Below are 111,506 nucleotides of genomic sequence, written 5' to 3' on the forward strand. Positions count from 1 at the left end.
TTATTGTTGTTGTTTTCATTGAGTTGTGTAATGTGTTGTTCACCGAACCACGTTCATGTGGTCCAAAAAATAAGAAAAACATCCCAAGAGGAAGAATGTATATACTATTCTTGATCCATCAAGATGCGCAGTGTTTTTGTGGTGTTTATGTCTCTGTGTATTGCTGATTGCCGTGCTGAGATTGTGATACCCAATGTAAATTTGACATTGATTTCTGACCTACTGTGCCTAACCTCTTAATAAAAATATAAAAAAAAAAAAAAAAAAAAAATGGAGTCTCGTCTGCTTGGAAGTCGTACGCTTGTTGTATTATGTCTTTTTTAAAATATATATACAAACCCTGAGATTAGAAAAGAGCACATCCTCCTGTAAAACTACTTCAGTTTATTTGTATGAATGAACTTCAGTCAGTATGAATTCAATGTGGCCTACTCACCCTGTTGCCTTTGTGTTGTATTGTGAAGACATGGTTATGTCTGTATGATCCAAGTTGTTTTTTTGTTTTTTTTTAATTTCAAGTAAAGTTTGTCTGAAAAATCACATTCGGTGCGTTTGTGTTTTTGATTTGGAGGCATTGACTGACAGACGATTTTCTTCAAAGTCCAACAAGGATTCAAGGATTCAAAGGCAGAAATATCAAGTTATCAATGCAATGAAATTCTTTTTTCCACATGTCTCTACCTGATGTTGTCGATACATGTCTAAATACAACAATATAAAAACAGAATAAAATAAATCAAAGATGAAAAATCGAAGTTAAGAAAAATCCTAATTCATATTCACTCATCACACCCATCAATAAAGACTGAGGTAGACAATTTTAACAATGTTCAAAGGGAATGTGCATATAGTCAAATGTGCAAAGAGACGCAAATTGTCTTTTCAATTCTCATATTTAACTTTTCTTGTTTACTCATAAATGTTACATCACAGTGTGAACTGTTGTTGATGAATCTTACACAAGTAAAAGTACAAAAGTATGAAATTTCACTGTACTTTTCTTTAACTGCGTATATACACACACACAACCCTGCAATATTAATCTGTCCGGACCGAGGGTGTCCCCCACCTCTCAACCAGTGTCAGCTAAGATCTGCAACCCTTAACCCTGGGATAAAAAAGATTCTCTGGCCAAACCCTAACCCAAGGGTAAAAATGTAATAATACAAAACTGACAAAGACATGGGCCGTGGAAGTAAATAGATCCCTATGTGCCAATAGCACACATTATGAACACGTGTACAACCCCTGAAGATATCATAACACGTTTATAACAGGAATATCTCAAACAAGATTGAGACCTGGATAAAAGTAGAAGTGTTTTGTCAGTGTGCATCTGTCCTTGGTCGGCATCTGCCTTATGTTTAAAGGGCAGAACTCTTCAAAGCGTTGCATGACCTGTGGAAACAGACAGGGTATAAGATTTTATAAAAACAAGACCATCCTTACTGCTTTATTACTGATGTTATTTTCCCTTTAAACACATTATACAAGAATATTTTGCACTCAGAATGGATTAAGAAAATTCTACACTTACTATTCTGAAAAGTTCCTCGATGTCATCCTCATATGCGGCGGTGTTGAATACGTCGACAATAAACCGGATTAAAAAGGACCCGAGATTTCGATCTCTATATGCCTTGGTGCCTGCAACGCAAAACACAAAAAAACAACATACATTTATCATCTTTCATCTTCACTCTGACGTGAGATTTAGAATGAGATTATTTTAGATTTAAACGGACCAGACGTGCAGGAGAGAAATGAGATGAAGTCTTTTTCTCTGTGTTCGATTCTTTGCCAACTATCAGGAGAACCCCCTTGGTTTCTGATTTCATTAGGCACAGCCGCAGAGTCGCTCACCAGCACAGCGCCTTCCTCCTCTGAAACATGTGGCCCACTTTTAATACAGATTGATACAGAAACAAGACCTTCATGAATTCGTATTAAATTAAGTTTAGTTACTTTCATCACCTCATCCCTTCACGCATCACTTCATCCCTCATCCTTACCTCCTCCCTTCATCCCTTCCCTCAGTACTTCATGCTCCTTTCCTCATCCCTACATGCATCCCATAAATCCCTTCATCCTTACCTCCTCCCTTCATCCCTACCCTCAGTACTTCATGCTCCTTTCCTCATCCCTACATTCAACTGTTCTGGTTGAGAATGGCTGGCTGGCTGGGTGTCCTGTAATAAGCACTGGTGGAATGATGCCTGAGAACAAGAGTCTCGCTCCTCTCAGACAAGCCTATGAGACACAGCTTCACCTCAACCCCTTTACTCAATGTGCATTCATTTCTCCTCAACTTCCAACTTATCAAATTTCATTCAAACCTTTAAGTCACTAATGGTTGGGGCGTATCCCTTACTAGAGAAACATTGGTGTATCTGTAAAAACTGGATGAGAATTACCTCCTCTGCAGGCCTGGATGATGAGGATTTTAGTTTTGTTCAGCAGAGCCGGACATTTCTCTGGACCCAATTGTTTATAAATGTTTTCAATTGGGAACTCATCCGGTTCCTGGTCATCAGATTTAGAGGTTTGCAGTGGTGTAGCTTTCGGTTTCCAGTCGACACCTAGGATATTTCCCAGTTTCCCGTGAGACATGATAACCACCATCACGCTGTCTGTCTCTTGGAGTTTTGGATGTTTAGAGAACCTGATTAAAGCATCATCGATGGCCTGTGAGAAGAAATTAGAAAGAGCTAGGTTTCATTTACTCATCGTCAACCAGGGAAAAGATATGTATTCCCCTTTTCACCGTGACGCACCTTTGCAGTGAGGTTTCTGTATTTCACCACCTCGTATCCCAGATCGGTGAGAAGTTTCTCTGCGTTCTCCTCGTCTTTCTCAGCTCCACGTCTGTCTAATTTCTTAAGCGTGAACTTTATATTGGTGATAAGCAGCGCCACACGATTCCTATAGTTATCTTTGGTCACAGGGTAAATCTGAAAAGAAGAGTTTAAAGGATATTGTCGTCTTATATGTCAATTTAACAAAAATGTACCATTTCTACAGTGAAAAATTTCACAAGATACATTTTAGAAAACAATTTTGAGGTAAACTGAGATGCAAACTAACACAATAAAATGAATTGTTTCGACTAGATAATAAAATAGCAACAGGGTAATTCTATCAATTAAGCCACATTTATATGACTTTAATGAGAGACTGACAGCTGTCTTGTTCTGTTTATTCCTCCAGAAATCATCAGTAGTGGGGATGAGTGTGGTCGACCAGCCCCCCTCCTTAATGCTCCGAGGCTCTGCCGTTGCAAACCACAGAAATACAAGATTACGCAATAAAATTATTTGAGTCTGAAAATATGATATTAGTTTGGAAAAATAGAATTTTCTCACCAGGTGGAGCAGGCGGTAGCGGGCCGAGGCCCAGCTCAGTGTAAAGAAAGCGATCACAGTTTTGAAGGTGATCAATCATCATCATGCTGGCTTTATCGCCTTTTCTCCTCACCGTGTCGATGAGGCAGCGCGCCTTGTTCTCTCTGGTGCTGTTCCCCTCTAGTATGGCGTCTTTTTGCCAGTCGTTCACAATGCGATCCTCCAAAATGTTGTCTAGGAGCCGATCAAGAGTTGGTATGGACACCTGTTCCACGAACTTTGTTCTCACCTTGGCGAGCTTGTCTAGAGAACGGAATATAAATCATGGTAAAAGTAGAGTAAATTGCAAAACTTATACATATGGATCGTGACCAACTCACAGGGCAAAGACAAGCAACCTGTGGGCAATTTAAGTGTTTGGGCTTCTTTGGACTCTCTACTTGGAATTTAGATGTCATTAGAATATGAGAGGAAGTGAGAGAACCAGCAGAAAACACACTAACATGCAGGGAGAACATTGAATAGAAGAATTACAGAATTATTTTCAAAACATTATATCTTTTCCAACCCTTAGAAAGGACAACAGTTGAGTTTTAAGACATTACATATCATGACATCTAACAGCTCTTTAACACTTCATCCTGGACACTTAAGTGTTTAATTCCTAATCCTACAGTGACGAAAGGAGGCTCAAATGCTCATAAATTCAATCAGAAAATGATGTAGAATCAATCTGTGTATTTAGTGATGCTTTGTACTCAATGTATTAAGGACAACAAGCTCAAACAAAAGCAGTCTAATATAACAGTCCTGCTATGAATCCTACAGTCATGAAGTTGGTTTAAAAGAGGGTTGATTCAACTGTACAGTTATTTCAGAGGATGTGTTTTGTGCTGCAGTTGAACTCAGCTTGTGATCATTTTAATAGATTGGGGACAACAACAGGAACCCCAGTAAAACAAATTTGATATTTTTTAAATACTTATTTAACGTTACTAAAACTGGCTGAAACGTCGTGATTGACAGCAGAGACTGACACCACACTACAGTGCACAGATGTGTTGTTCCATCTTTATATACAGTCTACTTTTTAAATTGTCTTGAATGATAATAGCTTAGCATTTTTACAAGCATTAGCCAACACAACAGAAAGCTGTTGTTTCAGTCCAACGTCACCTGATCCTTCAGCTGAGATCAACTTTATGAGATGACTTAAGTACTTTGACCTTCCTTTATGGTTTAAATCCAAACCCGAACAAACACTTCACCAGCTTTGAATATAATGTAGACAAACACATATATTATAGTCGAGTTTAATCGCATTGAAGAGGCTTGTCGACATTTACATAATAGAGCTTGCATGCTTTCACTTTCTCTTTTAACTGGAACATAGACGAACATAGACACGTTGGTCCTATAGGAAACTGTAGGGAAGCCTGATCGAAACTTTTAGGACACATTCAAGCTGTGAAAGATGAAGTCATGTTTCTGAAACTCATCCTCCTCTTCGCCCTGATAACAAACACCGATCAACCATCTCTGCGTTTCCTGGCTGATCGCCTCCATATTGTACATACAGTAGATTTTGCGATGTGCCCCGTTGGCGCGTAAAGTTGCATTCAGATGATAAACTCTTACCGGCCATTGTACAGATGTTGTGTCACAAAGTTCTTGCTGCTGTCTGCAAACCAGACCAGATAGAGTCTCCTGTCAATTCACCACAAGTTGCGTGTCTCCGGTTTAGGGGGTGGGTGGAGGGGGAGGGGGGGGAGGGGGTGGGGGGGTGGGGGGGGAGGAAACACCTGGAAACATCAGCTCCTTCGAAGAACCTTAAAGGGATAGTTCGACCAAACTGTTCACCAAGATGCCGATGGAGGGGGGGGGGGGGGGGGGTTGAAGTATATATATATAATATATTTGTGAAACTTTGATTTATTTGTGAACTTTCTTTTAAACATGTATATACATTGATGTGTGTGTGTGTGTGTGTGTGTGTGTGTGTGTGTGTGTGTGTGTGTGTGTGTGTGTGTGTGCGCATTGGAATGCATGTGTGCATTTTTGAATATTGAGACTGATCGGACTCTTCCTTCCTCACTGCGCCAACATGAGACACTACCCAGGAGGCGACACTAGGTGGCGCCAAACCACTCAACACTCATTTCTGACACACACACACACACACACACACACATACAACCACAGAAAAATAAACTGTGACAAAATGGCTGGAGGACGAAGCTAGCTGCTGGGCTGATATAAACATCCACCGACAGGAGCCAGGAGCCGGAGCGACGACAGCGCTGCTCGTTACCGCTGCGGATGTAGAAGTGTAAGTCGACACTAAATCCTCGTTCCACAGCACCTCCATTAAACCGGAGTGAATCCAGTTTAATGGAGAAGCTAGCTTAGCGCTGTCATTCTCTGAGGTAAACAGAGTCAGCTAGCTGAAGAGGAGCTTGTTTACTTTGCGTCTAGAGTCGCAGCCACAACAATTCAAATGTTTATTTATCCATAACTGACAAAGGGGCCGTGCTACCGAAGAGATGAAGCTGTTTTTAATGTATGTTCGTTCTCAAAAATGAGTTAGCACTCTGTGTCAGTGGAGAACTTCAGAGGTAGCTACTTGCTAGCAGCTAGCCAATGCTAACCCGCATACTGAGGTAAGGAGACATTCCTGTAGCTGTGACTGGATTTAATGCTTTATCCCCGGGAATGAGCTCCAGCCAGAGCCGCTGCTGGGCTGTAGTTTCCGGGTCAGATGTGTTTACTGTTGGATATGTGCTTGTCTTGTTCTGCACATATGAAGGTGACAGGTCCTGACTCTGCGTTGCTGTTTGTACTCACTGCTGTGGTTTGTGGTGTGGATACAAACACTGCAGCAACTCGATAGTCTTCTGTTCTATAATAATAACATCATCATAGTATGTAATGTTAACACCCCTGCCCAAAAAAACTACTGGAAGGATACAACTAAACTTGGAAAGATGTGATGCAGGTCAAAGAAGAAACCATTACATTTTGGTGCAGGGCTGGATCCAGATGTTTTGATGTCTTTAACAATTTGCATTGAGGCATCTAACAAGCAGTGGCGGAGCTGGGGGGTGGCCAGGGGGGGCCCACGCGGAACATTCCTGCACTGGACGAGAGGAGAGAACCTCCCTCTCAGTCGGTTCAGTTCTCTGTCCTGTCCGGTTGCTACAATGGACCCCAGTGTGCTTTCCTTTGGGGGCATAGCAGTTTCCTCTTCGTGGTGAAAACTATATGTTGGTGCTTGGTGCGTTGCCACAGACAACTCGACAACAGATGATGTTGTCAAAAGATGTTTTTTATTAACGAAAAACGTAATATAATGGATTACAGGCGCTTTCCTATACTATGCTTTTTGGTAGGCAGCAGCCCCCACAAGAACACACTGCAATGGTCGCACCACATGATATTTTCTGTCAAGATCTAGAGGCACAGAATTGGCCACCTAAAGAAAACAAGCTGTCAGCACAAAAGGTCACGAATGACATTTATAATCAAAATATATATTTTTTGAAATAACTTAAGATTATTATTTTTTTAGGTCACACCACATGATATCCAAATGTGGCAACTACATACCAGCTGTGAAAAAGGTTATTTTTTTCCAAATTTGAGAGAGAGTGCTTCCATGTGTCCTTGGCAAAATGGTTTATGATGCGTCTTTAAGGATTTTAACATCAAAGTCCCAAATTGGTCCTTTCTTGATGGTCGCATCACATGATATTTCATAAAATGGACGTCATTGGACAAAGTTGGTTTGTCTTCTATGATGGAAATATAAATGCAAATGCTTTGCAATTATGTACAGGACTACAAAAGACTTTGGAAATCATGCCAAATATGGCAGAAAATAAATTTGAATAGATTGTGAGTAATTTCAAAGAAGTTTTTACAACAGCAGTCATGGCTGGACGGTCGCACAACATGATATTTTGACACTTTAAAAAACAGAAACATTGAAATAACTAAGGATTTTTTGGAAATTTAAAGTGTTTACATTAAAAATGATTGAATTATCGATTATTAAATGAGCTCTACTTCATCTAGATAAGCAATAAACATATCCTTCTCCTTTGACATTCTTTCTCAGTCATCATAACACGTACTTGTAATGAAAATAGTTGCATATCCTATTCTATTGCAACTAGTGACATTCTTTTTGTCAAAATGAATACAATTGCATTATCCTCAACACATTATAGTTCTTAAAAGTGAAGTACTAGTACCTTATTACAGGACTAACTCACTGCTTTGGTTTTGATAGCTATCTTGTCTCCTGACCCTTCCAGCCATCCTCCGATTTACTGCAAAGATGACGAGCCAGCGGCGCAGGATCCACCTGGACCAATCAGACCTGCTTTGCAAGAATGGATGTGGTTTTTACGGCAACAACGCTTGGCAGGGCCTGTGCTCAACGTGCTGGCGAGAGGAAAACCAGCAAGAAAAGCAAAAGCAGATTAAAGAGGACTGGGAACTTGCTGAGAAGTCAGTCTGTCTCTCTGGTGTCACTTGTACAATTGCTCCAAAATACCAAATATAGTGTCTTTTGTTTTCTCTCCTCATTTTGTTGGTTTGCTTAAGTGTCACATCTGTATTGTATTTTCCCTCCCAGGCTTCAGAGAGAGGAGGAGAAGGCATATGCGAGCAAACAACCAAAGGCAGAGTCACAGCCTGCCATCACACCCTTCAGCAAGTTTGAAGAAAGAAAAACAAAGGAAAAGTCCAGCAAAGTTAACACCGTCACAAAGTTTTTTATTCCTTCCACCAAAACATCAGCGAAAAAAGGTGAATATATAGGCACACATGCAGCTGTTATTGAGAGACTATTAGCCACGAACAAGCTGCAAATGTTTCACGCATTGAATGAATCAAACATCTTCCCCTAGATGCTGCTCCTTTCGACTCACACTCCAGCCCCAGTCCGAGCACCTCCTCAAGCCGACGCTCCTCTGTGGACAGTGACCTCTCAATGCGAGAGCTCATTGATTTTCTCAAGCCCATGAAGTCTGGCAGGGAGATCTTCAAACAGTGCCGGGCCTTCACTGAGAGCATGGTCTATAAGCGGGTGAGGTTAACTGGATTACTAATTATTCTGCCGAGTTTGTCGGAACCATTGAGTTCCTATTGATGAATCATTGTGTAAGTCCAGATACGATGTGAACAAATTACCTTTGGCAGAAGTTTGAGGTTAAAAGTCAGAAAGCACTGATGTTATAGAGTTTTCGTTTCACTTCACTTTCCACCAGGTGTTAATCTGTTTAACTGTTTCATTACCACCTGATGTATCACTTTACACTGTTTGGCTTTTTTAATATATAATGGTCGAGTTCTGCTCGTTAGATCAACTATTTTACCAATTTGAATAGTATGCCCATGTTCTGTCAACATGTTTTGAAGGTTAGGGCTGAAAGGTTTATTTCCATTCTTTCTTTTTTACAGAACATGGGTGCTGATGAGCTGTCAGAGTGTGTGCAGGACTTCTACCAGAACCTCTCAGATCGCCTCCAGACTCAATTCAAAGGTAAAACGGCTTATGGCTGATTCTTTTGGCTAAACACTCAGGAATATTCAGCTTGAAACAGTGAATGTCACCAACATATAATGTCTTGGACCTGTTTAATTATGTTATTTTCTTGTGCTCATAGGCTCGTCAGACCAGGTACAGAGTGTTATGGATGAAGTAGAGAAGTACGTGATGACTCGTCTCTACAAGGAAGTGTTCTGTCCTGAAACCACAGATGATGAGAAAAAGGATCTGGCCATTCAGAAGAGAATCAGGTCAGCAAATAATAGTTGTATTAACACTTAAATTGTCTTTGACATTACTTGTTTTTTTTCTGTATTGCCTCACAGCAAAAGGTTGAAAAAAAAATGACTGTAGCTGAGAGTCCCTTTATTTGAGTATGATTTTTGTTTTCGGTCTCAGAGACTTGCACTGGGTCACCATTGAGATGCTGTGCTCTCCAGTGGATGAGGAGATCCCTGTGGTTTCTGACAATGTAGTCAAAGCCATCACAGGTACGTGTTGCTGGGTTTGTTTTTTCGAGAAGCCCTTGTGCAGACATCAATATCTTGACAATTTTCCTTTTGTAGATTTGATCGAAATTGACTCGAAGCGCGTGCCCAACGACAAACTGCGATGCATGACCAGCTGCAGCAAGCACATCTTCAACGCCATCAAAGCCAGCACGAACGAGGCTGCGTCTGCGGACGACTTCCTCCCGACGCTCATCTACATCGTTCTAAAAGCAAATCCTCCACGACTTCAGTCCAACATCCAGTACATCAACCGCTTCTGCAACCCCAGGAAGCTCATGACCGGAGAGGATGGTTACTACTACACTAATCTGGTGAGGGGATGCTTGCTTGTGTTTATGGTTTTTTGATTTGTGTGTCCGAGTCGCCATATTCCTACATTTTTAAAGAAGATCCGGTGCAGTATTGTTTAGTGTTATATAATCAGGGAATTTGAACATCTTCTGGAATCATCATTAAATTGAATCAACGCCCTCCGATAACAGTTTACACGAAAAATCGCGTATTTATTACGGGACTGTTATATTAGATAGCAATGCTTTCAGTTGTCTTGAAGACACTTGAATTCTGTTGGGCTTTATTTGACATTGTTTTCTTTATTAAAGAGAGATTACAGGAAATTAGGGTAGAAAGAAATTAGCCACTCATAGCAACGTTCTCTGGCTGGACACAAACTTTACAGTTGGGTGTTCGCACTTTGATTCATGGTCCCTAATGTTTTACATCAAATTGGATTTTTAAAAGTCTTGAACATGTTGCAAATTTTTTGGGTTGTTGTGCAGCTCTGTCTTCTGATAAGTCAACGGTTTTCATATTTTTGTGAGTTTTAATTCGTAAAGTTCACCACTCTACCCAAAGTGAAGTCACAGACTGATTTATTCTCAATGACCCATCTCATCCCCTCTCCCCAGTGCTGTGCGGTGGCCTTCATTGAGAAGCTGGACGGTCAGTCTCTGAACCTGAGCTCTGAGCAGTTTGATCTCTACATGTCGGGCCAGGCGTCCCCCCACTGGCCAAATACCAACGGAGCTTCCTCCTCCTCACCCTCATCAGGCAGCGCAGCTCTCAGTCAGGTCCATAACCGACTAGACCTGCTAACAGGGCTCGGGGAAAGGCAGGAGCGCGTCATGGAGAAGGCTCGCCAACTGAAGAGCGACCTAATCGACTGGACAGATGACGTGGAGCAGAAGGTGCAGTGCGCTCTGGAGATCTTCCCACCAGAGACGGAAAACCTCCCTGCAGCCCCAGCGAGCGGCTCTGCAGCACAGTCAGCAATTGACTCTGATAACATTGAGAACGAGCTCCTGCCTCCGCCACTGCAGCCGCAGGTGGTTGACGTGTAGATATCTGCTCAAAAAAAAATAATCGAGAGGCTTTACTCCATCCCCCACCCCCCAACCCACCCCACTCCGCACTATTCAATGTTTGTGTGCACATTGCCCTTCTCCACTCCAGCCACCTCCATTCCATCCATCCATTTCCCTCTTTCATAGGAGATCTGCACGGAGCTTATGCACCCCCCCCCCCCCCACACACACACACATTTGTGTAAATGGGATAAATGGTTGGATGTGAGTTTGAAACTGGTCTCTGAATATACACAACCTCCCAAATAAGGGTTTGTATGTCATTTATGTTGTGATGTTTCCCTGTGTAAAACTGATTCTTCATTGCCTCTACACTCTACACCTACTATTATAACAGTGAAATTGTGTTTTTGGTAAAGGAAATGGAGAAATCTGAATGTTTCATAACATAAACCCCCCTCACTAAAATAACCCCTTCAGCTCACGCTCATGCTTTATGATTCACCGTTTCCCTGAACTGTTGGGAAATCTGTTTTGAGAAAAAGCATGGACATTTTCCATTAATGATGACAAATCGGAAATTCCTTCTGCTGTGTGTGTGTGTGTGTGTGTGTGTGTGGTTGTGCGCCTGTGTGCGTGCGTGTGGATATTGTCTTATTTTCATGCCAGACCTCTCATTCCAGACATAAGCTGGATGTACAGTGATTTTATTTTTCTATAGACTGGCAGGTATCAACTCTTCTGGATGCAATAGGAGACACAAATCCTGTAATATTTACAGTAGTGCTATTGTTAAAGAAAATAGTTTGAAAACATGTTACATGAATCCTAATGGTTGAATAGTAAAAAGCTCCATCTGTTCATTAATCTTCTCAATCGTCTCCCATTAACAATACTTCAAGTAATCAGCTTTTAGATGAGATATCCAAATCGGAAATACTTTTTATACATCCCTGGGAATTTGGGTTTTGTTTATTATAGTCAAGTGTCTGGTTAACAAGGAGGAGTGCTGTTTCCCCCCCAAGCCCAAAACGTACAAATCAGCCCAAACCGCTCTTAATAGCAGAGAAATATCAACCAGTTAAGTTTATTTTAAAGCACTTTCAGTCTCTTTCATTTAAAGCTCTTAAGAAAGACAATGAATGAAGGAAGTAAGTGCTATATTCATTTGAAAGGATATTTGTTATAAGCTGTTTCCAGGTGTTTTTCAGCTCTGTGACAGTCCTGAGAAGATGTTTGAAAATTATGAAAGGCACATATTTTTCTTTTTTTTGACTAGGTTTTTTTTTATTGCTACATCTAAAACCTTTTAGTTCTTCTACAACAGAATGTTCAGTGTGGAGTTACTTTCCCATTTTAATTAGAAAAACTAAAGCGTTTAATGCAAACAACAACTTGAATATTGCACTGTAAGCAGAAGCCATTTATGAGTCAGAAACATCTTTGTAACCTTATAGGTTTATAATTGTAACATGGGAGGAAGTAACTAAGTACTGTCTTTTATTTAAACATAACTTATTGGGGCAGTATTAGTCTTATTTGAATCTATGGGTGTGTGATGATGAATAAAAACTGAAAATGCAAGTGTGCTCATGTGCAGTTCTTTCACAAGACTGTCATGATTTCGCAAGTGAAGAACTGCATGAAATTACAGCATTTCTGGAATAAGCCTTTTTTCTCCAGTGTATGTTTATGGTTTTACGTTTTGTAAAAAGGCAAAAGACTCATTTGGTTTGTGATGTATTCAGAAATTTCAGATTTGTAGAGTCTAGAATAAAAGCGTAAATCTAATGAGATTATAGATCCTAGAGGGAAATTCCAATACACTCCCTAGAAAAATGAAGGGAAGAATTAAATCACATGTCAGAGCTTGACGAACAAAGTGGAAACATTTTACTGATTTACATTGTATAATTTATCGAGAACAAAATGACGTGACAACGGTCGATGGAAACCAAAAGCATTGACCCACTGACGGCTGGATTCAATATTACACAGAAAGTAAAGTCAAAATATTGAAATCACAGGCTGATCCAACTTGCTTGAATTTCATCACAGCAACTCATAACTGGACTCTGTAGTGTTTATGGACTCGGCACATGCAGTCCCGACAATGTCCAAAACCTGGATCAGGGCATCAGTGATGGATCTTGATGGCATTGAATGCACCGATACATAACCATAGGTGTCTCAGATTCACATTAAAACTATTGTATCATAAATGTTTGAGGTAGATAAGATGGAGATCCTTTGTTAAATAATGCTGCTCTGTGTTTATTTTCCTGTTCCTTGTTATTAAGAAATGTGCTCACAGTTTACAGTCAAAAGAAAAGGAGATATCCTGTGTGAAAAGAAGAAAAACAAACTTTCACTTCCCTCCACATTATAAATATATATAGTCCCCCCCCAGGTCTTGGTTTCTGACAGTGCACTCAGAATGGACACGGTCATTTCCTTCCTCTGTGAGTTTTCTTCACTTTCACAAACTCAACTATCATTCGAATAATATTTTTCCCTGCTAATTTGATCGTTGATTATTTCTATTTCAGTTATTTTGACTCTCGCGCCTGTGGGTATGTACCAAATATTCTTATAATTCATGCCTCATAAAAACATGCTCCCATTTGTAAGCATTTTATACTAGAATCAGTATATCAGCTGCTTCTGCTGGACTCAAAACATAAATATGATTTAAAGTAATTTGTGTGAAAACTTTAATAATCAAAACAGATTATATAGATTATTCTGTGTGTTTTCATCTCCGTGCAGCTCCCGTTGAGAGCTCATTCAGAGCTGTCATTGAGAGGGTGTTAGGGGACACAAGGATTTTCACTGGGGAGGAGGTCCGGCTGAGGTGCAGCGTTCCTGACCCCCACGGGTCCAGATGGGATCACCAGTGGTTTCACGGACCTGAGCAGCTCGTACAGACTGGCAGGCAACTGGTTCTGTGGAAGGCGAGTGTTAAAGATAGTGGGAAATATTATTGCCGGGGAGTGAGGGACACGGCGGTGGGAAACATATACACCCTCCACAGTCTGCCTGTGGAGATCAATGTGGATGGTAAGATCTTATTTATCCATTTTATTTAAAATCTTGCATAATCTGCATTTGTTTTTTTGAAAATGAGATCATCATGCTCGTTTTGCTATTGCAACACTATTGAACATAGCGTGGTAACTTGCTCCTGTGTGATCTTCCTTCAGGAGGGTGGGCGATTCTGCAAGTCCCATCCCAACCGGGCCTTGTTGGACAAACCTTAACGTTCACGTGCCGCGTCCGAGGCAATCCCCCAATCCTTGAGATGATTCTTTACAGGGACGGGGTTGAAATCATGGAACAAAGTGGCCCACATTTTCACCTGAACAACCTGGTCCTGGGAGACCAAGGGATGTATTCTTGTCGGGCCTCCTGGGACCAGGACAGACTTACACGCTCTGTCCTTTCAGGTGATGCTCCAGTGCAGGTCTTAGGTGAGTTACATACAGGTTGAGTTGCAAATCCTCAGTTTGCTTGTTGTTGCAGATCACACGTGGAAAGTCACTTTGGGAAATGTTCTTATTCACTTTCTGGCCTAGACCTAGATGAGAAGATCAACACCTCCCTTATATTTAGCTGTAAACTAAATTATATGACTGTTCTTTGATGAAATACATGAATGTTGTTTTTGATATCAGCTCTCAGGCATCACTCCATTTATTTTCAGCCTGATCCAAGGAATATAATTCTCAATATTTTAATGTATTTGTATGCGTCAGTTGTTTATTTTCTCTCATGTTACTCTGTCGCAGAGGTTCTGACGCAGCCCCTTTTGGAGATTGTTGAACATGATCTTCGGAGGATCAGACTCACCTGCCACCTCCAATACAACGCCTACGCTCCTGCCCCTCCAATAGTTTACTATTTCTACAAGAATGAGCAGCGACTGGGAACAGCGACCTCTGAGAACAATGATCTGGTCAGACGGAGTCCAGGCCACTACAGCTGCAGGGCCAAGGTGCCTCAGTTGGGCATCTCCAGGTGGAGTGAACCCACAAGCTTTGGACAAGTGGCAGGTACTTTGACATAAACGCAACATGCTGTGTCTCCTTGTGTTTCGATACCTAATTCTCGTTCTGATTTGGGAAACCTCTGTGGTCCACTTGTCTCTGACCCAATAGGGCGATCGCCGATGCCTTCTTTTCTTCAACCCATATATCGAAGGCCTTTGGCTCCCCCGGTCTCATCCCCAGACCCCCTGCCAGCAGCAACCCAGGCGTCTCTTTACCAATCCACTCCAGGCTCTCTGCCCTCTCCAGCCCAGTCTGTCAACCAAACTGTTCCACCAAGCAGGAGCCAGGCGTCTCTTTACCGATCCACTCCAGGCTCTCTGCCCTCTCCAGCCCAGTCTGTCAACCAAACTGTTCCACCAACCAGAATCCAGGCATCTCTCTACCGATCCACTCCAGGCTCTCTGCCCTCTCCAGCCCAGTCTGTCAACCAAACTGTTCCACCATCCAGGATCCAGCCTGTCACATCATCACACATAGACATGGCTGAAGCATCTGGGGACATGCCGGAGGAGTCTGACAACATGTCTCCAGCCAATGTTACACATTCACAAGTTATCACAAATTCTAAACAGTTGCATAAGTGAATGATCCTAAATCAGACTAATGAAGTGAGACTCAGGTTACTCCTGGGACATTAACTCCTGGAACATTGCAGTGCTTTGCCAAATAAGAAAATGCTCATGTTCATACTTGTGTTGATACAAGAAAGGCTAGGCGCAAATAAATCATTCCATAAATGGTATATGTGTTACTGGATTTTATTTGCACTGAAACACTCTCTTCATACAGCCTCATTGTATAACAATACTGCTTACATAGTACATGTATTAGAAAAATGACATGACAGTGGATATCATATATAGTTCTCAAATGCAACAGTTAAGTCCCTTTACGCTTGATTTAAAATAGTAATGCAGCTCACGATATTTTCCCTATACTCAGCACATACATAATATATTTCTATGTCTCAATATGCAGTTAGATACTTGGATTAGAAAGGAAAGAGTGTGAGAAATCCATAGACAAAGACATGGGGCCATGGCATTAGTAGAGTACATAAGTAACGGTAGACTGTGAATAAATAATACAATTATGAAACATTATTTTTTTTATTTAACTCTTTCATATATATAATAAAGCTGTTCAGGCTTGGACTATTATCATGTGACAGAAGATTGGTAGTGATAGGACAATGCACAGTGCAGTTATGATAACATCGTGTCCTTTGCCCACCGTGTCCATGATCCTTCGCTGCACACGGTTTGAGGAAATGTCACAATTCTGACCATGATCCAATGACTTGACTGATCTCTTTTGGGCTGTATATTGTAAAGCAGCCAGGAGCAGTTCATCAAAGTATAAAACAATAAAACATGTCACTTCCTGTTTCCACCAGGGGGCTCTGGGATTTTATGTCATACTTTCTGTGTAGATGTCATCAGGCCGGGGCTCTTCTATTACATGTCTAGTTTGGACCCGATTGGACCAAGTATGTCAGAGATACAGAACCTTGTGTTTTGATGGCGTTTAATCAAACTTTGACCCCACGCCACTCATCTCAGTTTGAAGTTGATCTGATGAAAGGACAAGTTCATCAAAGTAGAAATGTGAAAAGTGTGAAAAATGGCCACTAAATGTAAAATGGCGGGCTTCCTGTTACGTTTTTCATAATGCCCCTTGAGACTTTTTTGTTTGTCTGGTCATGATACACCTGGGCTACGATTTTTGTGAAGGTCATTTTAATCAAAAACATTATTTTCTCATAAATATATCCATATGGGTCAAACAAGAGGTTACTGATACACTGATAATACAACAAATGCAATGATCTTGATAAAACCAGTTCTCTAGTGAACAGTACAGCTTCTGAGCAGTTCATACGTTGTGAGTGTGAAAGTGTAGCACCACCAGCATTAGGTAATTTGGTCATTTCATATATGATCATGTTGGAACATTGTAGTTGAAGAGATTGTCAGCACCACTAAGTATCAGGGCTTGTCTGGGTAAAGTAGAAACCCAGAAAAAATGCTGTCGTCCTCACTGCTTGCATAAACCCCATTCCAGTCTCTGAATGTCTCCATCCACACCTGATCGCCCAGCGCCAGCAGCAGCACCACCAGAGTGGAAGCCTGGTCAATGTCCTGGCCGTACAGAGAGTCCCTTGTCCTTACCCGCCGGGTCCCGTTCACTACAAGCGTGGCTCGCAGTGGCTGATTGCGTACAGTGATTTGAAAGGAGAAGACATAAGCCCCAGGGATAACACATGTGAAGGTGCTGGAAGAGACATTAAAGTGATTCTCTGCATTGTAGAAGATTTTGTCAAAGCGGATCGGGAAGCCCGAGGGTGGGAAGGACTTTTTTGGAGAGATGCCGACACTGAAGGCTGAGCGTTTCTGAGGAACTCCCGATCCTTTACCTCCTTTCAATCCACGGAAGCCTCGGTCACCTCTCATCCCAGGGTAACCTCTGTCCCCCTTCGGCCCAAGCATCCCTCGTATGCCTTGTGGTGCTTGAGGCCCTCTCATCCCTGGTTCTCCTGGAGGTCCAGGAGGTCCCTGATCCCCTCGGACACCTATAGGACCTGATGATCCGTGTTTGCCATTAATTCCTGGAATTCCCATCGCTCCTGGGATGCCGGGTTGCCCAGGATCACCTCGCTCTCCTTTTTGTACTCTCTCTCCAAAAGTGCCACACTCCCCCTTATCTCCCTTAGGGCCTAGCTCGACAGCCATTCCTGGAGGTCCCTCTTTTCCCGGTTCTCCCTTATCGCCAGCACTCCCATTCTGGCCAGGCTCCCCTTTCTCTCCACTATTACCTTTGACACCTTGCAGCCCTATTTCCCCTTTCTCACCTGTTGAGCCAATATCACCTGCAAGATAAGGGAAACTGTCAGAGCTCTGGTAACATTATACAATAATAAAACTATCGCTTGAACATGTGTACCTTTCTGTGCTGGTTTTCCTGGGATACCTGGTGGGCCAGCAGTCCCACTGTTTCCTCTGTCACCTTTATCCCCTGAGAAATTGATTTAATGATTTAATTAATAAAATCACACATAGACACAATATGTCAATATTATAATCTGAAGCTACAGGTGACGAAGAACTAAATATTGAATGGCCCAATGAAACTATATGTTTGTAAATTCACAAGACTCAAACAAACTGGAAAAATTGCAATGATGAGTTTGTTTTTTCTTTTCTTTTTTTTTTCTTCTTCCAGTTATAAAAACTCTAGGCTGAAAAACAATGTTTCACTTCCTTCTGTGGATGTAGGTTTCGAGTCTGTTTCCAACCACACCCAGCATCAATGTTGGATGTGGTCAGAAGTCTTACAAATTTCACTTCAGTTCTTGCCACTGTTTTTATTTAGCCATATTATATTTACCCCTGCTTCCTTTAAATCCTGCAGGGCCATTCACACCTGGTGGTCCTTGTAAACCAGCTGCTCCTGCAGGGCCTCGTTCACCAGGTGGTCCTACATGAGCAATCAAAAGAGAAGTTTAACATTTTGTCAAAATTAAATGTTCTATCTTGCATTTACCTGTGAGTGTTATACCTGTCAGGCCTCTGTCTCCCTTTGGCCCCCTAGGGCCTCGCTCCGGAGGACAGCACTCGCAGAAGTTGAAGTAACACTCACTGTAATCCAGAGTGTAGTTCTCAGGGCCACCACCAGAGGGCTCAGGGCTCTCACTGTGGTACGGAGAAAGCAGGGGGAGGGGCGCCACAGGATTTGCACTGGCCACTGTCTTGAGTGTCTTGGGTATGCTGGTGGTCACAGGGCCATGCAATGTGATCTGAGGGACAGGCTTCTTGGTGTACTGATACTTTGGCTTCTGAGTGGTCTTCGCCTCAGCGCAGGACGCCACAGTGAGTGCAACCACAACGACAGCCACAAGGGTCCACTGACACCAGATAGTCCTCATGGTCGACTGGGATCTGAGAACAGAGGAGTTTATACAACACGCTTTTTCTCTGAAGTTCTGCACCACTTTCATTTTTCCATCTACATTTCAATGAAAAACAAGACCTTACAAAAAATACTGATCAGTTCACAGTTGCTAATCAAATCACAAAATACGCAGGGATTTAGTTCTCGCTAGTTCAATCTTAAATTTCCATGTCCACTGTTAAATACTTATGTTAGTTTGCATCTAAATATAGATTCTCCCAGTGAGCCAATGACCAAGTCTGCAGGTTTTTAGACTCAATATCACATGATTCAAGTTCAGTAAACCAACAATTCGATAAAAACCAAAGGTTAAGTGGTATTTGTTGTGCTAATATCCAACTTTCTGAGAACAAATATGCAGCGGACTTGAGAAGACTCACCCCAATTAGGCATAAGTAGTATGATCATTTATCCTCTCTAGTGGCGTCTTGGAGGCAGCACCACGAGCTCCAGGTCTCTCTGATATCTCTGCCAGGCTTGGGCGAAATAACGTCCCCACCAATGAGGGTGTTTTCTGGAGGAAAAAGGGGGAGGTCTGAAATCCAACGACGGCGAGCTGGTGCTGACCCGAGGAGAACCAGTGTGCTGTGGCCCATCCTCTGTAGTCCTGTTGTGTAGAAAGGTGCTTTTGTGACACGGGATACAGTGGCCGCCAGGAGCACTCCATCGCTGCGAGCTAGGCGAGGAGCAAAGGCCGCGGGGCAATGGGTCATCCGATATGTGAGGCATTCCTCCAACATCCAACCTTCTACCCAGGCTCTTACAGTGGGACAAAGCCAAGTAAAGAGGGTTCTGAGACAGAGGCCAGTGCACCACAATGGACTTTTTTTAAGTTTTGGTTTGTGCAGCTTTCTGAATTAAAACCATTTTAATCTTAGAGCTTTTATTGTAAAGTCCCACGCAGAGTTTTGCAAGTTCCCCTCGATGTAAGTATCTGCAACAGTTAATTTAAAATGACTTGGTATGAGATCTTCAAACTGGCACGTAGCACAGGGGGGCTCAGTATTTACAATCTACTGGTAATTGGTGAACATCCAGAAGAAAGGTTTAGTCTAAAGAGCACTAAACCTGAGCTGTGTGTTGGGAACCAGCTTATCTCCCTTGAATCAGTGCCGTTGCAATACTTACCTCCTCACAGTGACTGACTATCACGCACATGAGGCCCAGATATCTCTGGCAGCTAACATAGGCTAACTGTGATTCACACCGTGTAGCTGCACAATGACTCGTTCTTGCAGCGTAACAGGATAGCATTGAGTTTTAGCGGAAAAGGAGATTTTCTGCTGGTTGTCTGCAGGAAACCCTCAACGTGCAAGTGCAAGTGCATGTTTGAGCAGTGGACATGCCTGAGTGGTCAAAGACTTCCCGGCCTCAGAGAGATCCATGACCAGGTGTGAGGGAGGAGGAGGAGGAAGGGGACATGAATGTGGGAAACAGAGATGGGGGATGGTGGCATAGCTGCTTCAAAAGAGAAGACTGTGTTTTTAAATTTGAATTTGCTCACGTACACTTTATTTTATCTCTTCACCTTCGTTTAGGCACTCTTCTCATCCCTCCTTCCCAGCGGCTCAGGTGAAGTGTCCTTGACTTGACCCTCCAGAAAAATAGATGGAGTGTAAGATAGGCAGCTGACTCCTGAGAGGGTTGGGGGGGTTGGTCCCTTTGGGTTTCTCCTTGCCCGACCTCGACCCTGTCATCTATCGGCTCCATTCAGACCACACACAGCAGTGGCGGTCAGCTTACAGTGCCCAGCTGGTCACAGCAGACCCAGGCGCCTCTGCCCTGTCCATTCATTTAACACTGGCACCGGCCGTGTTGTTGGCCTTCATCCACAAACAAACACACACACACACACACACACACACACACACACACACACACACACACACACACACACACACACACACACACACACACACACACACACATCTATGTACTTATATCTTAGTGAGGACACTCATTGAAATTAAAACTGACCTAAACCTTATTCTAACTCTAATTCTAATTCTAATTCTAACCTAACCCTAAAACCAAGTCTTAACCCCCAAACAGTCCAAAATGTCCTCACTTTTTTAAAATGCCCTCACTCCGTAGTTTGTAGGCTCAAATGGTCCTCACAAAGACATCTGTACAAGAGTGCACACACACACCCACACAAGAGCGAGGGATAAGGAAGAGTTAACTAACGCAGCAGATGCAGCCGCCAGCCGAGCAGAGAGAGGATGTGTTGAGTGGATGGGGGGGGGGTATTGCCTTTCGTTAACCCCTTTCATGTAAAGGAGATGTTGAAGGTAAACGTGTATAAAGTGAGTAACATGGGCGAGTGTGGAACAAAAAGGTAGAGACGTGTTTAGAAACCAACACAGCAAACCACCATTGTCCATATGAGTATTCCCCTGCCAGCACATATAAAGCCATTGCCACTGTTTTCCTGTTTTTTACTGTGGGATCGTTTTATAGAAAATTGTGCTCCTGCAGATCAAGCTGATAATGACTTTGGCAAGAGATCTGTTGGCAGTGAAGACGTCTCATGTAGTCAGAGCACAAAACACTCCTGCCACACACAAGGTTGGTTTTCTGATGCATTGACAATGCAAACATGACGGCCTTTCCCTCAAGAGGAACTTCAATTCTCTTCAGCTTTATTTTTACCAATAGTTACAGGTAGTTCAAATATGATCAATGTTTCATATCATTAAATTAATTTAAAAAATACATTAGAAATTTGGAAAAACTGCATTTTTTATCTACAGCTGGATTTGTTGGCTGTGCATGAAGACTGAAAACATGGGGTCTTTCCAAAGGCAACACAAATCTGTATCGTATACAAAAAGCCAATAACCAGTTAAAAACTACATTAAAAACTCATTTGTAGTTATTTAAATTCACAAAAGAAAAACATCTTGGAGACTTAATGGTGAGATAATATAGACGAACGAGACAGGAACTCAAATATTTCTTAACTTAACCGAGAACCACTCATTTTATATGTTGGGCAAGGCCCAGTGATCCGACTTAGAACAAAGGGTCGTAAAACCTTAGGCCAGGCTCGGGTAACCCCTAACATTTAAAAATCCAGCATGGGCCCTTATCTCCATGTGGCAAAAGATCACGTCCTGGTCCCCCACGGTAAGCCCGCCCCTGGGGGCCAAATCCTGACAACTCAATTGGCTGGAGGGCCACACTGACCCCTGACCCCTCCTCCCAGGGGGGAGTCACCTGAGACATGACTTAAAAGGGCTGAGCTCACAGAAATCTCTCTCTCTTCACTCAGATGCCCAAGCAACAACAGAACCCCTCCGGGGTTCTACTAGTTAACTCGGTATTTTTAAGAGACTTTCTTTGTACTCCTCTTTTCCACGCTGCTCAAGTTGTTTTCTGACCTCAAGAGGTCTAACCACACGACTCAGTAACTAAGGAGGCGATTAGACATCGAAACAGGAAGTGCCCCGCTGGACGGACTCCCACCCTTCCATAGACTTTACTTTTTCTTTTTTCCACACGATCTACAACGGCTACAAGCAGCCGAACGTCCCTGTGAGGCAGCACGATCTCCGCTGCTGCAGAAGAAGACCAAGCTTCATCCCGTCACGGAGCATGACTGATCCGCTCCGGTCCGGCCCAGCTGCGGTGCTCACGGGAGCTCGCCTGAGAGGCCAAGACATTGTTCACTGGACTTCCGGGAGATTCGCGCCGAGGCGCAGGCAACCCACGAAATCACGGTCACAGTAAGAGGCTTATGTTGTCTGGGCAGATGTTAGTTTTAATATGTAGCGTGTTGATTTAATACTTGAGTGTATTTTGTTGATGGAACTTCCGTGTTCCATTGTTTTAGCCGGCCACTACTCCGAGCCGCTACTTCCGGTTTCCGGTTGGATCGCAATGTTTTGTGTTGCAGTAAATAGGGCCGCGAGAAGCGCCTCCGCCCGCACTGTTAACGTCTGTGTGAGTCTGCAGTGATTTCACCGATCAGAACCTCGGCCCACAACGCTCGCTTGAGGGCTGAGGGGTGAATCACTGTTAACTCATCTCAGACGTATTTTTAAGAGCTTCTTTGGACTCTCCTTACATGTTTTCTCATGTTCTCTCTCTCTCTCTCTCTCTCTCTCTCTCTCCTTCTAAACCGACCTATACACACTCCTGACCTGTATTTATAATACAGGTCATGTCACATAGTTAAATCTATGCTTAGAGAGGCTGAACACATCTGGAAACCATTCGGCCCCAAAGCCAAGCAGAGATAAGAATTCTCTTTGTCTAAAATTTCCTTTGTGTAATTCATGTGACGACCACCAGTGTGCGCTCCGGCCACATGGTGTCATTAACATAGACTCCATCTTGAATAACGCAAGTTAACCCACCATTTTGAGTCTATTATTGCCACGCCTCCGCTCTCTCTCTCCTCCCATCCTGGCTCTAAATTCATAACGGCTCCGCCATCTTGTTTTGTAGTCAATCCGCCATTTTGAGAGTTTTTAGGCCTTGATTCCACGAATCATGATCGGCCTCCATCTTAGATGTGATGTCACTACGCGTCATCGCCACCCCCCTTCTTTTTCTCTCTCTCGCACACACACACACACACACACACACACACACACACACACACACACACACACACACACACACACACACACACACACACACATTGATAGACACAGACAGACACACACACACACAGAGACACATAGATGGACCAGAGGTTACATGCGTGTTCTAAATTGTGATAAGCTGCTGTTGTTATCTTTGAAATATGGGAGTTTGTTAAGATGATGAATCATTAAATAACACTAACTTTATTTCACACACACACACATAGACACACACACACAGAGAGACACTTTGACACAGACACACACACACATAGAGACAGACATACATAGGTAGACCGCAGGTTGTCCATGTATTTTCTGAATTGTGATAAGTGCTGCTGCTGTGTTTACCTTTGAAATATTGGAGCTTGTTAAAATGATAAATCATTGAATAACATTATAACTTTATTTCCCCTTTTTAATAAATACTTTTGTAATTAAAGTATCTGTAGTCTGTGATTATTTGTGCATATGTATGTGATTGCAGCTGGATTATGATCGCCTGTGCTCGAACTTAGAAGCCTTCACTGTTTATTAAGTAATCGTTAATATTAAAATATTGACATTATTAATTTGACATTTATCATTATGAGACTGATAATTATAGCTTGACATCGTTGGTCCCTGGTAACCAGGGTGGTGCCCCCCTTTCTCAATTATTAATATAGATAGTATTATTCTTAAATTGATAATTTTATTGTTTTAGACTAATTATTTTCATTATTCTTGGTTGATAACCTTATCATTGTTAATTGACAGCTTGTACTTTCTAATTGATAATTCCTATTTTCTCATTAGTGGTTTTATTGTTATTTGATTACTGATCATCTTCAATTAATAATTTAATTATTTTTGATAGATAATTTTTATTATTTTAATAATCCTATTTCATGATTATTAATAATTAGCCAACGTCAAGTCTACTCCTATTGCACAACATAAATGGTGCCCCGTGTGAGGCGATCTAACTCCAGCTGTATCATAATACTGTGTACAATAATCCAGATTCTTTTTTTCCAGAAATTTGATTTTTTTGAAAAATTTAAATTTTTTGAAATTTTTTAATTTTTTTTCAAAACTTTTCCTTTCTCTCATTTGGTATTGATCATGATTCGTTGTTGAAGAAGAAAATTATTTTGGAAATGTATTCTTCTTTGCAAAGTTTTATTTTTAATTCATTTGAACTTTTACCAAACCGGTATACCAGTGCCTGGTGTATCCGTAATTGGCTGCAGAGTGCAATCGGTGGTTGTGTTCTCGAAGCACAAGAATCATAAATAATTTAAGAAAAGAGAAAAATAATTCTAGGAATTTATTTCTCTTTGAAAATTTTTTTATTTTTATCCCTTTGTACCTGTCCCAAGCAGGTATACTAGTGCCTTGTGTATCCGTGGTTGGTTGCTTCTAGCATATAAGTGGTTGTGTCATCTCAATGCACAATAATTATGATTAAATTTTTGAAGAGAGACATAGGTTCGAAACTAATTTCTCTTTGAAGTTTCTTTATTCTTAATTCCCTTTGCTAAGCAGACTTTTGTGTAACTTTGGTTGGTTGCTGACTGCGTTTCAGTAGTTGGTAATTTTTATAGGAGATTTTCTGCATGCTTTTTGATCTTAAGGAGACAAACTAGATTTGAGAGACTAGTTTTGAGAAGACTAGTTGTTGACCAACTAGGTCTTAAGGATTGAGCCACCGAGCTATCCTTCATTGACACTTTATAGACACAGGGTGAAGCTCACCTGTGCATCTTGTTGTGTAGTTTTTTAATTAAGTGTTTTACCCACTTTTTCTAAGCAAGCGTGAGCAGTCCACCAGGTGCCTTTTCGCACTCAGAAGATGAGTAGCATGTAACACCGTGGGGCAAGTGCTCCCTCAGAACCAGAGGTCCTATTAGAGACTGTAGCCAGTCTGATTAATTTTTTTCTAATGATGCGGTGAGTGAGTTGAGTGAGTATGAAATAAGTACCTGCGATCGTAAGATCAAGAACTGTCCATGCACTCATCAACCCCACTGGCCCGCATCCAAAAATACCCCATGCTCTGGGTCAACTGACACTCCTCTACCAGCAGAGAGCCGAGCTGCAGACCCAAGAACATGCGAAGGCGCTCATAGCCATGCAAGCAGCATGTCGAGCGGAGCAGGAGAAAAAACTCCCACCTGCGGCACATCATCGAGACCCGCAAAGAACAGGACCAGGCGGTGCAGGAGCATGCGCAGGTCAAAGGTCAGCAGAAAGGGGGGCACAGTCAAACAGAGCTGTCCCCCCCTCCAGCTGAGATCCCTGATGACAGGGCCAGGAGCTGACGTCATTCCCGGTGGAGCCAGCAGAGCAGAGACACTGGGAGAACAGCTGCGAGCACAGCTCCACAACCCTCATGCAGAGGGAGCTTTGCTCTGGAGAGCCAGACACACCCAGCAGTCCACCGCTCCGACCCACTCAACACCAAAGGGGGAGCAGGACTCAACCCCTAGACGTGCAGTGACCTGCGACCGCTATGAGGCGACATCAAATGCCTGTCCAGCGGACACACAGCATCCACTCCAGCCAGAAGGAACACATCCTGCACGGAGCCATGCTGATCCACATCACAACGACGGAAGGACTCCGTCCTGGAGGGCTGAAGGAGATTCCCAGTCTGCCACTCAGGCAGAGGCGCACCATGACTCACGGTCGCGTCCTGGATGGTCCGCCAACCCCGGTGCAAGAGATGGTGGCCACGAAGATGAGTACCGTGGCACATTCGAGTCAAAAGACACTGATGACTCAGCACCCCCTCAAAGAGAGGAAATCCGCAACCGGCGGCAAGAGCCCCTTGAAAAAGACATTTATCGCTTCGACCCAGACAACCGAGGGTGTAACGAAGACGACACCGTGGTTCTGGCAGTTCAAGTCCAACACATGTGGACCCGGCGCTGGAAGATGACAACTTTCCCCACGCCAAGATGAACCCCAGCAAAGAGAACCAGAAACAACGACCCTTCCAACAGGGTGCCCCTCAAAACCAAGGGGGTGAGGATTTCAACCAGCCCCACAAACAGTTTCGACCTCAGCACCTGAATCCCTCTCCACAGAGAAGTAGGGGCTGTAACCAAAGGAAACCTCATCAATACTAGGAGTATAGAGATGGTGACCGAAGTCCAACACATGGGATGCATCCTGGCACAGAGGAATTAATACGGAGATGTGTGGATGAAGCAATGAGAGACATTGTGCCACGTGTTCCTCCAGGCTCCACTGAGAGACCAGACACTGAACCCCGTTGGCGAAACTAGAAGCAGTTGCCCTCCTTCTCCACTCCTAAAGATGACTTCAATGACTGGGAAGGACCGAGGCGCTGCCAGAAACCCCCTCTCACCTCCACACCTGAAAGGGGGGGGAAGAAATCCCAATTTTAAAACAAAGACCGCTCAAACCACTCACTCCATCAATAGCTGCATGCTTTAGACCCTCTGTCAGTAAATTGTATAACGTATGTTCAGGTAGTGAACTCCTTAGACCTCGTTGAGGATTTTGAAGTCGTTACCACTACGGTTGTGCAGCCCTCACGGGTACAGTTGGCAATTCAGTCTTGGCAGAAAAATTTCAATATCTGTAGATTTGCAAACCTAGAAATAGGATTTACCATATATTCACAGGTTAGCGAACAACAGAACGTGACTCGCCGTTCTAAATGTTTTGGTTTGACAGAATAACACACATGATTACCTCAAAACACCAGCACCTACTCAAACATTTTCTTCTGTTCCTTTTTCCACTTTTCTTTCATTTCACTCTTCACCGAAATTCATCAGTATGTTAACAATAACTGCCGATAAGCATTATGTGAAATTGAAATGTGCGCCGTGTTTTAGAATATATGTTGTTTAGCCTCTGTCTGCCCAGACAATTACCTCTCTCTGTTTAGACTCATGCCTCAAAGACATTTATGCCTCATGATGAACTAACTTTCAATGCTTCAACTCCACTCAAGGATTACCTCTCATGGATTATCACTGGACTCTCGACCCTAGCGTGCCCTGGAAACTGGGTAACGACCCACTTCCCAGGTCAAAGGGGGACTGTTGGGCAAGGCCCAGTGATCCGACTTAGAACAAAGGGTCGTAAAACCTTAGGCCAGGCTCGGGTAACCCCTAACATTTAAAAATCCAGCATGGGCCCTTATCTCCATGTGGCAAAAGATCACGTCCTGGTCCCCCACGGTAAGCCCGCCCCTGGGGGCCAAATCCTGACAACTCAATTGGCTGGAGGGCCACACTGACCCCTGACCCCTCCTCCCAGGGGGGAGTCACCTGAGACATGACTTAAAAGGGCTGAGCTCACAGAAATCTCTCTCTCTTCACTCAGATGCCCAAGCAACAACAGAACCCCTCCGGGGTTCTACTAGTTAACTCGGTATTTTTAAGAGACTTTCTTTGTACTCCTCTTTTCCACGCTGCTCAAGTTGTTTTCTGACCTCAAGAGGTCTAACCACACGACTCAGTAACTAAGGAGGCGATTAGACATCGAAACAGGAAGTGCCCCGCTGGACGGACTCCCACCCTTCCATAGACTTTACTTTTTCTTTTTTCCACACGATCTACAACGGCTACAAGCAGCCGAACGTCCCTGTGAGGCAGCACGATCTCCGCTGCTGCAGAAGAAGACCAAGCTTCATCCCGTCACGGAGCATGACTGATCCGCTCCGGTCCGGCCCAGCTGCGGTGCTCACGGGAGCTCGCCTGAGAGGCGCAGGCAACCCACGAAATCACGGTCACAGTAAGAGGCTTATGTTGTCTGGGCAGATGTTAGTTTTAATATGTAGCGTGTTGATTTAATACTTGAGTGTATTTTGTTGATGGAACTTCCGTGTTCCATTGTTTTAGCCGGCCACTACTCCGAGCCGCTACTTCCGGTTTCCGGTTGGATCGCAATGTTTTGTGTTGCAGTAAATAGGGCCGCGAGAAGCGCCTCCGCCCGCACTGTTAACGTCTGTGTGAGTCTGCAGTGATTTCACCGATCAGAACCTCGGCCCACAACGCTCGCTTGAGGGCTGAGGGGTGAATCACTGTTAACTCATCTCAGACGTATTTTTAAGAGCTTCTTTGGACTCTCCTTACATGTTTTCTCATGTTCTCTCTCTCTCTCTCTCTCTCTCTCTCTCCTTCTAAACCGACCTATACACACTCCTGACCTGTATTTATAATACAGGTCATGTCACATAGTTAAATCTATGCTTAGAGAGGCTGAACACATCTGGAAACCATTCGGCCCCAAAGCCAAGCAGAGATAAGAATTCTCTTTGTCTAAAATTTCCTTTGTGTAATTCATGTGACGACCACCAGTGTGCGCTCCGGCCACATGGTGTCATTAACATAGACTCCATCTTGAATAACGCAAGTTAACCCACCATTTTGAGTCTATTATTGCCACGCCTCCGCTCTCTCTCTCCTCCCATCCTGGCTCTAAATTCATAACGGCTCCGCCATCTTGTTTTGTAGTCAATCCGCCATTTTGAGAGTTTTTAGGCCTTGATTCCACGAATCATGATCGGCCTCCATCTTAGATGTGATGTCACTACGCGTCATCGCCACCCCCCTTCTTTTTCTCTCTCTCGCACACACACACACACACACACACACACACACACACACACACACACACACACACACACACACACATTGATAGACACAGACAGACACACACACACACAGAGACACATAGATGGACCAGAGGTTACATGCGTGTTCTAAATTGTGATAAGCTGCTGTTGTTATCTTTGAAATATGGGAGTTTGTTAAGATGATGAATCATTAAATAACACTAACTTTATTTCACACACACACACATAGACACACACACACAGAGAGACACTTTGACACAGACACACACACACATAGAGACAGACATACATAGGTAGACCGCAGGTTGTCCATGTATTTTCTGAATTGTGATAAGTGCTGCTGCTGTGTTTACCTTTGAAATATTGGAGCTTGTTAAAATGATAAATCATTGAATAACATTATAACTTTATTTCCCCTTTTTAATAAATACTTTTGTAATTAAAGTATCTGTAGTCTGTGATTATTTGTGCATATGTATGTGATTGCAGCTGGATTATGATCGCCTGTGCTCGAACTTAGAAGCCTTCACTGTTTATTAAGTAATCGTTAATATTAAAATATTGACATTATTAATTTGACATTTATCATTATGAGACTGATAATTATAGCTTGACATCGTTGGTCCCTGGTAACCAGGGTGGTGCCCCCCTTTCTCAATTATTAATATAGATAGTATTATTCTTAAATTGATAATTTTATTGTTTTAGACTAATTATTTTCATTATTCTTGGTTGATAACCTTATCATTGTTAATTGACAGCTTGTACTTTCTAATTGATAATTCCTATTTTCTCATTAGTGGTTTTATTGTTATTTGATTACTGATCATCTTCAATTAATAATTTAATTATTTTTGATAGATAATTTTTATTATTTTAATAATCCTATTTCATGATTATTAATAATTAGCCAACGTCAAGTCTACTCCTATTGCACAACATATATACTGCTTGTATGGAGCTGGAGACGATCCCAGCTGACATTGGGCGAGAGGCGGGATGCACCCTGGACACGTCACTAGTGGATCAAAGGGCCAACATAGAGAGAAAAACTCAAATTTACACGTATGGTCGATTAAGAGTCTCCAGTTAACATTGATATTGTTTTCACCTTCTGGTCTCTATGATGCATTAAACTCTTCTGAAAAAGACCTCAGCTGCTTCCCGAGTTCTACTTTCACCAGTTTCCTTGAAAACTTCCTTCACAATAACCCCTAATCTTTGATTTAGCTTTGCTACCTTAAAAGTCCCATAGCCAGAACACCCACCACCCTCATATGCCCATAAATGAACAAGCACCAACAATAAAGCAGTTGATATTACAGCAAAATCTCCTCCTTCACAGAGTTTACCCTAAACTGATTATTAGCACCATGCCCACTGCAGCAAGCAGGAGCAGCACACTAAGCAGGACCCATGACCCTGTGAAGAGCAGACAGGTTCGATATCAAGTGAAAAAAAAGAGAAAGGGAAAGTTCTCTTTCCTTCCTTTGTGTGTTTCACATGGAAATTCTTGTTGCTCTGTGAAACATTCCTTCAGACCTGGGTGCACACATTGATGAAAATACCCCTCTATTCTGTGAGTATACAGCACCACCCTGTAAGATACACCACATGAGTGAACCTGATAGTCTCAACAGAATCTGAATTACTAACACTGCAGTATCCTCTTTGCTGAGATCAGTGACTTGAACAAAGAATGAGATTATTGTTCACCACAGCTGAAGTAAAGCAAGAGAAGTTGACCACTACTTGACCACTTGGTGGCAGACTTGTATTTTTGGTTAAACCACAGGGATGTTTACAGTTACAGAGCTTGAAATGCCCAAAGTCATTATCTGAACACAAACAAAAATGTATGTTGGACACAAATATGTATCCGCTACTAAATCTGCTTTATACTTTAATCTTTACAAATGTTAAATATCCAGGTAGTTGTGATCTCATGATCATGTTTAACAGCAACTTCTTTGTCCAAGTTACTGTTAACAAACAGCAAGAAAATGTTTTTTTTACATGTGAAGTGAAAGTCCATCTATCATTTCAGGGTTTGGCTCTGGCTGTGGTTTCACGCCTTACTGGGCTCAGGTTTTTATCAGGCCGACCACTCCTTGTATCATATTGACTGATTCAGAGCTCAGATATAAAGTGGAGCTTTACAGGGGGAGTGTCATGAGGCGAATTCCTATTTCATCTTCTAACAAAGAATGGCAATAATTGCACAACCATTCCAAAATGTCTACAATAGGCGTCTGTTATCAGATGAGAGAGGAAGCTGATGCAGTATCATTTATTTTCAAACCTTAATAATGTGATCCTGTACCTGCACTGTGCTGGGGATGTGATTATATTTTCTAATCAGGTTAACACATGGACCATTGTGTCTAATCTAATCTACTTTTGTTTTACATTTACTCAGTGGAGCAAACTCAAAGTATTTTAGAGCCTTTGTTTTCCTTTGTGTATGAAGAGTTTTAATTAAAAAAAGTTAAATTAATTTCGAAAATCTCTCCTGTAATTGTTTTTTAGCAGTAAAATCGATGTCCAGTCTATTAATGCTATTGACCTCATATGTAATGAGACCCTTTTCTGGAAATTACTTTTTCTAATAATTATAAGGAAACATGTAGTTAAGAGTGTTTAACAAAGCCAACACCTGAAGCACTACACCACACACACACACGCCCAGCAGTGCAAACACTGCTCCCTCAAAACAAGCCGATTAAAAGACTGTGATTTAACATCTTCTCGGGACAGATTTTATACAAATGACTCAAAATGTGACCAAGGGCTGCGAAATTTGGTTTTAAGAGTTTCAAAATCAGAAGCCGGAGTTTTACAGTTAACTGGAAAACATTTAGATTTGTTTTTGATAATTAAGTTTAAAACTGCTAGTCTATTGCTTCAGCCTTCACCCTTTTGTTCTACAGATACATCCATATTTGTTTTGCTCTGTCTTTTTGTTACCAATTGCTTTATTGTTTTATACCAAATACAGTATTTAGAGAAACTTGAACGTGGGGACTGACTTAAGCAAAATGAATGCATTCATGTGCAGTTCATGAAATAAAATGTATATTTTCTTCCTTTCCTGTGCCCCTCTTTCGCTCTCTTTTTCGCTCTATCTCTCTCTGTCTGTCTGTCTGTCTGTATCTCCCTCTCTCTCTGTCTGTGAACCTGACAGTTGCCAGGAGCTCCCTCTGGTTTTCTGTGGCAGAAACCGTCACAGACCACATGTAAACACAACAGAAACAATACACCGGCCCTCAGAGAGTGTTTGAGTCTGCACTGAACTCTGTTTACACCGTGTCATTATAGAGATAACCTCTGGCTCCTTACCTCCTGTTCTACAAATTAACATGTGAAGTGTAAACAAGCGCGTGCTCTTCAATGAGCGTGAGGCTAACTTTAAAAGAAAAAGGATAAGGAAAGGAAAGTTTGGGATAGGAAAGGAGGGGAAAGAAAAGGAAAGGAAGGAAGAGGGAAGGGAAGGAGGGGAAGGGAAAGAAAAAGAACAGGAAGAGTAGGAAAAGCAGATCACAGAAGGAAGATGGAAAGGAGACGAAAAGGAAGATATGTCACAAAATCCTGGAAAATAAAAAAAACAAGGTGGGGGTGTGTTGAGTTAAAAGTCACTGATCCCTTTTATCAACATTGGTTTAAATGGAAGTGGTGCCGGCTTCAGGTCAGCAGTGTTGCAGGTATGCACACATTACCTGCAGGGGGGAAAGTGGAGCCCATGGGCATTCAATCCTGCCCTGTCTTGGTAGAACTGGTTTGGGGACTCTGCCTCATTGTGTGAATTCACTTTATGTGGTTTAGTCTATTGTGTCAAGAACGAGCTGCACATAAGCTTTTGTTTTGCTCGACTTTTCATTTCAAAGTAACGGCTGCGCTCCATGCACGTTCATATCAGAAAAAACAAACAGGGATGACAAAGAGAAGAGTCGTCAAAGTGTCTTTATATGACTTTATTTTCGCAATATTGCAGTGGCGTGTTGCTCTCGTGTATAAATAAAGCTTTAGAGAAAGATTTAGTGAGCGGTGAAAAAAATGCTGTTAAAACTTTGTTAAGAAAATGTCTGAGACTACTGAACATGTTTAAAAAGGTAAATGAATGACATAAAAAAGAAACAATTCATGCATAAAAAGCAATTTCAGGTAGTGAAACAAATTGATGTGTAATTTATGGCCACAATAGAACACAGATATAAATAATCAAAACAAAACAAAAGGTTTGGTAATTGACATTGTAACCAGCCAAGCATTTACCAGTGTATAAATATATAGCTCCATATAAATAAAGTTAACTTAGAGATCATCATCAGATGGTAATTAGCGAGCCCTTGACCCAAAGCACAAAAAAATGAAAAATTATCGTAATTACAAGACTAAATGCTCATCACAACCACCTGCGACTCCTTCTCTATAGATCAACTATAGGAGACCTTTCATCAGGTTTGCTCTTTGCATTCAGGCCAAATCTGGTTGCATTTTGCATCTGACTGCAAACAGTTCAGCTTAGCGTTCAGACGCGTTGATGGAGGGAAGCGACGTCATTAACAAAGCCTCAAACACAAAGGTGTGTTGAATCAATATTTGCTCATGCTCAGTGCTGAGCACTGCTTCCTGACATACCAGCAGTGTACAAAGAAAAAGAGGAGATAAAGAGAAGAGTCCGCACGCACCACTGCCGTTAATCTGTCATATTTCACTTTAACCACAACTTTAACCAGTAAATCATTGAATGTTGCCCTGATACATTGCCCAGATTTTCTATCAGCTCTCTATGTGATGCATGAAACGTGCAGAGTGCCTCCCATCAGTCAGTTTTAGAGTCAATAAAGGCAACAGGCGATAGTGTTCTGATCTAAATCCACAGATCAACCAGGAACATTAGGTTCAATCACAATCAGTGATAACATGGCAGCTAGTACACACACACACACACACACACACACACACACACACACACACACACACACACACACACACACACACACACACACACACACACACACACACACACACACACACACACACACACACACACACACACACACACACACACACACACACACACACACACACACACACACACACACACACAGACTCTATTATGTCGCTTTGCATCATGGGATGATGCGAGACGTACATTACATGCGAGGGAACACTATTCACACTCACATTCACACCTACAGATGATTTAAAATCTGTAATTAACCATAACCCCAATCTGCAATGCATTATGCATTTGGACTGTGGGAAGATACAGGAGGTAGAGTAAACCAACACAGATACTGGGAAAAAATGCAACTTTGAAACAAAACCTGTCCAACTGGGAATCAAACTGGATTTTTAAGTTTGAAAACTATACATTTTGGCAGACTGGATTGGGGAATTGTGTTAAGTAAATTAAGTTAAAAGGCCCAATTGAGATGCATTATGAAAAATGCATGATCAAGTTGTTTTTGCCATAAGAGTGCAGGTCAGATCACACATACCAGAATGTAAATCAGTTTTCAGTTGTCTTCCGATCTGTGTGAGCGAGAAGGTGAATTAAACATTATCCTACTGTGGCGAAGCAAATCCCAGCCTTTATGTTTGGGTATATGTGACGTGTCTTATAACTCAAGATATCTTAAGCTCTGCTGCTTCGATTACAACCGCTCTCTTTGGAAATCATATCCTTAACAATTCCCCCAATTTTATAGAAGTGACAAAGAAAACCACTGGGATGCATAGACTGTAGCTCAAACGTCATGCCTGAAAGAAACAAGTCCAGTAGTGCTCTGTATTGGGGCGAGCATGCAAATCTACTCATGTATGATCCTATCATGCAAAATCGAGAGGTGGTATGTACTTAAAAACGACATATAGGTTAGGAAAGGAAAAAGGACAAACAACATTCCATAAGACATTTCACCGTGAGGGTGTGAAAGTGAAGTACGGTCATGTGTCTAATACCATGGGGTAAGGCCAGAGGGTGAGGAATGTAAAGAAGATGGTAAGGCTTTGCTTTCCAGATAATTCCGTTAAGATCTTCGTATATTTTCAGTCTCGATGAGCTGAGGAGACTAAGCGCTGGATGAAGGTGTGAGGAGGGGCTCAAGTTCCCCAGTTACAGGGGAAATGAATGGGGGTCTTGTGCTAATTCACCCAGTCGCTGCCTCTTTTCTCCTCCCGCCATATTTCTCTCCCTCTTTCAGTTCATGAGCGTCATGGTGCTCTTGGTCTGGCCGCCGAAGACCCCGGAGAAGAACTCCAGTGCCAGGCGCACGTGGACGGGCACAAAGACGTACGAGGTGTAGATGACCATGGCGATGGCGGAGAAGAGGATGGAGTTGAAAATGGACTTTTCCCAGGGCTCCAGGACATAGATGCCGGTGATGAGCAGGTACTGGTAGTACAGCCAGGCCAGGTACTCTCTAAGGTTCTTGAAGATCATCCTGCAGGCTGGATGAAGGAGAAAGAAAAACGGAGGTGGAGACACGTGAGATAAGACTCTTAAGAAAGTGTGAAGAGAAAGAGTGATTACAAGAATTTAAAGCATGTTTTCTAAAGCAGGCATGGTACTCGTAGCTAATTTCCACCACGAGGGGATTGTGTGACTATATGGATAATAATCCTCAAATGATAAAAGAAAGCTCTTGTGGCTGTATCTTTATTAATAGGGAGGTGTAAGGGGAACTTGAGAGTTCACATTAAAGCCTCTCATGTCCCTGGTGGAGAAATCAAGCCTCATGGGAGCTTGTTGTGTGGATAGAGAAATGCCCATGAAATTAAACCCACGGGTCCCACATGGACGTAAAACAACGCTCGGTTATTTTCTTGGCACACTTATTCTCACACTTGACACACACACACACACACACACACACACACACACACACACACACACACACACACACACACACACACACACACACACACACACACACACACACACACACACACACACACACACACACACACACACACACACACACACACACACACACACACACATGTTCTCACACACATGAGACTTTGTGGGGAAGGAGCAACAGTTCCACATCCTCACAGAGCATACAGGCAAAACAACACTGGTTTTAAAGCTTGGTTTGCATGGACAACACAATGAATGTGTTAATGTGCTGTGTTCCATAAATCTGATAAAATGCAGTGTTTATTTAAAGTTAAGTGCATGTGGGCGCCCTGGGGCCTCAGGTTCTAATAGAATCTGCTGCACAGGTAAGGGGGCGGGGCCAAGAGGTGCTTTACAAGTTCTGCAAAAAACTTAAGCAGATAGAATAGCATTGAGCACAGTGACACTAATTTACCTCCTTCAGCCTTTAAAGTAGATCTGTTGCACTGAAGTTATGCAAACCAGAGCACATCTTTGCATAGTTGTTATTATGATGTATTGATAAATATCTCCATCAATCAGTTGGGCTCACAAAAGTGAAATAACTGAGGCTTAAAGTTTTCCTTCCTGTCCAGATGTGCAATAATCAATGATCTGCAAATCACCATGATAATAACTATTCCTCAGTGAATTTACATTTCTTTATTATGATTCTAAATGCTGTATAACGGCTCTGTGTATCCTGTGTTGTGTTGAAACTGAATCTGGACCCGGACTCACCTGAGCAGCCGCCGTCAGATTCCCTGGTGTGACCCGAGCTGCTGGAGCTGAATGAGGCCGAGCCACAGACAGCAGTCCGTCCCGCTGCCGCTCCGCTGTTTAGTGTCAACCCAGAAGCTGCCTCAGCAGTCTGCCACAGTCCTATATGCACCACTCTCCCACCGTGACACCGACACCACACCCACTGACACTGCCCACACTCACCTGGCTGCACTTGCTAGGGAGGGGGCAATTTTTGGCATCTTGCCCAAGGAAACTTGGGCAAGATGCTGGACTGGGATTGGATCAGTGGCCTTCTACAGCCGCTCCTGAGTGTGAAATTCAAACTGAACTAATAATTTCTGAAGTGATCTCCATGTTCAGCTGCAGTCTTTGCACAGTTCAGTTGTAGCTCATAAACTCTGCGTCTCTTCACCATCTCCTCTGTGATGAGTGAAGATGAAACACAACAGATGGATCCACATTCACCATAAGGACATTTTGAAGGCTACACTCTATACAGATGGTATATGACCAGTCAGATGCAGTCTGTGACCAGTCAGATGCAGTTTCTGAATCATACTATGAACTAGTCGCCAAAATGTTGACTTATAAAAAAACTATGGCTTCATTTGACAAGGAAAACAAACAAAGTACTATTCATGCAGACACACAATCATCTCATCTCTTTTCTCTTTATAGTCCCTCCCTGAACAAGACTGAGGAAATGTTTTTGCGTGAAATGAATAACCCGAGAAGTTCCTTCAACCGAGAAAAATAAAAACCCCAAACACTCCGGGAAAAGGTGTCTCTTCGTTTTGGGGCTATCAGACACACAGCTAGGAAACCTTATCTCCTCATCCTGCCAGGGTTTGCTGACCTGCTCAGTTCATACACATGATGCATTATTGACGTGTAAACAGGGCAGAGGCACAACAGCTACGCATGGACACGCACATGGATTTTGTTAAGGTCACAAGACAGAGGATGGGTTTGAAGAGCTGGACCCGGTTTATGAATGGATGTGCATGTTAACCAGCTCTTTGTAAAAGGTTTTGTGACACAGCTCACCCACTGTGGTCCTCACGTGATGTGCTCCGCTACAGGTACTGTGGGAATTAGTATTCAAATCAGATCAAAGCCCAATCTGTCATGTTGTGTGAGGCAAAGCTCAAACTTCTCATTTGTGTTCTGATATCTGGTCAGCAAGTGTGTGACGTCTGGAAGCAACGAACTGAGGGTCAAATGGTCTCGGTTTGAGCTCAGGGAAAGTTGGTGAGAAAATCAGTTCAACAGGAGGGTGATGAGGAGCCCTTAGTCTACATTGTTTTTGCTGACCCCACAAACACACACATACAAACACCCAAAGGGGATTCACCTAATTTACTTTAAGAACCAGCTCAGGTCTGTGAAAAACAAGACGCCTCCTTCACCTCCTCCTTGTTCATGTTAGAATGTGAGACGTCTCACAGACTTAATTCTCTCTGATACACATTCCTGAGGTGTGTTCCATTACATTAAGCTTCACAACAGTAGGTTATGCAACTAATCTAGAGACTACAAGAACTAAAGAATAGAAGTTTGGTTTGGATAAGTGCTCTTTGGAAGATCGAGTGAGGAACTGTTGTGGTTTTACGTTCTCAAAATACCCAAACAGTTTGATATTAACCCAGCTCTTTAGAGTCATTTTAAACAACTCTTGGAGTTTTTCAGATCTAAACTCTCTGGGTGTCCACAGTAGCCAAATGACAACATTTAACAGGTGAGGATCAGTTCACTGCAAGTGGGGTCTGCCTCCTTTTTCTCAGTGGTCCAAAGCTCCCTCTGGTGGATGACTACAGCAACACACTTAAAAACGTTGATTCATTGAACGCATCACTCGCACCAAATTAAACACTGCACAGAGAGATTTGTGTAAAGTTTGCAGAGGAGCAAATATTTATTGGATAGAGTAAACTATAGTCACTCCATTTATACTTCACTTCAAAGATTATACACCACAAAAGGAGAAGAGTAGTAGAGAAATGACTTAAAATCTTAAATTTGCAGGTCCAGTAACTGAAGGTCCCGTTTCTCAGAGGAAACTTATGTTACTTAGTGGCACCGATATAATCCACATTTAACTGACTTAACTGTGATGATTCATTTCAATCAACAAAAAGCCTCAATCGATTGTTTGAATCCCTCATCAGTCGTGTCAGTTCAGAATTAGCGGTCTGTTTCATTGGTACGACCGCCTCATCAGTGGACCTGTGGTTGACAGATGAGCCCTCAGTGACACACTGATGGTGACTGGTTATTCTGTCATCATGTCGGCGCCATCTCCTCCTGTGGCGTCTGATAGGCTGAGCTCCTCCAGCATCTCCGTCAGGGAAATACGTGGCGCTCCATCATCCTCGGCGTCGCTCTCCACAGGGATCTTTGACGCATCTGAAATCAAAACAAAACCAGCATCTCATCATTACCTATCCAATAAATCATCAATAATTAACTGTGTGCAATGACTTCTATCAGGACAAAAAATGAGTGAAAGCCTGAGAATAGAAATAATTCCACAGTAGAGCTGAAGTCTTTTTGGAAACAGATGCAGAGGAAGGTGTGCGGTGTCCCAGCTGCTCACCTTTGTAGATGTTGATATTCTTCCTCAGAGCCTCGTCCTCCTCCAGGTCCTCGAGGAAGTCCTGGTATTGTCTGAAGACAGAAAAGCTCATTTAGACCAAACCCATGTGGCATGGCAAGACAGAAAAAACACACAAGCACAGGATACATGGCATTCTTGGCGAGGTATCCAACTATTCATCAACAATTAAAAACAATGACTTGACTGCTCAGCTTCATTTTGAGTCACTTGAATAGACACTATCCTGGTGCTATGAAATTGAACTAAAGCACGACGTGTATTAGTACGCAATTGAAATTAGTTCCCGACAAATGCCCTCTTCACTCCCTTTTGTTTAACATTTAGCTGTTTAAGAAAAAGTCGAGCCGCACACAGACAAGGGCATTGTCGGGTTAGGGTTTGGTCAAGATTTGCTCACGATATGAAAACTATGTCTCTAGCCCTGTGCTTTGAAAGCAAAATAATGAATCATCAGAGACAGCTCTTTAGAAAATGACAGGTTTTGATTGAGATGGAAAATTGTGAAGCTTAAACTGTTACTTTAGATTTATGTAATTTATGTTACAATCCCACCTCTCGTCATCTGTGTCGTTGTCTTCACGGTCTCTGGGCATCTCCTGCAGTTTCCAGTTCCTGCGCTTCACCCTCCTGCTGCGGTCGTAGCTCTTCTTTATCAGCACCTTTCACAGTTCCCGTTGAACAAATTACAACACTGAAACAGACTGACTTTATTTTTGTTGTGTGGATCTGTGTGGGATAATAACATCTTTTCCCAGAATGTTTTCAAAACTACAGTCAGTTCAATGTGCTGCCACTAGAGGTCAGTGTTAAACAAGTCAACAGCTACTAAAGGTGTCTGAAGCTCAAGTTTATTCACTGAGGATGTTCAGAGAAGTGCAGGTCGAGTCTTACCACATCAGGAACGCGGTGAGGGTTCATCTTATTCAGGTGCTCGTCATTGACGTTGGAGTTGGCAAAATCGAACCTGAGGGATGAGAAGTAAATGTGAAATGTGTGTAAAACTCACTGCTTGTGATCTGTCTTTACTGTCAACCCAAGACTGTTTATAAAGATGGACATGACGGCTCCCTAATAGTGAAGCCAAAGCATCTCGATCAGCCCCTGGTGGCTGTCTGCAGTATCGATCATAAACCACATCTCCATGTGAGCGGATGGAACATGGACCAAACTAAAAAGCCCATTTTCCTCAAGATGGTTTTTATCATTTTAGGTTGTTATTGTCACTCGTTTTTTTTAAGTTTTCATTTTCCCCGGTCAGTTTTTTTAAAATTAGTTATTCAGTGCTATAAAACTAGGTGAAACATCATGATTGACAGCTGAGACTGAACTGACATTGGTCAAATATCAGCTGAACCTTGACAGCTTCTGCACAGACTCTGGTTCCAAATGACGGCACGGGCACAAGATGGCAGCGTTCATATCCAGGATAACTTGCTTCATATCTAGTTATTGGAACTAAGTGTAGATGCGTCGTCCATCTTTATAAACTATGACGTCAACCCTCGACACTCACCCTAACACCATGTCTCCGATGTTGAGCAGGTGGCCAAGGAATGTACGGCAGTGATACTGCTGACTGGTGTTCATCTCTGATGTTTTCTGAACCCACACCTCAGCCAGGATGTGCTGTAAGACACACACAAACACACAAAATAGGGAATACAAATGAGTTTAAAGCCATTATGCTCATGTTCTACTCCACAAACTTGATTTTGACAGTTGCATCGATAATAACACAACAACCAAACAGAGGGACGAGAGCTAAGATTGTCCCTAAACCCCCCCGTCACCTAAAAGAACAGTCCTGTTGAAACCAGCATGGAGGTTCAGGGATAATGTAATGGACCGCTATTGATTTTACTTCCAAAGAGGAGAGCTATGTTCCCACTAATGCTGTTCTGCAACAACACACAGACACAGACACAGACACACACACACACACACACACACACACACACACACACACACACACACAGACACACTCACCCTAGTGGACCTCAAGCCCGCTCCTGCACCCAGCTTCTGGTCCCTGATGATGTCAGTGTCCATCACGATGAACTCCTCCAGTTGCCGCGGGTTACAGAGATTGTTGAAGGGGGCACGCCAGTACGTGTTCCCATCCACCTCGGCAACTAGTGTGCAAGACATCAGTCAGAAAGTCTGAGCACAAATTATACAACACATTCTAAATTCTAAAGATTCTAATCTGAAAGCCATATGGGAACTAAGCTATAAAAATGGATATGCCAGCCAAAGCATCTTTTAACCAGACAGGAATGACACGTTTCTGTCTATAATGCAAATAAAGCAAACACAAGTAGACAAACAGCAACAAATATTTTAAGTACAGAACTTAATTGCCTACTGCAGCACAAATATACCAAAGAGCTCAGCCTCCAAGGCCGTTTCTGTTCCTCAGCTTCCTTCAAAAACTTTCTGCAACAAAAATAGCCTGCTCTTTGAAGAGTAATTAGAAACGTGTGTGTGTGGGCCGCTTCCAAAATGTCAGCGTTCTGCTGAGGAACGTCACAGCTTCTCACATAATTAGTGAATACCCCAGATAGAGAGGAAAGGCCTCATCACTAATTGTCACCATATTTACATTGATTTTAAACCACTCGGAATAAGCACACTTTGCTGTGACAGAAGGCAGAATCAAGAATGTGGCTTTTTTCTTGAGCGCGTGCCTCGTGCTTTCCTGGGACGCGGAGCAGAAGGAAGCTGTTGAGTTTAACGACGATGATGAACATGTGCTCAACAGACTGAGGTCAGCTTAGTTCTGCTTTAAAGAATTTAAGCTGAGCAATGACTCACTGAACACTTTATTAGGGACAGCATATTAATAATGGGAAGGGCAGACTCTCAAACCAGCCTCTATTCTTTGTGGCATGTATGCAGGATGTTTTGAAACTTTGATTTGAGATTATGATGTTGACGTCAGTTCTGCAGGATTGTTAGCTGCACGTTCATGCCGCCAATCTATTGTTCAATCATTTTCTATAAGACTTAGATTTGCTGTTCGGGGAAGTCACTGAATGTCTAATTTGACCTTGCTAAAATATCATATAATTACTATATTAAAATAATAATAATTATGATGTTTATGACGAGTTGCTGATAACATAACAGGATAAACTCTTGTGGTGTAAAGAGGCACTCACTCTGCAGGGTGTTTGGATCAATGAGGTGAATCGTGCTGGTGACACGGGTGCACACGCACAGTTGACCCATGTTCCCCAGGCTCTGAGCGAGACGTGGTGAGAGACACACGACATTGTCCTGGCAACCAAACACAACACAAAGTCAAAAACAAAAGAATACAGCAACTGCTTGAACGCTACTCTTCCAAGTCCTGTTTGCATGTATTGAATTGAACCTGTACGGCTATTTAAGCCCAGGAACTGAAGCCACTGGTCAAATGGGATTAAGCAGCTATTTAAAATGATAAAAACACACCTGCTACAAATCTCTTTCCCTACCTTTGCTAAATCCATTTTTATTAGTCAGTGAATTCGACCTATTATCACCTGTCACTGTAAAAAACAACAGCATTCCAGCCTCGGGTTCAGACGGTTTCTGCACATCAGCGGAACATTTGACAGCTTTCTAACATAACATCTTCACTGAATGTGTAAAGAAACATGACAGGTCTGTCAAGGCTGAAGCTCTGAGCAACGTCTCACATTCAACGGTGGATCAATTGAGAGTGAGGGAAAAAGAAATACACCTAGACTGAAGAACAGAGAGAGGAAACAGGTGCATACCTTGCAGACGGGAACAATCTCCATGGAGAAGGTGCTCTTGTAGTTGAACGTGTTCGAGTGGATGTCATGAGAGATGAGGCGCTGGGATGTCTTTGACCTTTAAAAAGGAAATAATTGATCATTACTATAACGAATATCATTACATTCTCACAAATCTTTTCCTCATGGGATGAAATTATAAAAGCTGAATCTATGTAGTCACAATCAGATTGAAAACTGTGTTGTGTAAAACTAGTCATTGCAGTACACGATCCAGTAACTAACTTAATCTCAATGAGACCGCCTGATTACATAAAGATTAAATAAAATAATTACATTTGGGTAAATAAAAAGGGAATGTGGACTGTGTGAGTATCATGACCGGAGCGCAACTTCTCAGCTGATAAAATCAACTGATTGGAGTCACTGACATGTCAGCCTCTTGTTTGCCAATATGAAAACTTATTTTACAGAATAAACAATGCAAAGGAACATGTGCATCTACATTAAGATTTTATGTTTGATATACGCATTTTCTTAATTCTAATTATACACATTTGAATAAATTTGAATCCATTTGTGTTTTTTATTTGCTGATTTCTTAATTAAGTTTATGGTTAAACTGTAAAATATCAAAAATCAATCAAATGTATGTCTGGTGGATGATTTAAGGATTCATTGCCAATTTATACATGTTAGCTGACATATCTGTAGTCATTTTTTCCTGGCGGTAACGTTTTCACAGCACTTGCTCACTTGCAGGGCGAGGTGCACTGGAGGAAGTCGACCATCTTCTGAGCATGCTGCTTGGAGCCGTAGTAGAAATCAATCCCGTCTGAAAGAGATGGGAAAATAGCACCAATAAATTAATCACAGGTGCACTTCACAGGTCATCACCGCTGCCGAACTCATGTGCACGCAAACAACACACACACACAGGAAGGACGATGACAATGGGAGAACGTATGGAAGCCACATGTTGTAACCTCCATGAAGCTTTCAAGTCCTGCCGAGATGTGGAGCTGATTTAAATTACACAGATGGGCCAAACTCTGCCTCACAGTCCTGTCCAACAGCACAGAGAGGTGCCGCTGAGCTGTCACCCACTACCTGACGTGTGTGTGTGTGTGTGTTTGTGTTGTGGCACCGAGCGTCTCTAAACAGGGTCTGAAGCCATCTTGCGTTGCAGAAATCTGGTATGGAATGTCTGCTCTGATTACAGCACACTGATTAGACACACAACGCATGCTCCTCTGAGGCCCACACGAGGACAGCTGTATGATGCGATCGGCGCCAGTGATATGAATGCATGGCTTGCTGTCTGGTACGCGAACGAGAGGTAATTAACACTGGACACATCATTATGTTCTGCTTAGATCTAATCCACACTAGTTACGCTGGTAATGAATGAAGTTTCCCACTTCTCAGTGTAAGTCTGTTTGAGGCCCTGACGAAAACAATACGCCCGTCCCTTTGAAGATTTCTATATCATGATATATATACATGTAAAAAAATGCATGTATTTAATCATATTGCATTGACTCACCATTGATTTCTTTGATGTTGAGGGCATTCTGGTGGAGTTTATGCTTGAGGATCAGCTGCTCTAGATAGTAGAATGTCTTTTTATGGGCCGTCTGTTTGAAAAAAAGACAAATCTGAGCATCATTATGAGATACAGAGATTCATAAAGTTACCTTAAGCCCCATGACCCAATATTTACACATTATTGGTGTAAAAATGTGATTAACAGCTTGGAAGCTGCTTAACCCAGTTGCCATGTTTGACCTTTCAGAAAAATACCCCAGTTTAAAGGTTCAGTTTGTAGAATTTAGTGACATCTAGAATTAAACGACAGTTACAAAGTTATAGATGTTATTACCTTTGCAGGTCATTAGTTTCATTTACTTGTTTGTATTTCTATGGATATAGAAAGATTTACCGATGTTTAACTACTAATGTTACAATTTATCAACAAATACGTCATAGAACTAAGTGTATTGAGGCATACGTAGCATATTTAAGACTATTTTAAAAAGGTGAAAGCTTTGAGTCTAGTTTGCATGATGCAAAGCAGGAAGATAATATATTTTCAAATATCACACCTTCTGCCTAACTTGCACCACGGCCTTCCAGAAGTCCTTGGCTTCCACACGGTGGCAGTCGTCACACATCTGCGACAGGACGACAAACTCCACAACAAACACTTGCTGCAGGATTGCACCATTCATCACCTGAAGAAGCAAACACAGCAACAAGTCAAACAAACGTTCGACCTGCATGGCAAACAGGCAACGGCAAGTCTGCGCCTTCACTCATTTAATAACCAGGTGTTTTGCAAAAGATACTGTGTTTTCATTATTCTGTTTTTGAGCCTTTAAGAGGACGTCAGACCACTGGGATCTGAAGACAGTATTTAGGAGACCATCAGACGGCAAAACAAAAGAGTTGGCTCAGAGACACAGAGCTCAGGTTCTCACTAAAGGTCAAAGAGATGAGATGACAGCTACTGGCAACACACAAACCTCACTCAAAAACAAACAGCTCTGTTTTAAAGAGTTTATATATAGTTTATCTAAATGCCATCATATGATTCTCAATGACACAGAACAAGTAAATACTGTTATTTTGCTGATGTTCTCAGTTACATGCGGTATCTGTCTCTGTGTGTCCTGGGAGAGGGATCCTCACATGTGGCTCTCTGAGGTGTCTGTAGTTTTTTACCCCTGTTAATAGCTGTTTTTCCTCCTTACTCTTGTTGAGCGTTAAGAACAGAGGATGTCGCACCTGGTTAAGCCCCATTAGACAAACTGGGATTTGTAAATATAGGCTATACTTATAAAATAAGATTGATTGAACTATTATGGTAACTGGATGTATGCATACATTCACATGATTAATTTCGTCGCCGATAAATAAAGATATTAATTCCATCACAAATAGTTCTTTCTACTAATTACCACCTAAAAAAGGAGTCCAGATAACCTTTACAAGAAAAACAATCATCGCATCAGTTTCAAGTCATTTGAATGTCACTCTCCCACTCATCCCCTCCACTCAGTTTTCTTACCTCTTTCTGTACGGTCAGTTTCACCTTGATCCTTTTAGAATGTGGCTCCGTCCACAGGAAGCCCGCGTCAATAAGACGAATCTGTGAGGAGAGGGCGGATGTTGAGTCCATGAAGTAGCATGAGCCATGATTAAACTAAAGTGCTGTGGCACCCATGGTGCATTATGTGATGGCAAGTCAGAAACATAAGGTGGACACAAAAGACCTGCAAATAATCTTATTATTATGGAGATTACAGTTTATTATTCTTATCAATTTTAATACTATTATTATTATATATTACCAATTCAATTTTATAGTTATTTTAGAGCTCAACGCATTAAATTAACCAATTGGTAATTTTCAGAAAATATAACAGCACATATTTTAAGAACTGATTAACTAAAATCAGATACATTCAATGATTTGATTTCTCCCGAGTAAAGATTTGTTCATCGTAAACTGAAAATCTTTGGACTTTTGACAACAGGCCGAATTAATCAAAAGATCTGAAGCAGTAACTTTTTGTTATAAAAAAAAAAAAATCACAATATTCTGACATTTAATTGAAACAACTAAAGCATTATTCTTAATATATTCAGACGACAAATTAATAATGGCTGGGGATCTGAAGTATCACACTCACTTTGGTCATTGAGCTCTTGAGTTTCTTCAGGCACAGTGAGAGCAGTTCCCTGGACTCGAGGGCACACTGAATCCAGGAGGTTGGAGGCTGCAAGTACCTGCATGAGAGAGGAAGATTTACGTTCACGCCTCAACTTCCAAGAAAAGTTCCACCACAAAAGAAAAACTTTTTAAAATTATATTATATATTTTTCCTGGAGTGAAACAATTGTGTAATCAGTATTATTTTAAATAAATGCATTAAAACCTACCTCTCGCACTGCTTGCAGAAGTTTACTGTGACCTGCTTGGGGATTCCCTCTGAGATGTCGACCTGAGTACGCAGGCAGGCGACACACATGTTGGCCGGGTTGGGAGGAATAGGAACACCACAGGTGCAGCACAGGCTGTAGAGGAGCAAGCGTTTGTACAAATAAATGATGTGTCATCTAACTAATTGTAACAAACATAAAAAAATACAAAACAAATTGCACTTTACTTTACTACAGACCACCTACAATATATTTTACTTATCGTTTTCCTCAACTTTTGAATCAGTCATTGATTAAACACTATTTAGCATAGTATGCAAGTCAGTTAAAATCTATATCTTTGGTTGTGTCAAAATAACGTTAATATTGTGCTACATAGCAGCTAAAACCCCAGATTGTTTAGAAAGCTTCTCCCTTTGCTTTAAGATTAAAAACTTAAGAACCAGCTCACAAACATCAGCCCTTTCTAGTCCAGAAAGCTGTCAAACTTATGTGGTCTTATATCGTCTAGGGGGCATTTTTACCCTGGTGTGATGGTGCTATAAATTAATGAGAGCCATCACTAATAATAGTGATTAGCAATACATTCAGTAATTGAGGAGAAAGGTATGGGAAACTTGTCCAACAACACTGTGTGATAGCTTTCTGTACCTCGTATTCCTGTAACATGGTGCTAACCAGTAACTCAAACATGACACTGTTTGGAATCTACTTTAAAATGTGAAAAATTTTCTTTTTTTGAAGCATGAAATGGCAACTTCATCAGAAACCACTTCACTTTCAACTATTAAATCTGACACAGATTATCCCTGAGAAAGTAGTTCAGAATTTCGTGGAAACACCAAAAAATAAGCTAAACACGATCACATCTTTGACTCATTGGAAATGTTTCTGATCACAAAACAATCACAAATTGTTCTTGGTACATCTAGTCCAGGTTAGGGTTATTTGGAGTCTAGATCAATGTTATAATGAGTCGGGATTTTCCCATAAAAACTGCATATTCAACTTTATAAAGTGGGTTTCCGTGTTTCACCCACATGTTCCCCTGGCTGCTGGTGGCAGGAGCTTGCATGTACTCCATCCTGGTGACGGTCACAGATCCGTGTCAGTGAATCTCTGTGAAGCTGTGAGAGCAGAAACATGTCAGATTTAAATGGCTCTAATTGCAGATAGCACAGTAGCAGCCCTGCTAATAAATAGCTAACGTTAGCTTGTAGCGATGCACAGCGTAAAACTACTAACATGATGTCAAACAGCAGAAAACAACAATATATTCATTCTCGTTACTGATGTGTTCAGACTCGGAAAGAGAGGAACAGGTGATCATTTCTGAATCTTTGAGGAGCACATGCTAACCGATGCTTTAGATTCCGTGGGAGACAGTTAGCATCAGAGGCTAAAAAGCTATTTCTGACGAGTAATTCTTCCAGAAACAAGTACAAGACTTTATAAAAAGGTGATTCCATTGCTAAAGTTTGTAAAAGCGGCTGTGAGAATAAACGTAGAGAAGTTATTTGAGTCAGAGAGTAAACTCACGTTGTGATGGAGGTCCTCCACGTTTTCCACTCACAGGACCCGGAGTGATGACGTCGCTCAGGCATCGAAGACCTCGGGACTGTCTATGTGTGCCTGAACAAATTTCCCTGAAAACAAATAAAATAGGTTAAATTTAATGTACTTAAAAAATCTGAAAGAATATGAGAGAAAAAAACTTTGTTCTATTCAGTTTTGACATTCTGCAACTTGGGAATAGGTCACACATAATGTTTATTACTTTAAATGACAGACTATATAGTTCAGGCTAAGGCAGTGCTGTGAACATAGAACCACAAAAATAATATGGAAATGTATTGTTCACTGTATCTTTGTCAGTAAAAAGAAGATTCTCCTTCAACCCAATGCCTGAGTCTAATTCCATAGATATCACTTTAAATGGATAGTTCACCCAAAAATGCAAATTTCCCCATTATCTAGTCAGCAATTTGCCGATGGACAGGTGGGTGAAGTGGTTGAGTCCAGAAAATACTTTTGGACCCTCAGGGGTAAACAGTGTTGCAGCCAAATCCAATACAATCGAAGTAACTGGAGATCAATTCTTCAAATGTAAAAAAACAACAGAAAAAAACCCTAAAATGCCTCCTTACTGATCGAGTGGTGTCATCCAACTGTCCGTAAGCTCCGCCATTCAGATTTGACATATACACCATGTGTATTTACAACATTGAGCCTAAATGTTCTTTGTGTCTCTGAAATTTAATGTTATTTTTCTGTTGTTTTTTACGTTTGAAGAAATGGTCGGCCTTTGTCAACATCTACTTTAATTGTATTGGATTCTGCTGCAAAGCTGTTTCCCCCTAGGCTCCAAAAGGGTTCTGTAGACTCAAGCACTTCACTCGGCCCTCCACCTGCATAGTCGTCATTTGATTATATGTATTAAGAAGATTTTGTCGGAGTTCAGAGTGTAACTCAGGTTTATAAACCTGTCTACAGTGTTTGAACCTTCTTTCATCCTTCATAATTAATTAATTTCATATAAATAATATTTATTTATCCCGCTGGCCTGTATCTACCTGTCCATTCCACTCTCTGTGCATTAGATTCAGTATGACAGGGTCTTGAGACTAGATTCTGACACAAGGGTTTCCACAAGGCAGGATCTCAAGATCAGGTGACAATTTAAAGTTATCCTGTGCTCAACTATGGTTGAGTTCATCAGGTTTTGTCAATTATATTTTAACATTAATAATAAATCAGTGTGTGGCCTTTGTGTGCACCTGTAGTATTTCGGTTCTTTGGATGCCTTCAGGTGCTGTTGGAAATATCTAAAGTTAAAAACCATTCTAGTATAGGCTACACATTTTGATACAATAACAGACACATCATTGATATACATGATGTAAAATAGGACATAATAGAAACATCAGTTTGGCATGAAGTTTAAACAATACTTCAGTAAAGTAGTTTCAAAATCTGAACATTATAACTTACATGAAGGAGGATTTGGGGCGGTTATTATTACTTTTGATAACAACAAATAATGAAAAAAAACGAAAGGTTTGGCTCTATTTAATTGGTGCTGTCATTTTCTAGGAATTTCATAAAAGTTTCCCATATTTCACTAATCTTCTTTAACTTCCCTTTGATCACATATGTAATTTTCTCCAAGACAAGGCACTGTCTTGGAACACTGATGAAAACTGATGAAAACTTATACTTTTCTTGCAAATAATTTAACTGTGGAGTAATTGTCTCCTAGGATGAATCTGTTTTCATAGTCGGTTCAGCACAGATCAACATAAATAGACACATTTCAACACAGGTAACACTTAAAACATATGTACATACATGTCAAATTCACAGAGGCAGTTTATTGAGTGCTGCAACAACAATAAAATGCATCATTTTCTATCTGGGCAATTTCAATATCATATATGTGCAGTACTGTTATACAGTTAGCATGTTTGTATGATTATAGCCTACATATTTCTTTATTTTATAGTTCCTTGTGTTTGTATTCTATTGTTTACTTATTTATAATGTTCACAGAGTGTGTATTTTACTGTTCCCCTTTTGCTACTATAGCAGGGTTAATTACTCCCATAGTGGGACTAATAAAGAATTGTTTAATCTTATATTATCTTATGTTAACCTTACTTAAAACTTTATTTTGTTGATTATTCATTTGGATTTGGTTGTTCTTGTAGCCGTACATGTCCTTATATAGGAGTAGTTTGATTACATTCATGACATTAATTAGTGTCATGACATTATTTTTGGGGAGACTTATAAAGGATTGTCTTGTCTTATCTTATCTTATCTTATCTTATCTTATCTTATCTTATCTTATCTTATCTTATCTTACCTTATCTTATCTTATCTTATCTTATCTTATCTTATCTTATCTTATCTTATCTAATCTTGACTTTACTTGACTTTACCTAACTTTACTCAACTTTACTTAACTTTACTTAACCTAAGTTACATGTATTTTGCTGATATATTTGGGTGAACTTGTAGGAGCAGCTCATGCATGACCTTTGGGGTGTTGTGACGCCCCAGCAGGTCTGGTGTGCCTCGGCTGGGGGGGGGGGACAGTGTTCCGAGGTGCACCTGAAGGCAGCACCGGGCTGTACGGTGCACCTGAAGGCAGCACCGGGCTGTATGGACAGCAGCAGCAGCGGCTCTCACTCAGTTTGGCAGCAGCTGAGAATGTGAGGACTTCAGCTCACTCCTCTATTCCCAGGACCGTGACCACCAGGCTCTCTGTCTCCACCGCTGCACCCGGGCGACCTGCTCTCCAGGCCGGGGAGGCTTCGCTTGTTCCGGGACCTCCTCCGATGGTCACTGCGGGGCGACAGAGAGAGAGAGAACCAGCCGGGGATCGAACACCTCCAACCCGCCGCTGCTGCTGCTGCTGCTGGAGACTGCGGTGAAGTGTCAGACGCTGAGTCCGTGAAATCTCCGTGTCCCCCCCCCCCCCTCTCGGTTAGATGTGTGCCCGCTCCGGAGCAGCTCACCCAGGAGACCACGATGGAGTGAGACCTCCTCAACCTGCCGCGACCACCTCCCCTGCGAGCAGATAGATAAATGCTAGAGGAGACCATGACCCTGCTGTCCCTGCTAGGTCGGATCATGCGTTATTTCCTGCTCAGACCCGAGACCCTGTTCCTGCTGTGCATCAGCCTGGCTCTGTGGAGCTACTTCTTCCACACGGACGAGGTGAAGACCATCGTCAAGTCCAGCCGGGACGCGGTGAAGATGGTGAAGGGGAAGGTGGCGGAGATGATGCAGAACGAGCGCTTCGGAGGGCTGGACGTCCTGGACGCAGAGTTCTCCAAGACCTGGGAGTTCAAGAGCAGCACCGCGGCCGTGTACTCCATCCAGGGCCGGAGGGACCACATGGAGGACCGGTTCGAGGTGCTCACCGACGTGGTCAACAAGAGCCACCCGTCTATCTTCGGTGTTTTTGACGGCCACGGAGGAGAGGTGAGTCCATTGTGGAGGCGAGGATGATGTCCTCAGGCTTTCCCACGCACAGTCTAAGTTATGTCTCTGTACAAAACCCAAGGGGCCCCACACTGAGATGTGGGGGGCCCTAAAGTGTGGGTCAAGATACCTTAAGTTCTGTTGAAGAGGGTATTTTGTGGACATGTCTTTTGTCTGCTCTCAACTCTGCTGTCAAGTTGGTAGACAATGAGTGAGACAAGAGGAGCAAACCAAAACTGTCATTTTGGCATAAAGACAATAACTTCCAATCAGTTGAATTTGTAGGGGCCCAACACTGAGATGTGGCCCCCCTAAAGTGTGTGTTAAGATGCCTCAGGTTATAATGAAGAGTGTTTTTAGTATAAGTTTTGCTGGAGGTTGTTTTTTTTCCAACCAAATAAAGACAACAACTCACAATTCATTTAATTCACAGGGGCCCCACACTGAGATAGGGTTATTTCCCTAATGTATAATCATCTAAATTGTTAGAATTGTTGTTTTCTTTACCCTTGAATGGGTCCTTTATATTTAAATACTTTATATTTACATCTGGAGCCGCTGCCATGTTTTTTAAAGAAGCCTAGACCGGACAAACTAAACACCTTTCGAGTTTTTTCAAAGCTGCCACAGGTTCTCCTTCATGTTTGGAAGGGGAGGGTGAGTTGAGGGGTATTCAGCTGCAACATGAAACTTCACCACTAGATGTCACTAAATCATACACACTGAACCTTTAAGTGATATTGTGAAGTGTGTTCTTCTTAATTTATTATTTAAGTGTATTCATCAGTGTTTTGTGGTTACATCTATTGGTTTTTAACTCTACTCTCAATTACCATGAGTGAGACAAAATGAGAATCTATATTTGTTTTTTTTTTCAAAACAAAACTGTCATTTGACTTTTATGCTTTGTCAGCATTTTGTCGTCATATCTTTTGCTTTAAACCCCACTGTCAATTTTTAATTGCCATGTGTGAGACAAAAAGGGAATCTAAGTTTGGCTGCATTTTTTATTTTTTGTGATTTTCCTGAACTGTCATAATAAAGACAACAACTTACAAGTAGTTTAATTTCTAGTGGCCACAAACTGAGATGTGGGAAAATATGCTTTAAGTGATACTGAAGTTTGTATTTTTCAGTATTTTGTGGGCATCTCCTCTACGTCTGGTCTAGTCTTATGTCTGCTTGCAAACCTTTTTTACCACTAGGTAGACAAAAGGGGAATCTAAGTTTGTTTCAACCAAAACTGACTCTTGAAAAATGCATTTTTAAAATGGAAGTGTCATCATAAAGACAACACATTATTTTGCAGACATACTAAATTGGTTATTAGAATTATTAGATGTTGAAAACGATGTTGGATGCATATCAGAGGTGATCAGTCCAGCAGCTAAACCTAGTTTTTGATCAATTGACTGAATTACATTTTTTTCAGATCAATTTTTGGGTCAGCCAATGAATAAGGGATCTATCTGATATATTATTTTCATGATAGTAAATTTGCATGATACAAATATGTAGAGGTGCAATGAAGCAGTGCGATATTTGCAGGGTCACATCAACCTGCCAGGGGGATTCTTTTTGCTGCTGAGGCTTTATTAATGCTCCATTCGTCCCACTGCTAGAACCAGGTTTACTGTTGCTTTCCTCTTTAAACTACACTTGCCCATTTGTTGCATCTTTTCTTGTATGAAATAGGGCAAAACCGAAATGAAAAATGACTGTAAATTTCATTTTACCACCTTACAGACAGGGCATCAAAAAGAAAAACCCATTTATCTTGCTTGCAAGGGATGGCATTGTTCTTTCGTCCCAAACAAGTTTCCAGCTAAATTGGTACAAATCCGACTAGATATAGTAAAAACGTGGACCCAGCTGGTGATCCACCCTTGGACATTTGTTATTGAACTTAGTGGATATGTTAGGAAAGGGCCCACAGTGTGTAGCAACCCATTATTTCTTCCCACAGCCCAGCACACACACTCACAGCTTTCTTCCAAATGGCAGGAGAACTACATCTTGTCTATTTACAGCTCAAAATTATGCTCAAAATATCTACCGCTCGGGTACGTCGGCCAAACAACATTTTTTTGGGATAAAGCATCATATGCCCCATGGTCTAACACGATTATAGCTGGCAGGAAGAGGATGAACTCACATTTGTATGATTCAGAGGCATAGAAAGTGCTGGATGAGCCAGTATGGTGGGAGCACAACTGAAATGGGTCATTGATCACTGATCTGCTGGTCGCTGTCCACCCACAGTAGATACTCGTTGACATCTTAGAAATCTCTTTTATTTCTGCTTCGTTGGACGTTGAGTGCATGAACATGGCATCGTGCTCAGGGGGAAGCAGCGGAACAGCTTTACCACACAGAGGAAAGCGAGAGCCGTACACGAAGTTATCAGTTGAAGGGACAAAGAGCAGCAGAGATGACGCCCCGGTCAGACATGAGCATGAAAACACTGATGTGTGGTGAAGTCCTGGCATGCTTGAACACTGCCATTGTTTCTTAGGAATATACAACCGTGACCTCAGCGCACAGTACAAGTGACAGAGCCACATAGAAATAAAGCTTTCAAACCAAGTGTGACAGGCTTTTCTATTTTCTTCCCTCTTCTTTCTATCTCTTTTTGTACTTTAAGAAACACTTCTTGGACTACTTCCATAACACAAGGATTTTGTTTAGAAATGCATCAACTCTGGATCATCGGCCATCAACACTACTCAACAGTTCTAGAGGCTTTAAAATAGAGAAGTTTCAAAACTATGTCTAGACACTCACAACTGCTTACTGAATTCTGTTTTCTCCATCGCGACTTAGTCTTCGCTGATTTGTCCGCCTCTTATCAAACGACCCGACTGGTGAATAACGCAACATGACAAATCAAGTGTAGCATGCCACCACTCCGCGTGCATGGCTGGTCATGTGATTTACGTTCGCAGACGTGTTAGAATGGACAGGGATTCAAACTGATATGGAGCCGGTGTGGTTGCTGCAGACCTCAAAGCTGTTTTGGGGCCTGACAGCAACTGTCTTCATCCTGAGTTCGACTGCTGTGGTCTGATTGAGGCTGAACGATATCATGCTAAAAATAGGCAGCCAAAGGCAAAGAGGATAGCTGTTCTTTTAGGGGAAATTAAATTTTAGTCCGTGGTGCTGACTGCTGCAGCTTTTGACCAAAAGTGGTCATTGGATTGTTTTCCCCTGTGGCCGTTTTTCTTCGTTGCTTTTCTTTCTTCTTTTCTCAGCAATGTTCCTTTTTAGACACTGGTGACCTAACCTGAGAGCTCCGCCGCTGATACCACACTCATGGTTTAGAGGCTTGGAGAAATAAATAGGAGCTATATGTTTATGTTAGAGACAGAAAAAGCAGAGAGTGTGTGGGAGAGCATCAAGGCTGCGAGTAAGATTTGTTCATGTATGCAGTAGGTTGTTTCATCGCTGCATGTCCACGGGCAACAGTTTGTTCTGTCTTCATTCCCACGCCCTCTTTTGAAGTCAGAGAAATGGTTGCCAGACAGCAGCCCTCAGAAGCAACTTCCTCTGCTACGTAAATTTAAATTTTTTCAGCCAGAGGGCATTGAATGGAGCAGAGTGATGCTTCGTGTCCCAGGGCAACACCAGGAATACTGGCTGCCTCAGCTCGCTAGTTAGTAAGGTGTCAGTCACTTCCATTTCTGTCGTCACACACATACGCACACACACACGCACACACACACACACGCGCACACACACACACACACACACACACACACACACACACACACACACACACACACACACACACACACACACACACACACACACAAGCACACACTGCTCATCCAAACCACACACACAGTCGTTAAAGCAGTGTCAGATTTATGTCAACATCTGTCTAGTGTTGGAGAATCCTGGTCAACATTAACAGGTCTTGGACACTCTTTACTCTAATGGACACAAATTTAAAATGCATTTCACTGGGACTTGAGGGTGTCAGTTAATTAGAGCAGTGATTCAATGGAAACCTCATGGGAATAAGTATTGGATCCAAATTCAATTAGGGCTGCAAATAACGATGTCATTAATCATTGAAAAACATTCTGATTATTTTGCAGGTTAATCAAACGCTTTAAAATGTCCGAAAATTAAGAACGTTGTGTTTGTTATATGCCCGCTGCGCCTCAGAGGATTTTTTAAATGTGGTAGATTACAGACATCATCAGAACACACTTGACAGTCTAGCGGAGACGCAGAACCACACACCACATTCCAAAGACTTGTTTCAGAGAAACTTGATCAATCGCGACTTCAGAATACAAACAAACATGGTTGCACTTGTGTGTGTACTGTTTTGCACAAACAACAGGACTCATTAAACAATCACGGTTGCCACAATTCCAGAAGTTTGTCCTCCTTTTGTACTGTCCACAAGGAAACTTTCGTTTACGCTGTTGGCAGCTAATTTCGGCTTTAAACAAAAGTGCACCACATCTGGTTGGTGACGTGTCCCGGTCAGCTGGCTCTGATCGGCTATACCAGGGGTTTCTGCTCTCTAACCATTCGCTATTCCTTTCATGCTCTCTGATTTCAATAATACATTTTTTATAAATTAAATAAATTAAATTTTTTGTAATTTACTATTCGAAATCAGGGCGTCTCCAATTCAGTCGCTGACATTAATACCTATTTTCACACCTATACGCAGATTAATTAAATGCAGGTCAAAAAAGGCGATTGACTCCTTTTCCTATCGCCAGTAGAGGAAGAGACTTTCTGTTTTTTCCCCTGGAATGTCATGTTCGACGGCGCTGTCTTGCCAAATTAGCATGTCTCGTTTCTCGTTTCAGTCACTGTCAATCGAAGCCAGAGCCAATAAAAACCTGTGCACAGTCGTTGGACCTGGAAGTGAATGCCCATTGTATCCATTCCTGTTGCAGACAAAGGCCAGATGGGAGTGAGTGTTGGTCGGGGCAGATTTGAGCGTGTGATAGTGAGGTTTTGACCAGTGGAAAAGGGGCAAAAGGTTATGTCTGTTAACCCCTCACACAACAGGCAAGAGAATGTGTTCAGAGCAGCATCAAATCGGTAACGCCCCTGTGATCTGGTCTGATACGAACTTGAGATTGAGCCGATGATCCTGTCATGAGCAGCAGGCCTGTGGCCTCAGGTAAGATCTTCAGTTGTAAATCAAAAAGATGTTTATTTCACAGTCATGTGACACAAAGAAAAGCATTGCAATCTCGCAACAGGTTTTTTTTCACAGAAGAAATTTTGGCTTGTGACAATAGAAAAAAGCAGAGGTGTGAATAAGTAAATATTTTACTTTTAAACAGAGCAGGGGCATCAAAACTGCTCAACAGTAACATCTGGACCTGTGACAGGTCAAAATGTCTGCTGTGAAAAAGACCCACTGAGAAGCTGCAGATGGATATTAACTCAAGTAATTAATGGATTTTTCGTGGAATGTGCAATTTATCTGGTGACCATTTTTCCCTTTAGCTTGAGAAACAATCTGCTCCCTTGTCTGCAGTGCTATCAGGCATCATTGATAATGCAGGTAGCAACGATTAAGGCTGTAAATGGAGCTTTTAAGGCTAGAAATCATTGTAATTAGAAGAGACGTTTGACTTGCAAAGCAATCACACCCATGGAAATGATAAAGAGATGATGAATATTTAGCTCTTTATATTTTATAAAACATATTTTATCAATATTTTATCCTAGACAATATGTTTATTTGCTTCTTTAGTGAGAACTAAATGAGAAGATTTGGTATCGATCCCATGTCTGCACATGATTTCTGGAGATGTGGCCAGGAGGTGATTAGCGTAGCTTGGCTTAAAGACTGAAAACATTGGGAGGAAACAACTAGCATGGCTCTGTCCAAAGAAAACAACTTCTGCCTGTAGGCAATACTTTAATTGGTCTATGGCTTTTAATCCTGACTAAAACCAAAATGTTGAAACAATAATTTGTGGTCCAAGAGAACGGTATGAAGGCGTAACTGTTTCTTTGTAAACAATGTTCGTGGCCTAGGCTGGTAATAGTTGGCTTGATATATTTTAAATGCATAAAACATTGTAAAACCACGTGTCGTGATTTCAAAGTTAGTTTTGTGTACAGATTAAACAAACAAGGTATAACTATAGACTCTATATGAAGATGGATATGACAGCACCCCAAAAGTGAAGCCAAAGTGTCTTGATCGCCACCTGGTGGCTGCATTTAGTGTTGGTCGTAAATCCTGCCTCCTCCATTTAAGCAGATGGGTCATTAGCCAAACTAAAATGTCAAAGTACATTTTCAATGTATATTTCTGAAAGATGGTTTCTGTAAGTTTAGGTAGTTCTTATCTCAATGGTGGACGATTTCTTTTTCTAATAAGTTTGGTTTAAATAATGCATAGAAACTGGGTGAAACGTCATGATTGACAGCTGAGACTGACTCACGATTGGTCGAGCCGGTGTATCGGCAGGACCTTGATACCACGGCTCCCCGATCGACTACAGACTCTGGCTCTGCATACGCACGATGGCGACGTTCACATCCAGGATATCTTCGTTTAATTTCCGGATAGTGGGAGATATGACCGCCATCATTATACAGAGTATATTATGTTAATTAGCAGTTGTACTTTTATCACTTGTACAGTGTTGTGCTAGCAATCCCCCCCTGTTTGCAGTCTCTATGTTAAACTAAGTTAATCTCCAGCAGTGCAGAAACATAACTGGTATCCATCATGTCATCTCTTACTTCAAGAAAACCAAGTCTATTCCCCATAATGGCAAATCACAAATCAAACAGCGTTGATCTGCCACATAATCGAGCGGTAGAGGTAAATGTTAAAAAGTGAGGGAAGAATATTGAATCATTCCGTGAGTTCAGTGAGTTTTTCCACTTCGCTGGAACCGATCAGTTAACTTGCGGTTGAATCATTAGCCAGAGTCATGCAGATAACATCAGGAAAACGAAATTCCTCTCTGCAGCAGACACCCACTCACACACCAACGCAAATTAAAATTTCAAAGCGTTTAAAATATGTGTTTAGTGTGAACGTCGTCAGTCATGTTAGTTGAGATTTATCTGTTAAATGGAGATTTATTTTTAGCCGACATGTGGGAATAACCTGCATGAGTGTGATAACACTGGGCTCTCCATACATATAATGGCAACATGAGCTATTTGTTGCTTACTGACATGTAACGAGTGAGTCGTAGTCTGCTCTCTCTGTTAGGTTGTGGCTTCGGGCTCTGCAAATCTATCTTAACTGTGAAATACAGAGAAGACATTCTCCACGAGCCCGTTTAACTGGAGTGCGGGGGCTGCTTTTCTCTCTTTATTTTGCCATCCTCTTCGATTTGGTTCTGCTGTGTTCTTTTCCTGTGCAGCGCTCACTCTTTCATGTAGTTTCGATCACAGGTTTGTGTTTGACTGGGTTGTGATAGATAAGGTCTCTAACTGCGAAGGAGGTGATGGAAGAGAGCGGAGTAAAGAAGGAGGGGAGAAAACTGGTATAATCACAGGGACAATGGTTTGTTTGGACGGACCCTCTTTGTCCTTTTTCAGCCTGTCCTTACTTCACCTTTGCTTCATACTCGGGCTGAATGGCCCCCTTCATTTTCACCTTCACTATTCATCTCTTGAATTGCAAAGCGGGACAGCACAGGAGCGTTTAGAGCACTCGAACGGCGCAGTTCAAGAAGGTAAGGTTCTGTAGAAGGTAAAGGTCGTTTCAAAGTCAGACAGGTCGATGTTGGGAGGATTTTAATGTGATTGTGTGCTTGTTTGTGTTTTACAGCAGGAGCAAAAGATGGCTTGTGTAGTGTAGATGCTAAGCAGTTTAAATTCCTCCTGAGCTTGCTCTCAGTGGAGAGATGAAAGAACGAGTTGGCATGTGACTAATTGCACTGTTGGCATTACAGGAATAGAGGGAGAGTAAATGAAGAGAGTGAGTGTGAGGAGACCAAGGACAGCAATGTGTGCTGAGTATGTGAGTATATGTATATGTCTGCTTTCAGACATTCACTGAAGTCTAGATGTTTTACTAAAGTGCTCTGGAGGGGCTGTGAGAGTCAGTAGCTCCAGACATCTTCCTGCCAGCCCCCTGGTAAAAAGGTTCAGAAAATATGTGAAGGACCCAAAAAAATTTAATATTTCAGGATGAAAGAGATGCACAGAGAAGATGTCAAATTTGAAAGATCAGATTCAGGAGCTTTTTGTGATGAGTTCAGATGGCGATGTCGATGTAAACAAAAAATGTCATTTATTTTTCTGCAGCATGATTCAAATGTCATGTCCTGTTTCCTGTATGCTAATCTCAGACACCCCCCCTTACCTGATAGTTCCACACATTTTAATGATGTTGTTGCGTTCTTCATATATGGAAGGAAACTGTCTAAAAAACGTGTGTGTGTGTGTGTGTGTTGCATCCTGCACAAGGAGCTTCTCCTTCTTGAATGTTCATTCTTGCTTCGTGGGCCTCCCAAGACCAGACACCTTCTTTACCCTATTGTACATCACATCTTCAATCAGAGCACGTTTTTAAAATTAGATTTTAACACACTCATTATATATAGTTATCGAGTATAATTAATCATTTTATATTGAGAGTGAATCATGTCACTGTAAAATGGTTCTCTCACAGTGATGAACTCACAGTGGATTATCCCCTGATTCAGCAGTTTCCCTCAGCTCTATTGAGTGTGATTGTTAAGAGTTGGCTCACTGTTTTGATTTTATTGCTCACACTTTAACTATTGTGGTTCACTTCCAGCCATTCAGCAAAAAGCCTCTAAAAACTGAAGTTATCAAATCAGCACCAAACTGCTGACAGACACAGTGAGTGATGAGATGGTGATAATGTGTTCAGCAGACAATAAGCAACTTTTTTTCATCTGTATGAACAATAGACTTTGCTGTTTGTGTAAAGATGAATATTATAGGATAGGACACAGACCAGATCATGTTGACACTTTATTCCTAATTATGGTTTCTTACATTTTAGGTAGTTCTTATCACACTGATGTTTGTGCTCGTGCTTCTCATTAGCCTGCTTTTAATTAGTTATTTGATGCTAGAAAAACAGGGTGAAACTTCATGATTGACAGCTGAGATTGGGCCACCACATATATTGGCGGGACCTTGCAGCTCCACACCACGATTACTACGGCGCAGACTCTGGCTCCAAATGAGGTCAAAAGCTGATGATGGCAGCAGCACTCGTATTAGGGAGATTTCAGCTTCATCTTTGGCTGGCAAGTTTGATCTGCATGATGGTGCAGTGATCAGGGAGACTGGTCATTCACCACCAGGCGGGTTCAGTCGGACTGGATTCCTGGCAGCTCCTTTGAAAAAACCTTGTGTAATGAGGATCTGTAAAGTTTCTCACCCCATCTGTTATCTTCCTGTACCCACTTTCGTCAGTGGTGTTGAAAGCTGACGCTCAACATTTCATCCCTCCCTTGATGTTAAGTGAAGCAGAAAGTTGTGAGCACACAGCAGGTCATGTTCTCCTTGAAAAAAAAACTTGAGGATCAGCAGAGAGGAGACCAGAGAGCTGGACAGCTCCGCTGAAAAGTCTTCTGACCTTTTTGGTAATTTGTGCCCCGGTGGTGATGTTTGTTTTCCTACAGCGAGAGGGCTGTCAGGGAGGGACTCTGCAGCGGAGTTGTGGAGACAGAGCAAATAAATGGACAAATGAAGCTGTTCCTGTCAAGCCACCTAAATGCCAAGCCCCGGAGTGAACATCTGTAATCTCTTCTTTCCACTGCCATCCCTTTCCATTAAATTAAATAAGTGTAAGTCTCATTCAGAAATCTCCTAGCTACGAATACTTTGTTTCTGTGTGTCCCATTTTAAAACCTTCTATTTGCAAATGATAAGGACATTCAGATTGGTTTGATTATGGTTGGAGTAAGGGGCTGGGGAATGCATCATGCCAATGAAGCTGCATTCAGGCAGGCACGGAACTCCGAATAATACTTTTCTTCGGACTTTCCCTGAACAAGTAATAGTAAAAAATCTTGTCACTCTCCAAATGAGCCCATGTGAGAATAAAAAAACTGAATAAAACAAAAAGATAAATAAAAACACTTGGTCTCCCCAGTTGAATTTATAAGATACGCCTGGACTCCTGCATGCTGTGACACCTCCTGACTGAACGCTTCTCAGATTTCTGTGTAGTCATGAATGCATCTGACCGGAGAGGCTCCTGGTGAGTTGTTCATATGTGAAAGGCAAAGTCCAGAAAGGAGTTGATATCTGAGATCACTTTGTGCACAAGGATGTGTGTGTGTGTGTGTGTGACGTTTTTGTGTGTGTTTGCCAACAGCATGTACCAGCAGATAAGAATGCCGTTCCTCCCCTGCTGGCAGTGACTGCTCAATAATTTAACACCCTGTCTGTCATACACCTTCACTAACCCCCCCCCCCCCCGACTAAATATACATCCGCCTTCAAGCAGAAGGAAGCCACAAGGTCTTCGCAAGCATTACATCACACAGACGATGCTTGTGTATGTGGGATTCTTTTAGTAGGGAGGTCCTGTCTGGAGATTTGTTTGTGAACTCTGAGCGTCATGGTGTTTAGCGTCTCTTTGTCGTCCTCCACTTCACCCTCTCCCGTCCCAGTGCGGCCAGTCAGGGCTGACACGGTGGTAAAGGGTGGCTTTCGTAATTGAGGTCTTTTGTTTAAATACCTAACCCCCCCCTCTGATCACCCCCCATTGCCTTGTTTTCCTCTTTTCAACTGTTCCACCTCCTCTCCCTCTGTGTATGTGTTCTCTTCATGGGTTTGGCAGTTTATGAATGGGCCACAAAAACTCCCATCTCTGAAGCCATGTCAAACTGCCGTCCCCCCCCCCCAGTCGCAACAGCCCCTCTAGCCCCACTGATTACACAAGGGCCTTGGCCGCATGCCGCGCTCGGTCCCTCGATGCTGCGCAACAGACAACAATGTACATGGGGGGGTGATTTGTCCCCTAGTTTGAATGCTTAGCATGCTGATAAAGTTGGAAGTGTAGGTTTAAAATCAAACTGTAGTCATTGCAAAGCTGCAAGTACGGCTGTGAATACATAACGTTCGCCTACAGCAGCACCATATGTGTCCATACAGACCAACGCTATGCGATGGTTAAGTCTTGTGTGTGTTGGGCTGTAGCTGATTAACAGTTTCTAAATCGAATCACATGGCTGGACATGACTGCGCTGCTCGCTCTAATCTACACGTTGAAGGGAACATTCTTCAGACGTAGAACACAGTTATGTAAAACGCAGAAATAAAAGGACGCCTGTGCAGTAATGTGTACAATTAGAATTTTGAACCATAGGAGCCTGAGTCTATGCACGCCGGCTTCACAATTGTTTGTTTGTCTGTGTGTGATTGAGAAAATAGATGAGTCAGTCGGCATTTGGCTGTAGCTGTCTTGGCAGTGGAAGACGGCAGGAGAAGAATGTTGGCCGAGAGAAGGTAGCAAGTCGCAGCTGTTCGGAGTTAACATTGGTATGATTGTGTGTGCAAAGAGACTCGGCCGTGTTGTGTTTTTTTTCTCGCACTCACAGTTGTGGCCCTTCCTCTCTTCACACTGGCCAGATGGGCCTGTTGTTATGGGGCAGGTGCCTCCCAGTAAATGAAAAACAGGCCTCCTGCTTGTATTTGTCTGCCACTGTCTCTCATCGTTTTATAAACCCACGAGTTAGACGTACCCTGTTAGATAATAGTTTAATTTTTAAGCCCATTGTCATTAAAAATTCAACATTTCATGGCTTATTTTTCCTTTTTTCTTTTTTTTTATTGGAGAATGTGTTTTTCCTTCTAACATAGTCTGAGTTCAAGATCTAGCCCACGTCTGCGAGTGTGTTTGAAGTTAACATGCTGGAGCCGGTCTGCTGCACACATGTGCTGCACAGTCTTCATCGATCCATCCAACAGGAGGAATGCAGCTGATTTGAATGTTTGATTTGCACATGGTTTCTATTCACTGGAAGAACTATGAGCTGCAAAGCTTCAAATACACTGCGAACAATCCTCAGCCAGGTTGTTTTTAATTTACTTACAGGATAAGGGAGAGTATTGGACTCCACAGCACGCCATCAATTTGAGCTTGTGATTCGAATTGGGAGGAAGATGGCTCTTGCGCTAACACAAATGTGTGTGTGTCTCTGTGTGTGTGTGTTCTGCATGCATTCTCAGGCAAGACCATGTGTGATTGTCTACCAAGTTCTCGCTGGATCTCTGCCATTTACTGTTGATTGTGGCCCTTTTGCGATTTACGATCCTCAGAGTTCTTTTTACCCTCTTTCTTTCCCCTGTGGTTCCCTCTTTTTTTTTAGAGCACTTAACTGAGAAGTGGCGCAGCGGAAATCAGTAGCAAGGCTTTCTGGTGAGCCATCTGCTGCACAAGGGTTAGATAAAGTTGTTCGTCCTTAGGAGAAAACAGATGAGGTTGAAGAAAGACTGAGAGGGAGAGGGGGGGGGCATGGAAAGGTAAAGAAGCAGATTGAGTGTTATTTGTAAACAGATTGAAGGTAAAGCCCTCGTTTATCAGATTAACTGCAATAAATAAACTTAATCTTCCAATGAGATCCAAAGTTGACTCCAATTTGCATTTGTCCGACCTTTTGCTAGTAATCCTGAAGAATGTCCACATGCAACTCCCCGGCTAAGTGTAGAACCTCCACTTAACCGTGTCCCGTCAGATTCTATCTTCTGGCTAAAGATGTTATTGGCCTCATTCAGAAATTCAGACATGGTTCGTTCACATGATCTGACACCAGTGACATAACTGATCTCACACACTTTTTTCTGTTTAGGTTTTGTATTCCTGCTATTGGCACTGATATGATACTTACAGTGTATATGTTGTATCTGGTTGCATATATAAACATGTAATTTAAAAAGAACAGATACTGTACTTATATAGCTGAGAAGATTAATCACAATACATATTTTCACACCTTTTATTGTTAACCCAATACAATATTATCCTCTCACAAATAAACACTTGAGCCAATTTTAAAATAAATTCTACAATTATTTTAACATACTTGTACCACTGCACTACCAAATAGGACAACATACCTCAGATGCAGCGTTTGTTTGGTAAACGGGTTTCGGTTTAAGGAGCTTTGGAGCATGTTTGCGTGCTGAGGGTCACAGGCAGGCGATGGCGCAGACTGGATGGGAAGTTTAGAGACAGATAAGCAGTGCTGGTAATTGATTAGTGTGGCACAGTGGGAGCTTAGAGTGATGTGAGCTAATGCTAACAGCTCAAGGCTCTTAGGGTCCCCACTCTCTTCCTTAGAGGTTTCCTAAGCGGGGGCTAAAAGGAGTAGAGACAGCGGGGCAGATTAGATTTACACTAATCCCGCCGGGGAGTTTGGGACAATACATTCTCTCCACGTATTCATTTTCTTTTTCTTCCCAACTTACCTCTTCCAATTAATTATTTTCCTTCCGGTCTGACTTTTTGATATTTTTAGATTTGCCCTCTCCCCGGTGTGTCTGTTTACTCATCCAGTGCCTGCATGTGTTTGTTATCCAGAAAAAGTCTGTATGCCGCCTTCCTCCTGAGTTGATTTAATGAGCTTATCCAGCAGCAGAACTGGCAGCTTCACTTACAGTTGCTCAGCGAAAGAGAGATGAGTGTGAGAGAGGAGGGAAAGGATGGCAGAAGTGCCCTCAGTCGGGGCAGGAGGGAGGCGGAAAGAGGGGGAGTGATTCTGGGAGGAGAGGGATTGAGAAAGCAGCCGGAAGAAATGCTGGAGGTTGTTACAGAAATATAAGTGAACAGAGTGGAAGAGGGAGCTTAAAGTTGTTGTTGGAGGTGGAGATAAGAACGTGCATGCTGAGAGGCAACACATTGTCTATATAGCCTGAAGATTTTCCAGGCCTGCAGCGTAACTCTCGTCAGTCACAGAATGAAGTTTGTGTTGATTCATAGGATTTAAGAAACTGGGTGAAGCAAAAAGTTGGTGGATATTGCTCTATTTTAAAAATCTGAGTGCATGGTGCATGTGCATTTAGGCTGTGTTTAAATTGTTTAACAGCTGAAATAATATTGCCGCATTAGGTGCATGGGACTTGGTGTCGTAATTAACCATGGGTGTATTTTGCGTGTAACCTGCATTAAACCAGAGTGCCATCTCCCATTTTCTCTTTAAAGCGCAGGTGCACTGGCACCAGTTGGGCTTCTGCCAGGTGAGAGGAAACACTTCTCTTTAGAGTAGACAGATCTGCTTGTGCACAAAATTAAAGCTGGCGAGCAGACCGTCCGTATGAGTGAACAAGGGGTGTGTGCATAGAATGTACACAAAGATGGACAACACACCTCCACTTTCTACCATCGTGAAAAAGGAAGCCAATTAAAACCAAACTTACTGGAAAAAACGAGCCTTTAAACGGACATTAGTGTGATAACAGCTGCCTAAAATCAAAAGAAGAAACGATTTGAAATGTAGTTTGACTTTTTAGTTTAGTTCATGTCCCATCCACTAACTTGGAGGAGGTTTATAACCTATTGTGCCGTGAACAAGATGACTCAGCTTCACGTCTGTTAGCTGAGCTGATGTCGTCCATCTTTTGAATGCAGTCAACGGAAATACTTTGCTACTCAATTCAGAACAGGTGTTTCTTGGTCAATTATGTGATGGTGCTCAAGTAACTCATGATAGCAGATTTAATAATGTTCACGACTGCAGCTGATTAAAATAAACCTGTATTGCTTGTATGCATTTGGTGTTTAAACAAAATCTGTGCTCAACTAGAAACTGTTTGTCTGAAACCATCAAAGAGCTCTTACCGTGCTTGGCACCAGGGGAATGTAGCTACATAGAAACTGCGAATAAGATTGTGTATGAAGCACCAGTGGAGCTTTTTTTGAACAATCTGATCATAAGTCTGTCAGACTGAAGTCCAATGCACCGTGGGGCAGATCCTCCCCCTGAGAAAGCATAACGTACTTTTCCACCTCTATTCCTCTGTTTTTCATCTTCCCTCTCACACTTGCTCTCTGTCTCTGTTGACCTTTCCCTACAGTAACTGTCTCTGTGTTTTCTCGCTCTCTTCTCCTCCCTCCTGCCTCCTCATCGACTGCCCTTCCTTTCACCTCAAACACTGATCTCCTCTCTTGTTTGGGTTCTTCTGATCCCCCTCCTCCAATGTCTTCTCCTCCGAAATCCAAATTTGACAGGTTAGCATTGTAAAGGGAGTGCAAGTGTGTGTCTGTGTGTGTCTGTGTTTATTGCCATTGTATACTATGGCTGATATTTCCTTTTTTGGATTTGACTGTCGTGTCTTTTTAAAGTAAAATAAGTATTTTCTGTTTTTCTTCTTCCATTTCCTCTTGTATTCTCTGACCTTTTGCTCTATTACCTAATATCTCTCTCTCCACTCTGCTGTATCTATTTCCTCCCCTTCTCCTGTTCTACCTCGGCCTCCCTCCTTTTCCTCCTCCTCTCAACCCCTCACCCCCCACCCACAGTCACCTTATCTCTCTGCAGTCTGTCTGACTTATTTATCACTGCTCTGAAATATTAAACAGTCTGCTGCCTCCAGTCCTGAGGGGAGTCTATGACAACACACACACACACGCGCAACCCAAATCAAAATGTCTTTTGAAGATGGCAGATCCTCTGCAGCTCCTACACTGTGCACACACTACCTGTTGTCCTGTCCTTTAAGAGTCTTCTCTTACTTCCTCCTTCTGACAGTCTTAACACAGTCATGACAAATTCAGCTCTTTGGGGACTCAGTAGATGCATGGGCACTGTCAAAAACCCTGTAGCGTGTATCTCTGAGTGTCTGCCACTGAGCCGTAACAGTGCCAGTTCTATGACACCAGTTAACATCACTTGATCTTGCATATTTACAAGTGAGCCAGGACTCAGCTGTTTATACGGGCAACTACCATAACTGCAGTTGGTGACTGTGGAAACTTGAGGACATAGTTATGTGACTGGGAAAAGCCCTGACTTCTGTCAGTCAGGACCTTATTCCACAAGAAGTAAAGCGTCAGTGTGCTCCAACTCGATGGATACTCAAACAATGGACAGTATGAATCCTCCACACAAACGCCTTTTCCGATGGTAGATGGAGATGGCTGTGTCCAACCATTCCTGAATTTTTATCCAACGGCATTTTCCCTTCACACAGGGATCGGTCAGTTTTTTTGTTATTGTCACTTATCTTGCCTCTTCACATTTGCCGTCATGTGGTCAGACTTCATGTTATTATTCAGGATATGCTCCACATTTCGGGTCTCAAATAGATTATTTTACTTGTTTTTATTTATAAGATATAAAAGGACTGGATTTAATATCGAATTCTGTTAAACTCATAGACCTGCAAAAGAATGATCAGCAAAAAATGGCTGTGAATGTAGCTTTAGACTGGATAGCCTGCTTTCCTTCCTTAAAGTCAGGCTTGGTAATCCTGGAAAAAGCTAGCAAGAGCAGGCTACACTTTGATAAAATGCTACCGATTCATCCCAGCCCTGTCCCACCGACCCTTAAATCAAAGCTGTACCCCTAAAACACAACGTGCACTGACTGAGTGCACATTTCAGATGACTGTATATGTTGATGACTATCGGGATGTGAAGATAAAAAGTGTTATCGATTCCAGGGTTTTTACATTTGCTCATCATGTCATCCTCTGTATTTGGATAAGATTGCTCCAACAGACAGGGAAGATATTGCACAACTATGAACTCAGCTCTTAAGTTTCAAATCAGTGCTTCAGACACACTTGGGTGATGACACAGTTGCTTCATCTGTTAGTTCCCCTGCAGCTTAAGGTACACACTGCATAGGCAGCCTGATGGATGTGCAGTATCTACACGTGCATACATATACACAGAGGCTCATGCTGGCGTCTATCATTAGCAGGCAGTCTCATAGGGGGCAATGGTGTCTACGGCTGGAAATAGTGAGCAGGCCAAAGTGGAGTGGGTCTGCTCCATGATGGCTCTGCACCTGCTGTGGAAACTGGGCTGGCCTTAGAGACCAGTGGCCTGACGCCTTCTTACTTGGCCACTGACCTCACCCTCTCCAGGCAGCCATGACAACAAATGCAAAAGCTGTCAGGTGCTTATAACCCATAGTGGACATAAATGATTAGAAGCACTTTTAATCTAAAATTACTCCCTGCGTGGGCAACCTTATTCAGCATATAGTGTCGATTCAATTCATTAGACTAAGCAAACCGAAAGCAGAGTTGTTGGACAGTTTCCACTTAAACTTAAACAGCAGGCAGCCCAAACGCTCATGGTGTAGTTTTGAGCTGTTTGGGATTGTTTTGGAAAGTGGGCACCAGGTTTGGTCTTTGAATACACATCCTGTCCTTGTTATGTTGGATGGGAACTTGGCTGTGTCATCGCTTTGAGCCATAATGGAGCAGTGTGTGTGTCATCATCATCAGCTCATCAGATGCCATTATCCTTGTGACCTGCGGAATTAAGTCAAGTGGAAGGTGTAAATAAAAGAAAATGAAAATCCGTGGGGGTCATTGTGAATTTGTTTGTGGTTTCCAGGCTGTAATCGACTTAAGTTAGTGCCTTGTTTTCTTTTGCACTTGAAGGAGACTAGCATAAGAAAACACAGTGATCGTGCATCAGATTTTTATTTTATTGCGACATCCGTTATTCTCAGTCAGTAGTGAGTGAGTGAGGAAATGGACGGCTCAGTCTCCCACAAACCTGTCGCACAGACTGATGTGATGCAGGATCTACCTCTGTCTTTGTCCTTATATAGCTACTTTCAGACATGCACTGAACTCTGGATATTCTCCTGATATTATCTGGGGGGGGTGTTTCCGGGTGTTTCCTGCCACCCTCCGAGTAAAATGGTCACTCTCGTTCTTTATATAGGAGAGGCAAACTCTGGAGTATGTACGGACCCAATTATATGGACATTTTCTGGAGTTCATGTCTGAAAACAGCTTATCAGGCATGACTCACATGTTGAAAGTTTGCCCTTTACTTATACCTCCCTGTCCTATTTTATATGTTTTTCTCCCACATTCACGGCTTCATCAGGCAAAGCCTTAACCTCAAATGCACTTAGCATTCATCGCTTCCAGAGTCCGTTGAATCTAATCAATTTTCAGAGAGTTCTGAATGCCCCACAAACTGATGCACACACACACACACATACACACAAGCACAAGCCTTTTTAGTCAACAAGCTTTATGAGAATAGCAGTAGTGGATAAGTATTGATTTTTAGGGATGCCTGTGCGTTAGCAGCTAGTGCAGTATGGTTTTGTTCTATGACACAAACACAAGCAGGTGTTGCATTGATCATTGTGTGTGTGTGTGTGTGTGTGTGTGTGTGTGTGTGTGTGGGGGGGGGGGGTGGAAACAGGGCCGGGTCTAGGCAGGGGCAAGAGGGGGCCTGGCCCCCTCAAATAAATGTTGTGCCCCCTCAAACTAAATCCCAATTTATAATAATAATAATATAATAAAGCACAATGCCCCCTCAAGATTTGTGGCTGCCCCCTCATACATGCCTGTCTAGACCCGGCCCTGGTTGGAAATAAACTAAAAAAGGTAAAAGATTTCAGCGTTGCGTATCACAGAATGGTCAAGAGGACAAATGTTAGGATTGTTGTTGAATAACCTTGTGATAAACTTGTGTTCACTTGCACACATTCACGAAAGACTTGATGAAGCACTTGTTTGTGGCTGTGTTCAGCGGTGCTCCCCCCCCCCACTGTATATCTTATCAGGCCGAGAGAGAGGAGGCAGTTTGTAATTAACATGATAAATGCAACATCTGTCTCCAGAGTGACAGCGAGGGAAAGAGGATGAGGTAAAGAAAAGGGAGGAAGATATAGATGGAAGCAACTGAATGAGCAGGCGGGCAGGAGGCATGGGGATGGGGGGGGTGATCATAAATGAAAGCGAGATGATGAGAAGGGAATGAAGGTATAATGCAGTCCTGGGGCAGGAAAATTTAAAGGTATGAGCGGGAGGGAGTGATGCAGATGACACCAGCAGAGCTCTGCTTTATCAAAATGAAAAGCCACAAGTTTATTCACACATGCGTTTCCTGCAAAACAAATCAGCAGAAACGCAGGGATCACTCTCTTCCTTATTTATGGATGCTCCAATTATAATCCTGCCACCTGCTGCTGCTGCTCAACACGCTATATGTTTATATGGAAATAAGGTGCTTGTGAAATATGGAATGGTAATTTTGCGCCATGTGCCCCTCTGTCTGCTTATTCTTTACGTGTGTAGTGGTGTTTAATTGAAAGGCTTGTTGTGCCCAGCGAGCCAGCTGCATGGAGATGGGAGCGATCATGAATGGATGGACACAGGAAGGGATGAATGGACGCCAGGAAGCTGTGGACTCAGGATGGCGGAAGAAGCTCTTGGCACTTGATGTGCACTGCAGTCTGACAGGTCGTCACCAGAGTCTTTCAGACTGAGACGACTCAATCTGTAGATCAAAAATCCCCATTGGTCCACATTCGTAACAGTGATGTTAAAATGATAAAATATTGCAGGAATATGTATGAAATAGTGCCATGTCAAAAAATTTTCATGTTTTTGATTTATTCTCTTAACATGGGATAACGTTTTACTCTCTAATTCATGTTGAAACCCGGCTTCTGAATCGAGGTGAATTGCTGACAGATTAGCTGCAGCTTGCAGCTTTTCTGTTGGAAGGAGGCTATGGTACCTGATTAAAAGTCCAAGTAATCAACAATCTGGCTTTTGCACAATAAGACGTGATTACTGAATAATTACTGCTTAAGTTTGTTGCACAGTCGGATTTTGGTCTGGTGTCTTGCAGTTAGAGCGGCTCCTATGTCCAGTTTTCCACATGGCTGCTGTCACAAGATACGACTTAAAATGTGGCGAACTTGTCTTAATATTATAAGTTGAATGCAATACAATTATTGAAGAATCCTCATGTGTTCAGGTATGTGTCTGTGATATGTTGGATCACAGCTCGACATTAGATACCTGCTTGTATTGGCTGCAGGCGTTCACCGGTGTCCGGACAAGGCAGTGGAGGGGAAAGGAGGAGCTGGAGGAACAATAAGCGAGTGTGTGTTTACTTGATTATGTAAACAGCTCCTTCCTTCCTATCTCACGGTTTCCCTCTGGCCCGCAGTGAAAGCAACATTGTGTGATAAAGCACTCGCACAGCAGAAGTGATAATCTGTAAACAGAAAACGGCTTTCTCTCAAACTACAGCTTTGATTTTAACACTGGATGGTGGCTTATCTCTCAGTTTGCCCCTTTTATCTCTAAATCTTTGTTTCCGCCATCTTCTGTAGATCTATCGGACTGGAAGCTTTGTGTTCCATCTCTATTTATTTCACTCACATTTTCCTGCCAAGCACACGTTGCCTTCCTGTCTTTGATAAGAACAGAGGATGTATCCACCTGAGGAAGAGGAGGAGGAGGAGGAGGGGAGCAGTGAGAGAAATTTAGAGTTTTACGTTTACTGTATGAAGGCCAAGTACATAATCACCCCTTCAATCAAAGCCGAAGAAAGTAGGACTGTAAAGAACAAGGACGAGGTTCCACTGAGTGAGTGATATGGTATCGCTACATTGCTGTGAAGGCAGTGAAGTGGAAAGAAATGCAAATTGATATTTCGGATCAGAGGAGCTGTGTGTGAGTGTGAGGCTGCAACATATGTGGCAGAGAAAGAGACAAAGTGCCGGAGCAATGAGCCATGAAGACGTAGCAGAGAAAGTTGGCGAGAGGATACGATGGATGCACAATGACAGGGGTCTTGAATCGTCTCTCCACAATCTTCACCATAATAGCCTCCAAACCCACAGAACGCAGTGCAGGAGGTTCATGCTCTCGCTCTAATGAAGTCGACAACACCAGCATCTTACTAAAAGTACAATAACGGTTGGGGTTTGTGGAGAAATGCAGTTTCATATGTGGACTTTTAAATTATTTACTGGTTTCACGAAGCCTTTTCTTTTCCTTTAGATGACACTAGATTCGAGCTGATGCCTCTTAATGGCTGTGGAAGGGCATCTATGGACTGGCTGACACTCCTTGTGCAGCATGTATGTGTGTGTCTCTGTGTGTGGGTGTGTGTGTCTGTCTGCACATTCACACTACCTCTTGATTGAAGCTGCTCAAACATAAAAATGCTTTCAGACGGATGTGATTAATCTAGCAGGAGATCGGCTGTAACAATTAATCAACCAGGAAACCAGGACTGATAAGTAGCTTCAATCACAGCGGGAAACAGACAGACGCACACCTCCTCTTAGACATCCATTTTGTGTCGGCGCGTGTACAGACACACACTGGCATGGATCATTAGCTCGCGATGAAAGCTCCGACTCGCAGCTCTCAGCAGTTCACTGTTCACATACTGTATGTGCATGTGGAAGGTTGGCATTGTTTAGGAATGCATCATGTGAGAAGTGTGTGTGTGTGTGTGTGTGTGTGTGTGTGTGTGTGTGTGTGTGTGTGTGTGTGTGTGTGTGTGTGTGTGTGTGTGTGTGTGTGTGTGTGTGTGTGTGTGTGTGTGTGTGTGTGTGTGTGTGTGTGTGTGTGTGTGTGTGTGTGTGTGTGTGTGTGTGTGTGTGTGTGTGTGTGATATCACACTTGCAAGAAGAGAGTGGGCTGGCGAAGCTTACCTCCCTGACTAGTGTATGAATATTCATGCGATTGATATATCAGTGTCGGCCAGAGAACGCAGGCTCCAGATCGCAGGAATACAAATAAGAACACTTGCCAAGTGTATCTGTGTGTGTGTGAGAGTGTGTTCATAAATGTGTGTTTGTGATCTGTGTGTGGGCGCAGGGGGAGATTATAGGCCCTGGAGTGCATGAGCAATTGGAAGGGTGTAAGATTGAGATAGGTGTGTGTGTGTGTAAGTCAGAGAGAGAGAGAGGCCTAGCTGACATTTACTTAGCTGTTCTCCTCTAGGCTTTTTGTGCTCCACATTCAAAAGAGGGAAGGAACACTCAAACTCTCTTCTTTTTTTTCTTTTTTTTAAACTTTTCCCTGCTATCTTCACAACTCTGTATCGGGTATTACATCCTCCTGTTAGTTCCAAGCTCACCGATAAAATAAGCTCATCGTGTGACAGTAAAGCACCGGCGTTATCGGGCCTTTAAAAGGCTGCTAGATTTGATGTTTTCAAGCAGCTGTTGAAAATATCCTGCAAATCAAAGGAGAAATTCACACTGTTATCAAGCCTGTCTTAAACTGATGCTCGGATTCCAAAATGTACTGTTGGAAATTATTATTGTAGTTTAAGGGCGTTTTCACACCTGACAGTCAGAACCAAGGTTCATGTCTCTGTTTACATTTGATCCACTGAGTTTTAGTTTTACATTTTAAGTTAAGCAGACTTAAGAGGTTTGTACATTGGTTTGTAGATGAGCGGCGTCTGACGTTGGCATGTTGTCAATTTCCTTTTGTTAATCTCGTTCCTACTGTGATATGATGATTGTATTACTGCCTTCATCCCCTACTCCAGCCAAAGTTATCAACACTAGTTTTAATCCAGTTTTGATTTGTAAAGACAATAGTTGGTAATATCGACGGTTATGCATTTACCCAAGAGAAGATGCAATATAGATATTTAAACATAGGTTTAGGGGTTTATAGGGAATTTGTTTGTTTTTTACTTCATAAACAGTTTAAACTAATGTCTAAACTAAGCTGATGTCTGTAAATTTTTTTAAAAAGCAGAAAAAGAGACATCTGCAACACAGAGAGCACAGCATTTAACCTTGCATGTAAGGAATCTGGCAGCCGGTTGGTCTTATATAAATAGACTCCTCCAGGTTTTTTTCTTCCTTACAAAGCTTAAGGGAGAATGAAGACAAATAAATGTCAAGCGGAGACTCCACACAGAGAAATTGTGCAGGGGTTTGTATATAAATAGAGCCGAGTTAGGCGGTGGGGTCTGAAGGACAAGTGAAATTCTAATAGATGCCAAAGGACAATCCTATGGAGACGCAAGCATCTATATTTGATCACTCTTCTCTTCTCTTTTACATCAGCACTTTGTGGTATCCTGAGTCATACGTATGTTAGCAGCCCTGAGGAGTCTGAGTCATCTGTATAAAACCTTTTTGTTATTTTTAAATGTATTTTTCAGAAACATACATTTTGTTGTGCTGGCTCTGTCCTCGGCACAAGGGCATCTGTGAGCTGATATCTGAGAATTGCTTTGCGAATCCCTCTGGGTCCAGAACAGAAAGAGTCATCATTCTATCCTTACATCTGTTCATATAAGAAAATTGCAAATGTGCAATAATCTAGTCTGCTTCCTGTCATAATTCTGTATGATAAGCATCAAATATATCTGGGTTTTTCCCTATTGGGTTTGGCCACTTTCCGACTGTCGATTTTCTGTCTACTCATCAGTGTGAGTCCACATTGATTCCCTAGGTCAATTGATACTATTGTAGTTTTGTCCAGCGTGTTAAATAACCTTAAAGAACGGCAACAATGATTTTCAATATTTCAATAAAATCTCATTTACCATTGTAGTGCACTAATTAGCCTGTTGGCAAGGAATTTAGGATGCAGCCAGTGGCTACGTGTTGGCTAAGGCTTGAAGCTATTTTCAGCCAAGATAATTCTCCCATCCCAGAGTCAGAGCTAGAGTCTGCACTGTAGCAAATTTGGTGGTGGAGCCACTGTAGTGTGGTCAATACATGGTCCCGACCAATCGCCAGTCAGTCTCTCCCTTGAATTACGACATCTCAACCACTTTAAGTAACCAAACCTAACAGAAAAAATATACATTCAAGATAAGAACTACCTAAAATGACAGAAACATTATTTGGTGTGGACTTTGTAGTTTGGTCCATGTCCCTTCTATTAACGTGGAGCAGGTGGGATGATTGACCTATACTGCAGCCAGCCACTAGGGGAAGATCGAGCTGCTTTGGATTCACTTTTGGGTAGAAGTCATGTTATCCATCTTCACACAGTCTATGGAAAAAAAGTAGGAAACGCCACAACCTGTCTGAGTCTGATCCCAGAAGTCCTTAAAACATATGTAAGACTTCTTGCATAACTCACAACACATAACCGAGGTCTGGAACAATTGTTACACATCTGCAAACAGCAGAATGTCCGATATAAGAATCACTTTGGAAGGCCGTGACCTCGGGGCCGTCACGAGACAGATGGGCCTATCAACCTTGGAAATTCCTTGGCTTGCACTTAATAATCGATAATGGATTTTGCCTGCCTGAAAAACAGAGGCTCGTCTGTGAAGTGGAAATGTTGACCCTGCAACTCTGTGACATTTCTCAGTTTGTTTCTGCAGTCGTCTCCTCTTTTTGCAGTGAATAAGATCAGAGGCTGCAGTATTCTAAAGGACACTTTGAAGAGGGGCCTCGTGGGAAGTCCTCTTCCGCTCAGTAACATGTGGAAATTGTGTAATATTTAATTATAATTTGTCTTCATGCTGCTGTAGTGAAGGCGTCGGATTATGGGCTGTTGCTGGTAGCTGTTGGTAATAATAGATTTAAGCGGTGGAGGATGAGAAAGTATAAAACGATCTAAGCTGGAAGTGATTCTACTCTCCAGATCCGACATTCCCATCGTTCTTCTCACCCGAGTGCACCTTCTAAAAGGGTTTTATCGCCTCTTCCTCTCACCTCCTCATTTCATTTTTTCCCACTTCCATCATTTGCTTTTCCCTCACAGTGGTGTTTATGGCCTGTGCTGATTTATGCCAGTCGGAGTCATTCTAATTGCCACCCCTCTGCTCTGTGAGACAGGCATGTGACGTGTGGAGCACCTAGGCCAAATGTAATAACAGTCCCAGCCTCTTTGTCTGCGACACACACACACATCCACAGATACTCGGCACACACGTGTACAGTCGGGAAGAGGCTGTGAATCTGCAATACAGCTGCTTAGCACACGGATCTTCGTAGATTATTACCAAAGAAATTACGAGGCTGTGGTGCTTAACAACAAGCATTACATTTCAGAGGAGTCACATTAACACTGTGGCAGCTGTTTCCACGTGTGTAATGCGTCGAGTGTAAAAAACACAGGGCAGCGAGATGGAAGTGTGAGTGTTATTTACTGTCATGCTGGAGATATGTGAGCATCGGTGCCTCTGAACCTTTCCACTTAACTTCCTTTTTTAGTTTTCTTGCGGTTATCATGCAAATACAGAAGGAAAATAATATCTATCTATACATAGAAGCTGATTCATTGCTCATGGAGATATTATTGACAGATTATTATTATTATTATTAGCACATCTTTATATCCATATATGTCCTAATAAGAAGCATTAAAGATGTATTTTATGTGGTTAAGTTCAAAGTGAATTGTCTATATAAAAGCAATGCAGCTGGCGGACCGATCATAGAAAAGACAATGTCCAGTGTCTGTGGGTCTATTAAGTGTTGATTCAATTTTCATTTGGTGCTCTTTGCTTGTGAAATGTATTACTTAAAAGGTAATGATTTTGCAAGCAGCAATTTGTGGTGCTGGTAATCTGAATTGTGTTACACAATGAGGTGTGTCTGTTGTTTTGTCTACACTCATTCAGCGGTGGATTAAATAATAGGGATACCTGTCAACGCAATAACAGCACCACAGACTACATCCTCGAAAATTATCGTATGGATGAATCAACAACTCCTTGTGTGAAACAAATCCTGAACTTTGAAATAGAGGATTTAGTGCAGGAATATTGCCTTTGACAACAGTAGTTTTAAATATGTAAAGTGCCAGTTCCACAGCAGATGACAAGAGGACATGCAACAAAGAACTTCCTCTGTTCTCGTATCAGATGCTACTTTTCTTATGCTTCAAAAGTATCAGTTACAATCAATTCATGGTGTAGGAGTGACTCTAATAACTTTCGGGTCCGATTCAGCCCTCCTGACTCCAGCAGTCCTCGTCAATGTTTGTTTTTATTCCGAAGTCATGTTGGATCATGTGAGTTCCTAAGTCTCTGAAACAGAGATTGTTTGTTTGAACGCCAAGTGTGTGGTCCCAGGTCTCGACTAGATTGTCTAGTTTCTGTGGGTTCTCACAGTTAAAAGATTAAAAATCTGTTACACCTGTCATCATCAGGTTAGACTTGAAAACCCTCTAGTGAGCAGCCATTATGGAAAACGAATAGCCTAAGTCAAATGTTTCCAAAAAATACTTCCAAAGCTTTTCCAAAACAAAAACAAAACATCACGGTTTTTCCCTGGAGAAGTTAGCGCTGAATTACTAAACATGTCAAAATGCTGAATAGCTTCAAAAAACTATATTTAAGGGATCCTTACCAAAAACATGTATTATTTGAATGTCATTCAGTAGAGCGCAAACCTTCACCGAGGCTCGAGAGTCCCCTCATGAAATCACATTAACTTCACTTGATTCTGCACCAAACTGCACACACTCATATATATCAGTCCCTTAAACATGCCTGTTTTTTTTAATTCCTTTGGAAATCAATGAAAATTTTGCAAACACCCTTTTAATTTGAATGGGTACTTCTCCGATCCATTATCCAATCATTCCACCAACTTGCATGGTAACCTGTCCTGTAGTTTTGGCCTTATCCTGCTAACTAACTGACATGGATGAACGAAAACAAGACCTCCTTGGTGAAAGGAAAATATCGGCAAATATTTTGTGTTTATTTATTTTAACTCTCAAACGTACATATGAGCATCATCAGCAAACGTCCACTACCGGTCAGGCTGCAGCTGAAGTCCCTGCACTCCTCCGCAGATACATGAATCATGGTCTGGCACCACAGAGCCTTGTAAATTATGTTGATCGTCCTTTCTATAAACTAAACATCAGTCTATTATTGTCTCGGTGTCCCGGCCGTAGACTCTACGGGTGCTCTTACCAAGAGGTGAGGCAATAGGAAGCTATGGATCAACCAGACAGCCTCACTCTAATAGACTGTTTAGATTTAATATGAGTGTTCACCTTGTCTAATGGAGCTGCCCGCTGCAGGGAGGACGCACTCGGGGGGGTCTTAGTCAAAGTTGTGTGTGGACTACGAGCGGAGAGGCAGACTGATGGCCATGGGCCTGTTCACTACCTGAATGTGAATCACCCCCGTTAACAGTTCTCTTCGCTTTATGAGGAAAGAGTCACAGGACCTGTCTCTGTTTGTGCGACTGAGTGCGGGTCTGAGTGTGTGTGTGTGTGTATAATTGTTTAGACCTCTAGATTTTGAGCCGCTAGACGGTCACCTCTGCTGTAAAATCGGCTTTACTGGCATCGGAATGAGCAAACAACCTGCAGGTCTGTTGTCCTCGGGGACGGGTCTCTGTACACAGCTGCAAGTTTTTGGGGAGACTTGGAACGAGACCGAGGTGAGGCAGATATTTGGCCTATAGGAGGCTTTGGCAGCCGTCACCATGGTTACCAGATGTTCCCGCGCCGGTCTCGGACCTCTCATTCGCTCGCAGACAGAGAGCAAGGAGATGCAGCTGACTCTGTTTAGCAAAGAGGCAGCGTTTCATATCGAGCTCTTTCTCTCCGGCTCGCTCCGTCTCTCTGAAGGCTGAAGGCACTGAAGCATTTCCTGCCACTTTTAATGGACTCCTATTCAACTTTCCAGCCCTGATCCAGTTTTATAGCTCTGCCTTTCATCGCTGAGAAATCCTCATTCACTTTACGTGCAGCCATTCCTGTCCACTCTCCACGGTCAGCCTCGCAGCACAGGGTTGGCCATTACAGATGCCCTCTGAGACAAGACTGGTATTTGAATATGAATGCTGCTCCGAGTGGTTTCTTGAGCTGATGTAGTGATGCGTGTTTGCTGATCGCGTGCATGAGTTGTCAGCTGAAGGATATTTGAGGTTCAGACTATAGTATCTACCAGAGCTCTGTCCCTGAGCCCATGTGTGCTCATGATGTTTGTTGGGGTTTTGGGTGAGATTTAATGGCTGGGAGAGCCAAACAGTCTTGGGACGCCTGGGTTCAATCTGTGTGTTTGGGTGCAGGAGGGTGTTTTCAAGGCCAAACAAACATTTCTAATCTGCCTTCTGGCTCACGCTACATAGGAGGGAATTTACTGACTCGCAAATACTTCGTTTTAGAATCAGTTTTCTAAAGACCAATGAAACCTATCAGCAAATCCCAGTTTTAAATCAGGATTTCAAAAATAATTCCACTAGTATCATGAAAATGACACTCTAATCTTATAAATCACCAAATTAATGCACATTGCTCCTGGCTCAGGCTGTTTAAGAAGACATATCTAAATGTGCTGGGGTTAGCCTTCTGCCACGTCTCTCGGTGCTCCAGTAATAAGTCAACATTTTACAGCCTGGCAGAATAAGTGTCATGGCTCCACTGCCATTGTGAAGACGACACTTGATTTGACGACGCACATAAATTCACTCTGACGTTTTAAAAACCTCAATGTAAATGTGCCCGGGTTTGCTCAACGGCTTATTTCAGCCTCTTCACTGTCGGCCCTTTTTTACCTTTTCTTCCGTGTATTTACTCATTTTCTTACTGGGTAAAAGGTATTCAAAAAAGTTAGAATTCATACTTTTGGACAAAATGTGATCCCCAAGGTCAAAAGTTTGATACAGATTAAACTTGTCCAGTTGTCGTGTCTACATTTACATTTTCCTGAGCAGGTAAACTACTTCTCGTTTCAACAAATGGATTTTGAGGTGAAATACCTTTGCTGTTATCAAATGACGTATTAGGGCGTTTCAAATTAGACTAACCCGTGTGCATTCACATTCCTTCTAAGTACAAATGAGTGAGCTTCTATTTATTTACAGTGACAACATCATGCCAACATTACACACCCACTACGCCCCTCATACTTGGCATAGCCTTGACACATACAAAGCTCAGGTGTGAGATAATGAAATGATGCGATGACGCTGCCCTCGGCCCGGTGGACAGACTGAGCTCTGCAATGTCATTTTGAGGAGAAAGCTGCGACGACTCTGCAGTGAGCGTGTGTGTGTATGTAGGGCACAAGCCACCTTTCCTGCTTTTAATTATGAATGCAAACTATGTCTTAGGTTTTGTCAGTTAGTTTAAAGAAAAGTCAAATGATCTTCTTTGTTCTCCCTATAGCATGGAGCGCGTAGCATTTTGAGTTGAATGCAAACTCGGATTGTGAACTGGTCCTCATGGTGGATTTTTGTCATTGTAATTTATGACTTGTGAATTGGTAATGAATACAACAAAAGGAAATGTGTTTGAATCGTCCTTCCTCCAGACTCCCTCTTCTCTAATATCCACTGCCTTCTCTGTTCACCATCGCTTTGATGGTTTTCTGTCACTTATATCAGGATCTGTCTTCTGAACTAGAGTCACTGTTTTCTCCCTGTAATGAATAGTTCTTACACTCCTCTGTCTCTCCCCCTCTATGTTCCCCTCTTTTCTTCTTCTCTCCATCTGCCTTCTTGATCTGTCAGAGCGACGGCAGGAAGACATATTTCTGCCTCGGTTATGAAATCCCCTCAGGGTGATTCAGTAGGAAAACTCGGATGACTTTCCTCATCTGTGCTGGCCCTGCGATGTGATGGATGGAAGTGTTTGAACGGCCTGACCATTTCTACAGGACTGTGCATCTGAGTGGCTCACAGTTAGCAGTCAGGGGGAAGAGTTGGGGGGGACGGGGAAGACGATGCAAACGGTCAAATCGTATAGGTGGAGCTTTTGAGATATTGAGGGGTGTGTGGATTTGTGTACCAGCAATTGTGTGTTGCAGGTGAGTTCTGGTGTGAAGGAGAGCCCAATGTGACTGCACAGTCAAGACTGATTGTACCCTGGGACCACTCTCCTGTACTGGGTCTAGAAGTCCCAATAATCATTTCCTCCACTGCAGTTTTCTTGAAGCATTTTGAAATTATTTATATGTTTTAATGAGTTGATCCAGAGATTTGGATGATTAATCATTTCAGGTCATTCATCGAGCAAAATACCATATGATTCGGTTTAGTTACAGCTACACAAGTTTTTTGGGGTCGTCTTTTTTATTGAATATCTCTGGGTTTTGAAGTATTACAGAGCCAATTTCCAGTAATTTATAGATTTTGCTGTAGAATTTTATATAGTTCTAATGAAAATAATAGTTGTTGCTGGACCTTTAGTCATAATTAATTACTTAATATAAAAACATTAAATTACCGCCTCCAATAACTATATAAAATGTGTAAGTGGATGGTCATGCTGACAAGCCAATAAAGCATAATTTGATCTAACCCTGAGCTGTATGAGGCAGTTTTTACACCTTTCAACTCTTTGTTTTGGTTTTATGCTCTGAATCTTTGCCGTGTTCAATCTCATTGTCATCAGCTTTGTCCATCTGCAAAAAGCTCTTTCAACCAAAAAAGCAACCACCTGGTGAACGTTATTGAACATTTAACAGATTGGTGGAAACCAAAACTGAGCTTAAAGGGTGCAGTCACGGTTTCTGTGAGGGGGTCCTATGTTTTTTGTTATATTTTAACCACGCACGTGGATGCACATTCAGGCAGGCAACACTATTCACAATGTGCTGTTGTTTTGATGCCCTCTCCTGATCTACATTCATAACGGTAACACAACAATGTACACACACAAATGTAGCCGTGTGCACACAAAGGCAGGAAAGAAGATTGCAACTGATTGCAAATAAACAATGAATGATTATGAGGAAGGAAATGTTCTCAAACACCCTTTGTTAGAACTCACAACGTGTGTCGGTGACTAACAGTGAATGTTAAAAAATAACTGTTATTTACAATCAAACCCTTTGCACCTTTAAACCTTGTTGTAGAATTTTCCCTCTAACTATTCTCCATACTCCATATTTATTTCTCCCCAGTATCATATAAACCCATCATCTTAATGACCTCTTCACTATTTTCTGCACAGTCTTACTTTCTCTGTTGTTGCCCACCAGGTAGCAAAGAATCTTAGCTCTTGACTCCTGCTGCTTCGACCTTTTTGTACATCTCTGTCAGCAGCAGTATCCCTCCCCTTGAATCCAACTATCTTTTCTGAGTTTGCCCTCTCGTTTTTTATTTCCTCCTGCATTCCATCGTTGTGCTCTTACGCCAACTGCCGATCTCATCCTCCATTTTGTCCCCTCCTGTATTACTTTCCTTGATCCTTGCCATCTTGTCTTCATCCCTATATCCAACAGACTTTATCCCCATCCCTCCCTGCCGTCCCTCCCTCACCTGCCCTTTCCTGCTTTCATCCTCTAAGCTGGTGCAGATGCTACAGCCTGATGTTTGATGTGTCGATCTGGTTAGCCGGCAGGTTAGATGGTCAGATAATCAAGAATTAGCCTTCACTTCCCGTTCTGTCAAGGTTAGACACATGCAGTCACCTTGTCTCAAAGCCTGATCAGAATGTGTGTTCAAGTATTTAATGGAATGTAGCTGGAAAAAGGGTTTGTGACCCTCGTGGTTTCTTCAGGACTGAGAGGCAGACAATTAGACAGTTTGGATAATTAGCAGAGCATAGCCCAAGCCGACAAAAGTCTTCCTGTTCTATTTATGACCTTTGAACTTAGTTTATGACTCCTGCTCGCTATGTGGTAACCACAGGATGAAGGTATGCCAAGATGAGAAGAGAAGGGAGAGTGTCAGAACGGGATGTAGAAAAGATCCCTGTTGATTTTGGACTGAACATCACCATGGAAGCAGAGAGAGTGGACTGTGGGAAATACAAAATAAATGAAAGAAACAGACTCTCACACATCCCCCAAATAAAAACACTGAATGTTTTTGGGCGACAGTGGAGATGATAGTGGACGAGTGACTGAGTTTGCAGAGCTTGAACAACACAGATGAGATATAACGAGCGAGGAGAAGATTTCATGTATGTGGAGGAGAAGGTTATCTTAGTCCTTGAAAGCAGTTTCCTGATCAGAGTGAGATATAGATTAGGAGAGAACAAGGGGGGTGTATAGGAGAGGGCGAAATGGGACATGGGTGTATGAGTCTATGGAAGCTGTCACACCCGCCTTTGTTTGATCTGGTCCTTTGGAATGTCTTGTTTAGTCCGAGCCAAACTAGAATTTGTAAAAGTTGACAGGATTGATTACGTTCTTTACCTCTTACAATATAATGTCGGATGGACGGGGATGAACATTTAACACATTTGTTGATTCCTGAACCTGGGATTGGTGATGCTGCTAATAATACCATAATTACACCGGCAAAAAAATTACCAAAATAATCTAGACTAGACCAGACTACTCCTCACTGAATTGACAACACACCAACTTCTTACACAAATTCATCTACAAGCTAATCTATATCAAGTATAGGTAGACGCAGCCCGTGTAGGTTTTGACGACAGGACAGACTTTCAGTTGTGAAAAATTATATCTGGTGTTTGTCTTCTCTTCATTGAATATCTAGGTTATCTATCAAGGTTTTGGACTTTCTCAAAGTGAAAGCCATGTATTAAATATGAGCTGTATACATTTTTCAGTACAGTTGCATGGCAGCAGATCATTCTCTGACAATCGCAGAACTTTTTGAACTTTGTGACCTTGGTATTGGCTTGTGTTGTCTGTCAGGCACTGAACCAGCGGAGGGAGGCATTATTTGCTCTGAAACAGCATTGAGAATGTGTGGGGAAAAAAGGGTTTAGTTGGTGTTATCCTCACAGTAAAATGGATGGAGGTGAGGATACAGTTTCTCCAGCTCAGCTGTGTCCCACAGCTCTGTGTGTGTGTGTGTGTGTGTGTGTGTGTGTGTGTGTGTGTGTGTGTGTGTGTGTGTGTGTGTGTGTGTGTGTGTGTGTGTGTGTGTGTGTGTGTGTGTGTGTGTGTGTGTGTGTGTGTGTGTGTGTGTGTGTGTGTGTGTGTGTGTGTGTGTGTGTGTGTGTGTGTGTGTGTGTGTGTGTGTGTGTGTGTGTGTGTGTGTGTGTGTGAGATAGGCGCTGCACTTTTTCTTACTTTACTGTGTTTTATCTGTGATTTATGCGCCTCAGCAAGGTGTAAAGGACAAACAGACCACTGTAGCCCAGTGTGCGACTTGCCAATATATATATATATATAAAATATCTATTATGTATATCGTTATTTAAAACGACAAACAATTGGTGCTACATTACGATATTCTGAATCAAGAATATAGAAATAGACATTTTGTCGGCAAATTGTTGTCATTAGGCAAATTGTAATGAATTTCCTACAAACCAAGATAAAGTATCTAAGCATCTGTTTTTATCATGATCCGTCTTCGGTTTGCAATCCTCACGATTAAGAAGCTGGAACCGCTTTAACAGTTAAAACCTGATTTTCATTACTCCTCCGATGTCCAACCAGCCAGACTATGTTTGGAAAAATGGACACAAGCATGACAGTTGCTTGAACCTGGTCAATGAAGAGAAAAACACTTATCATCAACATGGAGAATGTGTCAGAATATGTATGTCAACATCAGTATTTTGCTCATACAATTTTTTATCAACAGATTTTAATTCTCCCTCTGCCCCCCCTCTGCTTTCTGTTATCAGGCTGCTGCTGACTTTGCCAAGGCCCACCTGCCCGAGGCTCTCCGCCAGCAGCTACTGGCCTATGAACGGGAGAAAGAGCGAGACAGAGAAAAAGAAAAAGATGAAAAGAAAGAAAGGGGTGGCCCCTCCTATCCTTCCATCCTGGAGAAGCAGATCCTGACGCTGGACAGAGAAATACTGGATAAGCTGTCTGCCACTTACAATGAAGCAGGTGTGTGTGTTTAACTGTTAAATACCTCAACCGCCTGGATGAAAAATATTCCCATAAAACTTCAAAACCATCCAGTACGCTTATGAAACCACTTTTAAATTCACTGGATCCCAATTTTTTTTTAATATTTGCAACAAATTGCCAACACTCAAGGTTCTCAGTTCACTAAACATGGCACAAAAATTCAGTCGGACTCAAGGATAAACTCACTTTACTTTGGAGCCCAAAGGTCAAGGTCACTGTGGCCTCACGAAAAAATGTTTTTTCTTGAAAGTTATATCTCAAGATCAGCTTCAGGAATTGTCTTCAAATTTGGTACAAACATTCACTTGGACTAAATATTTAACTGATTAGATTTTGGTGTTTGTAGGTCATAGGTCAAGGTCACAGTGACCCCACATCCCTGTGAATGGGATATATTAGGACTGCCCGTAGGGAATTTCATTTCATCTGGTACAATTCACTAGGACTCACTGATTTAATGATTAGATTCCAGTGGTCAAATGTCAAGGTAGCCCCCCTCTATACCGCAGTAGATTGAATGAATTCTCTGAGAAACCTTCCAGAGAAAGTGAAAGAAAATACCTGGATCAGCCATTTATTCAGATCCACACCCATCCTGCATCCTTCCACCAAGTTCTGTGATAATCCTTCCAGTAGTTTTTACGTAATCCTACCAACACACAGAGAAACAAACAGAACTGAAACATAACCCCCCCGGTGGTAACTATATACATGATAAATTCCGGTGTGAGACAATTCCCTGCATCAGTTCTGTGTGTCAACATCTTACACTGGTCCATGAATTAGCAATGACCTGAATGTGTGCATACAATATACCATTCAAGGCCACATGCCGATGGTTTTCACCCACTTGTGTTGCTCATTACTGGAGACACAACAACAAATCACTAGTTTGTTTTTAAATGTCCCCTATAATGCTGCATGCAAACTATTATTTTCTACTTGACTGTTGAATACTGACAGTCAGCAGCTCCCCCCGGCCTTGCTTATTCAGCTGTTTAAATACAAGCTGATCTTCACAAGGCTTGTGGTAATTATCTCTGGAGGGAGGGATGGAGGGGTGACGCAAGAGAGGGAGAAAGAGAGAGAGAAAGAGATGGATAGAAAGAGGAGGAGAGGGGACAGAAAGAAGGATGCATGTGTATGTGAGGAGGACATTTTTCTGGTTAGAGCCACACAGCAGAGAGGAACAATAGCCCCCCCCCCCCCCCCCCCCCCCAAGTACGACAGGCGAAATGAAGGGAGGGCAATAAAGGAGAGGGGGCAGAGACAAAGGGTGAGGAGGGACCGGGAGGGTGAAACAGAGAGTGGCACAGTCAGAGAGTGAGGAAAATGAGAGCATGGATACAAAGGATGATGAAAAAGACCGATCTGCCCGAACCAAAACAAAGGGTGATGAGAGAGGGCAAAGAGATAAATCAACGGGGGAGAGACGGAAACAATTTGTTTTTTAAAGGTCCCAACACAGAATCGTACATATCGTGCAACATAGAGATGCACAAGCTTCATTTATAAACATATTTCTTGGTCCTAGATTTCACCGCAGCCATATTTTTTAGATTAGAACAATTAAGTTTATAATCTGTTTTGCAGACATCAGAGAAGCAGTAAGACGAACGGAGAGGAGCAGCAGAGTAATGAGCCTCACGTGCTTTTTCATCCACCTCTGTTAAATTCATACCACAGGGACATGATGCAGGAGGAGGAGAAACTTTTCTCATGGCAGAAACAATATTGTCGTATTGAACATGCAGAGTAGTGAGTTCAAATATAGATCACAAGATGAATACATGGAGTGACTGTCATGAATTCATGTCTCCTGTCGGGAGGTTCAGTTTCCCTCCGGGACCCCTGATTACTCTAAAGCTGGGAAGAATGTAGCTGCAATAAGTAACTGGAGTAAGTGATGACAGATACATTAAGTAATTCCTGAAAGGGAAATTACCTGGGTTCAAGGATTTGTCTATCATAATTACAACAGATATTTATGCAGCTTTCAGACATGCACTGAACACCAGAGGTTGTATGTGAGAACATCAGAGTCCTTTTTTATTTCCTGCCGGAATCCAGCTGAAAATTCACAGCGATTGAATGAGCATGTTAATGATGATTCTAAGACCTGACGGACGTAAAACAGAAAAAACATTAAGAACACAAAAATCTCAGGATGAAAAAAGAGGCCAATCCCATAGAAGACACTGAAGAAGATGCCCACATTCATAATTGAGAGCTTGGACCCAATGTTTGGGCCCAATTGTCGAGACATTTTCTCGTGCTAATGTCTGAAAACAGCTTTAGTTTAAATGCTAAGATCTCGCCAACGTAACACACCCCGAGTTAAGCCATTTGTAAGAGAACTTGCGTCAACTGTTAAGTATTTATTGGTCATTCATTAATTTTGAACATCAGATAAATCAAAGTTGTAGGTGAAATGAAATCAAGGGAGGAAACATTATTGATGCAAAAATTGTCACTGGCCAAATTTGAACAGGGTTTGCTGTGCTCAATCGTTGACGTCCTAACCACCAGACCGCAACGTAGGCCCCAATTAAAAATATAAATTTTAAAATAAAGTGCCTCCGCTGATCTATATAAACGCTTAGCTCGTCGGAAACCTGTCGGATCGTCAGTTTCCTCTGTTTCTCCATGGTCAAATCACAGCATTTACTGTGAGTTGCGATACACAAGACTTTCCCTTAAGAAAAATAAACGAGGGGGAAAGGAATGCAACAACTTACAATTGGATTACACGTCTGAACGGAGTTTAGCCTAAAGGAAAACCTGCGCAGACGGCTGATGTGACTCACATGTATGTTGTTGAGGGGGGGCAGTGGTATGAAAGGGCCATTGAGAAGGCCTCACGTCGTCATGAGAGCGGTGGGTCATATGATCCGCGGATTGTAAAACTGGAGAATTTAACCAGTGTGATGGAAATCTGGAGATACAAGAGGCTGGAAACAACAAAGTTATCTACGTGTATTTAATAAGGGGCTTTCTGCAGAAAGGATCAACACAGGGAAACCGCAAGGGTCTCAGAGTGAAGATGCAGAACAGTCAGATACACAGATCTTATATACCAGGGGATAGGGCTGTCTCTCTGAGCCAATCCAGACAGGTTCCCATAGGTGGGGGAAGGACAGGAAACTAAACATAACAGCTGATTCACATGTGTTCCCTGAGGTGATAAGAATAGATACACTCCTTCCTTTGATGGGTAATTAAGTCGCACAAGGTCTTACTATATTGACGTCATAAACAGTTCCGACCATAAAACAGCTCAAGTCATCAATAATCTGTTGTATGTAAATACAAGTCATAAAAGTCTTGAGAAGTCTTTAAACACTTATACAAAATACTTTTTCAACCTTGCTGAGTTAATTTTCTACTACATTTCCCTCCTTTTTGTCATTTATTGACAACATAAGAGAGTTTACAACTACAGTAAAACATCAAATACATCAATTCACCAGGATTTCAAAATGCATCATCATCATCACTGTAGTGTAAAACAAACTGCCTTTGTCATGGACGGTGTGCGTCTTCAAATGGGAGGAAGCACTGATAAAAGTAGATTAAACAGACAACACAACAATATTACATTCTTCATCGATATTAAAGGGTACTGGGGAGGAAACCAGTCAGGGAGGGGAAACACATCTTACATTATCGTCACTGTAAATCTAATTGGCGCGTCATCTGGCGGAGCAAACCATCGGGACACAGCTGGCATCCCCCATAAACCCCAACAGTAACCAAACTGGGAATATAAAGGTGCAGTGTGGGGGAGACATACGTGCGAAAACAGGATGCTTGGAACCCAACAAATCAAACTGGCATGGGAGATTGGATTGAATGTTTCAAAAACGAAATTCGTATCAAGAGTTATCAGTCAGCGGGGGATTGATGTCATCAATATTGAGAGAACAGTTCCTCTACTGCCACTCCGACCCAGCTGACTGAAGTGATGCCACGGAGGTCGGTGTTTCATCGTCGCCTTCTCTGCTGTGTGTGTATTATGTGATTCTCCGAAGCAACGATTAACAGAATGTGTGAAGCAGATAGGGGCTGACGAGCAGCTGCTTTCGCTGCTGCATCTGCCCTGGCATTTCCTTGTGATACTGGGTCATTATTAGAAGTGTGAGCATCACATTTACATACAGCAACCTGTTTGGGGAGGAGGACAGCATCAAGCATCTGAGACACTAGAGCATGATGTGCAATTGGTTTGCCTGATGATGTAAGGAATTCTCTGTGCTTCCAAATCGTGCCAAAATCATGTACTACACCAAATGCATATCTACTGTCAGTGTAGATATTCACCCTTTTCCCCTTAGCCAATTTGCATGCTTCAATGAGAGCAGTGAGCTCTGCTGCCTGTGCTGACAGGGAAGCAGGGAGAGGTCGTGCAATCAATGTATCATGTGCTGTAACCACAGAGAAACCAACTTGATTCGCTCCTGTGTCTGAATTGCGAGACGCTGATCCATCCACAAACAGTTCATAGTCTGGATTCTGCAGTGGTGTTTCCTGTAAATCTGGTCTGGGGGAACAAACTTCAGTTATTGTTACTACACAGTTATGTTGTTCACCATCTCCTTCTGTTGGAAGAAGAGTTGCTGGGTTAAGAACATTACATCTTTTCACAGTGATGTTAGGCATTTCCAACAGAATAGCATGATAACGAAGCCAGCGTGCAGCAGACAAATGAGATGTCTTTTGTTCCAACAAAATCATAGACACAGCATGTGGAACCAACAGTGTGAGTGGGGAGTATCCTACTAAATCCCTGGATGCCAGTACAGCCTTCTCTGCAGCTGCTACAGCTCTGAGACAAGTAGGCAGGCCTGCAGCAACTGGATCAAGTTTTGCTGAGAAAAATGCAACAGGTCTCTGTTTACCCCCATGTTCTTGGAGCAGCACTGAAGTCATGTAGCCACCCTTCTCGTCAACTGCTTGTGTGAAAGGTCGGTCAGGGTTCAGTAGTCCTAAAGTCGGGGTCGTTTGTAAGGTCAGTTTCAAGTCAGTGAAAGCTTTCTCCGCGTCATCAGTCCATGTCACTTTGCTATATGCTTGCAAGCCTTGCCCGTGTGCGATTGCGCTAAGGGGCGCCTCGAGGACAGCATAGTTAGGAATAAATGATCTACAATAAGAGCACATTCCCAGGAATGACATCACTTATTTCTTTGTAACAGTTTTAGGAATCTTTGAATTACTGTTACTCTATTAGGGGAGAGGGACTGCCCTCTGCTGTGATCACATGCCCTAAAATTGATCTTTTACATTTACAAACCTATACTTTTACAAACTTATACTTTAACAAACTTATACTTTAACAAACTGCAGTTTTTCAGGCTTGCCTTATGTCCTTCTGCATTTAGATGTTTTAGTAGAGCTACAGAATAATTTTCACAATATTCTTCAGTTGGAGCACAAATCACTAATCCTTATATTGTCAACATATCGTAAATGTGCACTTCCTGGTGTTATCTTTAATGATCTTAAGCTTTTTAGTGCCTGGTTGTAAATGGTCAGTGATTCACAATAGCCTTGACGAGGCATGTGAATGTATAACTTTCTCTGTTGAACTCAAATGTAAACCAGTATTATATGTCTTTATCAATTTAAAAACTGAAGAATGCATTTGCCCGATCAACAACAGAGAATCCTTTATAATCCTTCAGAACTTGCTAAAGGATTGTTTTAAGAATTTGGAACCGACGAAGCGCGAAGTTGTACTGCGGCGTTGACAACTTACAAATCTTGGATGAATCTCAAATCATCAGGTTGTGTTTTATCAAAAATACTGTTCACCGGAAAAAATCGAAGTGTGCACTAGTGAATCCTTGCAAGGAACAATTACACCTGCCCTCAATAGAGAGTTGAAAACTGGTGTAATACCATCGATGGCTTTCTGTTACAGTAGATATTGTCAGATCATGGTGTAATAACCACAGGTTCCATGTGTTAATTAAACCCACATCATGATTACCTCTGAGCCCTTAAAATGTTGTTTGTATAAACTAAATATGCATGTGCATATTTGGCTTCTGTATTTGTGTCTGGTACCAGTTAAACAACCTTGAAAGTGTAAATAACAGATGTAAATCATTTTCTAAACACTTTAAAAATTGATTTTACTTAACCACGGGATCTGATATCTTTTCCCAAATGTCAGCATTGACACATTTTTGTATCCACGGTCGCAAGTCTTGCCATTCATCATTTTTGTTTTTGACAGCAAGTCATGTGAGTGTGAACCAGGAACATCAAAAAAGGAAAGCATCCTCTGAACATCTGTGAAGGAACTGAGAGGGTGACTACAGAAACAGCACATCTATGTTCTTTCCAGAACATGCAACTTAGTGTTGAATTTTCTTTCACACTACACAACTTATTTTTTCAAACCTGCATCTCTCCCTTTGTGTTTGAGTGCAGTGAAGTTTAAATCTTTTGGATGCATATACGTGGTATCTGTTCTTTGTGTGACTGAATGTGCCTTGTCCACTAGATCTTTGTCGATTTGATGTGACAACAGATGAGCAAAGCTTCCATTCATACGCATATAACAGTGAAGCAGCATTACACTTAATATAATATCTTTCCCTAGCACTGTGAGTGTGTGCATTGGCATATTAGCATAATCATCTCATTGCTATTTAAGCTATGTTCCTATCAATAGTTTGTCTTTCTTTTCTAAAAAACAAAAAAAAATCATTTACTTCTGTGATAAGTGTTTGTGTTTGTGTGGTGCATTCACCCTCTCGATGTGGGATGTGTCCCTCACGGCCTTGTTCTCTGTTCAAAGATGCTGGTTCCTCCCTCTCCTCCATCCCCGCCTCGGTTCATTCAGGCTCGTAAAGTTGCTGTTTCCTTGGCAATTTTTGTTTTGCCCAATGTCCCTTCTCTCCACAGAGAAAACAAATGTCCCAATCATCGTTCCATATGCGTCCCCCCTCCTTCCTTGAAATCCTCTTCTTCTGCATCGCGATGTACCTCTGAACATCTTCAGTGAGGCTTTATGCAGATCAGTCTCTCTTTCTTCTTCTTATTCGCATGAACTGCATGTGCTTTTATTAAGCTCTTCCTGAGTCCCACTTGATGCCTGTACGTTTTAACAGGCTGGCAACATCAGGTAACTTCAACAATTTTGTGATTTGGGCTGGATCTTGTCCCAGTCCATATTGCCCACTTGTCTGGTGCGAGGTGAAGAGAGGAGTTGCGGGTCTGGAACATCATTAGCTGGAAAAGGTTGTTGTGGAACCTGGGCTCCTGCCTGTGGAACATCCGCTTCTGGTGGAGTTTGGTGTTGTTCTGGTTGTCGTCTTGTCGGCGGGGAAGAGTCGAGGTCGGAAACCTGCATTTTGAGACACTGAGACATTTGTGAGGTGTTAACTGTCCCTGCCAGTGTGTGCTTTCTGTCCCTATGATGCAATTCTTCTAACCACATTCAACATACATTCCTATCTGCCTGAAATTTAAAATTTTACTTTTCTGGCCTAACTTACTATTTCGTTCTCCTCTAGATTCAGTCTAGAATCTGTTTCAGCTGTCTTAAAAAACTCTCTCTCTCTCTGGAAACCCACAGTCTCTCATTCCTCATTCACACTTGAAACAAACTTAGTGCTTTGTCACCATAGTTCTTTCACATGAGGTTCACATAAGGATTACTCAGTTCAGTTCCATTATCCAAATCTTATATTTTTCATTTACCTATGTAAAGAATTTTTTTTTTTTATTTTATTTTAAGTAGTTACCTTAAGTCTTCAATCAATCTCCAAAACACTTTCGTAAGGAGCAAAATAGGAAACGTAGTAATATTAATATCCTCAAAATACTGTCGTATCCCCTATATAATAATCAATAGTAATTTCCTTATAATTACTTGGTCAATGGTAATTTCTCAATTCGTCTCTTTTTTTTTTTTTTTTTTTTTTTTTTTGCGGTTTAATACACTTTTAAAAATCCTGCCTAACCAACATAAAGCATAGTGCCCTAAAGAAGTTCTCTACATAGCGCGCTTTTTTTTTGAGTTGCCTGACACAATGCAAATACACTCAGTATTATGTCCTCTCTGTGGTTGCAGTCGAAACAACTCCTTAAGGTACCTCGTCAGTCTACCTTCCAGGTTTCTTCTAAACCTTGGTTAAAAATTTACGGGGCTTTCACCCGTCTTGAGGATCCCGTTCCTCTTAGACCAACTTCTCTATAACACTATGTTCTGCTGGGATAAATTACACTTGAAATCTCAGATTCTCACCGGATAGATCGCAGCGCTGAGACGATCCGGCTCGGGTCTAGGTCCCTGCGTCTCACCCGTGGGGAGGTTAAGGTTGGAAACTTTTTTCCAAGATGATCAGTCAACCGTAGACACCGAGTCCAGATGCGTCCAGACGTGCGATCCCACTTCTGACACCAAATTGTGATGGAAATCTGGAGATACAAGAGGCTGGAAACAACAAAGTTATCTACGTGTATTTAATAAGGGGCTTTCTGCAGAAAGGATCAACACAGGGAAACCGCAAGGGTCTCAGAGTGAAGATGCAGAACAGTCAGATACACAGATCTTATATACCAGGGGATAGGGCTGTCTCTCTGAGCCAATCCAGACAGGTTCCCATAGGTGGGGGAAGGACAGGAAACTAAACATAACAGCTGATTCACATGTGTTCCCTGAGGTGATAAGAATAGATACACTCCTTCCTTTGATGGGTAATTAAGTCGCACAAGGTCTTACTATATTGACGTCATAAACAGTTCCGACCATAAAACAGCTCAAGTCATCAATAATCTGTTGTATGTAAATACAAGTCATAAAAGTCTTGAGAAGTCTTTAAACACTTATACAAAATACTTTTTCAACCTTGCTGAGTTAATTTTCTACTACACCAGCCAGACCAGGAGCACCCAGACTGCAGGCGGCGGCTGACTATAAGCTCTCAGAAAAGGTTGATATGCTGCAGCTGCATCACCTTTTGTTGCACTCGCCCTCTTTTTATCCTTGTCCTCCTCTGCTCCGCTGCTTCTCTAGCTCAGCTTTCTGATCCCCGTTGCTCTCAAAACAGCCACCAAGTAAATCTCCCCTCCTGATCCCTCTGCCTACTTAAGCTACGTGACCTGTTGCATCCAGGGTTGAAAGATTCTCACTACTTCCCATCTGTTTCTTTCTGACTCCCATGCATCTATATTTCTATCATCCTTATTTGGTAAGATAGATAAACTTACAGTCGAGCTCCACTAGAGCAAAATGCCTGCATGTCTGTCCCCGGGCCTTCGACAGTCAGGGATTGAATTCGCCTTCTTGTCAGCGTCTCTGGGAGCGAGTGATAGCGGGAGGGAGGGTGTCTGCTGATCAGGTAATTGTTGTGCATTCTTCTCCCTGTATCTGATTCAACAATCGCATCATTTAGGCTGCACAGCTCCCTGCTTTATGTCGTAATCAGAGCCTAAATGAAGCTGGCAGGGAAGGAAGAGCGGGGGAAATGGAGAGACACGCTCTCAATTCAGCTCCCAGTCCCCAGGACAACAGCATATCAGATTTACTCGCCCCCCCACCTCCTTTTTTTCCCCCGTTTATCCCTCTGTTGTTTATCAGAAAACAAAAGCGCTCCAAAGGAAGATAAGGGAGATGGGACTTTGATGGAATGTCCAGCACCTCGCAGTCTGTTAGGGAAACTGTGTCCCTGAGGCGGTTTGGTGCTAATCTTTATGTAGCTGTTGGACATGTCTCTCGGCAAAATGTTTGCATCCACACAAGCACGCAAATGTTTCCAGTAGTTCTTTAGTCCAATAATCAATAGTTATGGAGCATTGGCCAAGGTTTTTAGAGCTAGTTTGACATTAGGACATTTTATACATTTATTTATGTAAATATGTGCAGGAATCGCTTCCCTCTCTGAAATACGCAGGATCATGTTTTGGCAAGGCGGGAATCAAACAAATTTATCACTGCATTTATTCACTGCCTGATTAAATGCTTAATGTTTTATAGATATGTGAATGTGTAAAACCTGAAAGGTTTTCACAAGCACAGCAACATTAACATGCATGATATCAATTCAATGTCAAACTGGCAAAAAGCGGAACTGCCATGAATCGGACTCTTCTAGAAACTGAATATTCTGCCTCAGAGATGCAACAGAAAGTATTTATCTTGCTGGTGCCAGACTATCGATATCGTAGTACACAGTGTATTGCTATGGTAACTATAAACCTCTACTTTGGTTAAAAAGATAGACTTTATGTAAGATAAAAATTGGCTTGATAGAGAAAAACTGTAATAGTGAAAAATGGTTCATACTTTGGAATATAAGGAAAAATTAAAAAAAGCACCATTATAGGTTGACATCTACATCTATAAAAAGTCTACTGTACTGTTATATATTTCTTTTATTGATTAAAACTGTCATATATTTATTAGCAGAAATCATACTCATTTCTAGCTCCATGTTTTTATGTCCCAGCCATTTGGTCATTTAGTGTTTCTAAGCCTGTTTGCTGTTATTATTGTGGCTGTAGATGTCATTTTTAATGCTTACATCATTGCTATGAGTTATTTCATGTTTGTGGACTGACTCCAGTGATGTTAATGTTTCTTTAACATCATTGTTGTTCTCTTTGCTTAAAAAGCACCATACATTCCCTTTCAGCTAAATGTTGGCTCACTAAATGTTTGTAGATTCTGCAGTGTTTCCTCCTTTAGTTCACTGTGTTTGGAAACCCAACAACACATGACCTTTAGTGGCACCAAAAGCCCCTTTCCACCATTTGTTTAAAACTCAATTAAATTGTGAACGATCACAGCTAATCTTAAATAATTCATTTAATCTGATTCGCTAGTAGTGAACAGATCTGAGTACTTGATTATTCCTCAGAAACACAATCTGAAGCTGCTGCAGTATGACGTACAAGTGACCTTAACTTTGTCCTGATAGACGAGCTAAACAATCTCAGAGATTTGAGAATCTGCCAAGAAATCTTAACCAAAATAAGACTAAGCCCATTTCTCTATTTCTGTGCTGTTATCAAGTGTCAGTTTGTTTTATTTTAAAACCCAAACTGGATCCCCTTGCTGTCAGAGTGGATTATCATTAACTGAAACTGATGGCTGTTATTTATTTGTGCATGTCGGTGTGTGGTTCACTCATCACTCGCTATGTGTTCGCTTACAAATGAGGCGGTTAAGACTGTTACCCAAGTAAGGATATGTATGTGTCTAGCTGTACAATAGATAAAGTGTCTTGATCAGATACTTGTCCTCAAATATCACATCAGGATGCACTGTATTTTTGGTCCTGCTTTAGAGCAGAAGTCCTCAAATAACTACAGAAAGACAACATAAGTGTTTATTGACACAATATAAAAAGACAAACTTCATCCTGGAATCACATTGGAATTAAATCTAATCTAAATAAAAGATGTGGAGTATTCTAGTCACATTATGTAGACATGTAAAGGTCTAAATCGCATGTGACAGGAGATGCTAACTGTTTGACATCATATTCAGACGATGCTCTGTAACAGGGGAACAGGACTAAGGATGAAATATCCTATCAGCAACTCACGGAACATAATAATTGAAATTATGTCGTTTTAAGAATGAGGGCAACTGTCAGAATATTGTTGCTAATATAAACATATAATCATTGTGCAGTATAGATTAAAGTACACTGGGAAATATCTAGTTAAGGGAGATGAGCATAATGTTGATGAAACACCTGACATCTGATGTGAGAGATTTTGTTTTAAAGGAACCCAGCTCATCCCTGCTGTGGTTTTTGGCAGCTGACTGTAAAAGTTCCGATAAAATTTCCAAGTTTCTTGAACTCATGAGGGAGACTTTTCAAAAGAAGCTGCTTGACTGCAGGAGCTTTCTCGGAAAACACCTAGGTGCTGGATTTGAATTCTCTATCGTCTCAAGCTAGATTGAAGATTTCACAAGTTTGACGTTTGTCCGACCTCAGCATATCAAATTCGAGGGGTTTAATCCATTAAAGACATGAAGCTTTTAATTCCTCTGCTCTCACATGGGAGGGGAAGAGGAAGGAGATTGGCAGGTTGATCATCTTAAACGGGAACTCCACCAGCTTATGTTCTCTGGAAGTTCTGCCGAATATGTGATGTTTTTTCTTTTTCCACATATTTTCTCATACTAGAAGACTTTTTTTTGGCTGAACACTATGAGTTTGAAAAAGAGAAAACTCTGGGGTTGTAAAGTGAGAAAGAAATGAGCAAGACAATCCAGGCAACTGCCAGCAGTCGAGTTGCAGCGAATAATGGACACACCAGACTTAGACAAAGAAGAAGAAGAATGAGTGGAATAAAACAGACGATATCTCTGCTTCTGTTGCACTGATTTTTGAACCTGTCAATCTTGAGTTGTCAAGAACTCCTTTAACATACTTTTCGACCTAAAAGATTGACCTCGTACAACATCTTTCATTAGAAGAGCTGGTGAGATACATAGGTTGTATCCATACAAATTCTCACACTCTTGAGACACGAGTGGGTGATTTAAATGTGCACATAACCTCAAAGCAAGAGTAAGGCTGAGGATGGCCTCAAGGCCGCTGATTATTCAGGAGCAGAAGAGATGAATGGGGAAAAAACTATATATTAAAGAAATTTGTGCTTGAGAATTGAAGTTTGTCTAAAGCTGACACGATGGACATATTGCATATTGCAGGCAGTTCAAAGTGACACATGTGGAGTAAATATGGTAGTGTTAGAAAGAGTTAAGACTGCAAGTCTCATGCTGCTTTCAGACATTCGCTGAACTTCAATCATTCTCCTTGAATTATCTGGAGGGGCTGTGTGTGAGAACACAAATGTTTGATCCACTTGCTCTCGACCTTTTGCCTTTAGTTAAATGTTCATGGAATGTACAAGTGAGAATACAGCAGAAAAATGGAATTCACCGGGATCGAGTGGGCGCGTTGATGACATTTCTAACAAGCGTTCGAGGGAAAACTGGAAGAAAACAAATGAATGGATGAAGAAGAGGTTCCATACACGTAGAAGACTCTTCCGAAGATGTTAATTTAGAAGGACGATGACATTTGAGAGCTTTTCGTGATGAAGGGCCTCCACTGGTGTTGATGTGCTGTAAACAAAAAAAACATCCTCTGCTTTCCGCAGCAGTTTCAAACGTCATATCCTGCCTCCTGCAGGATCCACTTAGACGTCACACCTGAGTGTCCTGGACGTTTGTGAAAGACAAAGTCCGCAGAATGTCTGGACGTGCTCTGGACATTTTCGTGTCCGAATTGGCTTGACACATTCAGATCAAACTGGACGGCCGCTCATAGAGGAAGAGATGTTTGACGTTATCGTGAGACCAAGGTGCAGGTTGAGTGACGATGAGCCGGGCGAACAAGGTGGTGGCAGTCCTGCACCACCCTGTTTTTGAAATTTTACATTTTCCCCTCAATGCCCAGCAGCTTGTTTACAACATGACGCATGTGATGTATTCGTGTGTTGAATGAGAAATAATTCAGAGTGTTAGTGAAATTATATAAAACGACGTTAATCTCGTTGGAGAGTCGAAGCTGTGCCTGCCCGAAACTAAGCCAATAATTAACGTGAGCACGGGGTGCATTTGGGTCAGGGTGTCATCTTAATGGGAAACGCTGAACCTGTGCTTGGCATGGCTTGGCTAATTGGGGGAGGGTGTGCTTGCGAGGCACCTCAGTCTATCATCTTGATCGCCATGGGAACTGGCGGTTAGGATAATTAGCTGGACAGCATGGCACAGCGCAGCGGCGGATTAGGGATGCACACCATGATGAAACTAATAGAAATGGATTTTTCACAAGCTGTGTAAAAGATTTAGTGAGTCATTTACAATTAAGTGGCAGCAATATTTACTTCATTCATCGCGTCCAGCTCCTGCTCTCTCTCATACTTATTTTCTGTTTCCAATTTCCCCCAATTTTCCTGTTTATCACTTCTTCCCAACGCCAAATAGTGAGAATAATGAAATCCTTGTCTTTCTAAGAAGTTATTAATTTGCTCTTTATCTCCTCACAAGTCTCCTCATCCTCTGGCTCCAACGTCTCTTCTGTCTCTCTTTTCATTTCGCTGTGTGTGTCATATGTCTCCCACATGCTGACTGTACCAGCTGAGCTGAATGGAAGAAACAGTCATTGGGGAGATAGATGTTTTTCATTCTGGTTAATACGCCTGAGACATGGACAGTCAGTCAACATCACACCAAGATGTGCAACTTAAAGTTTCATCCACATTTCAGAGCCGAATGTGGCTTTAGTCTTTTCTCCACCACTAAAATCCCGATTGTGTCTCGACTGTATGTCCCATTTCCCGTCTTCCTCCATATACCAATCGCCCAGCTCTCTGTCTGGGTGGCCCAGTCTCCTCTGTTGCCCTCTGTCTCCAGTTTTGTCTTCGCTATGTGTGACCAAACAGGCAGATCTGTTCTTCCTCTATAGGACTGTTGGATCTAACACAACAGGCCTCAGATTCTGAGTCTAGGCAGTGTTCTCTCTGACTTGGAGGCCGAACAAAGAGAGGAAGGAGGAAAAGAAATGAAAGCGTCCAGGCGAGTGGTGCAAGGAAGAGAAGTTGCTTCAAAGAGTTTTTGCAATATTTGCACACTGCCCCATGTGTTCCACTTGAGTGCAGGAGAGGAGTGTGTGTGTGTGTGTGTGTGTGTGTGTGTTAAGAAGAGTAGTGTGTCTTACTGAGGTTAGGTACTTGTGTTACTCAAGTTTTTATCAAAGGTTGCTATGAGTTAGGGTTGCGTGATCCAACAATATGCACCGTGAGCTTAGATACATTTGTCAGATGTGACATATATTCATGGTCCCATGAGGTTGAATCCTAGCAACTCTAGTGATCCACCGAACTGAACTTTCCATCGGCGACGCCATGAGGCAGACAACATTTGATGTTTTGAATGAAATGTAAATTAAATATTGAATCAACTTGTGGTTGATCCCCTCAGGATGAATTCAGATTTTTGTTTCTCTAGCACCAGCATCTGCTCAAAATTTGAAGTTTCCAATTCTCTGATTTCTGATCAGCCTCAAGTGTTATAGTGTTTATTGCTTATTATCACATGTTAGCAGGCATATTATACTTGCTGAATATAGTCACCATTGCCATTATGAGCTGATTTACTCCAAACATTAACATTCACCTCAAAAAATAGCTCTATTGTTGTATGATTCATGCAAAAATGTTATCTCCCCTTAATTTGGCATGTATTTAATTATCTACACTGTAAAAACACACTTCCTTGTCTGATAATTTTACACATAAATGATGTGACAATTTACACATAGAGGCTCTTTCTTCATCTTTCCTTGCCTCCTCCTTAAGTACTAAACCTGCTCAATTTGTACATTTCATTTAGGTGACGAGACATCTTAAGAACATATCTGTACTTTCATATTCATCCACATATTATTATAATTAGTATTTTATTGTGTTCTATTTGTTTTCACTTGTGCACCTGATTAAAGTTTCCCACCTGGGATTATAAATGACTGAACTGAACTCTCCCCCCCTCCCCTCCCTCTGCCTCAGGTACCACATGTCTGGTGGCCCTGCTGTCCGATAAGGAGCTGACCGTGGCCAACGTCGGAGATTCACGCGGAGTCCTTTGCGATAAAAACGGCAATGCTATTCCTCTATCGCACGACCACAAACCTTACCAGCTCAAGGAGCGCAAGAGGATCAAGAAGGCTGGTGAGTGAGACTTTTCTCAGCTGGTTTTGAGCAACAGAAAAAGGCTTTAGATAAAACTTAGGGGAATATCACCGCTCAGATTGTTGTCATGGAAGCATAAAATAAGTTCTTATGATCAGAGCTCAGAATCAGTGCTCGGTGTGACATCAAAACCTAGTGACTGATAACACAATCTGATTCCAGAGCAGTGCACGTTATCGAATGCATTCAGACAGTGCACAGTATTTAAGATGCATCTTGAGGCATAACTCTGCCTGCTACCATATCTGCATTCTCTCTGTGCTGAGGAGAGTTGGATGCCAGATTACTGTGTGGCCAGCTCACCATCTCCACCTAATGGTCTGATTGGGTACTGAAACTAAAACTTGAGATTTAGGTTGCATTATGGTGCTGCCTTCTCAACTGTTTATTCAAGAAACAGGCTTGCAATTTTAATTCCGCAGATATTGACATTGCCTCATGGTTTTGGTGACTTTCATTAAGTTTTTATGTCCAGGAATCATGTGTATACTAATAAAGATCACTTCTCTCGCAGGATAACATTATCTTGTTACTGTGGTGGTTTTTACTACGTCTCTGTGACACTTCCGTGCTAACACAAAGACACATTATACCAACACCATGGGTTCCCTGGGTAGAGCTGTTAATCTGATCAGATTTGAGAGGAACTTGTAGCTCATATTTGCATTTTGAACGAGGGAAATCAGATTTTCTTGAAAACATTGATGCTCCTCAAAGCCCAAATAATTGTTGTCTGTAGACATTCTTGTCCCAGTAGACAAGAATGATTTACAGTTTCAATTCACACAATCTCAGCAGTATTATTATTAAAAATGCAATGTTTCTGTCATAGACTTTCCTCTGACGTCAGACTCACAACATGAAACAACTTTTACAGCAGCTGCAAACTGCTACAACAAATTGAAAAGAGTGAAATCACAAAGGAGATTTTTACCATCAATTAAAATGGTCCTTAACTTAGACTAACTTATTTTTAAGATCCACAGGATACAGTGGGACCGTTTTGTTTGCGTATTTATAGTGTCATAGAATAACAGTAATTTATTATTATTTAGGACATAATCATTTTATGATTATGAGTTTTTCCAGTTTTCCATTAATTTCTTCATGGAAAAAACAAAATTGTTGGATGAACTTTTTTTTTTTTAATTTGACTTTTTCTGACAGTCCTTTGATTGAAATGTTGCATTTTCAATAAGCTGATTAGAAATCCAAATTTTCAAATAAATACACACTTTTTTTAAGGTATATGAAGCAATTATTGATAAATAATGATAAGATAACTATGATGATAAAACTATTTAATACGTTTATTAGCTTAGCTACCCTCAGCAGCTAACAGCTCAGGTTAATACATTGGGTTTAAAAGACATAAAGACAAAGAGAGGAGACATAAGGAATGTGTGACGTCTCCTGTATTAGTAACTGTAGTTTATAAATAACATTATATCTATATAAGAGCTGAAGAAGCTGACAACACAGGGGTCGTGTCCCCTGCTTTTTCTGGCAATTTGGGGATTTGAGTTAGCTAAGCGGAGATTATAATAGAAGGTTACACTTAATGGGATTTGAGAGGTGGGGGCTGGCAGCATTATTTTATAGCCTGCAGTGGCCTGAACTCTCAACCTCAGTATTTTTAAAACCCTGGCTATGACCTCGCTCGGCAGGATCTGGGGAGGCAGCCTGACCTAGTATGGAAGTCTTCATCTACTTCAGTCATTTCCAGCACTATAGTCCCTGCTCACAAATCTGCCGGAGCCACTGAGGACACACAGCTGCACTCGCAGGATGTGACATGAATTGAAACGTATCCAACATAAATAAATTGTTCCATGAGCATTAACGCTGAGTGAAAACATGTCAGCGGCAAGGATCCATATTATGATTCTCCCTTTGACGTGAACGTGGTGGAGATGAGGGAACACGGCAGCCGGTTCAGATGAAGAAAAAAATTAATCTGGTTTCTTGTTGTTATTATAGCAGTAACACAGAAATCATCTGTTTCTCCTCTTCTCACGTTTGTGTGTCTCCTTTTTCTCACTTCCTCTCTTCTTCCTCCCCTTCTTTTTCCTTCACTTCCCACTGCTTGTTTTATCCTCTTCCAACCATTTCTTCCTCCGACTTCCTCCTCAGGTGGTTTCATCAGTTTCAACGGTTCGTGGCGCGTCCAGGGCATCTTGGCCATGTCCCGTTCTCTGGGCGACTACCCCCTGAAGAACCTCAACGTGGTCGTTGCGGATCCTGACATCATGTCCTTCGACCTGAACAAGGTACAGCCGGAGTTCATGATCCTGGCGTCCGACGGCCTGTGGGACACCTTCAGCAACGAGGAGGCGGTCCGCTTCATCAGGGAACGATTGGACGAGCCTCACTTCGGCGCCAAGAGCATCGTCCTCCAGTCCTTCTACCGTGGCTGCCCTGACAACATCACCGTCATGGTGGTAAAGTTCAAAAGCAAGGCCAGCGAGAAGTAGACCACCCAACTACCACATGCAGTATCAATATCTTGTTTGAATAGGCTTAAGAGGAAAGATTTACCGAGTGAGCCAACAACTTTCTGAGCAAGAACTATATCTCTCACAGATATTTACAGAGGTTTGCCCATCGACGCATCAACCACGCCCCCTACTTTACTTTTAATGAGGTAAAAGTGACACAAGTAAGGAAATGTCTTTTATTTGTGTATAGCCATATCTATGAGACACCGTTATGTGGGATTATTCACTGTCATGCAAATAAACAGATTGAGCTGTGCGTGTGTGTGTGTGTGTGTTTAGACTACCTTTGGGGACAGATTTCAGATTTAAAACCAGTGCTGGATGGCTGTGTCCACAATTGGGGGGAAAAACTTATAATTGGGTGAATTGTTACTAAAAGGTTTGGGTAAGAGTTAGGGTTATTCAGGTTTTGATTAGTGTAAAGTCCCAAAATTGACTGTGTGTGTGTGTGTGTGAGTGTGTGAGTGTCTCACATTAACCACCACTTCATTTATTAGCCAACAACAACCGATTTATTGGAACAGAATTTCCACTTCTATATTATTTCAAACGTGATGCCTTTCACTCAACATTGATGTGACCACTGATTAACTTTCAAATAAATTTTCCACATCTTCTTATTGTATCTATGTCCACCGGGAGACTGCACTGAAAATTCTGTAATTCAACACGTTTCATGCAAAACATGAATTTGAATTACTTCCCTTTATTCATAAAAAACGTCCTATAAACTTGTTACAATTATACAATTAATACATGTGCAGCAATAGAACAGATTACATTGTTACCTCACATTTGCTGAATGCAAGACTTCTCGATGTGAGAATGAAGTGTTTTGTCTTGAATGGCCCCCTCTTTACTTTTGAATGTTGTTTTTTCACTTAAAATAACTACTAGTTTTTGATTATCAATTATTTTGAAAACTGATCAGGCTCCTTGTAACAACTGATAATGTAGCATCTGTTTGATAGTAACGCAGCTTGTCACAGTGTCATTTTAAATGGTTATAAAATCGAATACAGTCTTTTGAACTAATACATTTCCAGACCGTGTGGTGATATTGAAGTAACATCTCACTGACAGCAATAACACTGACTTTAATCGTACAAACCTGTAAGAAGAAGATAAAATGTTGAGTTTTCAAAATAATAATAATAATTTATATAATAATTGGCCTTAATTTTATTACTAAATGATCGGTAATTTTACATTTAATTATTGGTTAACAACCTTTTTTAAATCACATATTGACATGCTATTCCATTATCTGACTTTTCCTACATTATCCCTTACTGCAGATATAAATATATTCAGACAACTCACTGTTGATGTGTCTCGTATTAACGTCACATTCGTGCAGAGAAAACTCATCATTCATCCCGACCGTCACTGCTCGATCTCCATTGCCCTTGACTGTGACTCAAAATGTAACAAGCCTTTGAATGAAACGCGTCATTGTTGCCTTATTTTTTTAACTGCTCATTTCCTGTTATGGAGTCTGCTGCCAAAACTACGCCCTCTGTTTTGACTCTAACGCAGTCGATCATACCTTGCACACTGCACGACCTCGGTGTGATATCTTGTTAACTCTGGTGTAGAATAGCATTGTTGAGAGAATGTCTCCGAGAGACAGGACATTGTAAGATGAATGTACATTCTGTCCTCGTGTTAGTATCACCCCTCCGCTGTTTATACAACAGTGCGCCTGCTCCGGGATTGTTTGACTTAAGAGATATATGCCAGATGATAACGGTTAGTTTGTGCTTTTTCAGTTCACATTCTTCCCTCCATGATAATGTATGTTACAGAATGTGTATGTGGCATTTGTACTTGTTTTTGTTGACTTTAATAAAACTGTAAAGAGAAGAATTCAGAAATTTTAAAAATGTAAATCGAAAAGGTAACATTAAAATGATAAATGATCACTTCCTGTGTTGTTTGTGACTGTTGACATGTACGACACAGCACAGAGACAACGACACAGCACAGAGACAACAACACTGAAGGAAATGGAAGATTCCACACAGATGTTTTCCAAATACACAATCCTGGCAACCCGATGTCCACCCGTTAATATACGACTTTTCCTGTAATTGTCGAGGAGAGCTGGAGTGTATCCCAGCTGACGTTGGTTGAGAGGCGGGGTTCACTCTGGACAGGTCACCAGTGCATCACAGGTCCATTCAAACACAGGGTGACTCCACACACACCATCAGAACCGGGAGTCATCCCAGAAACCATCTTGCTGTAAGGCTAACCACTGCACCACTGTGCCCCTGACCCAGTATTTCAATAAAAGAAGAAAAATAAGACAATTATTTTGAAAACAGGTTTGCACTTTGGCTGAAAAACATGAACATCATGAGAGCCTCTTCTTTTCAGAAGGTTCTCTGCTTTTGTTTTTTTTTTGTCTTTGTCTTGTTTTAAAGAAATAAAATGAAACTGAGGTTAATATACTGACAAGAATCAAAAAGGTAAAAAAATTTATGCTTTCTGTTTCCTATATGTTTTGTTTAAGGGAGTATATTGTACAAAAATAATAATGACTTTAATATAGCATAGAGACACAGACAAGAAAAACTATCTCCCATAAAAACAGCAAGAAAGAAGACGATTATAATAAACAATAAGACAAGTCTGTTACATTTATCTTGAACAGATTTCAGTTTGGTTATAAAAAGGAATCATGCATCTATCAACATCAATATTCCTATCAAATATCATGAAAGCTTGTACTTTACAGAAGGTAGTTGTTTATTCTATATTTCATTGATGTTATATATTCCTTTAGTTTAAGGAAATGCAACGTCTGAGCTCTTATACTAAAAGGCTTTATTTTAGTGCGTCTGTGCCACCTGCTGGGTGATTTGGAAATGATAACAGTCCACATTTATTACCACACTGATTTAATCAAATGGTCAATGCATTGGATGTACCGGTCAACAAAATAGATAGTACTATTAATAAGTAAGAATGTTATAAAATTCAGAATGGCTACAGAAACTAGTCATGTATCCAGAAATATAACTTAGCCGGCTCAGTCAATCACAATAAGTGGGACATTGTTGTACATGCGTGTTGATTCCAGATGACTCACTGATTCCCAGAAGCTCTTTGGAATCTGTAACTTCAGCCGCTATGTTGTGAGTCTAATAATAAAACCACATTTACAAACAGCCAAAATCTCCCTGTGATGTCATCGCTGGGTGACATCCATCCAGGAAGAGACACGACCCCGCAAACATGGACTTCCTGGTTGCTGCTGGTGTGTGTTTGTGTCTGTGTGTTTCTGTGTGTGTCTGTGTGTGTCTGTGTGTGTATGGTTGTGTATGAGATGATCATGGGCAGGTGTGATGTGACCCCACTGAGGGAGCTGCAGTAACCGGAGCGCTTCATGTCGCCCCACTTCTTTGCACCGTCACTCTGGATATAAATAGTGTTCCTGAAAGCTACGCAGGGGACAGAAGGAATCCCATCACAGACAGAGGGGAGGGGTCAATACGCCTGTGCGCACATAAAGCATACTGATTTCAGGCCGTGGTCAGAAGAGGCCAGACTCTGTAACCCTGCACAGTACCGAAGGAATCAAACACTAGAAGACATTCCTTTTTGGATATAGACAAACTCTACATTATTATGGGTGTTTGTGGATCCAAGCTTCGGAAGCAGTCGCAGGTCCTGATGCTGGGCCTGGACGGCTCAGGGAAGACCACCCTCCTCTACAAACTGATGTACAACGAGAGTGTGGTGACCGTGCCAACCGTGGGCTTCAACGTGGAGTCGCTGGAGACGGACAGGAGCAGCCCGAGCATGACTGTGTGGGACGTGGGGGGGCAGAGGAAGATGAGGCCCCACTGGAAGCATCACTACACTGACACGGCCGGACTGGTGTTCGTGGTGGACAGCTGCGACCAGACGCGGCTGGACGAGGCTCGCAAAGAACTCCATCGGGTAATTAAACCAAATGAGACTCAATTATTTCAAAGAGTAGCACTTTTGCCTCAGTTGGGTCTTTGACCTTCACTAGTGCAGACAAATCTACTGAAGGGGTCGAAAGTTTCTCTCTGCTCACTTCAAATCTGAGTCATTGTTTAAACTAGTTTGTATATTTCAGTATGCAAATGTCACACAGAACCTTTCAGCAATGATGTGAAATGAAGTGTGTTAAACTGAAACTGATGTGAAAGATATTTGCATATTCATAGATTCTGGATTTTCAACAATTTTGAATGAGGATATCATTCAACAATATCAGACTCTAATTATTATTCAAAGCAGATTTGGATTTAGTGCCTCAAAACTGCAGGACACATTTATTAATCTTCAATAAATGGTTAATAACACACTATAATAACATACCTGTAAGCTGTTTGCCTTGTGCCAAGATTATGTTGTAGTTTGATGGTTTGTTTGATTGTGAGCAGGATTATGTTAAAACTACTTGATTGATAACCACAAAACTTGGTGGAAGGATGTGGTATGGGTCAGAAAAAAACAACATTTTCACTGATTTTGTGTAGAGAGAGAGAGTAATAAATAGATCTTGATTAAACAAATCAGGCATGTTTAAAATGGTAGTGTGGAGAATTGGTGCAGCTTGATCGACTTTAAGGGGACTAGGGCCTTGGTGGAGGTATGTGCTCTACTGAGTGCCATTAGTAGTAATGCATTTATAAAACAAACAAACCGCATCTCCCCCTATGAGGCATCCATCACTGTGTTTACACATTTGGGAATGACTTATAGCATGGTATATAACCTGTAGTTATATATAATGATCATTTATTACACACATTTACAATTATTGTGTAAATTCCCAAGCATTTTTAACTGCTTTTACACATCTACATATCAAATAGACAGATTTAAAACTGCTCACATACATCTGTTCAAATCTCAGTTTCTTTCTTGAGAAATATTTGTTAAATACTATTTCAACTCACTGTCTGCTTAATGGATTATTATGTTTTAGCTAAATAGATTCAGGGATTATTTACTGCTAACAAATTCTACATTGAGGAAGATTGGTTTTAAGTGTTCAGCTGATGGGATTTGCAGCAAGAAACACAATATTTTAAACTAAAGAAGTTTGTCTTGCACTGTAGTAACTAATGTGTCCTGTACTGTTTTGTTCACCGACCAGGTCCTGAGATATGAGAGTCTCCGAGGCGTCCCTCTCGTTGTCCTCGCCAACAAACAGGACCTTCCAGCAGCTCTGAGCCCAGAGGCGCTTTGTCTGAAACTGGACCTGAGCAGAGTGTGTGACGGAAGAACCTGGTTCATCCAGCCCTGCTCTGCAGCCACTGGCATGGGACTGGAGGAGGGCTTCCGGAGGATAGTGTATCTGATGAAGACCCCACTGAAACAGACTCAAGAGGACATTAAGGTTAAGATGAGGTCAAAGGGCTTCAGCGCCACAGCCGTGAAGCAACACTTGCTCTGCAGCAGGTGATGGATAATAATCTCTCTTGACTCGTGTGGGAGGATTTGCTGATCGCCTCTGTGAGTCATCAGCCGACAGCCGCTCTCCAAGATCAAATGAGTTGAGGAGGTAATAAGATATTATGATATGCACACAGTAATTAGTGTTTCTATCTGTGAAAGATAAACCTTTAACCCTCACAAGCCTCACATGAATTATGAATCTGTCATGATAGAGACAAGTTGTGTCAACACCATGAGATTCTCAGTTTCCAAGACAATGAAAGTGAAAAACAGCAAAAACCATACCCAGACGTTTGTGTGTCTATAGGTTGTGAAGGTTAGCTGGACGATGGAGGGGAGAGTGTCTCTTTGTATGAAGATGACAAGGATTGTGTTATCAATCTTGGATTATCAGGGTAGTTTTGAGAAAGCAGTCAATCTGTCAATCAACGTTCAGAACAACCTGACTGCGCAGCCACTGTTCAAGCCACTGTTCACAGAGAACTGATTGATAACGAACAGGAGTGTTCTTTTCCATATGTGGACTGCTTCACTTTATTTCTATGCATTTATTTGTATTATTTTTAACATCACATAATCAATTTTTGATACTTAAAACAAGAATAGCCTTAATGTTGTTGCACCACATTTATAAAATTGTTGTCTTTCTTTTTTGCACTGAAATAAAGTTGTTCAATGTTTTAAATGTCTTGAATTGAATGTGTTGTTCCTTGATGTCAGAATGATACAAATGTTTACAATAAAATACAATTATGTTAAAATTGCATATACAAATTTCATGTATCGAAACATATTTATTCTCGTATCATACCAAACATATCACCCATCTTGTGTGATTCACGATTCAAAACTTTATAGCCATATCTATACAGTTGGTCCCGGCAAAAAAATACACACACACTCAAAATACATAGTCAATCCTAAAACAAATGTTAAAAAAAGATAAAACATAAATAAAAATAAATAAAACCTCACCCTACAAAACGTACAGATAACACACTATATAGAAACTAGTTTTATTCAAAACATGCATAGGAGGAAAAGGTCCAAAAAATAGAGCAGTAAAAAGTAGTTCTATATTTTATCTAATCACATAATCATAAAAAAAAGAAAGCTGAAAAGAAAAAAAGATAAGTTTTGTCTGGTGATGAATTTTCTCATCTAAGATAAATTAATAAAATTCAATTAAAATCCATAATCTTATCTCACAAAACAAATTAAAGTTCAAAGTTTCCATAAGGAGGAACAAATTAATGGAAAGGATTTTCTATACGTCATAGTATATTGAACAAATCTGTAGAAATATGATATACTACTGGACTAAAATAGATGCACAGGTGTGTTTCTGATAACCTTAATATTGTGTGCGTTGCACTTTGTATGGACTAAATATTAGGAACACCTCTCACCTTAAAGGTTCAGTGTGTAGAATGTAGTGACATCTAGTGGTGAAGTGTCATGTTGCAGCTGAATACCCCTTACCTCACCCTCCCTTTCCAAACATGAGGTGGCCTTCAATTGTCATAAAAAATCAAAAGGTTAAGGTTTTCCTGTTTTGATAAAAGTAAAAAAACATGGCGGCCTCCATAGAGAGGACCCACTCCAGATGTAGATATAAAGTATTTAAACACAAAGGGCCAATTCTAGAGTAGAGAAAACCACAATTTGAACATTTAGATAAAAAACACAATAGTCAAAACATCAAAGGTGGGTTTCTGATAATCTTACTTGTGCGTTGCACTTTGGATGGACTAAATAGGAACACCTCTCATCTTAAAGGTTCAGTGTGTAGAATGTAGTGATATCTAGTGGTGAAGTGTCACGTTGCAGCTGAACACCTCTTACCTCACCCTCCCTTTCCAAACATGAGGTGGCCTTCATTTGTCATAAAAACTCAAAAGGTTTCCTGCTTGGATAAAAGTAAAAAAACATGGCGGCCTCCGTAGTGAGGACCCAGTCATGATGTAGATATAAAGTATTTAAACACAAAGGGCCAATTCTAGAGTAGAGAAAACCACAATTTGAACATTTAGATAAAAAACACAATAGTCAAAACATCACAGGTGTGTTCTGAAAACCTTAATAGTATGTGCGTTGCACTTTGGATGGACTAAATATTAAAAACATTTCTATTCTTAAAGGTTCATTGTGTAGAATGTAGTGACATCTAGTGGTGAAGTGTCCTGTTGTAGCTGAATACCCCTTACCTCACCCTCCCTTTCCAAACATGAGGTGGCCTTCATTTGTCATAAAAACTCAAAAGGTTAAGGTTTTCCTGTTTTGATAAAGTCAAAAAACATGGCGGCCTCCGTAGAGCGGAGCCACTCCTGATGTAGATATAAAGTATTTAAACACAAATGGC

General features: G+C 41.8%; 8 protein-coding genes across 9 annotated transcripts; 4 read left to right on the forward strand and 4 right to left on the reverse strand.

Moving 5' to 3' along the window:
- Positions 1–388: 388 nt before the first annotated feature.
- Positions 389–5,073, reverse strand: LOC133003455 (caspase a-like). Its single transcript, XM_061073197.1, has 8 exons — positions 4,980–5,073; positions 3,363–3,644; positions 3,180–3,268; positions 2,775–2,951; positions 2,415–2,685; positions 1,746–1,883; positions 1,538–1,647; positions 389–1,398 (listed from the first exon to the last, which is right to left on the reverse strand). Exons 1-8 carry the CDS (start codon positions 4,984–4,986, stop codon positions 1,285–1,287), a joined length of 1,188 nt encoding a protein of 395 aa, XP_060929180.1. The 5' UTR covers positions 4,987–5,073; the 3' UTR covers positions 389–1,284.
- A 489-nt stretch (positions 5,074–5,562) lies between these two features.
- On the forward strand, positions 5,563–10,806 carry rabgef1l (RAB guanine nucleotide exchange factor (GEF) 1, like). Of its 2 annotated transcripts, none has more exons than XM_061072932.1 (9): positions 5,563–5,670; positions 7,658–7,853; positions 7,981–8,153; positions 8,255–8,433; positions 8,808–8,889; positions 9,014–9,146; positions 9,295–9,386; positions 9,462–9,718; positions 10,316–10,806. In XM_061072932.1, the coding sequence occupies exons 2-9, from the start codon at positions 7,681–7,683 to the stop codon at positions 10,745–10,747; spliced, it is 1,521 nt and encodes a 506-aa protein (XP_060928915.1). In that variant the 5' UTR covers positions 5,563–5,670; positions 7,658–7,680; the 3' UTR covers positions 10,748–10,806. The 2 variants fall into 2 exon arrangements, with proteins under 2 accessions (XP_060928915.1, XP_060928916.1); XM_061072933.1 differs by having other exon boundaries at positions 5,596–5,670; positions 7,633–7,853.
- A 2,339-nt stretch (positions 10,807–13,145) lies between these two features.
- On the forward strand, positions 13,146–15,500 carry LOC133003500 (high affinity immunoglobulin gamma Fc receptor I-like). The gene is made up of 6 exons (XM_061073249.1): positions 13,146–13,173; positions 13,261–13,284; positions 13,481–13,771; positions 13,915–14,181; positions 14,500–14,763; positions 14,869–15,500. The coding sequence occupies exons 1-6, from the start codon at positions 13,149–13,151 to the stop codon at positions 15,342–15,344; spliced, it is 1,347 nt and encodes a 448-aa protein (XP_060929232.1). The 5' UTR covers positions 13,146–13,148; the 3' UTR covers positions 15,345–15,500.
- A 1,248-nt stretch (positions 15,501–16,748) lies between these two features.
- Positions 16,749–18,685, reverse strand: otol1b (otolin 1b). The gene is made up of 4 exons (XM_061072490.1): positions 18,319–18,685; positions 18,148–18,237; positions 17,704–17,775; positions 16,749–17,629 (listed from the first exon to the last, which is right to left on the reverse strand). Exons 1-4 carry the CDS (start codon positions 18,683–18,685, stop codon positions 16,749–16,751), a joined length of 1,410 nt encoding a protein of 469 aa, XP_060928473.1.
- Positions 18,686–35,110: 16,425 nt separating this feature from the next.
- sptssb (serine palmitoyltransferase, small subunit B) lies at positions 35,111–35,353 on the reverse strand. Its single transcript, XM_061073757.1, has one exon. The coding sequence runs from the start codon at positions 35,351–35,353 to the stop codon at positions 35,111–35,113; it is 243 nt and encodes an 80-aa protein (XP_060929740.1).
- A 3,067-nt stretch (positions 35,354–38,420) lies between these two features.
- Positions 38,421–48,431, reverse strand: nmd3 (NMD3 ribosome export adaptor). The gene is made up of 16 exons (XM_061072951.1): positions 48,380–48,431; positions 47,881–47,967; positions 46,841–46,975; positions 46,591–46,687; positions 45,966–46,046; positions 45,001–45,129; positions 44,442–44,532; positions 43,652–43,730; positions 42,917–43,013; positions 42,314–42,431; positions 41,139–41,284; positions 40,666–40,778; positions 40,044–40,116; positions 39,705–39,811; positions 39,132–39,202; positions 38,421–38,941 (listed from the first exon to the last, which is right to left on the reverse strand). The coding sequence occupies exons 2-16, from the start codon at positions 47,922–47,924 to the stop codon at positions 38,808–38,810; spliced, it is 1,515 nt and encodes a 504-aa protein (XP_060928934.1). The 5' UTR covers positions 47,925–47,967; positions 48,380–48,431; the 3' UTR covers positions 38,421–38,807.
- Positions 48,432–51,363: 2,932 nt separating this feature from the next.
- Positions 51,364–104,897, forward strand: ppm1lb (protein phosphatase, Mg2+/Mn2+ dependent, 1Lb). The gene is made up of 4 exons (XM_061073697.1): positions 51,364–51,829; positions 85,241–85,451; positions 101,019–101,180; positions 103,335–104,897. Exons 1-4 carry the CDS (start codon positions 51,431–51,433, stop codon positions 103,673–103,675), a joined length of 1,113 nt encoding a protein of 370 aa, XP_060929680.1. The 5' UTR covers positions 51,364–51,430; the 3' UTR covers positions 103,676–104,897.
- Positions 104,898–107,221: 2,324 nt separating this feature from the next.
- Positions 107,222–109,764, forward strand: LOC133003875 (ADP-ribosylation factor 6-like). Its single transcript, XM_061073699.1, has 2 exons — positions 107,222–107,650; positions 108,843–109,764. The coding sequence occupies exons 1-2, from the start codon at positions 107,336–107,338 to the stop codon at positions 109,149–109,151; spliced, it is 624 nt and encodes a 207-aa protein (XP_060929682.1). The 5' UTR covers positions 107,222–107,335; the 3' UTR covers positions 109,152–109,764.
- Positions 109,765–111,506: the final 1,742 nt, after the last annotated feature.

Source organism: Limanda limanda, chromosome 6, assembly GCF_963576545.1.
Source record: "Limanda limanda chromosome 6, fLimLim1.1, whole genome shotgun sequence".
Lineage (NCBI taxonomy): Eukaryota > Metazoa > Chordata > Actinopteri > Pleuronectiformes > Pleuronectidae > Limanda > Limanda limanda.

Excerpts from the sequence above, each read along its gene's own strand:
- LOC133003455 (XM_061073197.1), bottom strand. Across the intron at positions 1,884-2,414 it reads CATCCAGGCCTGCAGAGGAG|AGGAGGAAGGCGCTGTGCTG; the intron begins GTAATTCTCATC and ends CACATGTTTCAG. Across the intron at positions 1,648-1,745 it reads ATTTCTCTCCTGCACGTCTG|GCACCAAGGCATATAGAGAT; the intron begins GTCCGTTTAAAT and ends TTTGCGTTGCAG.
- rabgef1l (XM_061072932.1), top strand. The coding sequence starts at position 7,681 with ATGACGAGCCAGCGGCGCAGGATCCACCTGGACCAATCAGACCTGCTT. Across the intron at positions 7,854-7,980 it reads GACTGGGAACTTGCTGAGAA|GCTTCAGAGAGAGGAGGAGA; the intron begins GTCAGTCTGTCT and ends TTTCCCTCCCAG. Across the intron at positions 8,434-8,807 it reads AGAGCATGGTCTATAAGCGG|AACATGGGTGCTGATGAGCT; the intron begins GTGAGGTTAACT and ends TCTTTTTTACAG.
- LOC133003500 (XM_061073249.1), top strand. The coding sequence starts at position 13,149 with ATGGACACGGTCATTTCCTTCCTCT. Across the intron at positions 13,285-13,480 it reads TTTGACTCTCGCGCCTGTGG|CTCCCGTTGAGAGCTCATTC; the intron begins GTATGTACCAAA and ends ATCTCCGTGCAG. Across the intron at positions 13,772-13,914 it reads TGTGGAGATCAATGTGGATG|GAGGGTGGGCGATTCTGCAA; the intron begins GTAAGATCTTAT and ends ATCTTCCTTCAG.
- otol1b (XM_061072490.1), bottom strand. The coding sequence starts at position 18,685 with ATGAGGACTATCTGGTGTCAGTGGACCCTTGTGGCTGTCGTTGTGGTT. Across the intron at positions 18,238-18,318 it reads GGGAGACAGAGGCCTGACAG|GACCACCTGGTGAACGAGGC; the intron begins GTATAACACTCA and ends TTGCTCATGTAG. Across the intron at positions 17,630-17,703 it reads AGGAAAACCAGCACAGAAAG|GTGATATTGGCTCAACAGGT; the intron begins GTACACATGTTC and ends CTTATCTTGCAG.
- sptssb (XM_061073757.1), bottom strand. The coding sequence starts at position 35,353 with ATGATCTTCAAGAACCTTAGAGAGTACCTGGCCTGGCTGTACTACCAG.
- nmd3 (XM_061072951.1), bottom strand. The coding sequence starts at position 47,924 with ATGGAGTACATGCAAGCTCCTGCCACCAGCAGCCAGGGGAACAT. Across the intron at positions 46,688-46,840 it reads TTCTGCAAGCAGTGCGAGAG|GTACTTGCAGCCTCCAACCT; the intron begins GTAGGTTTTAAT and ends TCTCTCATGCAG. Across the intron at positions 43,731-44,441 it reads CAACATCAAAGAAATCAATG|ACGGGATTGATTTCTACTAC; the intron begins GTGAGTCAATGC and ends CATCTCTTTCAG.
- ppm1lb (XM_061073697.1), top strand. The coding sequence starts at position 51,431 with ATGCTAGAGGAGACCATGACCCTGCTGTCCCTGCTAGGTCGGATCATG. Across the intron at positions 85,452-101,018 it reads TGCCACTTACAATGAAGCAG|GTACCACATGTCTGGTGGCC; the intron begins GTGTGTGTGTTT and ends CCTCTGCCTCAG. Across the intron at positions 101,181-103,334 it reads CAAGAGGATCAAGAAGGCTG|GTGGTTTCATCAGTTTCAAC; the intron begins GTGAGTGAGACT and ends CTTCCTCCTCAG.
- LOC133003875 (XM_061073699.1), top strand. The coding sequence starts at position 107,336 with ATGGGTGTTTGTGGATCCAAGCTTCGGAAGCAGTCGCAGGTCCTGATG. Across the intron at positions 107,651-108,842 it reads CTCGCAAAGAACTCCATCGG|GTCCTGAGATATGAGAGTCT; the intron begins GTAATTAAACCA and ends TTCACCGACCAG.